This window comes from Nicotiana tomentosiformis, chromosome 8, assembly GCF_000390325.3.
Source record: "Nicotiana tomentosiformis chromosome 8, ASM39032v3, whole genome shotgun sequence".
Taxonomy (NCBI): domain Eukaryota; kingdom Viridiplantae; phylum Streptophyta; class Magnoliopsida; order Solanales; family Solanaceae; genus Nicotiana; species Nicotiana tomentosiformis.
Genome location: NC_090819.1, coordinates 14,745,576 through 14,882,317, shown reverse-complemented (window position 1 = coordinate 14,882,317; position 136,742 = coordinate 14,745,576). Strand labels below are relative to the sequence as shown.

At 35.5% G+C, this 136,742-nt stretch overlaps 11 protein-coding genes across 15 annotated transcripts; 5 read left to right on the top strand and 6 right to left on the bottom strand.

Annotated features, from left to right (window-relative positions):
* Positions 1–21,052: 21,052 nt before the first annotated feature.
* On the bottom strand, positions 21,053–21,406 carry LOC138897099 (uncharacterized). The gene has a single exon (XM_070183055.1). It carries the CDS (start codon positions 21,404–21,406, stop codon positions 21,053–21,055), a length of 354 nt encoding a protein of 117 aa, XP_070039156.1.
* Positions 21,407–27,820: 6,414 nt separating this feature from the next.
* Positions 27,821–34,483, top strand: LOC104110944 (probable hexosyltransferase MUCI70). 3 transcript variants are annotated; one of them, XM_009620516.4, is made up of 9 exons: positions 27,821–28,402; positions 29,038–29,292; positions 29,429–29,639; positions 29,777–29,886; positions 30,014–30,213; positions 32,131–32,234; positions 32,993–33,180; positions 33,310–33,509; positions 33,998–34,483. In XM_009620516.4, the coding sequence occupies exons 1-9, from the start codon at positions 28,276–28,278 to the stop codon at positions 34,196–34,198; spliced, it is 1,596 nt and encodes a 531-aa protein (XP_009618811.1). In that variant the 5' UTR covers positions 27,821–28,275; the 3' UTR covers positions 34,199–34,483. The 3 variants fall into 3 exon arrangements, with proteins under 3 accessions (XP_009618811.1, XP_070038207.1, XP_009618812.1); XM_070182106.1 differs by having other exon boundaries at positions 28,135–28,402; positions 29,095–29,292; XM_009620517.4 differs by having other exon boundaries at positions 28,135–28,402; positions 29,092–29,292.
* Positions 34,484–42,230: 7,747 nt separating this feature from the next.
* On the top strand, positions 42,231–46,452 carry LOC138896621 (uncharacterized). Its single transcript, XM_070181901.1, has 7 exons — positions 42,231–42,378; positions 42,492–42,544; positions 43,122–43,183; positions 43,326–43,842; positions 45,104–45,199; positions 45,974–46,069; positions 46,181–46,452. Exons 1-7 carry the CDS (start codon positions 42,353–42,355, stop codon positions 46,204–46,206), a joined length of 876 nt encoding a protein of 291 aa, XP_070038002.1. The 5' UTR covers positions 42,231–42,352; the 3' UTR covers positions 46,207–46,452.
* An 850-nt stretch (positions 46,453–47,302) lies between these two features.
* Positions 47,303–51,282, bottom strand: LOC104110946 (pentatricopeptide repeat-containing protein At2g20710, mitochondrial-like). The gene is made up of 2 exons (XM_009620519.3): positions 50,918–51,282; positions 47,303–49,027 (listed from the first exon to the last, which is right to left on the bottom strand). Exons 1-2 carry the CDS (start codon positions 51,197–51,199, stop codon positions 47,879–47,881), a joined length of 1,431 nt encoding a protein of 476 aa, XP_009618814.1. The 5' UTR covers positions 51,200–51,282; the 3' UTR covers positions 47,303–47,878.
* Positions 51,283–52,949: 1,667 nt separating this feature from the next.
* On the top strand, positions 52,950–59,468 carry LOC104110947 (uncharacterized). The gene is made up of 5 exons (XM_009620520.4): positions 52,950–53,276; positions 55,329–55,382; positions 56,641–56,744; positions 58,038–58,076; positions 59,055–59,468. The coding sequence occupies exons 1-5, from the start codon at positions 53,201–53,203 to the stop codon at positions 59,205–59,207; spliced, it is 426 nt and encodes a 141-aa protein (XP_009618815.1). The 5' UTR covers positions 52,950–53,200; the 3' UTR covers positions 59,208–59,468.
* Positions 59,469–77,752: 18,284 nt separating this feature from the next.
* On the bottom strand, positions 77,753–81,008 carry LOC104110948 (sphingolipid delta(4)-desaturase DES1-like). The gene is made up of 2 exons (XM_009620521.4): positions 80,727–81,008; positions 77,753–78,757 (listed from the first exon to the last, which is right to left on the bottom strand). The coding sequence occupies exons 1-2, from the start codon at positions 80,886–80,888 to the stop codon at positions 77,927–77,929; spliced, it is 993 nt and encodes a 330-aa protein (XP_009618816.1). The 5' UTR covers positions 80,889–81,008; the 3' UTR covers positions 77,753–77,926.
* A 2,080-nt stretch (positions 81,009–83,088) lies between these two features.
* On the bottom strand, positions 83,089–92,756 carry LOC104110949 (E3 ubiquitin-protein ligase AIRP2-like). Of its 2 annotated transcripts, none has more exons than XM_009620523.4 (5): positions 92,518–92,756; positions 90,821–90,971; positions 90,622–90,688; positions 90,017–90,251; positions 83,089–83,667 (listed from the first exon to the last, which is right to left on the bottom strand). In XM_009620523.4, exons 1-5 carry the CDS (start codon positions 92,607–92,609, stop codon positions 83,457–83,459), a joined length of 756 nt encoding a protein of 251 aa, XP_009618818.1. In that variant the 5' UTR covers positions 92,610–92,756; the 3' UTR covers positions 83,089–83,456. The 2 variants fall into 2 exon arrangements, with proteins under 2 accessions (XP_009618818.1, XP_018631390.1); XM_018775874.3 differs by having other exon boundaries at positions 90,821–90,996; positions 92,518–92,674.
* A 10,380-nt stretch (positions 92,757–103,136) lies between these two features.
* On the bottom strand, positions 103,137–106,801 carry LOC104110950 (CBS domain-containing protein CBSX5-like). Its single transcript, XM_009620524.4, has 2 exons — positions 106,203–106,801; positions 103,137–104,178 (listed from the first exon to the last, which is right to left on the bottom strand). Exons 1-2 carry the CDS (start codon positions 106,541–106,543, stop codon positions 103,341–103,343), a joined length of 1,179 nt encoding a protein of 392 aa, XP_009618819.1. The 5' UTR covers positions 106,544–106,801; the 3' UTR covers positions 103,137–103,340.
* Positions 106,802–111,674: 4,873 nt separating this feature from the next.
* LOC138897098 (uncharacterized) lies at positions 111,675–112,467 on the top strand. The gene is made up of 2 exons (XM_070183054.1): positions 111,675–112,025; positions 112,117–112,467. The coding sequence occupies exons 1-2, from the start codon at positions 111,675–111,677 to the stop codon at positions 112,465–112,467; spliced, it is 702 nt and encodes a 233-aa protein (XP_070039155.1).
* A 2,972-nt stretch (positions 112,468–115,439) lies between these two features.
* On the top strand, positions 115,440–117,334 carry LOC138897097 (uncharacterized). Its single transcript, XM_070183053.1, has 3 exons — positions 115,440–115,733; positions 116,049–116,577; positions 117,156–117,334. The coding sequence occupies exons 1-3, from the start codon at positions 115,440–115,442 to the stop codon at positions 117,332–117,334; spliced, it is 1,002 nt and encodes a 333-aa protein (XP_070039154.1).
* A 2,726-nt stretch (positions 117,335–120,060) lies between these two features.
* On the bottom strand, positions 120,061–132,810 carry LOC104100385 (snRNA-activating protein complex subunit). 2 transcript variants are annotated; one of them, XM_009607596.4, is made up of 12 exons: positions 132,446–132,810; positions 130,378–130,538; positions 130,065–130,120; positions 129,030–129,096; positions 128,821–128,876; positions 127,985–128,120; positions 127,108–127,196; positions 126,894–126,984; positions 123,472–123,567; positions 122,719–122,844; positions 122,363–122,623; positions 120,061–120,683 (listed from the first exon to the last, which is right to left on the bottom strand). In XM_009607596.4, the coding sequence occupies exons 2-12, from the start codon at positions 130,510–130,512 to the stop codon at positions 120,402–120,404; spliced, it is 1,395 nt and encodes a 464-aa protein (XP_009605891.1). In that variant the 5' UTR covers positions 130,513–130,538; positions 132,446–132,810; the 3' UTR covers positions 120,061–120,401. The 2 variants fall into 2 exon arrangements, with proteins under 2 accessions (XP_009605891.1, XP_070038204.1); XM_070182103.1 differs by lacking the exon at positions 132,446–132,810 and adding an exon at positions 130,196–130,298 and having other exon boundaries at positions 130,065–130,122; positions 130,378–130,517.
* Between the last annotated feature and the right edge of the window lie 3,932 nt (positions 132,811–136,742).

Genomic DNA, 136,742 nt, shown 5'->3' with positions numbered 1-136,742 from the left:
ACATTGTATAGACAGATACTTTGTTCTCAGTTTAATTTAATGAAACCTAGAAGCTTCTATTTTCTCTCAGCAACCTCACAACAACCCTAGATAAAACTTCAACGATATGTGCGTGTATCGAACTTTAACAGAAAAGGAAATGAAAGATGGGTAAGGAAGGTTTGCTAAGAGAGAAAAATGAGTTGGAGGAGAGATTTTTCCAGTGAAGTTCCGATGGGTCGGCTAAAATTAGGTGTGGGTTTTAATTGGATTGCATATTTTTAAATGGGGGTTGGGATTTTTGTTCTACAGGTGCCATGTGTCCTTCCATTAAAACTAAGGGCAATTTTGAACTAAAGTATAACAGTATGGGTTCAAATACAGTAATAGTATAACAGAGGATAAATTTAAATAATTTTTAATAGTAGAGGGATATATTTGGCCCTTCTCCATAAAATTTTACCTTATTAAAGTTCTTAATTGTGAGTTTAATGGACTAGTATTTTTGCAGCTTATGTAATTTATAATTTAGAATAAAACACAAAACTTGAAAAGAATTAGGTGACAGAAATGGTGGAAATGAGGGACGAGGCTAAAATGGGTTGGGTTGATGAGGTGACATGCCACTTGGTGTCCACTCACCGAAATATCCGGCCTTGTAGGATGGTGCTACCATGTTTGAGGGATATGTTTTGTACCAATTTTAAGACGTCAGCACTATTAATGGGCCGAAAGTATAACAGAAGGTATAAATGATCCTTTTCGTACGACACGGGGTATTTTTAGCCCTTTTCCCATATGTAATTAACTCCATTATCCTCCCCCCTTCCCGATCTTTCAATGCAAAAATAACACTATAATTTGTTGGAAAAACGTTTAGATTTGCTTTTGTACTACTGGAAAAGGTTTAATTTTGCCTTATATTAGAAGTTTGGCTTACTTATGTCCTTGCCTTCTATTACAATTTGGCTCGAAATTGCCTAAAGTAACTAATAGACCAATATTATATAGTGAAAATTTTCAAATTACCCTTGTGATCTATGAAAAGCTCTAAAAAACCACAAGGTCTAACTTTGCCCTCCAATAGGGGGCGGATCTATGTAAGAGGTTGGGGGTGGTATGTCACCCGGTCGCTCGGATAAAATCTTATACACACACTAGTATATTCCTAAAAAAATTCAATATAAACAACGAGTGGCACTCTAAGTCACGAAATGACTGTAGGTGCCATGATTGAAGTGTTGAAGTCTCACATGCAAGACCGAGGTTCAAGACTCTCTGGTTTATGGTCCTAGTTATTCCTTTGTTACCTTTCCTTTCTTTTCTTTATGCTCATTTTCTTAATTTCTTTTTATTTTCTTTATCTTTGTTGTTTATTTTTTTGCACAATTCCATTTTTATTATTATTTAAATTTTATATTTGCTTCCTTTGGTTTAATCTAGATCTTCAAATTCTATTTAGATGCAATTTTAATCATTTTTTCTTTTTACCCATCTAATATTATTTTATTAATTTCAGAATTTTTTAAAGTGATGCGTCAAAGATATAACATTAATTAGTTACACGTAGATTGAAGGGTGTATCACATAATCATTTATGCATATAAAAATCTTTCAAATTATACTGAATTAATTTTAAATAGATTGAACCGAGCCGAACCAAATTAATCCAAGACGAATCGAATCTATTGAATGTACACCCTAATTAATCTCTGTTACTGATGGCCGATTTGAATTAAAATAATTACACCCATAGCCATCAAATCTGAATTCGCCTCTACCCTCCAATAAAATGGATTACATAGAGAATCTAACCATTTTCACTGCACGTTCCTTCTTCTTTAACCACGCCACCACCGGATCTTCTACCATCAACCACAGTACCTAATTTCAACATTTCTCAATCAATTTTCCTTTACAACCCACTACTCTATTTTTGCCATCCCAATTAGCCGTTAGCGATGTCATGGGCGGCTTTCCAACCATGTCCCATGACCCCTTGGACGTGCCCCGTGGCGTCCTGGCCAGCCTCCCAACGCCCGTCGCCACGGTCGGCCCCGTGGTCTCGGCAGCTCCAAGTGACAAGCGCGCATATGCCTCTGTCGCCCCACCGATAGCCATCGCCAGCGCCCAGCCACAGGCAGATGCCAACAGCGCCGCGCGCGTAGATAATGCCGCGCGCGCAGACCCTGATGCTAAAGACAAAGTTGCTGCCAATGGACTTGTTGCTGCTTTGTAGAAGACTAAGTCCTTTTCATTGTAAATATAAAGTAGTTTTGCTGCATTTTCTTTAAGTGTGATTTTTCAGCTTTCATAGGTCTAGTCATGTAACTTTGGTTTATTTTTTTAAGCATTATTAAGGGGGACCAAGCAATCAAAACTTTCAAGCAAGCAAACAATTCTCTGTACTGGTGTCTCTCCCCCCCGACACCGTCTTGTTTTTCTGTAATAGCTTTCATTTAATGCAATCAAGCTTTCTTTTATTCTCAATTCTCTTTTCTGCTCTCTTTCAATTGCTCATGATATTGATTTTCCCGTACGGCACTGACAATCTAGTCTAGCGTACGGAGGGGACCTCAGTTGGCGGACAACAGTCGTACTGACATCGGTTGCTTAGCCTTACGTCGCCCTTCCAAGGAACTTAAGGAAGGCGCCACGTAACAGTTGGTATCAGAGCCTAGGCTCGACATCGGATGAGGGATTACATTGTAATTACCACCATTTCTGACCATGGTGAATTATGGGGATCGCATTGCGACCCTTGAGGGAACGGTTGACGCATTATGGCCCATCGTGGAAATGGTGCTTGACCTAAAGACTAGCCTAGTGCAAAGGTTGGATGACCTGGACCGCAGACTGATCCAGGCCGAAGTTGACATAGAAAACATTAGTCGTGACTCTGAAGGAGACCGGCAAATGGCAGCCACAGAAGCAGCTGAAATTTTTGGTAAATTTGAGGTCCTCCAGCAGGAGCGTGCCGAGGATTTAGCCAACAGGGAACAAGAGGCAGACAGGGTGACTGCCATGCAACAAACTATAGATAACTTGACAGGCTATCTCAACGTTGTCAATGCAGCTTTACAAGGCCTACTTCGAGGAGGCGGAAACATATTTGGGGGTGGTGTGAACCTCGCCCCTATGATGCAAAAGCTAAAAATTCTTGAGCCAAAGCCATACAGTGGAGCTCGGAATGCCAAAGAAGTGGAAATTTTATTTTCGACATCGAGCAATACTTCGATGTTGTGGGAGGCCTAGAAGAAGCTAAGAAGGTAGCAACTGCTGCCATGTATCTTTAGGGTGATGCCAAACTCTGGTGGCAGGTGAAGTACGAAGCCATCAAGGCTGGTGAAGATGCCCACGAGACATGGGCAGAACTGAAGGCAACCATACGCCTACAGTTCTTCCCCGAAAATGTTGAGTACAATGCCAGGAGAAAGTTACGGGAGCTCCGCCAGACCAAATTAGTGCGAGATTGCGTGCGGGAATTCTCTGCGCTCATGCTGAACATCCGTGACATGGGGGACAAAGACAAAATCTTCACCTTCCTGCAAGGATTGAAACCTTATTCCCGGATGGAGTTGCAGAGACAAAGGGTAGACACGTTGCCTAAGGCAATCCAAGCAGCAGAGTGCCTTGGGGATTACCAAGTGGAAGCCCGGAAGGATAGGCCACAACAACCTGTCCGAGGAGGATACAAAGGGGGCCAGCCAAACAATGGTGGCCCTAGCAGAAGTGGAGGAGACCGGAGTGCATCCAAATCTAAGGCTCCCTCTTTAGGCAGTACTAGTGTTGCATCTAATAACAATGATCGGGGGAGGAAGCCCCCCTCAGGATGTCGTCATTGCGGCGGGCCACATTGGAATAATGAATGCCCACATGCACAGATGAATGCCCATCAAGCTTTTGAGGATGGGACGGATGACGACGCCGATGATGCGGACCAGACCGAGCCAATAGGTACATTCAATGCAATTGTTGGCTCCATTTCTGAGCCCTTAACGGGAACCAGTGCCGGTATCCGCAAGAAGAAGGACCTCTGTCCAATTGCCAGGAAAGGAACAAAGAAGGCGAATGAGAGGACTCCTCCTCATCAAGAGAAAACCTTAATGTTCATTGACATGAAGGTAAATGGCAAGCCCATTAGGGCAATGATAGACATGGGTGCCACCCACAACTACTTAGCCTCGACTCAGGTGGAGCGTCTTGGACTAGTTATAGGAAAGGGCAAAGGTCGTGTGAAGGCTATCAACTCACCACCTCAACCAGTGGGTAGAATAGCCAAAGAAGTACCAGTGAAGCTTGGCCCTTATGAAGGAAAGACATGAACCCACGTTCCTGGCTACCCTCTGCATGGAAGATATAGAACGCTCCTTGGGTCCCATTCCTGCACCCGTGAAGGAGTTGCTTCTGGAATTTGAAGACATCATGCCACAAGACATGCCAAAGAGCCTTCCGCCTAGGCGAACTGTGGACCATGAGATTGAGTTGGTGCCGGGTGCGAAGCCACCTGCCCGGGCGCCGTACAGAATGTCACAACCTAAACTCTCCAAGCTTCGGAGACAATTGACGGAAATGCTAGACACAGGGATCATCGTGCCATCCAAGTCCCCATACGGGTCCCCTGTGCTATTCTAAAAGAAATATGATGGTAGTTTACGACTCTGCGTGGATTACCGGGCTCTAAACAAAATCACCGTGAAAAACAAGTACCCTATTTCGCTAATGGCAGACTTGTTTGATAGACTGGGTGGTGCGACGGTATTCACCAAAATAGACCTGAGGACAGGTTATTGGCAAGTTCGGATTGCAGATGGTGATGTGCACAAGACGACCTGTGTGAGAAGATATGGGTCGTACAACTTCCTGGTTATGCCCTTTGTCTTGACTAACGCGCCAGCCACATTTTGCACCTTGATGAACTAAGTCTTCCGAGAATACATTGATGAATTCGTCGTGGTTTATTTGGATGACATTGTGTTATATAGCCAGACACTGGAAGAACACCTGGAGCATTTGCGGAAGGTCCTAGCCCGATTGCGGGAGCACGAATTATATGCGAAGCTATCCAAGTTCTCCTTTGCTCAGAAACAAATTGACTTCCTCGGACATGTCATCGAGGAAGGGAGGATCAAGATGGACCAGCAGAAGATTCAGGCCATTACAGAATGGCTGCCTCCTAAGAATATCCATGCCTTGAGGTCGTTCCTTGGTCTATGCAACTTCTATTGGCATTTTTTGAAAAGTTACTCCCTCATTGCAGTGCCGCTGACAGAACTTCTCAAGAAGGCCACCCCGTGGAATTGGGGCCTCAAGCGGGCAGAGGCCTTCGACGCATTAAAGATGGCTATGTCTAGTAGCCCAGTCTTGTCCCTCCCTGACTTGGCCAAGCCATTCGAAGTGCAAACGGATGCCTCCGACTATACACTTGGTGGAGTATTGCTACAAGAAGGGCATCCCGTAGTGTACAAGAGCCGAAAACTGAAGGATACAGAGCGGCGCTATGCCGCCCATGAGAAAGAATTATTGGCTGTCGTTCATTGCTTACGCCTTTGGAGGCATTATCTACTGGGAGCCCCATTCATGGTCAAGACAGACAACATAGCCGTTAGCCATTTCATAACCCGGCCAAAGCTGAATGGTCGACAGGCAAGGTGGCAGGAACTTCTAGCGGAATTTCACTTCAACCTGGAGTACCAAAGTGGAAAGACCAATCATGTTGCTGATGCACTCAGTCGAAGATCTGATCTAGCATCGATGTGTGTACTCGCCACCCTAAAGGGAAGCGAAGTAACCACCACCATAAAAGACCAGATATAGGATCTACTCATCAAGGATCCTGCTGCACAGTATTTGGTTGATTTGGTAGGACAGGGCAAGACTCGCTAGTTCTACACCGAAGATGGTTTCCTGAAGGTGAAAGGGAACGCACCGAAGATGGTTTCCTGAAGGTGAAAGGGAACCGACTTTATGTTCCTAAAGGAGGAGATCTACGACAAGCTCTTCTTGTGGAATGCCACGATACTTTGTGGGTCGGTCATCTTGGCGAGGAACGCACCATGGCATTACTTCGCCGTGCATATTATTGGCCTCAAATGGTCGATGACATCGCTCAATATGTGAAGACTTGTCTAGTATGCCAGAAGGATAAGTCAGACCTCTTGACGCAGGCAGGGCTCTTAGAACCACTAGCTGTCCCAAAAAGACTTGGGAAAGCGTTCCCCTGGACTTCATCACCGGATTGCCCAAGGTCGGAGATCTCACAACTATCTTGGTTGTGGTGGATCGATTTTCCAAGTATGCTACCTTTATAGCAGCCCCACAATATATATCAGCAGAAGATACAACTCGACTATTCTTCTCTCATGTCTTCAAATATTGGGGCCTACCTAAATACATTGTTAGCGCTCGCGACTCACGCTTCACTAGCAATTTTTGGACCCAACTCTTTAAGTGCCTCGGGTCAAAATTGAGTCATAGCTCAAGTTTTCATCCACAATCTGATGGCCAGACGGAGCGATTCAATGGCATGCTAGAGGAATATCTCCGGCACTTTGTGACCGGATCGCAGAAGAATTGGGTGAAGCTTCTTGAGTGTTTCAATTCACAAAAGAGCTCAAGTACCAACAAAAGTACTTTTGACATTGTTACTGGATAGCAACCGCTACTCCCACACACAGTGAACACACCAAACATGTCAAAATCTCCTCGGGCTGCTAGCTTCTCAAAAGAATGGAAGCAAAATTTGGAGATAGTGCGGAGCTATCTTGTCAAAGCCCAAAAACGGATGAAGAGGCATGCTGATCAGAATCGCCGCTTTGTTGAATACCAGGTGGGAGACAAGGTGATGGTCAAAATCCCAAAGCGGTACTTGTTTGCAGGGGTCCATGACCCTCGCCTATTGCAAAAATATATTGGACCCTTGTCTATTGAAAGGCGCATTGGGAAAGTTGCATGCCGGGTGGATACCCCAGCTTGGTGGAAAATCCATCCTGTTTTCCATGTCAGTCTCCTGAAAACTTTTCGGGAAGATATGGAGGATCCTTCACGAAGCCAACTCATAATACCAAGTATTCGAGGCCCCAATTCAACTGGGAAAAGGCATACTGAAGCTATTCTTGATGATCGAGTGATTCACGCCTCAAGAAAAGATCACCAGGAGTTCTTGGTGAAATGGCAGGGATGTGACGCAGAGGAGAATACTTGGGAGAGGGGAACAAACCTCAAAGCCTACAAGAGTCTGATTGATGATTACTTTGGAAGGAAGGCGCCGAGGACGTCGCCAACTCAGGTGGGGGAGAATGTCATAGGCGGCTTTCCAACCATGCCCCATGACCTCTTGGACGCGCCCCGTGGCGTCCTGGCCAGCCTTCTAACGCCCGTCGCCACGGTCGGCCCCGTGGTCTCGGCAGCTCCAAGTGACAAGCGCGCATGTTCCTCTGTCGCCCCACTGATAGCCATCGCCAGCGCCCAGCCACAGGCAGATGCCAACGGCGCCGCACGCGTAGACAATGCTGCGCGCACAGACCCTGATGCTAAAGATAAAGTTGCTGCCAACAGACTTGTTACTGCTTTGTAGAAGACTAAGTCCTTTTCATTGTAAATATAGAGTAGTTTTGCTGCATTTTCTTTAAGTGTGATTTTCCAGCTTTCATAGGTCTAGTCATGTAACTTTGGTTAATTGTTTTAAGCATTATTAAGGGGGACCAAGCAATCAAAACTTTCAAGCAAGTAAACAATTCTCTGTACTGGTGTCTCTCCCCCCCCCCCCCCGACACCGTCTTGTTTTTCTGTAATAGCTTTTATTCAATGCAATCAAGCTTTCTTTCATTCTCAATTCTCTTTTCTGCTCTCTTTCAATTGCTCATGACATTGGTTTTTCTGTACGGCACTGACAATCTAGTCTAGCGTACGGAGGGGACCTCAGTTGGCGTACATCAACCGTACTGATATCGGTTGCTTAGCCTTACGTCGCCCTTCCAAGGAACTTCAGGAAGGCGCCGCGTAACAGCGATCATGTAAAATACTGTCTCTATATAGCAAAAGAGCCACACTCTATCATTAATTTATCTCTACAGAAAGTACCCATAATGAACGTTTACATCTTATCTATATGGTTGTTATTGTTATTTTAAATATAATGTTGGTTTTGATTGTTACTTAAATTTTATTGCATCGTATTGTTAAATCCGATGTTACGTAACGACGAGAAGTGTCACTTTATAGAACGATATATTTGGTGTGATGGCATCGTTACCTTTTTTGTTTTCTCATTTTGTCCTTCTTTATTATTAAATAATCATATTTTATCATTTTTATAGGCAAAATACATAAGTTACCCCCTGAATAATGGGCCAAATCATTGTCACACACATTTTGCGGACAAAAATTACTTTACACACTCAACCTTTTCGGAGTGTAGCTAAGACACACCTTTTTTCTTGACCAGTGTACTAAATTATGTTTAATGTCACACACCAATTAGGTTGTGACACGTGTCATTACCTTAAAATAATAATTAAAAATATAAATTACAGATATATCATCATGCCTCATCTTATTCAACCCCATCTCTTCCATCTCCATCTTCCCCTCCGACGACCACCACAAAAATCAGAACCACAATTCAAACCAAGAGTTGTCAAATCTAACACTTTAGAAGTAACATTGTGTGGTGATGGTCATAAGAGATAACGCACAGATAATGAGGCCTTTAACATACAGTACAAAGCCCAAAACAAATTCGAATTCATTGACCAAGATAATTCAAAAATAGAGAAATAAAATTCGAATTTATTGACCAAGATAATTCGAAGACAAATAAATAAAATCTCAGCCAAGAGAAAGCAAAGCAGAAGTGAGTCATAAATCTTGACATGCTCTGCTACGAGATTAACACCAAAAAGTTTTAAATTTTTAATCTCCTTTTACTTGAATATGGTGGCACCCAAATTGACAGGGCGGAAAACAGTCTTCAGAAGCCTCTACTGGTTGTATAATCTCTAATAGCAACTCCGGCAACATATTCGACCACAATGATGTCGCATCACCAGAATCCAATTCAACGGCACCGTCATTTTCAATTGCTAATTTGTTTGAATTGCTAAGAACATCGAATTTAGGTGCTAATTTTTCGGAAGTTTTTGAAAACTAGGATCCCTAGTATGTTATGGTAAATTGCAAGGTATGGGACTTGAGTCCCACATCGGTATTGTAATGTACTGATGTGGGGTTTGTATAGCCTTGGGCTCTCCCACCTTAATAGCTAGCGTTCGGGTGTAGTTATCCCTGGGCTGTATCAATGGTATCAGAGCCACCCACCACTCTCCGTACCCACCGTGCCATGGATAGTGACACCGATATTGCAGTGTTCGCCCGGGGCTAGAAAAGTCTAGCACACAACCGTCGGGGACGACAGATGCGGAGCGTGGTAGTTTGTTATGGTCCATTGCAAGGTATGAGATTTGAGTCCCACATAGGTATTGCAATGTGCTGATGTGAGGTTTATATAGCCTTGAGATCTCCCACCTTATTAGCGAGTTTTTGGGGTGTGGTTCTCCTTGAATTGTATCAAAGTGATATGATATTTGGACTTTAAAATCATGGAGAAGAGAAAATGGGATGTAGGATCCAACAAAGAAGACAATAGGGATGGCAAAAAAAGAAGATAAAATATAATTTTTTACATATGCCACTTAGATATACACTTTTAAAAGTGTTTTATAGTGTTAACGCCTTCTTTTTGCATGCAAATCACGCGTGTGCCACGTAATAAAAAAGGTGTGTCTTAGACCTCATTTGTTTGCACTTAATGGAGGTCTGAATCTTAATCATTCATATCACAATCATTAATTGTATTTGTTTTCAACGTCTGAATCTTAATCATCCAGATCTCATCCATTAAGTGTGTTTGTTTTCAACGTCTGAATATTAATTATTCATATCTTATTCATTAAGTGTGTTTGTTTTTTTAATTTCACAATCACTTAATGGGCCTGAATAGGTCTATATGATTAAGATGTATAACAAAAACTTAATTTCATTAAGATGCATCCATCTTCATTCATTACTAACTGCTGCTACCGCCTACAATTATCAACTACCATCACCACCATCCTCAACCATAACCGCCACCACTACCGCCACTATTATCCTCATCCACAACTACCCACTCACCCACCTCAACTAATCACCCCATCACCATCAACAACCATAGCTGACATCACCCACTATTATAAACTAGCTACCACCATCCATTATCATCATCCTCAATCACAACCACCACCACCACCACCACCCATCATTATTAACTATCACCACCCACCACCATCATCCTCAACCATAATCGCCATCGATGTCAATAATCACTAGTTATTACCCAGAACTACCACCATCAACCAAAAACACCACCAACCACTGTCTTTGGTCGGTACTAACAAGCACCTCTATATAATTAGTATTTTATTAGAATTTTGTGTTTATTAATTTTTAAATAAAGATAAATTTTATATATTCAGATATTAAAAAAACAAACAGTCTTAATTATTTAATAATCAGATCTTAATACACATCCTAATATTTAGATGTGTATTTAGATTCAGATGTCTTAATTTTAATACAAATCTTGATATTAAGATGACGAGCGCAAAACTCAACATGAAATTGATGCTCGCTAACTAATAATACTATAATATAATATCGTCCCCATAGAGATTGAATTTAAATAATTCTCAAATATTTCCTAATTTAATTGCTATTCAGGAAGATCAACACTCGAGTTAAATGATTATGATCTAAATTTAACTACTAAAATAACGCAACTGACAATTGACAACAAGGAATTGGAGATTCGCATAGTGGTTTCTCATCAATGTGAGGGATAAGGGTTTGACAGGATAGGTGCAAGATAGATATTTGGGATTTAACTCTAGTTTAATTCACTCTAATATTCTAATAATTCTCACGAATTCACTCGATGATTAGTTCAAATGTGTAGTCAATACTCCTCTCTCGATTAAATCTTAATTCTACGAGATGAACTAATATAAGCACTGTAAAGTATGCAAGCATGCCTTAATGGATTAGTCCTTAGGAAAATGTCTCTCGAATATTCTCCTAACTTGATTCAATCAATAATTCATCAAGCTCTTTTGATTACTTAAGATAATCATTGAATTAAATCAAACAAAATAGTGCAAAGATAATCACCAAGATATTCCTCTTTCGATTAAATAAACTGATGAATAAAGTTGCAACAATTCAAAACTCCATAAACGAATTCAAGCATGAACTAGAGTTAAAATCCACAAATATTTATCAAAATACTATATCAATCAAACCCTAAGGTAAACTACTCCATAACATGGAGGAAGTCATCACAAATATAATTAACGAATAAGAAAATATCAACATAACGTTACAATCCAAATTCCCGTATTGAATTGATGAAAAGATAATGAAATCTTGTGTCTTGTAGCCTCCAATGCTCTCCCAAAGCTTCCAAGGCCAAAAGTCCTATAGAAATCGTATTTTTGGTGTATTTATATCATGTAGGAACAGGCCCGGACGAAACTATCCTCTCCAAGCCGAAGTAGGAGAAATACTCTGTAACAATTGCACATGCGTGGTGAATGGCACTCCGCCCCACGCGATACACCTGTGAGAAGTTCAGAGAGTTGATTTTTACACTTTGCAGGAATTTTGCACTAGATCCCCGCTACACATGACGCGTCGTGGTAGTGTAAGTTTCTCAGAGTAATTTTTGTTTTCTCACTTTTTGACATCCATACTTGGTCCTCGATCCCCGAATGTGATCCCGACTTAATTTCATGGGCTTTTACTCAGACTTCAATGCTCCAACTTGTTCAAATTAGCTCCCGAATATCTTTTTAACTCGGAATTACTTCCTGCAAGGCATAAAACATATAATAAGTGTAATACACTAACATTCAAGCTCAAACACAAGACAGTAATCAGAGTGCAAACTATGACTAAAACACGTGACTCTACCTATCATCAACACCCCACACTTAAACCATTGCTTGTCCTCGAGAAATCAAACCGCACTTCACAAAGAGACGGCCTTCTTATCAGACAACTTCCCTAACACATCATGCCAAGAATATTTAAAACAGACTAAGCACTATATCATAAAATCCTTGTCTCAAGACTCGACTCACGAGCACCTCGTATTTTTTTTACAACATACTCACTTACTCTAACACAGAGCTCAAAGAATTCACCTTACCTTCTCAAATCATGTGCCCTCACATAAACAATAGAGAGTAGTTCCACACACGATAAAATTCAAGAACAATTAGGACTCAAAATAGAAAGAATTCACTCACTCTTAGAATTAAGATTCATATGCCATAAAAGACGTACCATAGGCTTTCCCGTCGTGTAGTACTCTACTAATTTAAGCTCATTCAGTTAAGGATCAAGTATGGCTTTATTTTAGTTGTAATATAGGTTGCGGGACGGGTAGGATGTATATGGATATGGTGGCTATACTTTTCTGAGCACTTTAATACTTACAATTTTACAATTTAAACTCCACACTTATGTTGAATCAAACCCCAACCTTTATTCATAATAGCATCAAACTCCCAATATCTTTAAGCACAAACAAGATGATAACTACCACTAGCATGGAATCCATTTTTTCTTTTCTAAGTGCTGATTCTTTCTTTTTTTTCAATCAAACTCATTTTTTTCAATTCTTTACAAGTGTTTCTCACAATTTTTCACACAATGCACCTTTCTCCTTTTTCAATAGCTCCACTCAATAACCCGACCATACCTCAATTTTAGCTTTCACAAGCTCATAACAATTTCAAGTGCTCAAGAGAGGTAAGAGGTTCAAACAAATGGTCAATTCAAACAAAGTGGATCAGGCTTGTAGTGTGGTTGCCAAAGAAATAGGATTACAGGCTAAACGGGGCTAACTAAGATACACATTTATTAGATGGGTAAAAGCATATATGTGGCTCGATAAAGAAATTCCTATATCACTTCCTAGACTGAACAAGACTACTATTTCGCTTTGCAAATACACGGGACAAGTTCTAGACATCAACCAACATGCACACAATATCACAAAACCTCACTCACACCACGGCACATAACTCACTTAGGACTGGATCTATTCCGACTCTCTAGTCAAAGCAGATAAGCAGAATCACAATTAAACAATTTAAGGTACCTATCCAGTCGAGAACTAAGCCTAGGCGTCACAAATGAGGTACTCATTGCTCTCAAGGCACAACAAAGTCAAGGAAAGTCATCTCCATTTAATACATAGCACAAAGACTTCAAATTTCCTAACAAAAGAAAAACTAACAACACCTGGTTCAAACAAAATCCTTGAAAAAGAACTAAAGCATAAAGAAAAACCAAGGGGAAATTGTTGCACTACCTACAAAAACAAAACAAAAATAAATGGCTCAAAAAATGTTCTTCGACTTTGATCCCTCAAGAAGACAGTCGAGGAAATCCATCATCGTAAACAGTCAAAAAATTTAGTGATTTAAAAAAAATAACAACAAACACACATGTACATATTTACATCCCCGCCCTACACTTTAAATTATGGTGTGTCCCTATGACACACAAGTAAAAAGCAAGAGGTAAAGAAAACTCCCCTGAATTTTTTCCGTTTCCGAGAACTTATGAACTTCACCCCTAATTCTGAATTCATTCTTCGTTTTCACTCTTTGGGATTCTTTATGGAGCTCATCAAGACAATGTCCTCTAAGGATATCTGCAAGCCTCGCTCTTTTATTTCTTTCTTGGCCTCATTTTGAGCGGTGGATTGTTCTTGCAGGATTATCTTCAACTTATTTCTTCATTCTTTTACAGGACCGATCCATGCATATTCCTGTAAATCCCCAAAAATAAAATCCACATGATCAAGGTTAGAATAAGAAAATAAAGAAGAAAGGTCATGTGAATATTCATGTGGTATGTCCAAGACCATTTTTCTCTTCTACTAAAGGTTATAAATGTGGAAAGGTGGATGGGATTTGAACTCTTCTTTTATTGATTCACAATCAACCAAACCCTCATCTACTGTCATCTCAATTGAATTAGATTCCTCTCGCATAGTGAAAACCTCTCTCTGTAGATGTTTATCCTTGTGGGTAGGCTCATTCTCACAGGGTATCTCCTCCATGTATTTACTATCAAAATGCAATGAGCTTTCTGAAATGAGCTTTCTGAAAGTATATTTACTAGTTTACTCACTTGCGTTGTTAGGTTCTTAATGGCTTCAACATTTTGTATAAGTCCTTGATTTTGTATAAATCTTTCTTCAAAACTATTCATGAACTTATACAAAAGCTCTTCTAAACTACCATTTTCCTCTTGAGGTGGTTGTCTCACTTCGCTCTCATTCCAGTCATAATAAGGATATTTATCCCAACTAGAGTCAAGATTGTGCCCATATGAAACCTCATACCTGTACGGACTAGAAATAGAGTGAGACTGTTCAAAATACGAACCATAAGAAGGATACTTACCTGCTTGACAGCCAACCCATATATGATTTCCACCACGTTTAAAATAAATAGCATACTTGTGATAATGTTCAGCTGTTAATTCTGCAACCGTTTTCTTAGGTTGGTTGTACTCCATCTTCACAGTAATTAGAGTTCAATATCAATAATAGTTTATTGAAGTTTTCACCCCAAGAACTTGTTAGATGCTACAAAAAAGATCTTAAAGAGAAGTTAACTAAAAAAAATATTATTAATAATAAAAAACTAATTCCCGAATTAGCACCAAAAATTATTTTGAACACTATTTATTGCCAATACCCGCCAACGACGCCAAAATTTGACGAGCGCAAAATCTAACATGAAATTGATGCTCGCTAATCAAAGGTAGTATAGTATAATATCGTCTCCACAGAGATTTGATTTAAATAATGCTCAAGTATTTCCTAATTTAATTGCTATTCAACAGGATCAACACTTGAGTTAAATGATTATGATCTAAGTTTAACTACTAAAATAACGCAACTGACAATTGACAACAAGGAATTGGAGATTCGCATAGTGGTTTCTTATCAATGTAAGGGATAAAGGTTTGACAGGATAGGTGCAAGATAGATATTTGGGATTTAACTCTAGTTTAATTCACTCTAATATTCTAATGATTCTCACGAATTCACTCGATGATTAGTTCAAATGTGTAGTCAATACTCCTCTCTCGATTAAATCTTAATTCTACGAGATGAACTAATATAAGCACTATGAAGTATGCAAGCGTGCGTTAATGGATTAGTCCTTAGGAAAACGTCTCTCGAATATTCTCCTAACTTGATTCAATCAACAATTCAACAAGCTCTTTTGATTACTTAAGATAATCAATGAATTAAATCAAACAAAAATAGTGCAAAGATAATTACCAAGATATTCCTCTTTCGATTAAATAAACTGATGAATAAAGTTGCAACAATTCAAAACTCCATAAACGAATTCAAGCATAAACTAGTGTTAAAATCCACAATTATTTATCAAAACACCATATCCATCAAACTCTAAGATAAACTACTCCATAATCATGGAGAAGTCATCACAAATATAATTAACGAGTAACAAAACATCAATATAACGTTATAATTCAAAATTCCATATTGAATTGATGGAAAGATGATGAAGTCTTGTGTCTTGTAGCCTCCAATGCTCTCCCAAAGCTTCCAAGGTCAAAAGACCTCTAAAAATCGTGTTTTTTGTGTATTTATATCATGTAGGAATGGGCTCAGACGAAACTATCATTTTCAAGCCGAAGTAGGAGAAATACTCTGTAAAAATTACACATGCTCGGTGCATGGCGCGCCGCCCCACGCGGTGAGCCTGTGAGAAGTTCAGAGAGTTGATTTTTACACTTTACATGAATTTTGTTGTCACAACCCATACCGAGGGGCTGTGACGAGTGCCCGAGTTCTACCTATCGAATACCCCTAAGCATATGTCTAAGCTATAAACATGAAATAAGTGTAGGTCGTGCCTAAAGTCTGGAAATAAACTACTGATACATATATATATGGTAGAGCTGACAAGGCCACATACTATCCAACTATACATGATTGTCTACAGACCTCTAATAGAGTGTACTACTGTATAGAGGATAGGACTGGGCCCAGCCATACCTATATGTATACAAAATTATCGTACCAAAACTCAATAGCAACTCCGGATCAAATCGAGCACACCAACTCTCGCTGAGCAAGGATCCTAAGATGGGGGACCATCAGCCTGTCTACCTGCACATGCGGCATGAAACGCATGCACCCAGGCAATAGGGACGTCAGTACGAATAATGTACCGAGTATGTAAGGTATAAAAATTAGTATATAACAGACATGAAAGAAGCATGGAGTAAATAATTCAACCTGAAATTCTGAATAGCTCTGTGAATCATGAAAAATTTATAATGTCATGCATATGCGTATAAATGTCATAACATGCATATGTGTATGCGTACATAACATTATCAAGCTTCTAAGGGTATCCCATCATATCATCTCAGCCACTAAGGGCGAAATCATTAATGTATACCAGCTGATCAGGTGGTGGTGCGTATATAACGCCATAACCTTTCCCCATACCCCATATACATATACTATACGTGTATATAATGCCATCTCGTCATGGGTCAATATACATGTATAAATGGATGCAATGCATAATGAAGTAAGTCAATAATATCTCTTGGAATGTCATCATACCCATGAACAGACAATATGAAAGTAGGACATATGGGAAATCCAGAACATAGGACATACGCCATCTAAGAATAGAATCATTTATGAAAGTTGTGTGCTTACTCATTTCGTTTGTATCATATGGATCATGACAAAAGGAAAACATTTATAGACTTAACATACCTCAAGTCGTAAATGAAACTCATCAACAAGCTTATGACAACTAGCGCGCCAACCCTATAATAAAGAAATACGTGTACAACTTAGATGGCGGTGGTATATCACGTATCTCAAATGATAACTCGATTCTAAAATAAAATGGGCAGCATTTCCCCTGATTTCACTGATCCCTCAAGACACTATAGGCGAGATACAAACACAATACAATCAGCAACTCAAAAACAACCCAACTACAATCCGGGACCTTCAATACAACAAAACCCCCCAAATATACCATAACATACCCAATCGATAAGTTATCAATTAGCCTGAAATTGCAACAACGAGCGACCAGCCTACTACCCTACCACATGTGGCATTTCTCCACGCCCTTCATCATTCAAACTCCATAAATCAGTAGCACAATAGGCCAACACGAGTGGACTACAAAACAGTCCACTAAAAGTGAAATAAAGCGAACTTACGGTTTTCGATCACCGTCCAGTGAGTTCTAAATATTATGAAATGAATTTATCAACCTTACTTGATATTTAAACACTTAAATAAAAAATTTAGGCATTTTATTAAATATTAAATACATTCTAAAACTCAAACTACAAAGAAAAAGACAGGCGATATAGTGATACTTACGTCGTAGGGATCTTTCTGATGTTATTGCGTCTCGATTTCGTACCCGGTATGTTAGTATTCTTTGAAACACTATTAAAGAGCTCAAGGACAGGTTTTATGGTATTCTATGTAAAAATAAATAGAGAGACGAGTTAAGACATATATATCAACTTTTGAAAAGTCAAAGAGGTGCTAGCTTGGCACCCTCTCATTCGCCCATCTTCTGACGCTTATATCTTTTTGTCCGGATGTCGTATGAACAAAAGGTTAAGAGCATTCGAAACTACATTCCAAGACCTTCAATTTTGTATATAATATGTCCCAAAATACCCCATATAGCACACGAAATATATTTCTCAAAAAACTCTATTACAAGGCAAATCCTTAATCGGTTTTTCCGCAACTTAAATCCGATTTTTTCCAAACTTATATTTTCTATCAAAACATCATATATAGTCATATTATGACTTTAAAATCATTTAAATCATGATTAATAAGTCTCATAATTATTATACATCACTTTGGGACGCATAGGGTGTAACAATCTTCCCCCTTAGAAATATTCGTCCCCGATTATTAAACTCCCAGAGATCTATAGAATTTTTTTTTGGCAGAGTCTCCTCCATAATGGTACTACTACCAACCTGTCATACAGAAAACCCAACAACACAAATTCACACAGGGCCACAATCATCAAAAATACCAATGGCCTCATATGACCAATGACAATAACAAATAGAAGAATCAAGTACCACATACGTACCTAAAGGCTGTGATGTCTCAGACCGATCCTCCTATGGAAGTGGAAACAAGTGAGGATACCTAGAGCTTATGTCTTCTTCAGCTTCCCAAGTCATCTCCTCTACATTCTTGTTCCTCTAAAGTACTTTAACTAAAGCTACGTCCTTAGTTCTCAATCTCTGAACTTGTCTATCTAGTATAGTAATGGGAGCTTCCTCATATGATAGCTGCTCTGTGACCTAAACATCGTCAACTGGAACGACTCTAGAAGGATCACCAATACACTTGCGGAGCATAAACACGTGAAAAACTGGATGTACTGACTCTAAGTTGGAATGCAAGTCTAACTCATATGCTACCTGGCCTACTCTGTGTATGATCTTATAAGGTCCAATGTATCGAGGGCTAAGCTTTCCTTTCTTACCGAATCTCATAACGCCTTTCATTGGTGATACCTTTAGGAATACCCAGTCATCTACCTGAAACTCCAAGTCTCACCGCCGGTTATCTGCATAGGATTTATGACGACTCTGAGTTGCTAATAGCCTTTCCGTATAAGCTTAATCTTCTCAACTGCCTGTTGTACCAACTCTGGTCCTACTAACTTAGTTTCCCCAACCTCGAACCATCCGATAGTTGACCTACACTTCCGTCCATAAAGTGCTTCATATGGAGCCATCTGGATGCTTGAATGATAGCTATTATTATATGTGAACTCAATAAGTGGAAGATGATCATCCCAGCTACCCCTGAAGTCCATCACATAAGCCCGTAGCATATCCTCTAGTGTCTGAATAGTACGCTCCGCCTGACCATCTTTCTGGGGATGATATATTGTACTAAGACTTACTTGAGTCCCCAATCCTTTTTGGAAGGACCTCCAGAAATTAGCTTTAAACTGAGCACCTCTATCTGAGATAATAGATATAGGGACACCATGAAATCATATTATCTCTTTAACGTAAAGCCTTGCATAATCCTCTGTTGAATATGTAGTCCTGACATGAAAAAAATGGGCTGATTTTATAAGTCTATCAACAATAACCCATATAGAATCGAACTTACGCTGGGTACGAGTTAAGCCTATGATGAAATACATATTAATCACTTCCCATTTCCAAGTTGGAATCTCTATAGCCTACAATAATCTTTCAGGTTTCTGATGCTCAATCTTAACTTGCTAACAATTAGGGCACTGAGCAACAAACTCTACTATATCTTTCTTCATTTTGTCCCACCAGTATATTCCTCCGATATCATGATACATCTTTGTCACTCCTAGATGGATAGAATAATGAGAATAGTGAGCTTCTCCTATAACCTGTTGGTACAACCCTGCCATATTTGGAACACATAATCGACCTCGATATCTGAGGACTCCATCTCCTGTAATCTCAAACGTTGTATTCTCCTTTTGAGAGGATGTATCTCTGTAATGAGCTAGCACATTATCTTCATACTGATGTTCCTTCACTTTAGTTACTAAGGAGGATGTTGTCGTGTCCTGAATAGTAACTCTGGTACCACCTGAATCTAGTAATAGAACTCCAAGATTAGCTAGCTGATGATCTCACGATCTATCTCATTCTTCTCTGGCTGTAAATATGACAGACTACCCATAGATCTACGACTGAGGGCGTCGACTACTACATTCGCCTTCCCTGGATGGTATAAAATATCAACACCATAGTCTTTCAGTAGCTCCAACCATTGCCTCTAACGTAAATTCAATTACCTTTTGCTTGAATATTTACTGAAGGCTCTTATGGTCCGTATAGATATCAATATGAATGCCATACAAATAGTGCCTCCACATCTTTAGTGCATGAATCACCACGGCTAACTCTAAATCGTGGGTCGGGTAATTCTTCTCGTGGTTTCTTAGTTATCTAGAAGCATAAGCGACAACCTTACCATGCTACATCAATACACAACCCAATCCAACGCCCGAAGAATCACAATAGATAACATAACCATCGGTTCCTTCTGGAAGTGTCGAAACTGGTGCTGAAGTCAATCTTTCGTTGAATGCCTAGAAACTCCGCTCACAAGTATCAGTCCACTGAAACTTAGCTGCCTTCTGAGTCAACTTTGTCAATGGTGTTGAAAGAGAAGAAAAACCCTATACAAATCTCCTATAATAACCTGCTAAACCCAGGAAGCTACGAACCTCCGTCGGTGTCGTGGGTCTAGGCCAAGTCTTCACTACCTTAATCTTCTATGTATTTTTATGGATACCCTCACCTGAAATACTATGTCCAAGGAAAGTTATAGAATTCAACCAGAATTCACATTTGGAGAATTTTGCATACAACTTCCTTTCTTGTAGAATTGTGAGCACAGTACGCAAATGATTTGCATGCTCAGCCTCTGAACAAGAATAAACCAAAATATCATCTATAAATACAATCACGAATAGATCTAGAAAGGGTCTGAACACACGGTTCATAAAGTCCATGAATACTACTGGGGCATTGGTCAAACCGAACGACATAACACGAAACTCAAAGTGCCCGTATCTAGTCCTGAACGTTGTCTTTGGAATATCTTTCTCTTTAAGCCTTACTTGATGGTACCTAGACCTCAAGTCTATCTTCGAGAAACACCTGGCACCTTGCAACTGATCAAATATATCATCAATCCTCGGGAGTGGGTACTTATTCTTGATCGTCGCCTTATTTAACTGTTTGTAATCAATATACATCCGCAAGGAACCATTTTTCTTTCTCACAAATAACACAGGTGCTCCCCACGGTGATATACTGGGTCTGATAAAGCCTTTTCAAGCAAATCCCTCAATTGTTCTTTCAACCCTCTTAGCTCTGTAGGTGCCATTCTCTAAGGAGGAATAGATATAGATTGAGTATCTGGTAATGTGTCAATAGCAAACTCAATCTCCATCTCTGGTGGAAGGCATGGAAGCTCATCGGTAAAAACATCGGGAAACTCACTAACCACCGGGATGGATTGAAGGGTATGTGACTCTACTTTCACATTTAGTACCCGAACTAAGTGATAAATATAGCCCTTCATGATCATCTTCCTTGCCTTGAGATAGGAAATAAACCTACCTCTTGGCGATGCAATATTACTTTTCCACTCCAGAATTGGCTCCCCTGGAAACTGGAACTGAACCATCTTTGATCTACAATCAACGTTAGCATAACCAGAAGCCAACCAATCCATACCCATTATAATATCAAATTCCACAATATCTAACTCAATCAGGTCTGCTGCTATAGAATGACTATGAACTACTACTATACAGTCTTTATATACCCGTCTAACTATTATTGGATCCCAACAGGTGTAGACACCTCAAAAAGTTCAATCAACTCGGGTTTTATCCCAAACTTACTAGCAATTAGCGTAGTGAGGTACGATAAGTAGGAACCTGGATCAATCAATGCATATACATCATATGAGGAGACTGATAATATACCTTTAACAGCATCAGATGATGACTCATGATCCTGTAGACCCGCTAAGGCATTGATACGGTTTTGAGGACCGCTCTAGCTAGATGCTCTACTTCTGCCTCTACCACAACCAGCTGGTGCCTGTGAACCTTGCCTAGGTAGGCGTACTGATGATGACGAACTGGCTACAGATCTCGCTGGCTGAACTATACCTGTACTATCTCTCATCGGACAATCTCTCATAACGTGGCCTGGATAACCACAAGTATAACAAACACCCAACCCTACAAGGCACTGCCCGACATGCTGCTTACCACACTGAGCACATCGTGGCAAGGGTGGCCTCATATGACTTGACTCACCCCTATACTGTGAACTAGAGGCCCCGGAACTCTGACTGGGCTTTGAATATATGGAACAATCAAATCTCCTACCGGCAAACTGATGGGGTGCACTAGCCGATGGCTAGGCTGGATACCTTGGGTACTGTTGTCTCTGACCACCTCGAAACTCACCAGAAGGACCTGAAAATCTCGCTCTCTTACTCTGGCCCATATCATGCTCACAATCAGCCCTCTACATCTGCTTACACTCCTCTACACCCTGAGCGTATGACCGAATACGAGAAATATCAATGCCTGGATGAAGTGAGATCAACATACAATCATTAAGCAGATGCGGCTCCAACCCCATCACGAACCGGTGAACCAGATCCTCCATCTTAGCTACAATAGTGGGAGCATACCTAGCCAAAGAATCAAACTAAATAATGTACTCCCGAACACTCATATTACCCTGTCGAAGGGTCAAGAACCTATTAATCTGGACCGTCTAAGCTCTTGTAGCAAATAATGACGAAGAAAAGCCTATGTAAACTTCTACCATACTACTGGAAGGGCGTCCTCACCTCTAGACAACTTCCAAGACTCGTACCAATTAACTGCAACATCCCGAAGTCTATAGGAAGCCAGCTCAACTGACTCGGTTGCAGTGGCCTTCATTACCCTCAAAGTCCTCTGCATCCTATCGATAAATACCTAAGGGTCCTCATTTGGATCTGCTCCAGTGAATATCAGAGGGTCCAAATTAATGAAATCATGAACCCTCTCACTGATGGCCCTATCTGCATGACCAATACCTACCTCCAGGCGCCGATCATGTGCGGTCACTAATCGAGTCAATAGCTGAATAGCATCGATCTCCTGACCTGGTGTATTTGGCTGAGGAGCTGGGGGTACTGGGGCTGGTGCTAGAGCTGGTGCCCCTCGATCTCATTCGGAGAGGGTAGGGTATGTGAAGTCTGAGATAGAGTCTCACTATGTGTCTCTCTATGAGCCATGGTAACTCGTGGCGCTCGACTTGTAGAATCAGCATCCACGAACTTGCCCTTCTAGGCGGCTGTAGCCTTCTTGGGCATCGCTGAAAACATAATATATCATTAGGAAAATGAATTCTTATATCGCACGATCTAAGATAAGAAGGGAGGGTAACATCCTATATGTCCTGTAGCCTCATGTTTATAAGTGTGGTATACAACACATTCATAAATAAGACTCTACTAGACACGGTCTGTAGACAAATCTAGGATGGAACTTCTCTGATACCACTTTTGTCACGACCCATACCGAGGGGATGTGATGAGTGCCCGAGTTCTATCGATCGAACACCCCTAAGCATATGTCTAAGATATAAACATGAAATAAGTGTAAGTCATGCCTAACGTCTGAAAATAAACTACTGATTCATATGAACAACATACATGGTAAAATATGCCCAAAAGACATATATATATATATATATATATATATATATATATATATATATATATATATATATATATATATATACACAGTAGGGTGAGCCGACAAGGCCACATACTATCCAACTATACATGACTGTCTACAGACCTCTAACAGAGTGTACAATTGTATAGAGGACTGGACTAGGCCCCGTCATAACCATACGCATACAAAAGTATCGTACCAAAACTCAATAGCAGCTCCGGATCAAATGAAGCATATCAACTATCGCTGAGCAAGGATACTAAGATGGGGACCGTCAACCTGTCTACCTGCACCTGCGACATGAAACGCAGGCCCCCGGGCAATATGGGCGTTAGTACGAATAATGTACCAAGTATGTAAGGCATAAAAAATAGTATATAACAGACATTAAAGAAACATAGAGTAAAGAACTCAACCTGAAATTATGAATATCACTGTGAATCATGAAAAATTTATAATGTCATGCATGTGCGTATAAATGTCATAACATGCATAGGTGTATGCGTACATAACATCATCAAGCCTCTGAGGGCATCCCATCATATCATCTTGGCCACCGTGTGCGAAATCATCAACGTATACCAGCTGATCAGTGGTGGTGCGTATATAACGTCATAACCTTTCCCCATACCCCATATACATATACTATACGTGTATATAACGCCATCTGATCATGGGTCAGTATACATGTATAAATGGATGTAATGCATAATGAAGTAAGTCAATAATATCTCTTGGAATGTCATAATACCCATGAACAGACAATATGAAAGCAGGACATATGGGGAATCCAGAATATAGGCAACCCTAGTACTTCTAAAAATAGAATCATTTATGAAAGTTATGTGCTTGCTCGTTTAGTTTGTATCATATGGATCATGCCAAAAGTAAAGAAGGGATAGTCTTAACATACCTCAAGTCGTCAATGCAACTCATCAATAAGCTTATGACAATTAGCGCGCCAACCCTATAACAAAGAAATACGTGTACAACTTAGATGGCGGTGGTATATCACGTATCTCAAATGATAACTCGATTCTAAAATAAAACGGGCAGCATTTTCTCTGATTTCACTGCTCCCTCAAGCCTACTATAGGAGAGATACAAACACAATACAATCAGTAACTCAAAAACAACCCAACTACAATTCGGGACCTTCAAAACCCCCAAATATACCATAACATACCCAATCAATAAGTTATCAATTAGCCTGAAATTGCAACAACGAGCAACCAGCCTACTACCCTACCACATGTGGCATTTCTCCACGCCCTTTATCATTCCAAACTCCATAAATCAGCAGCACAATAGGCCAACACGAGTGGACTACAAAACAGTCCACTAAAAGTGAAATAAATCAAACTCACGACTTCTGATCACCGTCCCATGAGTTTTAAATATTAGGAAATAAATTTATCAACCTTCTTTGATATTTAAAAACTTAAATATAAAAATTAGGCATTTTATTAACTATTAAATACATTCCAAAACTCATACTACGAAGAAAAAGAGAGGCGATATAGCGATACTTACGTCGTAGGGATCGTTCTGATGTTATTGCTTCTCGATTTCGTACCCGAGATGTTAGTATTCTTTGAAACACTATTAGAGAGATCAAGGATATATTTTATGGTATTCTTTGGTCGGGTTCTATGTAAAAATGAAGATAGAGAGAGAGAGAGAGAGAGAGAGAGAGAGAGAGAGAGAGAGAGAGACGAGTTAAGACATATATATCAACTTTTGAAAAGTCAAAGAGGTGCTAGCTTGGCACCCTCTCATTCGCCCATCTTCTGACGCTTATATCTTTTTATTCGAATGTCGTATGAACGAACAGTTAAGAGTATTGGAAACTACATTCCAAGACCTTCAATTTGGTATATGATATGTCCCAACAAGACCTTATATAGCACACGAAATAATTTTTCAAAAAGCTCTGTTACAAGGCAAATCCTTAGTCGATTTTTCCGCAACTTAAATCCGATTTTTCTCAAACTTTATATTTTCTATCCAAATATCATATATAGTCATATTATGACTTTAAAATCATTTAAATCACGATTAACAAGTCTTATATTCATTATATGTCACCTTAGGACGAACAGGGTGTAACATTTGCACTAGCGCCCCGCTACGCATGGCGCGACGCGGTAGTGTAATTTTTCCCAAAGTAATTTTTGTTTTCTCACTTTTTGACATCTAGACTTGATCCCCGACCCCCGAATGTGATCCCGACTTAATTTCTTTTGCTTTTACTCAGATTTCAAAGCTTCAATTTGTACAAATTAGCTCCCGAATATCTTTTTAACTCGAAATTACTTTATGCAAGGCATAAAATATATAATAAGTACAATACACTAATATTCAAGCTCAAACACAAGTAAAATACAGTAATTAGAGCGCAAACTATGACTAAAACACGTGATTCTAGCCTACCATCATTAGACATGTATTCAAATTAAGACGCTTTAATCTTAAAAAAAAAAAAAAACAAATGAGGCCTTAGTTATACTATAGAAAGCTTGAGTGTGTAAGGTAAGTTTTGTCCGCGAAAAACGTGTAACATGAATTTGGTCGATAGTTCAGGGGTAACTTATTTTACCTTTTTTATATAATAATTCAACCCTGTATCCTAATTTTTCTTAGTAATGTTGCAAGTTTATTCTTCAATCTAATATGTGGCTTAACGTCAAAACTTAAAAGAGGCCCTAAACCTTTTTAGTAAAATTGATATATATTGTATTTGATGTTTATTCTTATAGCGTCCTAAAATGCAAGGAAGTTAATTATATTTGGATAATTAATTTTTTCACTTAATAATATGGTCTGTACATGTAAATCTCATGAGACATTGTTGATTTTAAGTTAGATCTTATTTGATTTTAATTTATAATTTTTTTTAGATTGAGGGAATTGTTAGAAAAATATTAAAGCCACTCTAAAAGCAATAGAAACATTTTTAAAAATATAAATAAGACTTCACATATGCAAATTAGAGTATCATCTTTTACTTGTATAATTTTCATACCACTTTTAATTCTAAAAATTGGTAAAACCATCGATTTCGTAGATTATTATACTTTAAAAGATATTCAAGGTTAATACCTTGTTTGACCAAGGTTCTCCGAGGGTAAAAATGCTCCCCACCCCATCCCCAAAAGTATCTTTTTAAGGAGTTGCAGTTTTTTACCAAACTATTAGGAGGAAACATGCTATATGACAATATATTTTTATTAATCTAATAGTTTTATAATCTAGTTAGCTTGAGCTTGAAAATATTTAAAAAGACATTCAAAGAATTGTAAAAATCTTACAATACCGAAGTTATAAACAAAAATGATTCAAGTTCAAATGTATTAGACAAAATTAAGATAGGAAGTAGCTACAAATTTAATTACCTACTATTTTCAACAGTAACTACATTATATATTTTAAAATAGTACATAGTTAAACTTTAAAAATATAGAAGTAGTGGTTGATAAAAAAATGAAAAAAGTACGATTGAAAAAATTTATTTTTCACTAATAACAAATATATAATTATTTATATTATATATATAATTAATTTTGGGGCATTAATTGTTTGGGGGCCTGCTTTCGTGCGCCGCATATTATATATCTATTTTAGAAGAATGTTCAAATTATATTCACCTCACGTAGTTCTCAATTAGTAAATATGCTATATTATGACTCGTTATTTGAGTTACTCTCAATCTTCATATTCCTATAGATAATAAAACCTCAATCATTCAGTTGTTAAAGAATTTTGACATTTAGTAGTGCTAGTTAGGAAATTTGACACATAATTTGAGTAATAACTATTGGACGAGGCCCGAACGTTGGATGCTAGGAGTGTTTAGGACGTACAATCACGCACTTGAAGCGTAAGCCTCGCGTAACTAAGTCCCACGTGTTAATCTCATGGTGTTTTGACGGTGCACCGCCCCGGGGCACATACGTGGTGCATTCAATAAAGTATACACTATCTATTTTGTGGAGGAAATGTGTTATTAATTTGACCCTATTTTGTGTACAATGTGTTATTAATTTATTTCTATACACAGAACTCTACGAAGAAATTAATAAATTATACAAATATATCTAACCATGAAAGTGGAAAATTAAATTCCTAAACTAATAATTACCTTGAACGGTGATCTGAGATTTGATAGGTTTCCACAAAACCCTAGGAATTAATTTCCACCCCCATCTCAATTTCAGTAACGTTTATTCTACTCCTTTTTTAATTTTGTATCTTTTGTTTCTATTGGAATGGTACTTTTTATATTCTAAAACCAGCTTATGGTTTTTCAGTTTTGATTCTTAGGATTGAATTGTTTTCTTTTAAAGAGATGATTGGTTTTTATTCTGGAGATAATTTGGTGAATTGGGTCTCTTTTTCTGGTTGAATTTAGCGCAAAAAATTGAACTTCAGAAAGATAACAGTTGGATTTTCTGGTTTATTTTTTATTCTGAGATCATTTGGTGAGTTGGGTGTCGTGTTTCTTAGTGCTTTTCTCGCCTGAGTGGGGGATTTTGTTGAAGTAATCCACATTTAGGAAGTGAATTTTGTACCAAGATTTGAACTTTAGGAAAATAAAAATTGGAATAACTGGTTGAGTTGGGTATCGTTTTTTCTTGGTGAATTTAGTGCTTTTTTCACCTGAGTGGGGGAATTTTGGTGAAGTAATCCACATTAGGTGGTGAATTTTGTACCAAGATTTGAACTTTAGAAGATGACAAGTTGCATGTGAATGAGTAGAAGGCTAGCAATATTGGTCATTGGGTATGGTTCTTTGCAGCAACAGCTACCTCAGAACAATTCTGCTACATTCCAAACTATACCTTGAAAGCCAACTAAAATGTATAAGGAGAAAGAAGGATTGTTGCCCTGGATCCACAAATTCGCGCCTAGAAAGAAGGTTGGGATGCTGCTGTTGTGTGCTGTTTCATTAGCAGTTCTTGTCTGGGTCTTGTTTGTTGACAAAGGTTTGGTCTCTAATCTTTTGCCGTTGCAGCTTTTTGAATTTTACATTAGCCGAAGCCAACTAGTTTTGGTTATTGAGATCCTAGTTGATAGATCGATTATTTGATTAGGACTTAAACTCCAACCTTAAGCTTTCAACTTAATGGAGCATAAATTTAACTTTAAATGCGTACCACGTGATTCTGTTTTGATTTGTGCTGATTGGTAGCTACAGTTTGTCGTTCTAACACTCTGGGAAATAGCATATTTGATTATAATACTACGAAATTAACAATCTTATATAGCTTTATTATTACTGTTACCACAATCGTTTTGCAATTTTAAACATGAGATGCTCTTATGTTGTCAGTCATCTGATAATTATAGCTTTGGGCTTGCTAAAGGCTGAAATGGTTACCTTCGCTTGATGGTGTTTAGTTTTGTATCTTTTTTTAACTTTTCTTCATTAGGAGATTTCGTGATTATGTCTCGTTTACACTGAAGATTCTCAACTAACATTTTGAATCTTCTTATATGTCGGCTGAATAAATGATTTGATTTGGCTGTTCCATATGTGGGTGATTCTAGATGACAGCGCCTTCCTTTATTTTTGTTTTTTGTTTTCTGTCAACCTCTGCAATTTTCAACTCTTTCATAGGTGAAGATGCACAAGAACTTAATGCCTCCATAACTAATAGTGTGTTTACTCCAGAAGCTGGACAAAAGGATAATTCTACATATATTGAGTCAATAGAACAAACTAATGTTGGACAAAGTGCATCAATTGTCCAACCTCTTCCTCCTCCGCCTCCTACTGTATACTTCAAAGGATACACTCTTCCTCCTGGGAATCCATGTGAAGGCTTCACGTTGCCACCGCCGCCAGCAGATAAAAAGAGGACGGGACCAAGGCGTAAGTTTAAGTTTTCATATATTTACCAATAATAAGATTTTAAATATATAAATTTGTCTCGGATGGACCGTCCAGGTGAAAAAAATGTAAGTTGCAGATTCTGAACTGGATGTTTTCATTCTTTTTACTCTTTCAGCATGTCCAGTATGCTACCTTCCTGTTGAACAAGCTATTGCATTAATGCCGGGTGCACCATCCTTTTCTCCTGGGATTAGCAATTTGACTTACATTCGTGAAGAAAATTTAAGAAAAACCGAGTTTGGAGGTTCAGAATTTGGAGGATATCCTTCACTGATGCAAAGGAATGATTCATATGATTTAAGAGAGTCCATGAGTGTGCACTGTGGGTATGATATTTCAGAGCCCTCCTGGGCAATTCTTTTATAATATAAAGCTTCATTATTGTTGTACATTATTGCACGATTTTCAATATCTCTTACTTTGTGTTGTTTGTGTTTATTTTTGCTTCAAATCCATGTGATAGATTTATTAGAGGCATCAGGCCCGGACATCAGACAGGTTTTGACATTGATGATTCTGACCTTCTTGAAATGGAATCTTGTCAAGGTGTTGTTGTGGCATCAGCAATATTTGGTATTGATCTTTCCGTACACGCCCTCTGTCTTATTTCTTGTTGGATTGATCTTTCAGTACACGCCCTCTGTCTTATTTCTTGTTGGATCTGCTGGCTATGAGTTGTAACAAGTACATTCTTGGACAGGCGCTTTTGATTTGATAAGGCAACCAAAAAATATCAGCGAATATGCAAAGAAAAATGCATGCTTTTGTATGTTCGTGGATGAAGAAACAGAAGTTTTCTTAAGAAATTCTAGTGAGCTAGATGGTACCATGAGAATTGGTTTATGGAGAATTGTCAGTGTTCATAACCTACCTTATGATGATCCGAGGCGAAATGGGAAGGTTGGTTTTCTCAATGATACATTGCCTATGTTTGAATAGCAGTTGAAATTTGTAAGCATTATTAGTTGGGTATGGGTATTTATTAGAGTGCTTATCACGCTTTTGTAAATGTGACTGCATTGAAACCTTTGAAAAGAATTTTGTTGAGTGGACAGGAGAATAGTAATGTAAAGGAATTTTCTTCCTTTTTTGTCTCCCCTAAACCATCTCCCCTCTCCCCACAAAGGTAATCCCAGAATTTTCAAATTATTGGCATCTATGCAATCATTTACTAAGCCTTATTTGTCAGGACTACTTTTCAATCAGCATATATGATCATAATGTCTGTTTACGCAAGTGATATTTGGAAGTGAACTGAAAAACAGTGCACTTAATAGATAGTTTAATGTACTTAGATTAAATTCATGGTTGCTGAACCCATTCGCTGCAGAGCTACAATTTATATTGACACAACCTTTGAGGAATAGCAGTTAAGATCTAGTTGGCAGCACTGCAACCAGTTAGTTAATGAAAAGCTTCTGGCTCTGTTAGTAATAGCAGTTAAGATTTATATGATTGGCAAATTCTGTTCCTTAAGATTCTTACAAGTGCATCTCTTCTACCTCCTTATCCTTTTGTCTGCTTTGTGTACACAATTATTTTTTCTATTCATCTTTGAAGTTCGGATACCTTTCTCAATATCCATCTACACGTGGATTTAAGCTTTTCCTTTCAAATGTTGAATTATACAGCCTGAAGAAGCCCTAGGCTGGCTATTTCTTGAAATATCCTGGTCTACAGTCGTTTTTTTCCTCTCTTTTTTTGGCTGCCTTATGAGCTAGTATAAAATGCAGTACACAATGGTTTTTTAATGAGATCCGCACAATGGTCAAGTTTCATGGATTTCTTTACTGATATTCTTGTTGCAGAAGGCAATTTTGAGACATGAATAGCCTTTCGCTTTTGGCTATGATACTTTATGTAATGTCAAATATGGTTACTTGTTAACTTAGGTTCTTCCCTGTTACTTATTACCTTTTTGGAAAAGAGTAGGTGATGCTTTATGTGATTTAGTTCCTGTAGCAATTTAAATCCAGACTAGTCTTTCTTTTTCACAGTTCTTGTCGAGCACTCGATATCCAGTACTTGTATTCTCTTATCCATTGCTTCCTTGAATTTTCAAGAATAGAGAACCTTTAAAAAAAAAATTGTTTCACTTACAGTGGCATTATGAAAATGACCCTTTGATGGAAGTACAGCATGATCACGAAGATTCTTAGTGAACTAGATTAGTAATTGAGCTTGATACTGATCTCAGGATTGCTATAAGGACTTTATGTGAAATCTTCTCACTCAAACTTCTCTCTTCTATTTTCATCTGCATTATTGCCTTTTAGTAGGGCAGCTTTGCATTTTCTACCTGGATTGAAGTGACAAGGCTATATCATTTTTCTTTTTTGATAACGGTGGTGTCTGGCGTAGCTTGCGCACACCTCGACTATTCCACAGGGTGCCTGCTGCCTCCCGCAGCACAAGTACGGGGTAACTCTGCTCTGCCAGTGCCATCAAGGATAGGCAGATAGGAAGAACCCACCTAGCGTGTTTTGTTTCTGTTGGGTTTTAAGCCCTAGTCTCCCATGGCTTTTTACCCACTTCATTGACCATCAACCCTCATCTTTGGGTGCGACAAGGCTATATTATTTTCTACTTCCTTTTGTTTGGCAGTTTTTGTTGTTTCCCTATCCCATTTAACGTTCTTGTTCACTCAGTATTCTTCTGCACTGTGTATATGTTCATGAAATTATTATCTGATGGGAAAGAAAAGCTTTTGAGTACTTGAAAACCATTCATTGGCATGGGTTAGCTGAGTGCTTCACCTACCTAAATTGGTATCATATGTAAACTTAACTGATTAGTTTGTATTTGTTGACATTTCAGGTTCCAAAGCTTCTGCTTCACAGGCTTTTTCCTAATGCCCGTTATTCTCTATGGATAGATGCAAAACTTGAGCTGGTTGTCGATCCATATCAAATACTTGAAAGGTATGCCTAGGACTAAATACACATTTCATATATTCAAAGCAAAACTCATACTTAACCACAATGTTGCTTCCTCTGGGTTGAATTCTGTCTCTTGACTAATGATAGTAAGGGTTTCTGTAGAGCTTCCGCATTAGCAACCACCCGTATGACTTTCAAAAATGTATAGGCATAATTCCCCCTGATTTATCACTGGACAGAGATTCGCCTAGACTGTCCTAGCTAAAATCAACTATAATAAGCGTAAAAACATTTTGGTTCTAGCGGCTCTTAACCATAGTAGCCTGCACAAGCTTAATCAGCCTTTAATAGAAATGTAAAAAGGGTTTCTGGGAAGTTAAACGTTTGTTGCCAAAAGTTTAGTCACCTCTCAGATTTGTCAGCACGGGCTCTTCTATCGCTTTTATCAAAACAAAAATGATCTTTCTGCTACATGTCAGCATTGTGAAATGATAGATATGGTCATATTGCGTTATGATCTCTGCTAAAGCATTCTGGACATACTCAACAATGCTTTTGCATTTTTCACACCTTACAAGGATGAACAAGTCATACATCATTTTTTTTGTTCAAAAAAGATGAATAAGTTTACATGAAAATTGCTCTTGTTGCGTGACTTAGGTTAAGAGTAAGGGGATTGCCCTTCTGATAAAAGGTTATAAAAGACTGCAAATGTTGAATGTTGGACTAGTGATGCAGGGCTTTTATTGTTCTTTACAATTGCTTAGCTGAATTTTTTTAAATTTTAATTTCAATTTCAGGTTCTTGTGGAGAAAAAATGCGAGCTTTGCGATATCAAGGCATTATAGGCGCTTTGATGTGTATGTAGAAGCAGAAGCTAATAAGGCTGCTGCAAAGTTTGACAATGCTTCCATCGATTTCCAAGTTGAATTCTATAAAAAGGAAGGTCTAACTCCTTATTCCACAGCTAAACTTCCTATTACAAGTGGTAAGGATGTGAACGTCATTTTTCTCATCTTTCCTTACTATTTATGTACAATTCACCCCACCTCCCCCCCGAATTTAATAATGTCATTGTCTTTTTGATAAATATTTTAGCATACTATTTTGCACGCAGATGTCCCGGAGGGATGTGTAATAGTAAGAGAGCACAATCCAATCTCCAATCTATTTGCTTGTCTTTGGTTTAATGAAGTGGACCGTTTTACTCCAAGAGACCAAATAAGCTTCGCCATTGTGAGGGACAAGATCATGTCAAAGACAAATTGGACTGTTAATATGTTCCTGGACTGTGAAAGGCGCAACTTTGTGGTTCAGGTGATCTTTATGTCTTTGCTTTTGGATTTTCAGTTGGTTTTACTCCACCTAACAACCTCTTTCCTTCATAAGGTAGGGGTAAGGTCTGCGTACACATTCCACTCCCCAGACCCCACGTGTTTGTTTGTTGTTGTAGTTGATTTTACTCCGGTAAAGTGAATTGGGGGAAAAAAAGAAGCAAAAGACACGTGCCTCCTTGTACCAGCTTTTTTTGAGAATTATGACAGAAGATTCATAATAAGCTAATGGCGATTTCTGCAATGTATAGGAGATTCTTATGGTTGCAGGAAAAAAAATGCAATTTCGAGTTGCTACTTATTTAGATGACCGTTGAAATTCTCTTTTCTTACTTTCCTCTTTCTTTAAAAACAAAAAACGATTTCACTTTGTGCATGCTTGAATAAGAACTACGCAATGCAATTTCAACCACGCTTTATTTCTGTTATATGATAGATTAACTTTCTGCTATACTTTCTTGTTATCTGCAGGGGTATCATAGAGACATTCTTGAGCACTGGGCTCCCCCGCCTCCACCTGGCGCTACTGAAATTGTTCATCCTCCTCCGCCTGTAGTCGATGAAACCCTACAGACCTCACGCAATGTTACATCATCAAGTTATGTTACTGATCCCAGAAAGCGTGAGAGGAATAGGAAATCCAAGCGTCATAGAAAAGTTATAGGAAGTTAGGATGCTAACTTAAATTTTTTGCTTAGGCATATTCTTTTGTTTCCTTCCCTGTTGCAAGGATATCATATTTTTGGGGCTAGGAACTATGTTAGATGAAAGTTATAGATGTTAACAAAAAGGGCAGTGTCAAGCAGGGGTAGATGCAACACTTGTGAACAGGTCCATTCGAACTTAGTATTTTCGACGCGGAACATAAATATTAGTGCTAAGAACCTTAAAGATCGAATTCAATCAAATTTAAATCTTGACAACTTTAGATGAAATATTAGATGAAATTTTGTTGTATATATCTGAGCATTGTAAACAATATTTCATATCATAGCAATATCTAGAACTTTCACCAGCTTGTTTCTGAAGAAAGTAAAAAAAATTCAAAGCCCTTGGTACTACTTTGGTGTCTAAATTCTTGATATTGGGGATAAGGACTCATTTGGTCTGCAGCTAATGAGGTGACATACTAAAAGACTCCCCTGTTAAACTTAAACATCAAGAAACGTGCATGGGCAAATAGCTATAATTATATTGCTAATCAAAAATTAGTCACCATCTCAAATTACTCATCATTTAGTTACTATTTAACGCTAATATAAAATTTAGACAAAAATATATCTAGCTAAAACATAGAAAATTTTCAATTCTCGGAGCTTTTACAACTGAAATTTCAGCACACCTTGGAAAATTCCCTATAGGAGAAACTTCAGCATAATGTGATAAGTTTTAACCTTTTACGAGTGAAACTCTAATACACTGATGAAAAATGCGTTTATTTAAAATCACATTACATTTGGTAAGTAAAATGCTGCAATTTACTTACCAATTTATTTTCAGGTTGAATGATTACCTTGTATTTGGCTTCTACTCAATATAAGAAAATTTACACGGTTAGTAGTAGATAAAAAATATAATCAAATTGATTAACATAAAATCTTATTTGTAAAGATTGAATCTCGTTAACATAAGAAAGCGTGCATTATATACTGTAGTGGAAAAGATGGTTCAAAAATTGTTCTAGATAACGTGTGTGAATCTTAGGTGTGATATTTTTGTATTTTTTGAGTTTTCCTAATAGAGTTTCTAACTCGCCACTAATTGGGGGATGATAAAAGAGGGAGTTAAGTTATTTATACTCAGAGTTTAAAGATAATGAATTTTAATATTTGATAGTAATAAAGTTAATTACCATTTTTAATAGATTATTAAATACTTATCAACATGGCATATCTATGTGAAGGCGCATGGTGCACGTGAACACATGCTCCTCTTCCTATACCATGTGTAACAATGCGATATTCTTTAAAAATTATCTTAAATATATTTGTGTGCGCTCAAGCTCAAAGAGTTTTGTGGTGCAATGATTATTGGGTGCACCTTTACAAATAAAGTTAGAGGTTCAAATTTCACATTTGTAGGCAGATTTAGTATTCCCTCTTGTGTTTTAATTAAGTATATTTTTCTTTTTTTATATTTGATTTATTCATTCAAAATCCCCAAATCCAACACATTAAATCCTTGTTCCCTTTGTTATCACAAAATTTTATATAATTAAAACTAATAGCAGTGGAGGATGTAGAATATAGTCAACATATTTAATATTCTCAGCATTTTCTATATGAAGTATAGGTATGTATGTTATGTATGTTAAATCATTAAAATTGCAGGGAAAAATTTAATTTTTAACCTATAATTCTAAATGGTAATGCATTCATGATAAGAACCTAAAGATAGAACCCGTCAAATAAAAATTCTGAATTCACCTCTTTGTAATAGTTCACCCATCTTCTTAAATTCCTAGATCCGCTTTTGCTTATCAAGATAATTTATATGTAATTATCTTCTCTCTCTTTCCAATTTATTTTTCAAATTACCTTTGTTAGCGCCAAATTTAGTTCGTTTGTCAGTTATCTTCCGTTGGGTTTTTGCATAGCTCGACCGTTAACTTCCTTCTCTATACAAACTAACATAACCCCTTCAATTTAACTCTCTCAATTTTCTGCATTTTTCATTCTTTAATCTAAATCCTCGCCATTTTTTCCATTGTCATTGCTCAAAACATTCCTTGCTTTTCTTTTGTTTGCTGATCATGGGCGACGAAGAAAAACAAAGACTGTGAGTTGATACGTATTTTCTACATTAACTCTTTTATTCCCTCTTCATTTGGGATTTCTGCAATTCTTGCTCTGCGCAGTGACTCTATTTTCTTGGTTTTCAGACTTGATCTTTACATTCATGATTACATGGTTAAGAAGGGAATGCGTGATACAGCTAGTACATATTGTTGAGGTTTTATTTTTAAGATGTAATATTCTTAAAATGAGGGTGAATGGGAAATGGAGGGAAAATGAAATTTTGAGTAAAATTTTAAGTTTTCCCTCTTAACAATGAGACATTGTCCCATATTGGAAGTGGAAGACATTTTTGGTGGGTATATATATAGTTGCTCTTCTTGTAGCTCTTAAAGAGTTAAGAAGAAAGCAAGCCTCGCGCCGTCGTCGTCGCTCGCTCGGCTTCGGCTTCGGCTTCGGCTTCGGCTTCGGCTTCGAATGATTGATTGATTAATTTTTTGGACCAAATTTATTTGTTAATAGTAAATATTGAATTTATTTGTTAATAGTAAATATTAACGTAAGATTATCCGTATTTGTAACGGATATTTTCCAATCCGTGTATTGATAATTTGGCAGCCGGATAATGGTCTTCCCACCATGAAGTGCTTGCTCCACAAACATATAATGCTTGCTCCACCATGAAGGGTGGACGTTTGGTCTTGCACTCCTTCTTGGATGCTATATATATGAGCAGCAAATGTTGAAGAAAGATACTCAACTCAACATACAATTCGCTCAACAAATTGGCTATACATTGCATTCCTTCCTCTCAGAACTTCCATACGTTTTTCTGAGTATATACTCCTTCGTTCTGCATTGTTTTTAACTTCAAACAAAGCAACTGTAAGTGTGATTTGCTACCGAACTTTGTGTTCGCCGAAACACTGGGGTTTGAAGTACCGCTACACCAGTGTGTTATTCGTTCTATCCTGGGAGGAAATAATCCATTACCTTGGGTACTAGGAGGGGATTAAATTCCTTAAGGAAACACTGTGAATTCAGTGGGCTCGAATTTATTATTATTGTTTCATTACGTTAACTTATACTTTGCAGAATTAATATTTACAAATACAGCAATATTGACCGGGAATAACACATATTGCCACTGAAGCTAATGTTATACCACTAAACAATATTAGTTAGTCTTCCTTTTTTGATAAATGTTTAGTAGTATTACTATGGATAATTCTTTAATGGGGACTGTTGTTTCTTGAAGTTTCTTGGTAGTAATATTTTTGCTCAATTTGGTTACATATGAAATGTACATGGCTTGATGATCATGTTGTTCCTGATAAATGAAATGAGGCCATTTTCTTTAATTTCTGCACACGTTCTTGAAAAGTTTAGTCATCATTGTTTTAGAAATATATATATATATATATATGCACGACTTAATTGCTTCCTTAGTAACAATTTGTTTGTCACGTTCTCACAATTTGATAGACTATAGAATCATGATTAATACTAATATTGTGAGGATATTGTTTCAGCTATTAATGATGAATCTTTAACGTAAAACCTATGAGATACTCAACACTGAAGTTCCATGGCCTGAGCACATCCCGCTGCCACAAGAATCCTCTGCAACGGTATTACCTGCGCGAGAATTTCTTAAGTTTTTTCATATTTCCACTTAGATGATTGAGATTGAATACAATGTTGGTAAGTTTTCTAATTGTGATTTGAAGGCAATATTCTTAATATTTCTAAGTTATTTCCATGTTAGATAATTGTAACTTGAATAAAATATTCTTGATTTTCAGGCTGCACAGAATGTGGCACCTAGTAATTTTCCTGCAATGGCAGAACCATGTGTGGCCCGACCAATTTCGTGGCCTAAAGCCAAACTTTACGAGGGGCCTTAACTTTTTTATTAATAAAAAATATTTTATTTTTATTTGAATTCTATTTTTCTAACTTTTTTTTAGATGCAAAGTTATTATTATTTTTTTATAATCAATTTCTCCTAATAAGTCTTTCTCAATTGACAATATAACTAATTCATTTAATATCTTTGAGACATTGTTGACCTTAGGTAAGGTTTTATCAATTTAATTTTGAAACACTTTTTTTCGCTGAAGCAACGGTAATAGGAGTTATTAACATTATTCTATAAGTAATATATACATTTGAAAAACAATCAAACCTTTTTATTTGATTGAGTATATCAATTAAATTTTTATCTTCTAATTGTTCTATTTTCCTTAATATTTTTTATTAAGAAAATAAATCTAAACTATTAATATCGGGTTGATTATTATGATTTAAGGAGCATTCAAGATGAAGGCAGCATTTTTTCAAATTTCCATCAACTAGTGATCTCAGTTTTTACCGCCAAATATAAAACCAAAAATATTTTCATATGCCTCTAATTGTTCAAATCTATTTTAAAGTGAAAAAATAACCTTGTCTACTACTCTCTCCGGTCCATAATAAGTGATTTTTTTGGCTTTTATTTTGGTTCAAAATAAGTGTCCTTTTATATAATCGAGAAGGAATTAACTTTATTTTTTAAAATTTACCCTTATTTACATATCTCAATGTGTCAAGTTAACAACATATAAATTTTAACTAAGGATAATTCAGTCAAAATACATTTTTGTTCTAGGAGTAAGTATTTTCTTAAGGGGCGCATCAAAGGTTAAAAAGTCATTTATTATGGACCAGAGGGAATATGTATAAAAAGTAATCAACTCTAAAGGACACTTCGGAAGATTTTGAGATTTCACTATTAACATTCTCCTCAAATTGTTTTTTCCTATATATTACACGTTTCTTATGAAATTCGGGTTCGATATTAATTTCAAATGCAATTTCCTTGGCAGAAATTAAAGCAGTTGCAAATCCTTCATCTCTTTATTTGTTAAATAAAGAAATCAAACTTTTTCACTTCACATAACTTTTTAAAAAATATATATATATATATATAGCGTAAAAAAAATGGGGCCTCCACAAATGTGGAGCCTACAGCAGTTGCTTTACCTGCTTTATGGACGGGCCGCCCCTAGGCAGAACCAATTCCCGATGCCCCTACAGATAGTTCGCGTTCTATACCAAGAACATCTGGTGCAGGTTTGTTTAATTCCAGATTAGTTTTCTGTAATTTGAGTTGCATAAGGACTATTCAATTGTTCTCATAACTGAATGTATTTGGTCCCTAACTCACCTGGTGATTAGCAAAGTGATTAAAGATTTGTTACTTTGTACTCCTTCCAATATTAGATGAATTAATCAGTTCCGTTTTAATGGCAAACTGTTAACGGATATTCTGCTGTTAGGCACATCCAACCAATCCAGAAATATGCAGGTTTGTTTGATAATTGACAGTTCGCGTCCTATTGATCCAAAAACATCTGATGCAGGTTTGTTTGATAATTGACATACTAATTAATTCCAGATGCTATAAAAATACTGTTTAAATGGATATGAAACTTTACTTTTTTTATAATTTGGGACTCACATATTTGAAATCAGAATAACAATGTTGGATTTTGCTGACCTATCAAAGTATAGTATACAATGTTTGAAATCTTTAACATTTTGTGTTTAGAATCATGAACTGTTTTAGTGGTAAAGTAATACTAACTGATATAAATTCTTGTTGGTTTTTAGGATCTTGAATTCCAGCCAATCTAGCTCTTGACTGATCTACCAGTTGACATGGAATGGAGAATATGATATTTTAGGAAACGCTATTAACTGATCCAATTGAGCATTACAGTAGTATATACTTTCTTGTCCTGTAGAAATACATTTAGTACAAAAACTTTCTTAAGCTCTCAGGCCTATGACTCTACACTCTTATTATTGCCTATCCCTTATATAATTAGGCCTTCTATTATCAAATCCTTTTGGTTTACTTAGTTGCTTGGAGATCAATCTCTTTTTTAGTGTATAGAAACTACAGTGTAAATTGAAGAAGAGAAACGAAAATTATATTAATGGAGGTACTAGAGTTATATATGAAAGAAGAATAGTTATATCTCTTGAGACTAAACCAAAAATTTTGGATGTTATAATCTCATATACGTTACACTATGAAGCCGTGGGTACGTGTGTATGTGCGTGTGTTTTTAATTTCTACATATACATATAAAATATAATCCATATATTGATTTTCTATAATTTTTTTATCCTAACAATAGTTTTTAGAAGAAACAAATAGAAGCATTTCTTTCAATTTATTCATAATTGTGTGATGCATCTTAAATTGAGTCAAAAACTATGTTTAAATTTTTGCAAATTGTCTGATCAATCAATATGATCCTAAAAAGATACTTTAAATATTATAGACCAATATTTAAATATTCGGCGCGAATAAGTTTTAACCTTGTTGATATTAGTGTTATTATTTATCAAGACATGCGATTTTATTTCTTACAAATTTAGGCCTATCATTATTTCTTACTACATCACTGAATATCCTAAATTATGCTTTCGGTGATTGCTAAAGTGATAACACTGATAGCTACTCAGAGTGGACGACAGTCAGTACATTCTAACATATACATCAATATACATAGTGTGGTTTAAAAACATCACGACTCTTACATGATGTTTTAAAAATAAACTACCAAAAATCACCAAACTGCATCGATAACGAAGAGAAATCGAGATGATTGGATATACATAATAGAATAATCAAAAAATTGATATGATAAAGTTTCATAAATAACCGGCCGAACCGAATCATTCACACCCCTAGTTGTGATGAAAATAAATACATCAATTTCAAGCTTTTGATTAACCTAGCTAACTACATATGGAATGGACATCCAAAAATATTACTATTAATCATAACATTAAAATTTTATTTGCATTCATCGACAATGTAACCTTTGCATATACTCAGTTTAATGTGACTAACTATAGCAATTAATTTACTTACGCATTTTTCCAGGTACATAGATGGTCACCTTGTATTTGACATATTATTATTATTATTCACTAGTATAAAAGAATTGCACACTATTAGCAGATAAAAATAATACACAATTGATTAAAATAAAATGTTGTTTCTTACAGAAGAATTTTTCATACCCAAAATTCACTAAAATTGCAACAACTAATAGATATGAGAACATTGTCGAGTTCAGTAAAGATTTATCATACGTGTATATGATGTACTCAATGTATTCGAGCTTACCCCACTAATGTATTAGAAATTATACCTTGGGACAGCCATTTGCATAGCTATTCAGAGTTGCACTTGGAGACTTACGATTCCTCGAACTTGCATCATGACATGGCCATTGTGTAATTCCTTGAGAATCATGTCACTCACCCGTCACGTGTACTTTAAAAAAAATAATGAGTTCATGATAAGAATCTTAAAGGTTTGACTCATAGAGTTTAAATATTAGTTTCGCCTCTGATAGAAATAAAGGTGGAGCTACATGTAATGAAGCCAAGGGGCTCAATTAAGTTCTTTTTATCGAAAAATTACATTGTATAACTAAAGTAATTATATATATATATATATATATATATATATATATATATATATATATATATATCGTTGAAATCTTTTAACATAAGAAAGCATACATGATAAAAGTGGTTTAAAAATTGGCTTAGGCCAAGTTTAATTCTTATACTATGTGATATTCTTATTTTTTTTCTTTTTTGAGTTTTCTTAAATGAATTTTTACTCTACCACTAATAGGAGGATGATAAAAAGAAATTTTGACAAACTATAATTAATGCTTATAAAAGATTTACATGCAATATCCATCAAGTAACTTGGTTGTGTCATATCTGGCCAATATTTCTTTTGCGTTTCTTTTTTTCTTTTTCCTTTTCTTTTTTCAAATTACCGCCAAAGTTTTGTTAGTTTGTCAGTTATCTTCCGTTCGGTTATTGCAGGGCTTTGACAGTTAAATATATTCCTCCTCTGCAAAACGAACAATACCCAAAATTCAGTTTTACGCTCTCCCACTTTCTCTCTTTACTGCAATTTTCATTCCTTCTCTCTTTTTCTGCATTTTCCATTCTCTCTTTTCTGCATTTTTCATTCTTTAATCCGAATTAGTAAAGCATTGCTGTGATAATGGACGACGAACAGAAACAAAATCTGTGAGTTGATTCCTATTTTCTACATTTACTTTTTCTTTTTCTCTTCATTTGTGATTTATGCAGTTTTTTGCTCTGTATACTGACTCTGTTTTTCTCTTTTTCTTTGTTTTCAGACGTAAGAAGAGAAAGCATGATACTGAAGCTAATGTCGATCAGCCAAATATTGGTTAGTCTTCCTAAAATTCTGATCTTCCAATAATAGTAATTTGAATTTGCTTTAATAGAGACATGCTATATCTTGAATGGGGGACTGTTGTTTCTTGAAATTTCTTACTAAAATAATATTTTTGCTCAATTTGTTGATTGTTATGTATGAAATGTACAAAGACGGCTATTCCTTAAATGGGAACTGTTGTTTCTTGAAGTTTCTTAGTTATATTTTTGCTTAATTTGGTGAAGATTTTACATGAATGTAAAATTTCTTTAATTTCTGTACACGTTTTTGAAAAGTTTGGTCATCATTGTTAGTCTTCCTTTTTGATAAATGTTACTAGTAATTTGAATTTGCTTTAATGGAGATAAGCTATTTCTTGAATGGGGACTGTTGTTTGTTGAAATTTCTCAATATTTTTTTACCAATTTAGTGATTGTTATTTGTTATATAATGAAATGTACATCATGTTGTTCCTGATAAATGAAATGAGGTCATTTTCTTTGATTTCTGCACACGTTCTTGAAAAAGTTTAGTTGTTTTTAGAAAGACATGCACAAGTATTTAGTAACAATTTATGATATTGTTTCAGCTCAAATAACAGAAGGATTTCAGCCACAGCACGCCCCGCTTCCAGAAGAATCCTCTGCTGCGGTATTTACCTGCAAAAAAAAATCTTAATTTATTTTCATGTTTCCACTTAGATAATTGTGGTTTGAATGCAATGTTCTTAATATTTCTAAGTTATTTTCATGTTAGATAATTGTAACTTGAATGCAATGTTCTTGATTTTCAGGCTACACAGAATGTGGCAACTAACACTGTGGTGCCTATACAAAATGCTGATCCTATGATGCCAAGGCCAATAAATAATACTAGAAATCGAATGATATTAAACAGTTCAGCGACATATCTTGGACATATAGCGAGGCAAGTCCGGGGTATACATATTCCTAGGATGCCAAGGCCAATGAGTAATACTAGAAATCGAATGATATTAAACAGTTCGACGACATATGTAGGACAGCTGGTGAGGCAACGACATGGTATACATAGTCCACAGTTTCCTAGGATGCCAAGGCCAATAAATAATAATCAACTGATGTTAAATGTTGTCGCGGAACATTTTAGAGAAAGGGTGATGCAAGGCATTGGTATACATATTCCAGAAGAGCAATCTGCATCAAACTCTTTGGTCCAAGGACAGAGTTCTACTTCTTCAGACACAGACACAGATTTGCAGACAGAACCAACTTCTGATGCTCCTACAGATGACAGCTCGCGTCCCATTGAGCCAAAAACATCTGATGAAGGTTTGTACTCTTGATAATGTCTGACATATGAAGTCACCTATGTAATTAGAATGTGTTTATATTGACATACTAATACATTAAATCCATGTTGAGCTGCCAATTGTAGCCTAGAGACTAAAGCATAGAGTTTCATATGAACACTTGTAGCATTGACTATATTTGCCATTTAACATAAAAGGGGTAGCCTTGGTATGATCCTTCTTGCATTAGATATTAGATGGTAAAATTCTGCAGCTTTAGTAATGATTAATTTTAAGGACACTGGCAATTGTTTGGATTGATCTACTAGTTTGCATAATATAGTATTCAAGCTATTGTCATTTTAATTCTGAAAGGACAATAAAGTGTGAGCACTGGCGCGCTTATATAAATAGCTGAACTAGAAAATAGATTAACTCTACGAGCAATTACCTAAGGCGTATGACTATCATTTTTTCTGATGTTTTCATTCCTTACATGTACTTAGCTCTAATGGCGTATGACCATACACTGACAGTTACTGAAGGTTACACTCTTAGTGATATGAATGAATAAGAAGACAAATCCGTTGGCCCTCTATTAACAAATCCGTTAGCTTTATTTACCTGTTGCTTGGAAATCTATCTGTGTATAGAAACTAGTACCCTGATCAATATTAGGAAAGCTGTAAATCGAAGAACGAATTTAAAACTAATGGAGGCACTAGAAATGTGGAAGAAGAATAGCATCTCTATGTATGTATGTATGTATGTATGTATGTATGTATGTATGTATGCATGTGTGTGTTTTTGTGCGCGCGTGTGTACATACCAGACTATATCTGCCACTAATGATAGCGGTATGAATGAGTAAATAGCACGGTGATTCTCTTAGTTAAGTTTATTGAAGAGCACATTTCTGGTGGTCATATATATATATATATTTGCAAAGACCATTGGAAGTCTGATATTTGAGAGGATCTTGTGTGGGTATTTCCTATTAAGGAGAGAGATAACTAGACTTATTTGAACATAAAAATACCATTTAAAGATTTAACTGCAGACACATTCTTGTCTGAGCTAAATGGATATGGAACTTTTTTATAATTTGGATCTGGATAAGGACTATTCAATTGTATTCACATAACTGGATATGTTTAATCCCTAGATCACCTGGTGATTAGCAAAGTGATTAAAGATTTACTGGTTAACTATTTGTTAGTTATTAGTCCTTCCTAAATGGATTAATCAGTTGTGTTTTAGTGGCAAACTAATAATGGATATTCTGCTTCTCTTGCTGTTAGGGACTTCCAACCAATCCAGAAATATTCAGACAGAACCAACTCCCAATGCCCCTACAGACGACAGTTCGCGTCCTAAGCCAAAAGCATCTGATGCAGGTTTGTTTCCACACTTCACAGTTTGTTCTTAGAATCCATTTCTCTTGATAATGTCTGGCTAATGAAGTCTCCTATGTAAGTACAAGTTTTATATATTGACATACCAATACAATTAAAGAAAACTTGAGTCCTTTTAGCACCAGTTAAGAGGATTAAGTTTCATACTTGAAGGGAAATGAATCCTGAACTGCAATTTGCACATTCTGTTCTCTTGATAATGTCTGATTTATGAAGCCATATATGTAACTAGAATCTGTAAACATTGACATACCAATACATTAAAGAAAAGTTGAGTCCTTTTGGCACCAGTACTTAAGAGGATTAAGTTGCATACTTGAAAGGAAATGAATCCTGAACTGTAATTTGCTCGATTAGCTCATTGTGGTTCATGTGTAGCAATTATCTGCCTAAGCATTCCAAATAAAAAAAATTTAGGGTCAAAAATATTTTATTCCTAGTAGTCCAGATGCGCCAGAGGCAAAACGGAATAATATAGCGTAGCCAAGTAATAATCTGTGGCAGATTAGCCAAAGAAGTGTGATATTTTGTGTGGGTTTTTCCTATTAAAGAGAGAGAGTTAGAGTTATTCCAGATATGAAACTTTTTTATAACTTGGAGCTGCATAAGGACTATTCAACTGTACTCACATAACTTGATGTGTCTAATCCCTACATAACCTGGTAATTAGCAAAGTGACTAAAGATCATTTGATGAATTAATCAGTTGTGTTTTTGTAGCAAGCTAATATGGATACTCTGCTTCTCTTGCTGTTAGGCACTTCCAACCAATCCAGAAATTTGCAGACAGAAGCAACTCCCAATGCCCCTACAGACGACAGTTTGCGTCCTATGGCAAGAACATCTGATGCAGGTTTGTTTAAATGCAAACTTTAACATTTTGTTTTTAGAATCTTCCAGTGAATCATGACCTGTTTTAGGGGTAAAGTAATACCAACTGATATATATTCTTGTTGGTTTTTAGGATCTTCCAGCCAATCCAGCTCCTGATCATGCACCTACCTCTCTCTAACCAAATCAAGAATTCTGATCTACACACTATTAACTGATTCCATTGAGCATTTCACTTCCTTGTAATTTTTTTTTGGATCTTATAATCTCATATTACTTGATACTGTGAAGCCGTGGCTGCGTGTGCACGCACACTCTATATCCGCCATTAATGCTAGCTAGTGATGTGTATGAGTATGACTGTATGAGGTAATAATAGTTGTACTACATTTCTGTTGGTCATACATATTATACAAAGACCAGTGAGGCTATGTCATGTTTGCTGATCAAACTTGTTTTAGAGTTCGTTTTGATTCTTATAACATAATAGCATTTCTTACTTGGTTTGTGAAAAAAGGTTTCATGCTAATTAACGACAAGATAAGTAGTCCAGTGATCCATCTCCTGATGCACCCAACTCTCTCCAACCAAATGAAGATTGTTGATTAACTGATTTACCAGTTGACAATGCAAGGAGAATGTGATATAACTGAACCCATTGAGCATTTCACTCTCTTGTGAATACTTACTTAAGCTCGTTGTGTGCTGCAGCTTGGATTGATCCACTCAGTTTGCATAATAATATTCGACGGCCATTAGAGTAGTCCTTAATTTGTTCCAGTTATAGTATAGTCCATTTTTATATGACAGAGAAATCTATAGCGCTCGGTTGATAACAAACCCGCCCGTCTACCTTTCTGCACTTAAATACTAAACTTTTGTTTGTAACTCGTGAGTCATGACGTGTGCCTAACTCATGTATCATAGGCTATGCTCTTACCACTAGAACAAACCCCACGGGGCTAGTATAGTCCTTTTAATTCTGAAACTAAAATGCCACATAATCATTCTGCTGACAATCAATATCCTCACAAGACTATTATTAAAAGAAAAAACGACTCCCTGCGGAAAACTTCGTTATGACACAATTCTGAAAATTAGAAATTATCTTTTGCCTGTTTATATACGTCTGCCACGTAGAAAAATTGCAGCTTATCGCTATTTTTATCAATTTTCATACTAATTTGACTACTGAAATTGCAGGCAGAAAGGGAAATGTAGGCTACATTTGCAACTGAAACAACACCAGGCCATATGAGATGCAAAGAAGTTACTGATCCAGAGTAGAGAGTATTGGAAGAAGAAGAATACATATACAGCACATCCAGAAGACCACAACATGGTTTCTTTTTAAAAGACAAATACATATACAGCACATCCAGAAGACCACAACATTCTGTCAAATGTTGCGCTTTAACAGGATATACAAGCTCATTAAGATGTAGGGATTGACTCTCTGTTCAGAGCTGAATAAACAAGTCAATACCCACGTTAAGAGCTCATTGACACAGCATGTGCCGAGCTCAATAATAGTATTGACGACTAATCTTGGGTAGGGTATGCTAGTAATCACGAATGAACATGCAGGCTAGGATCATTAGAAGCTAATAATCAACAAGTTTCATTGAGATAAACGTCATGCTTTTCATGCAATAAAAGACTGGAATTGCTCCTGCTTGTAAGGTGAAAGCAGAACCTGTGTATTCAGTTAACTACTTTGCTCTTGAGCGTCCTAATAAGCTTCAGTTTATAGTACACAGCCAAAACATAGTCATACCTCACATCCCAGTGTCCTGGACTTCAATTGTTCCTACCCTAGATACTGGTAAATTTAGAGTTTTACTTTGTTGATAAAGCACCGCAACTTGTCACAAAAAACTGCTGGAAAAACACCCTTCACTTCTAAAGACCTCACAAACTCCTCAGCCTTCTCCACATTTCCCTGATTTTCCCAATATTCTACACAGGTACGTAAAGTCTCCCTGCTAGGTTTAAATTTAGGCGGGCAGATTGAGACTGCCTTGCTCAATGCTTCTACAGCTTTTGAGACCTGATCTTCATGGATATACCCACTTGCCAAATGACACCATGTGGCGACTGAAGGAACACCCCCTTTTGATGATCCTCTGTCAATGAGGGCCTTAGCCTTCTGTAGAAGACCATTTCTACAATAAACGCCAATCAAAATATTTGGAACACGGAAGTCATAGGATAACCCCCTCGATTCCCATTCCTCAAATATTTGTTCAGCTCCTTCTATGTCGTCAAATTTCATTAATGAGTTCATCATGCTAATGTAACCCTTATTATAAATTGGTTGATTCTGCTTGTACAGATCCCAAACTCGGCGAACCTCTTCCTTCTTTCCAGCTTGTGCATACTGTCTTAGTAATAAATCAAATGCAACGTTCTTTTTCTTGACAGGGGCAAGCATGCCCTCCAGTTTAGTTAGCATTGCCAAAGCTTTTTCCGCTTGCCCAACTTTAAGATACATCTCTGCAGCGATACTATAAGTATTCCAATCCAATGTGATCCGTTGATCAGATTCCATCATCATTACTATTTTATCTATTCCATCAGAATCTCCAGCAGCAGCATATGCACTTAACCGGATCATGAGAGTGAACTGGTCAAATGTTATACCCTTCCCCTCCATTTCATTCATCATGTTGTCCATTTTTTCCCAACTTCCTGTTTGATAATACATTTTCATCATAAAATTGTAGCATAATGGTGTTCTAGCAAGCCCCATATCCCTTACTTTCTGCATGATTTCCTCAGCTTTCTGAACACGCTTTTCACTGGTATAGCAGTTTAGAAGAGCTGAATAAACATGAAAGCCTTTCAGCTGTCGTGGGATGCTATTTAAGTACTTCTCAACTTCTTCTAGACCTTTAACTTTAAACAACAGATGAATTCGCGCTGCAATATCAGCAGGTTGGGGGCTGAAAAATCTTTTGTCAGTCATCCAATAAGATACCTGTCAACAAAATTAAGATCACTCAAGAGGGCAGAGGCAAGATTGATTAAAATCAGCTGCGTATGAAATAAAAGCGAGCAGCTTGATGCTTTCGCCTTGGATCTCCTGACACGTATGCAAAATTTTGTTCTTTCCACATCTTGAAAGAGTGAGGAACTATGTCCCTTATTATTCATATACAACACAGATTAGCCTTTGGTAGTTAGGTAAACCATTGGCATTTAAAACGCATGGCCAGGGCCACAAGGGAATAGAGATTACTCGATTAGTGCAAAAAATCATGCACAACTTTGATATCTCTGAAGGACACACACCGTGCCCTTTTTAAAAAGGTGAAGTAGTTTTATAGATAAACTAGCACAGATTGTGCACTATTATTACTGTACAACATCTTCAGAAGCAAAACAGCAAAAGTATGCCCCTTTTACTCCTGTAGGGCTTCTAACAGTTGTAACACTGATTCAACCTTATTTACATGTTCCAATCTACACCATGAGCAGAAACAAAAGTATACAGTTAAGTTTTATCTTGATGATAGAGTGACGCTAGCAGTCTTTGGAACATCTTCCATTTCTTTGAGTCCATATAGTCCACCATATGCATGCTGGTATAGCATTCCACCACATGAGCATGCCACACACCAGCCTTTTTTATGAAGAAATTTTTATATTCCCAGGCAATATTTGTCATAAGACATAAAAGCAGACACAAAAAGAGTAGAAACCCAAGTGTCAAAGACACCACGACAGGGATCCTTGGTATTAACAGAAAAGCATTTAGTTCGCAGCAGACAAACTGAAGCGCAGTGCAGTGCACCATGAAGGCTTTCCCAGTGTTATGCCTAAGCCAACAGGTAAATCCTCGATAACAACCATACGCACAAAGTTGTTACGCATCAGCTAATTCACATTGGACCTTAATTAACTGTTATGATAGTCTTTTACCCTTTACCCATTTGTTTTAAAGAAACAAAATACAAAAAGAAATGATCTAATTCACAATACATTGGGTTAAATTCATAGAACAAAGAACATGTTAAGAGAGTGTTTGGTCAAGCTTATAAGCTGGTCAAACTGGCTTATAAGCATCTTTTGGCTTATCAACAAGTTTGGCAAAATCCCAAAGTACTTACAAGTCAAGTACTTATAATACCTGAGGAGCCCTAAATAAAACCGCTAACTTCCTCTCCATTCCATGTCTGCCGTTCCTCCTTTTCCTTACAAATATACTTCTAAATTTGTAGTAATTTTTGTAAAAACTCTATGAGTAGTTTAGTCAATTGCTTATTATCAGTTTCGGCACTTCTATTCAAACGCATAAATGCTAATACCAAATCAGTTTCAGGACTTCTATTCCAACACGTAACTGCTAAAATCAAATTAGTTTCATCACTTCAATTCAAATACGTAACTGCTAAACTCAAATAAGTTTCAGCACGTCTATCCAAACACGTAGCTGCTAAAATCAAATTAGTTTCATCACTTCTATTCAAACACGTAACTGCTAAACTCAAATCAATTTCAGCACGTCTATTCAAATACGTAGCTGCTGAAATTAAATCAGTTTTAGCACTTCTATTCAAACATGTAATTGCTAAAATTAAATCAGTTTTAGCATTTCTATTCAAATACGTAACTGCTAATATTATATCAGTTTCAACAATTCTATTCAAACATGTAACTGCTAAAATAAAATTAGTTTCAGCACTTCTATGCAAACACGTAACTGCTAAAATCAAATCAGTTCCAACACTTCTATTCAAACACGTAACTGCTAAAATCAGTACTTATCAGCACTGTATGCTTATTAGCTATTTACAATCAGCTAACACTGACGTGCTCCAAAATTATAAGAGTGTGACTAATAGACAGGTGTAGTTAGTTATGTTACCTCAAGGGCATGTTTGTATCTTCTGTAGCCTCTTAATTCTTTAATCATATTCTGAAGGTCTTCTTTAACCACAAATTTCCCTTCTTTGATCCATTGATCAAGAACGGGTACTATCGACTCATTTGGGTCCCCTAAAGGTGAAATTCTTCTGTACAGTGAGTCTCCATTGGGTGATCTATACAGATGTTTACTTGACATTGAAACATAGAAACGGTTTAACACATTTCTGTTAGCAGATATTGAATTTGAAGAATTTCTTAAGATAGGGATTAAAAGCTTCATTTAGGGTTTATGGTGAATTTGGGGAAGTGAAGCAGAAATGGCGTTGGGGTTTAAGGGTTTGGCGGGGGGCTGAAAATGATGAAGTGCACAAATAGCCGCTTTAGAACCGTATTAAAAGCATAGCTTCCAAAAATTTTAAAATGTGCAATTTTGTTCGAGAACTTATTCGAAAAAGTATTTTTGAGTAAAACAATTCAAAAAATAATTTATATTTAATTAATTAATTTAAAAAGTATTTTTGTAATTTGTACTTGATTAAGATTTCAAAAGTGCTTTTAGAAAAAGTTAAAATAAGCTATTTTTAAAGAAAACAAGCACTTTTGGCTTCACAAAAAATTGTCAAATTGGCTAGAAATATTTAACTTTTTAAAGTATTTATCTCGAAGTCAATTTTTAGATTTGAATTCAAAGTTTGAAGTTATGAATCGCCGAAAAAGCATTAAAACTTTTAATGATATTTTAAACTTAATCTTTGGCGGAAGTTAGACTCCAAAAAGTTCAATAAATAAAATTTTTATGTCAAACACTCATATATGTAATATATTAGGATGGACTTTTTATAGGTATTCAAGTTTGCGAAATGCTTCGTCGCACGATAATTTATAGGTATATTTCAAGTCTCATTTTCTCAACTACAATTTATGTTCAAATACCTTTTCTTCCACAATTTTATTTCTTTGACTTCGAATATAAGTTATTAGCATTGATATCATAAATTTGTTTACACGGTCAGATTACCCAAAAGGTAATTAAAGCAACTTTATTTAGTAATTTTGATTGATAATTTCATTAAATGATAAGTAATTCGTTATAAAATATCAAATTTTAGATAATTTTTAAGAATTTTATTTCATATTAGTCATATAATTTGATTTTTTGTAATTATCTTTTCCCTTTAGTTAGATATTTTCAAATTCGAATCTTGCCTATACAAAATCCTATTACTGTCAGACCTCTTTATAACAGCATCCTTATATAACAACCATTTATTATAAAAGCCAAGTTTTCCTCAAAACCGAATTTTTAAGTTATATTTTACCTTTTTATAACAACACTTTACCTATAAAACAGCAACAATCATAGTTATAGCAGAGCTCTCTTTGTAAAATTACCCCTCTATAACAGCCAGATAAATTCTCTAAGATTACTATAATATTTCTAGAAATCTGCACATAATCTTTTCCATTGAACAAGTTTCCATCTTGTATAATACAGAAGATTTGCACATGATATCTTTTTCATTAGACAAATGCAAAAAATATTTAGATAGAAGATTTAACTATTAAATTCTTAGGTTGGCTTCAAGGAAAAGCTATCGGATACCCTTTTGCTGAAAGTTTGGACAAAAATCTTCGTCAATTATGTCGCTAGTAAGAGAATGAAATCTACGAAACAAGCTACAATTATAAAGTTCTTCCCTCAATCTTGAAAGAATTTATTTTTCTAATAGCTTTAAAATGTATTCGCTTTATTTAATATTTAATTAGTGAAATATATATATCTTTTGAGATTTTAAATTTGAATAGTTTTTTGATCTTTTATATGTAATATTAGAAAGAAGAATTGGTTTTTGATTTTTAGATAATTTTTGTCTATAATAGTCAAAATTATTTAAACTTTTAGTGTTGTTACAGGTGTATAGCAATTATTTACTATAAAAGCAAAAAAAATATTAAAACAAATAATGTTGTTATAAAAATACTTGAAAATATAAAATTGGATGTGAATCCAGATTAAATGATTACATGGGATAGAAGAGAAAACAAAACCCGAGGGACAAGCAGCGATACAAAAGAGTAAAGACAGCATATTTTTCGAAGTAACCGTTGTTTGTGACTTGTGCCCCCAATTCTATTTTCGACCATCTCTTCCTTCCTTTTCCTCTCCTAGTTTTTTCCATAACTCCATCTCCTTCTTGACCCAATAAGGCAACAACAACAACAACAAAAAAAGAAGAAGAACAGGAAAGGCGAGGGTTATAATTTTTAGCTGTGAAAAGAGATGATTCCGCAGCAATGGGCACCGCCTTGTAACAATCAGTGCACCCATAAATACGCTGCTCTCATGCAAATCCCTTGTAATTACTCTCTTCTCACTCTTGTAGATATTTTTCTTTAAATTCTAAATGCATTTGCTCTATGTCTGAATTTTATACTATGTTAATGTGTGCTATCAAAACAAGAATAATCTCCATTTTATTTTTGTTTGATGGGAGGAAAGTAGTTGCCATTTGCTATAGGATTTTGGGAATTTTTTGCAAAAGCAGAAATTTTATGTTAATTTTCCAAGTGGGTGTGACTAATTGTTCAAGAAATAATTAAAAAGAGTTAAGTTTTATGCGCTGGCGGTCACTTAAAAGCTATATGTAGGTCACTCTCTTTAATGAGTATTGATTGATATGTAACTTGCTATAATATATTAAAATGCAATGATGGTGTAAAAGCTTTCATTGCAACAACAACAGACAAAGACGGTATCTTTAGAGCTTATGGTGGTCTTTCAAATTGATTACATTGTTTATTAGCGGCTGGTACCAAATTAAGAGGTTTTCTTTAATCAAAATGCATCTAAGCCCTATAGACTGCGATGAATTGCTTTTCTGGTTAGTATGAATTTGAGTGATTGTTGAATATATGCATCCATCCGACATTTTATGCATGATATAGCATTATAGCTTAGCACATTGCATTAGGCTGTTTTCAACTGTGTCTGGCTATTGAAGGAAGAGGAAGAAAGTATTAGTGCCTGGAGGAAAATTTTCAACTTGCCGTCATTAGGGTGTTATTTCTCTTCTATCCTAATTATACCTTGCAAACAGGTTTTGGTTGGACTATGTGTTTGGTTGGATTTCTGTGGCGTGCCGTTTCTTTCTCATTTATATTCCTTTCGGCTCTTACCAAACCCATTCTACCTTATAGACCGGGAAACTCAGACTACTGCTGACCGGGCCTGGTTTACCATCATAATCCGTTGGCTTGTTTGGCGTAACTCATTACTTACAATGAAGTAAATTCTAAGCATTCCTCTAGGCCTGTGCATTTGGTTGGATTTCTAAGGCATGCTGTTTAATTTGAATCCTCCCAACTCTTAGCAAGCCTATTCTACCTTCATAGTCCGGGAAACTCAGACTACTGCTGACTGGGCTGCGTTTGCCATCATAAGCATGTTTGGTGTAACTCATTACTTACAATGAAGTGAATTGCACACATTCCCTTTTGTGCAATTTATGGTTAGCTTACTGAATTTTCAAATGATAAGATTTTGAGCCAATCTAGCTACTCTGAATAATCAGCAACAATTCATGGACTAAAATAATAGAAAGAGTGTGTTGGTTAAGCATTCAAAAATGTGTTACTTAAGCAGAAAAGGGAAAGTAAATCCTAGACATTGAGATTTTTAATCAGCTACCTCTCTTCTCTTGAGAAGGATAAGTTGGTAAAGTAACAACTCTTTAAAGAATTTTAAGATAACTGCCAACAGGAACGGTCAATAAGGTCTTAAAAAATGTCAAGTTCCTTTAACTATGGAAAATTTGAAGGTCTTTTTATTTTCCTAACGATCATCTATTTGTGATTGGTCTGTTCTCTTTGTTTAAGTTGTCATTGCAATTAAAGGTCACCTTGGGTAGCTTAAGAATATCTAGTTGTGAATGGATAAGATGCATTAGCAGGTTCATATTCAAGTATCTAAATTCTATCTTTTTTTATTACCTTGAGTGGAGTCTCTCAGATTTTGTATCCTAATAAAATCAATGCTGGTTGGACAAATATAAACTTACTTGGAATTTGCTCTTCTTTCAAAGTATTGCATGTCATAAACATCAAGTATTGCATGGTAATTCTACTGAATAATAAGTGTGTTGTTTATGGAGTAGATGGAAAAGGAGGGTAGCTAGTAAAAACCCAATACTTTAACAACAATCACTCCGGCCTTTTTTAGCTTGCGATCTTTATCTATTTGTTATTTCGTTACGAAACAATTCTCTAAGATATATTTTCTTTGACAAAATATAATACCACTTTAAGTTTATTTCAAATGTTTTAGTATTGACTTATTCTTGTAGTAATTTGTTTCTTGGCATGAATAAGCTCGGATATATCACAATTTTGCTATGTCTGAATTTTTGAAGGGAGAGTCTTCTGCAAAAAAGGATGTGATGCTGATGGCGAGACATGGGATGAATGTAAGTTCCAAGCGTCCATGCTATGGATATTGTTGGTTTCTGAATAACCCTGGTGAATAGTTAAGTTGCTTGCTCTCTTTATCTTGTTGTCTGACCATTGTGATGAGGAACTATGTTGCCTGTAAAGATCTCTGGTGAATAGCAATTTTGTTATGTTGCGCAAGATAATATGTAAATATGGGTTGCATCCCAGCAGGGCAGATGCACCTTCGCTTACGTGGTGTTATCCGACACCACTTTGTCGGAAATTTTCACTATATATATATATATATATATATATATATATATATATATATATATATATATATATATATATATATATATAAAACAAAACATAGGTTAAATAAGATAAAATGACACCACTAGTTAGAGCTCCTTGGCTCTATTGGTTAAGTGCCTTAGTTTAATTAGAGGCCACGGGTTCGAACATCGTCAGATGCATCGGTGTTTTAAAATTTCTGTGCATATAAGTGGGGCTTGAACTATTGACCTCTTAGATGGTAAGTTCATACTAAAACAGTAGGTCGAGGGTCAATATCACACATTCCAAAGAAAAATAAATTCCCTTCTAAGGTGCTATTGTTTCCATTGTAAGTTGTTTTACTATTTCTTTTTTCTTTCATCTTATTTCTCGGTGATGAAGTAGATTAAGACCGATTTGAGGAATCAAATGAATGATGAGTTTTTGAGTGATTGTTTGGTGTCTTATATAGAAAATGAAGAATTTAATATTATTTCTAATGAGACTATTATAGATACATTTCAAAAAACAAAAACTCGCCGAGGAGAGTTGTAGCAATGTACTTGAATTCTGTTTTATTAATATGATTCGAATTGTGTTCTTTTTTGATTTATGATGTCGTTAGAGTAATTTGTTCATTTGTTCACTTCTTTGAATGTCGACAATGCTTTGGAAAATTCTGCATACGCCACTGCAGCCCAATACTATCTAGTTTATGAACGTGGAAAACCATGCCTCAACTTTGTAGAATGCCCATGTAGTTGTTCTCTTATATGGATAGCTTAAGTTATTTAACCTCGAGAGTCGAGACAAACATCGTAAGTTGATATTCATGGTTCCTCAAGTTCGGGGAATGGCCATAATGTGGCTCCCCTTTGGAGTTCAAATTAAATTATTTAATCTCGAGATGTTGCATGTATCTATCACTAATGCTCAGGAAATGTCTTAAACCTGAGACCTCAATGAGGCTTAACTATTGGTCCAAGCTACACTAGAAGAATGAATAGCTATATGCAGGTTTGTCAGAATGTGAGGAAATATGCTATAAAAATCCAGTTCTGAAGGATCAACAGTGGAGTGCTTACATTGATCGATCCCCTGGTGCTGCCAGCTGCTCTGAGGTCTCCCAACCCTTCTTATTATCTTCATTCATTGGTTGTTCTTTCACAGTTCTCAAAATGTGATGTTTCTAACAATGTCATTTGTATCACGAAGAATTTTATCGATCGTAGTTCAAATTCAATTTTCAATCTGTACAAGGCCTGGATTGAACGTCAACACTCTCAATAGTATTCTTCATAATCTTACCAAATTGCCAAATTGTATGTAGCAAAAGACTGACAAAACAAGGTTGTATATTTTGAGCTTCTAAAATATCAAGGGAGCTTCTAGGGCAGTTGTGGATGCCTTTACTTCATATGTTAATATAAGCATTCATAACTTCATCAAAATAATATAGCGTTCATCGATCCCTGGATCAGTATCTTGACTATCTGGTTTTTGAGGTTAAAAATGGAAGGCTTAGAGATCCCTCTTAATTTGGCCGTAAGTACTATTTCTTAAGCCAACTTAAAAGTTACTTTTTCATGTCATGAAAGTTAATTACCTATATCTAGTATGATCAGTCATCAGTTTTATCCTTTGTTGCACGGACTCTCCAAAATGCTGCCACACCCGTTTCCTATTTTTGGAGGATCCGACACGCACCCAACAACATTTTCGGAGAATCCGAGCAACATAGGTTTTATCGGCTAAATTGATTTTGAGGAGGGACTTGCTAAGCAATTGATGATTTAATACCTCTTCTTATTTAGTTTGTTAATTTGATTTCTTTAGGTATTATAGTAGTTAGAATTTCAATACTCTTTTAGCATTTCTGCATTGCAGTTGGTTCTTCTTTGGTTTCTCCTCTTTTTGTCTTTTAGCTTCTGAATCTGCATCATAGGAAAGCGTGAGTGGCGCACCAACAAAATATATTGCGCTTATTGTTTAGACTCATAAACAGGAACATATTGAGAGAAAAAGAAGGGAAAAAAGGCTAAGGGGTTGAGTTCTACTCTTTAGTTTACATTATCATCTATTGAGTTAGCCTCTTAAGCTCACTTTGTGCAGACAAAATATAAGTGATGAGTTGTAGAGAATGATTGCTAACAGTTTTGGAATGTGCACAAAGAGGTCTCTGGAGAAAATGACTGAATTCCTATCCAAAGAGGAAAGATATTGTTCCATCATAATTAGAACACCGTTTGGGACGGAGGCGTAGTAGTAGTAGTTGTTGTTGTTGTTGTTGTTGTATTATTGAATATCGTATTATCTGTTTGTTTCTGGAGTATAATCTTCAAATAAAAAACGTGAACTGCATAAACGTCTTTTTTGGCACATAAGTGACATTTAATCTTCTTTATTGCACGCAGGAATGCTTTCATGCTTGTGTAGCTGGCTGCGGATACAAGGTCAGTTTGTGTTATGGGCATAAGCTTTGGGAGTTTATTTCCCAAGTAGTTGCACTAACTGAACTGTCTAAGTAATTGTAAAATAAATTAAACTGGGTCGAGATAATATGCATTGATACAATACCTTCTTGTAACTTGTTTCGTGACCAGTGATCATGAGACCCTAATGTCAGTCGAGAAAATAGCTGTAATTTCTCAAATCAAGATACTGAAAAGCTTGGAAATTGCTGCTCTTTTTCCCTGTCATAAAATTTGTTGGACATGTTTTCGGAAGCTTGCTGCTTGAAAAGTTATTGAGTGCTGATCCTTCTTTTCTTCTCAAAAGTATGCGTGCAGATGAGTGAAGTTCAAGATATTTAGAAGCATGGATATAAGTAAGTGTGGTTATCAAAAGAGGATCCAAGTGAAAGTAGCACCTCAAACTTACTCTGTGTTTTACCCTCTGTCAGGGCTAGGAAGAAACAAGTGCAAGAAGAAAAAAAGATAAAAAATTTAGAAGTAACTTTATGTGGACATAAGAGCAAGGTAGGGGTAAGGTCTTGGAGGGAGAAAGCCAAGGGTCTATCGGAAACAACCTCTCTACCCCAGGGTAGGGGTAAGGTCTGCGTACACACTGCCCTCCCCAGACCCCACTAGTGGGATTATACTGGGTTGTTGTTGTTGTTGTTGTTTATGTGGACATAAGTACGAGGGTCGGGTAGATAAGATTTAACATGGGTAATTTCTATGTTAGCATTTGAAGAATGCATATCAAATATCCATACCGATGTTATGGGCACATCTAGGTGAATGAAGAATCCATGTAAACTAATTAACCTGCGATTTGATCCAATTATTTTGATCGAGTGCTTGCTCATTTAGTCTGCAACCGCGCTAGCATTTTGTGTTGCATTTGATGTTATTGTGCTCCTCTACATGCTATGCTTGTCATGTGCATTTCTTGTTTCTTATTCAATGGCTTTGTTGTTGGTTGTGCAGTTTGATGTCCCTTCGCAAAAAGTCGATCAAATCCATCCGAGCAAGCCTCTCAAGCCTCCTCTCAAAGAGAAGCCGGCCATGCCTGCTGTTAAAAGAATACCATCCCTTGAATCCAGCCACACTATTGATGATGTACCTGGGACTTCAGCGTAGCAGCAGTGGATCTAACAGTTAAGATAACTGGGAATCTAACAATAGATGTATTCGGCAAGTATGCATTTATTTTATTCTACTAGTATTACTAGCATAAGTTCTAAGTTTTGGGTCTTTTGGAAACATTTTTGATAGTCCATTGGAAAATTGGCAAGAATTTTAAGGCTAACAAACAATCATAGACAAGTGTCTCATAATATCATGAGAAGAACTTTCTGTACTACTCAGCAAAACAAGTATAATTTCTCAGTTTTGTAACAACATATTAGACATACCCATTATAATCCCATAAGTGGGGTTTAGAGAGAGTAGTATGGACGCAGACCTTACCCCTATTTAGTGGAGGTAGAGATGTCGTTTCTGAAGACCCCCGGCTCAGGGACAGATGAAAAAAAGCAATAGCAACAAGCAGTAACAACAACGATATAATAAGATAACTGAAGCGAAAGAAATAAGTGGTAGAAATATAACTCTAAGTGCTTGATGGCATTATTGATTAAGATTGTCGTTGGTTGTCTAGATTAACTTAGTGTTATGGTGCTATTTTCAGCTAACGGACTTATTATAAAATATAAAAAAAAAATGAAAAGGTCCAAAATTGCCGTTGCAATTGCGAAATTGTCTAAAATTGTCCCTTTACTTGTCTGGTTCACGGGTTGTTATATGTTGCTTATATTCATGGACATTTATTTAATTCGAGATATAGACTGGATTTAGTTAATTCATTTTGAAAGGATTGCAAATATTCCTCGCTAGTGGATGAAAATATTACTACTCCCTCCGTGCCATTTTATATGATACACTTTGACTAGGCACAAAATTTAATAAAAAAAGAAAAAATTGAAATTTGTTGTCTAAAACAAGTCATAAATATTTGTGTGGTTAAAACTTAAAACTCATCTCATTAAAAGTAAAGTGAGAAATTTAAAGTTAAATTGTTTTCAAATATGAAAAATTATCATTTTTTTTTTGGCTTGATTAAAAGTCTCCAACCAGATTAGTGTCACATAAATTGAGATAAAGGAAGTATCTAATAACCTCCATATAAAAGTCTCCCGCTCACTATCAAGAAAATTATTTTTATCATATTAAGTATAAACAAATAATTTATCTCGTCTTGATGCGTTTTAATTTCTTTGCTATAAAATTTCCATATAATATTAAACTTTCCTGCTATCTTCTATACTTGATAAAATAGTTCTTTAACGAGACGTTATTATTGAGATCCCCTGGCACTTTAATATACGTACTCTAATAATCAACAATAAAGGAATATTTAAACTTATTTATCAAAATTGTCCTAATCTTATATATTACATGTTCTAAACAATTTTTTAAAAACTCAAGGAGTCGAGAGTTTCCTTACAATTTATATACAATTCATTATTATTGCTTTAATTATGAGATTTAGTTATACATTTTTCCTTTTTTCTCGCATCTCATATTTCTCTATTCTATGTCGCCTCTCTCCACCCAAAACTCCATTAATTGAGTGCCAAAATATGTGGGTTCCTCTAAGATACAAGAATCAAAAGTGTTTTTTAAGACTTTTAATTTAATATGGAATGTATCTTAATATGCCGCCTCTCTACACCTTTTTTTATCTCCATATTCCTTTTTTTAAGATCATACACTTAGATACAAGTATCTCACATGTATCAATCCGAAACAACGTTAAAGAAATATAAAAGCACGTCATATTTGCTTGAAAACCCATAGAGGACACTTTTAAGTGATGTTTCATTTGAAATAAGAATTGGTTGTATTTTAAAGTTTTTCGATTGTTGCATAACTAAAATGATATCCTTATCGCAGGTGTTTCATTTATTGTATAATACTTGGAATTGAATTATCTACGATTTTCATACATTATTTTTACCTAGTTAAATACAACTACAACATCATACAAATTTTATACTATATGTCTTTAGTATATATTTTGTATATGATTTGTATATATTTTGTATGTGGTGTATTCTTTTTACGCTCTGAAATTCCAATCAAAATTTCCTCTCTTAATACAATTTTGATACATATCAACAATTTTATATCAAAAGATAGTATTTATGACTTAAATACAAATTTCATTCACGATTCATACATTATACAACTATTTTTCAACTTTCATTTATCATTCAAATAAATAAAAAAATACTACCACAACAGAATACAACATTAATACAATTTTGTATGTCTATTGTATGTCATGCGTTATTTTTCTTTTTCGAGTTTCAATCTGAAATCCAGCAAAAATCAACTCTAATCTTCACCAAGCACCCTCAAAATTGAGATATAAACTCCAAGGAATATTCTCAATCATTTACAACAATATCCCATCCAAAAAATAATAATTTTTATAAATCTAAATTCCAATTCAAAGCTTTGAACCTTTTTAATGCCTGTCAACTTTAAATTTACTTTTAGTACTTTACTACCAATCTGAATGCTTCTTCATCTATTTTGAAACTTTAAAAAAATATATATATATTAAAAAAAAAAAAAAATGGATGTTTCCTTAATACTAATAGTTGAAAAGTTCTGTGAGGACTGAGAGATTGAAAACTTCCAAGGCGGGTTGATACATATCTATAATTTAATAATAATCTATGATGAATTTTAGCTTATACTATAAGTATTAAGCTTAGAAGTAGGCACTTTTCAAGTCACAAACTCGAGATTTCAAAGAGGACAAATAAGAAAATAACTCCAGTATTAGTTTAATCTCCTGAAAAGTTGCTCTATTTTTCAAAGGAATAACTGTAATACTATATTCAATTCTTAATATAAAGGGATACTTATTAATACTATTTTGTATATAATTTATAAATTATATATCAACTTGTAATTAAGTTAAAACCTAAACAGTGAGAGTAAATAAATTTCTGATATAGTACATACTATATCAGGTAAAAATCTCTATAAATAATTTCATATTCTAAAAGAACAAAGTAATCAATAAAATTATAGAGACTTTTTTTTATAAACAATACACTTCATATGATCAAAACCTTTAATCTAAGAAATACTTTTCATAAAAGGAAGGGCTCTATTTCGTTAAAATGTAGCTTTTAGCCCAATCATATGTATATTGTCCCAAATTTACAAGGAAATTTTTTATAAAGTTTTAAAGATTACTACGGATTTTTATCCAAACTATTGAAATAGCAGCTAGTGAACACAAAATATATATGTTTTATAGCAAAAACACATCCAAAATGAATCACTCCTTATCCGAGAATCACACTTCTCCTAATCTCAACTATGTATTCCTAATTTCATAAAATTTTAAAGATTACCACGAATTTTTATCCAAATTTTACATTTTAGAGCAAAAACCCATCAAAAATAAATACCCCATTACTTGATAATCACACTTCTCCTAATCCCAACGATATATTCCTAATTTCTCCCTCATGAGTCATGAATTGCAGAAAAAATATTGCCCAATAATGATTATACTATTGGGCTAAAAGCCAATTAGAAGAAAAAAAATTGGATTAATTGTTAAAATAAGAGAAAGCATATGATGTGAGATCCAGGTTGAAAAAATTATCAAAATACTAGTGGACCAAAAAGGTGAATATGACTGTCACACCCCTTTTATGCCCCCAAAAACGATAATGTGTGTTATGGATGGTGGGTTAAAGAGTTTTTCCAAATAAAGTGACAAACTTGATTAGGGATTATTTTATTTACAGAGTCGCCTCTTGGAATTGAGTTTTGGGTGTTTCAAGTCACCTTTTATTTGAATCCCTAGTCAAAGGAAGGTTTGACTCTATTATTATTGGTCTGCGAAAACAAAGTCCGGATAAGGAATTCTATTGACCGGGGAGAAGGTGTAAGGCATTCCCCGAATCCTGTGGTTCTAGCACGGTCGCTTTATTGACTACAACTTAGCTTGAATTAATTTTGGACAAACTGTGATTTATTGGTTTCCATATTTTTCTTTATCCGCTTTTTGTTGCTTGATTATTCGTAATTAAGAAATTATCTTGAAACGAGTCACGCGTACATGTACCCGTTTTGTTTGGCGCATTAAAAATCATGCCACGCATGTGTGTACACAATTGATAACACTTTTATTATTATTAAAATTATTCTGTTAAAGTTGCGTGAACGCATACCTTGCCTTTAACTTTGAAAATCATAATTATGTTACGTGAATGTATACATAATCACGATAATTGATTTATTACTGTGCGCCTAAAGCATACTAGAGATATTTATGAGTTATTTTTCTAAACTAGTTTGAAATTAAGGCCCAAGGTTTATGGGGATCATTGTGGAAGGGGTAAGATTTGACTATTATAATTATGAAATAAATGGAGACAAAAGGCTAAATCTTCTTAAATCCTATCAGCCCCAAACTACTCCAAACATAATCAAACATCTCTAAAAATCCAACTAGCTAATCAAATCCCATTTATGACATACTATATGAACTAAAACAAATGTTAACTAAGCAACCTTTTAATTTCCACCAAGCAAACCTATGGCCCATATTGATACACCATAAATCACAAGGCACAATACCAACTCAACTACTGTCTTCTTCGAATGTTCCCCATTTTACATGTATATAAATTAAACCAAAACTATATGCTTACAGGATAAGAAAAAGAAAAAGAAGAAAACAAACAAAATAACCACAACCTATTTGATTAGAGCTTACTAGAAATCCCTTTATTTATTCATTTTTTTAGTAGTTATTTTACCTACAAAAGAAATTTAATAGTGCGATGAAATATGCAAATCAGTAACTTCCACCCATCAAGTAAACACATGAATATAAATCTTAACTCATACAAATTCTAGTGATGTTCTTAAACAAACGTAGGCAACAAAGAAATTTAGTAAGCTATCAAAGACATTTAAACAAAATAAAGCACTAAAAGATTAAACAAGAACATGATATTAAACCAAAAGTGAATCAAAGAAGAAAGTGATCTTTGTTGAGCAGAGCTTTTCACTGTATTAATAAAGAGCCTCGAGTGTTGGGTTACAAGAAAGAAAACTAACCAAACTTGACAGTGGACTAGAGCATCAAACGAAACAGAACGGCGAACTTGCCTCCGTCGACTGAAACTCGTGTGTTTTAAATGGGTAACTGTTGCTGCGTTTTGGCAGCAATTTCAACCATGTTTTGGCTTGATTTTTATGGATGTTTCGTGGATTTTTATGGATATTTTAGGGCTGGGATTCGGACTGGTTTTTATCATTTTTTGGCTATTTTCGCAGCTGATTATTTGCTGGAAAAATAGTTGTTTTCAGCTGCTTTTGGAGCTAAAGATGGAGGGAAAATCCATAAAGTTTTGATGGTTGATGAGGTATTTTTAATGGAGATTTTGTGGTAGTCTCATTCCCCACTCAGCTGCTGCATTTTGGCTTTTTTTAAGAAGAAAGGGGAGCCCCCGTTTTTCTCCTCACTCCTTTTGTTTTCAGCCCCTCCCCCCCTTCGTGTGTGTGTGTGTGTGTTTTCTGAAAAAGGGACATGTGGGGGTTGTGATGGGGGAAAAACATGGGGGACAAGGAGTGGGGAACAATGGAGAGTGGAGTGGGGAGCAAAGGAAAGTGGAGTGGGGACACGCGTGGAAGATGTAAGCAGAAAATATTCAAGCACGGTAAAAAATTAGGTGTCACAGCATGCCCCTCTTTGCTTGAAAACATTAAAAATTTTCAGGCAAAGATAAAGTGAGCCGTGTGACTAAGTTTTGACCATATCGTTATTCAAAAGAGGAAGAAAATAAAAGAAAAAGGTGCAACCGAGTCCTGGTTTTGGACAGCCTACATATCCCGAGTTATAAGGGAATCAGGTCGCGTGTAGTTCAAGTAGAATGATAGAGTGATGAGTTCGAGAGTCAAGCGAGGTTCCGTCGAGGCTCCGGTCCATGGCCCTACTATTACATCAAAATCTAAAGAAACTAAACAAGCCTATCAGCTATGAGTTACAAGATTCCTATCTATAAGTCTTCTGAAGCTTGATCTTGAGTCTTGACTGGTTGTTCATGAAGATTCTGATCTGAACCCTGATGCTTGCTAACTGTAGGTGCTAGTTCATTCTTCTACGGCTTCTTCTGAGCAAAACGGGAAATGTGAAGCTCGTAACTTCAGTCATGTTTTGAGCAGTCCATATCCTTTCCATCTGCTTCTGCATTTGGATTCACTTCTTTTCCTTTTCTTTTCTTTATTCTGGATTGAGACTTCTTTTGTTCATTTCGAACTATGTGCCTCGAGGTAAAACCTACTCAGATATCACAACAAACAAACGAATGAAATTTTTTTTGCCCTAGTTTTCACTAGGAAAATTTCGTGAGTTATTGTAACAAAATTCTAAACTACTTCTTTATTGAAAGCAATAAAAAAAACGGGAATGGTGTACCCTGAAAAGGTCATAATTATTTTCTTTTATTGTCCCAAAATAATGTCTCAACCAAGGATTGGTGTATGGAAAAATATGGCCATGGAATGATATACCTTATATTGGCAATGATATCAGGGAGTGGTGTACCCTACGTTTAAAATCAAATCAACTAGGGAGTGGTGTACCTTATGTTGGAAAACACAACTAGGGATTGGTGTACCCTATACTGGTAAGGAGACTAGGAAGTGGTGACCCTATTTCGGAAAACACAACTAGGGAATGGTGTACCATGATACTGGTAAGGAAATGTAACTAGGGGTTGGTACCCTGTATTACTGAAAAGGAAATGTAACCAGGGGATGGTGCCATGTATTACTCAAAAGAAAATGTAACTAGGGGTTGGCACTCTGTATTACTGAAAAGGAAATGTAACTAGGGGTTAGCACCCTGTATTACTGAAAAGGAAATGTAACCAGGGGTTGGCGCCCTGTATTACTGAAAAAGGAAATATAACTAGGGGTTGGCACCCTGTATTATTGAAAAGGAAATGTAACCAGGGGTTGGCGCCCTGTATTACTGAAAAACAATGTTGAATCCCCTGGGCGAAAAGATTCTACCTCGGTTAAACTACGAAAAGGAAAACTGGGCGAAGAGTACTTATACCCGGAATTATGAGTTAGATCCCCCTAGGCAAAAAGGTTCTACCTGGGTTAAGCTACGAAAAAATACCTGGGCGAAGAGTACTTCTAGCCGGAAATATGAGCTGGATCCCCCTAGGCGAAAAGGTTCTACCTGGGTTAAGCTACAAAAAATAACCTGGACGAAGAGTACTTCTACCCGGAACTATGAGTTGGATCCCCTAGGTGAAAAGGCTCTACCTGGGTTAAGCTACGTAAAACAACTTGAGTGAAGAGTATTTCTACCCGGAACTATGAGCTGGATCCCCTTAGGCGAAAAGGTTCTACCCGGGTTAAACTACGTAAAACATCCTGGGCGAAGAGTACTTCTACCCGGAATTATGAGCTAGATCCCCCTAGGCAAAAAGGTTCTACCTAGGTTAAGCTACGAAAAACTACATGGGTGAAGAGTGCTTCTAGCCGGAGATATGAGCTGGATCCCCCTAGGCGAAAAGGTTCTACCTGGGTTAAGCTACAAAAAATAACCTGGGCGAAGAGTACTTCTATCCGGAACTATGAGTTGGATCCCCCTAGGCGAAAAGGCTCTACTTGGGTTAAGCTACGAAAAACAACCTGGGTGAAGAGTACTTCTACCCGGAACTGTGAGCTGGATCCCCCTAGGCGAAAAGGTTCTACCTGGGTTAAGCTACGTAAAACAACCTGAGCGAAAAGTACTTCTAGCCAGAAATATGAGCTGGATCCCCCTAGGCGAAAAGGTTCTACCTGGGTTAAGCTACGAAAAACAACCTGGGCGAAGAGTACTTCTACCCGGAATTGTGAGTTGGATCCCCCTAGGCGAAAAGGCTCTACCTGGGTTAAGCTACGAAAAACAGCCTGGGTGAAGAGTACCTCTACCCAGAAATGTGAGCTGGATCCCCCTAGGCGAAAAGGTTCTACCTGGGTTAAGCTACGTAAAACAACCTGAGCGACGAATACTTTTACCCGGAACTATGAGCTGGATCCCCTAGGCGAAAAGGTTCTACCTTTATTAAGCTACTTAAAACAACCTGAGCGAAGAGTACTTCTACCCGGAACTATGAGCTGGTTCCCCATAGGCGAAAAAGTTCTACCTGGGTTAAGCTACGAAAAATAACCTGAGCGAAGAGTACTTCTACCCGGAACTATGAGCTAGATCCCCCTAGGCGAAAAGGTTCTACCTGGGTTAATCTACGGAAAACAAGCCTGGACGAAGAGTACTTCTACTCGGAACTATGAGTTGGATCCCCCTAGGCGAAAAGGTTCTACCTGGGTTAAGCTACATAAAACATCTTGTATGAACAATAGTGATGCATGCTAAAAATAAAAGAAAAATGGAGATTTCGCGGAAACTTACCTTTGGTGACATTCGTCCTTTAAGAATTGTCATTATGCACTACTTTGTTCCTGCTTCAAAAAAGAAAAAGAATAATTGTGAGTTTTAAAAGTGGTGGTCGGTGTGTGGCCTTGATGTCTTTGGCAGCTTTGCTTTGTGCCTTTCTTCTTTTGATGATGATTTCAACCTACCACTAGATGTTTCCTGAGTACCACTTACATTTATGGCCCCGAAAAGCCTCTGAGTTTTCAAACTTTTACATGACGGTTGGTCGCGTGGGACTTAACCTTTTCAACTTTATTTTGCCTTTGTGGAATTTCACTTTCGACTTCTTTCCTCCGAAACTTTCAATTTCTTAGAATTAGGGAACCTTTGGCTTTTCAAACTTTGCCAAAATGGTTAGCCACTTGGGACTTAACCTATTCAACTTCATTTTGCCTTATAGGCACTTCAATTTGATTTCCTCCTTACAAGAGTTTTTGATTTCTAAGCATCAGTCGCCATGGCCAGTCGGGGTCGACTTGATGTCGCTGCCGAGTCTGGGTGCCTTTTTTGCATATTAGCTTGTATCAAACAAAAGCCCTGTAAATCAGTCTTGCTATCCCTTCTTTGCCTTAGTTTTGGAACAGAGTTAGACCAAAATGGATTCAAAGAAAAACAAACAATGGAATGGACAATGAATTTAGACAAGAGGTATCCCTTTCGGGAAGGAAAGAATGACTTATCTGGAGTATATGCGGACTTCAATGAACATGGCATGTCTTTTGGACTTGATGTCTGATTTGTGTAAACCATCTGACTCTTAGAAATTCATCACAACTTTTGCCTCTAAACCTAGAAACCTTGCCTAGGATTGTCAATACCAATGGCTGTGAAGATCCTCTTTTCGATCAGTAGTGCCCTTTGCGGGTTTTCACCAGCTAATCTCTCTCATTTCTCTTCTCACCATCACCTTATAGTGCCCTTTGCGGGTTTTCACCAGCTAATCTCTCTTATTTCTCTTCTCACCATTGCTTTATAGTGCCCTTTGTGGGTTTTCACTAACAAGACTCTCTCATTTTCATTTTCTTTGCTCGTCATCGCCCTATGGTGCCCGTGAGGGTTTTCACCAATAAGACTCTCTCATTTTATTTCTCTCATTTTGGTGGCATCAGATCCAAATGATTGTATCCTCTAATTCTTGAACATTCTCGTTGATTGATCGGAATGACTTGAAAAGGATTTGGATTGAATTACAACTTTGGAAACTCTCAGGCGAAACCATCGCCGAACCATTATAACACCTGCCCCAGTTTCAACTTTTGGGGGAATGTAGATTTTTATTTTGGAGTGACTGAACCCCAGAGAGATGCTGCCTATGTATCCTTTCGGAATCAAGTCGAACGTAGTTCGATTAACATGAACTTGTTTGATTTTTTTATTTTTTATTTTTTCATTTTTTTTCATTTTATTTTCTCTTTTTTTTTCATAAAACTTCCAGGATCCAAAGAGGGTAATCAAAGAAAAGTAACCGGCTCAAAAGGGTTTGCAAAGGGTTGATAGTATTTGGGTAGTGAGAATGAAAGCCTTCGTCATCCAATCAGAGAACATTAAAGATACGTAAAAGGGTCAAACATAATACCTTTTGACCGTGTCTGTATAGACAGTTGTCTCGGAGACATTTCCTTCAAACTTTCTAGGCCGCACTTTCTTGTTGTAGGCACGGGCCATTCTTTGTTGGTACAACTGCTCGTGGCAAACTGCGGCCATACATTTTTCATCAATCATAGTCAATTGTTCCAAACCGGTTCTTGACCCAATCTTTTTCCTCAATCTCGGCTTCGATAATGATCCAAAGAGAGGGAATTTCAACTTCTTCCGATTTCATTTGGATCTTGGCTTAGGCCTAGTGTTCCACTTCTTTGCTTATTTTCTCACAAGCCTTATCTTCAACACATTCTGCTTCTTGATTCATTATTTCGAGGTCTGACGGCGTTTTAGGATATGGGCATGAAGTCAGCAAGCATGTCATGTTATTAAAATCTGCATTAACAGAACTGAAAAGAGAATAAGAAAGGTGACAAGATTAAGAAAAGAGACATTCCTAGACAATGAAATATTAATTTCATTTAATTAATTTTTTTTTTTGAATTTTAAAGATAGAAAGGTTTACATCGGAAAGTAAGACAATAAAGTAAAACATCCGGATTACACCCTAAAATAATCCGGATGCAGAAAAGATAGCAAGACTGGCTACCGAGACTCCCGTCTGATGTGGGACTTTTAGGCTTGGCGACCTTTTTTTTTTCTTCTGTCTCGGCAATGGCTGCAATGGCCTTCAGAGCTAGATCAAATTCCTCATCTTCGTAGATCATTCTAACTATTGGCCCATTGGTGTGAGTAGGTAGAGAATTGTTCATCATATTAGGGGCTTTTTCATCCCTAAGCACTACTATCTTGACCTCGATAAGGTCTTTCATTGCTCCCTTAAGAGTCCAACAGTCTTCTGTATCATGTCACACTGCTCTAGAGTGATATTCACATCTAGCATTAGTCCGGTGCGAGGGGAACTAGGGGTTTGGCCGGTTCAGGGCTATTGGCTGCAGTAGACCTAGCCCGATTAGCTTTTGAAACAAACTTGAATATGATTCACCAATAGGGGTGAACTGATTTCTTCTGAGGGGCTCTCTTGGGCGAGGATTGTATTGGGGAACATTTGGTTGGGGATTATATGAAGTTTGGTAGGGACGGGCATTTCTCGGATATGAAGCTCTGTTTTGTGTATAATGCTATAGCCGTGTGTAAGGTTGCATGTTCATCACCGCATAGGGAGGTGGTGCCACGACATAAGCATCATCTTGATGGGGATAATAGTGTTGTGGGACCGTAAGAAGCATATATGATTGGTTGAATGACCTGCGGGTTCCCCTCGAGCTCGAAGCCATCATGGCTCCCTCTTCCCTCCTTCTTCTGTGAACCATTTTGAACGATCTGTGATGTGGCCTTAAAAGCAGCATGACTCAAGATTCGGCCCATTTTTAAATTATTTTCGACCATCTCCCCAATTTTGATAGCCTCGGTGAACGGATTACCCATAATGGACATCATATTCTGGAAGTAGTCCGCCTTTTGGACCTGTAGAAAGACCATAGTCATTTCTGCTTCGTCCATTGGAGGTTTTACCATGGCGGCTTGCTCGCGCCATTTGATGGCATATTTAAAAAAAATTTCTGTTGTTTTCTTTGTCAAACTGGACACAGTGTTCTATTTTTGGATTTTTCACTCTTACTTTCTTTTTTTTGTTTTTGTTTTTTTTAAAAAAAATTTCTTTGTTATTTTTGTCACTCTTTTTTTCATTTTTCTTTCTTCTCTTTTTTTTCACTCAGTTTATTTGATGTAAATGATCGAATCCGATGGGGATTGCCTACGTGTCATGACACCGCATGAATCAGATCTTGCGTAGTTCGGGCAGATTATGAATAAAGTAAATAAACTAACTTTTTTTTTCCTTTATTTTTTTTCATATACAAAACATATTACAAAAGCTCCTAACAAGGAAAATATTTTGGATTTTTCTTTATTTTGGATTTTTTTTTAAAGAAAACTTTTGAACAAAGATTTTTTTTATTTTGCTTTTTTTTTTTTTGGAATCTTCGAAAGAAAGATTTTTTTAAAAAAATAAAGAAAATATTTTGGATTTTTATTTTTTTTGTAAATTTAAAAAGTCAACAATATTTTTTTTGGATTTTTATTTTTTATTTTTTTTGGGAGAAAGACTCTTTTTTTTAAAGAAGAAAATATTTTTGGATTTTTGGATTTGACATCAAATAAAGACTTCTAAAGAAGGAATTAAAGAAAAAATATTTTTTTGGATTTTTGAAAATAGGGGGCCGGAACCGATGATGTTTACGTACGTATCTCACATCCGATGAGAATCAGACTCGCGTAGTTCGGTCAAAACCGACTATGTTCTTCTTTTTTTTGATTTTTTTGAAAAATTAATCTTTAAAAACCGTATGCACTAGACCACATCATTTTTTCTATATTTGTTCAACTGATTTATGCTAAAGTCGGTCGACATGCCAGCCTCCCAAATAATGCAACAAGTAGCACATAACATGACATAATGGTGTCAACAAGGTACCTGTCCTAAAATAGAACTCGGCCCTTGTGTCGAACGCTACTAAGTCAAATGCACATGATGCAAATAAAGCGTAGCGTACTAGGGATATTCATTGCTTGTGGCTTGTTCTTCTAAGTTTCTAAATCCTAAAGGAGATAGTATGTAAACCTGGCTTACCCGGACGAACAACCCGAGCCGAGGAGCGTCAAGCGTCACCAGTAGTAGAACAACACTGGCTAGCTAACGGCTCTCCCGCCTAAGCATGTGTGACTAAATCCTTCACCAGAAGTTGGTAGGCTAACTGGTTTTATCTCAAGACAGAAATTTTGTGATGTTGGTAGGCAAACACAACATAAATAACTATAAGAAGACTCAGCGGGGTGCGAGAGGATACAATTTATATGTACAGTTCAACAATATCAAAACGAAAAAAGTGGACAAGTAACACATTAGGCCCAAATAAATCACAATATATACAAAAATTAATAAAGCCAAACAAAGTCAATATACAAGCTCGAATTCTTGAGATTCCCAGCAGAGTCGCCAAAGCTGACCAAAAAGGTGAATATGACTGTCACACCCCTTTTATGCCCCCAAAAACGATAATGTGTGTTATGGATGGTGGGTTAAAGAGTTTTTCCAAATAAAGTGACAAACTTGATTAGGGATTATTTTATTTACAGAGTCGCCACTTGGAATTGAGTTTTGGGTGTTCCAAGTCACCTTTTATTTGAATCCCTAGTCAAAGGAAGGTTTGACTCTATTATTATTGGTCTGCGAAAACAAAGTCCGGATAAGGAATTCTATTGACCGGGGAGAAGGTGTAAGGCATTCCCCGAATCCTGTGGTTCTAGCACGGTCGCTTTATTGACTACAACTTGGCTTGAATTAATTTTGGACAAACTGTGATTTATTGGTTTCCATATTTTTCTTTATCCGTTTTTTGTTGCTTGATTATTCGTAATTAAGGAATTATCTTGAAACGAGTCACGCGTACGTGTACCCGTTTTGTTTGGTGCATTAAAAATCATGCCACGCATGTGTGTACACAATTGATAACACTTTTATTATTATTAAAATTATTCTGTCAAAGTTGCGTGAACGCATACTTTGCCTTTAACTTTGGAAATCGTAATTATGTCACGTGAATGTATACATAATCACGATAATTGATTTATTACTGTGCGCCTAAAGCATACTAGAGATATTTATGAGTTATTTTCCTAAGCTAGTTTGAGATTAAGGCCCAAGGTTTATGGGGATCATTGTGGAAGGGGTAAGATTTGACTATTATAATTATGAAATAAATGGAAACAAAAGGCTAAATCTTCTTAAATCCTATCAGCCCCAAACTACTCCAAACATAATCAAACATCTCTAAAAATCCAACTAGCTAATCAAATCCCATTTATGACATACTATATGAACTAAAACAAATATTAACTAAGCAACCTTTTAATTTCCACCAAGCAAACCTATGACCCATATTGATACACCATAAATCACAAGGCACAATACCAACTCAACTACTGTCTTCTTCGAATGTTCCCCATTTTACATGTATATAAATTAAACCAAAACTATATGCTTACAGGATAAGAAAAAGAAAAAGAAGAAAATAAACAAAACAACCACAACCTATTTGATGAGAGCTTACTAGAAATCCCTTTATTTATTCATTTTATTAGTAGTTATTTTACCTACAAAAAAAAATTTAATAGTGCGATGAAATATGCAAATCAGTAACTTTCACCCATCAAGTAAACACATGAATATAAATCTTAACTCATACAAATTCTAGTGATGTTGTTAAACAAACGTAGGCAACAAAGAAATTTAGTAAGCTATCAAAGATATTTAAACAAAATAAAGCACTAAAAAATTAAACAAGAACATGATATTAAACCAAAAGTGAATCAAAGAAGAAAGTGACCTTTGTTGAGTAGAGCTTTTCACTGTATTAATAAAGAGCCTCGAGTGTTGGGTTACAAGGAAGAAAACTAACCAAACTTGACAGTGGACTAGAGTATCAAACGAAACAGAACGGCGAACTTGCCTCCCTCGACTGAAACTCGCGTGTTTTAAATGGGTAACTGTTGCAGCGTTTTGGCAGCAATTTCAATCATGTTTTGGCTTGATTTTTATGGATGTTTCGTGAATTTTTACGGATATTTTGGGGCTGGGATTCGGACTGATTTTTATTATTTTTTGGCTATTTTTGCAGCTGATTATTTGCTGAAAAAATGGCTGTTTTCACCTGCTTTTGGAGCTAAAGATGAAGGAAAAATTCATGAAATTTTGATGGTTGGTGAGGTATTTTTAATGAAGATTTTGTGGTAGTCTCATCCCCCACTCAGCTGCTGCATTTTGGCTTTTTTTTAAGAAGAAAGGGGAGCCCCCGTATTTCTCCTCACTCCTTTTGTTTTCAGCCTCCCCCCCCCCCCCCCATGTGTGTGTGTGTGTGTGTTTTCTGAAAGAGGGACATGTGGGGGTTGTGATGGGGGACAAGAAATGGGAAACAATGGAGAGTGGAGTGAGGACAAAGAGTGGGGAGCAAAGAAAAGTGGAGTGGGGACACGCGTGGAAGATGTAAGCGGGAAATATTCAAGCACGGTAAAAAATTAGGTGCTCACAATGACTTAAAATGGCAAATCTTTAGTGGATAGGATATTGTGAATAGCTTATTTTACCTCTTTGTTTAGTTTTATAGAGCTTTTCGGGAACCTCCCTCTTTTTTTAGTAATTTTTCTTTGTAGAAGTTTTTGGTTGCTAAACATTAATTAAAGAACTTCCTTTCTGAGCAAAATACTATATGCACTACGGTAAAATTCATGTCGATTATCTACCATCTTGTCAAAGTTACCCACCCAAGCATGCGGTAAATTATGTAATTAATTTTTAAATAGCACGATTATATAAAATTCTTTACATTGTTGATTGATAAAAATAACATTTTTTTTTCCAATATTACTCGTAGAAACTAATGGTTATAACTAAATGACTTTCACTAATTTTATTGAAGGTTTGATAATCAAAATTAGATAATTTAACAAAACTTATAGCATGTTTGGTCAAGTTTCTAAAATCAGCTTATTTTGAGAAGTACCTTTTCTTAAAAGCGTTTTTCTCAAAAGTATTTTTGATGATAAATAATTTGTGTTTGACTAATTAATTTGAAAATTACTTCTGAGCAGCAATTAACGTTTGGCCATGCGTGCTTCTAAGTATATTTTTCTCAAAAGTGCTTTTTAAAAAAGTATTTCTGGAGAGAAACTATTTTTTTCTGCTTCTCCAAAACTGCTTCTGCTTCTACTCAAAAACACTTTTTTTCTTTTTAAAAGCTTGGCCAAACACTTAACTTTGAAAAAAAAGCACTTTTTTGGGGGAAAAAATACTTTTAACCTTGGAGAAACTTGGTCAAATAGGCTCTTAATGTGAAAATATGAAGTTTTGCATGTACGACTTAAATATTTCTACAACTGCATGCTGCTCACATGGGGTTGAAATTCATACCTTATTTACAAAGTGCGAGCCATAGCCATAAAACTATTAGTGTAAACACAACATATTTAGCTCCCGTTTGGTCACAAAATTTAGGAGCTTTTTTTCAAATTGTTTGTTTATAGATTTTAATCATTTTTTGGCAGATATTGAAAACAAAATCTTCAAATCCTAAAAATGGCTCTAGAGTAGTTTTTGAAGTTTTCTACTTACAAAACTTCAAATTCTTTTCAAGTAAAATACATGTCTAAACACAATTTCAACATTCAAAAATTATTTTTCATCTCATCAAAAACTCATGTTTTTCAAGTTTCAATCAAATTTATGTCCAAACGCTAGCTTAGAACTTGCAAAGGGGGCACAAATTGAAGTGGTGTGATAAGAATTTGTAAGAAATCAAGTACTACTTTCTTTTTTCTAGTTATGAAATCAAGTATCCCATTGTTCAACTTTATGCAATACCCTTTCTTTATTAGTCTATTAAAGAAAGTGATATCTTTCCTATAATTGGAAACTTATTAACTTTAGATACAAAAATGTCATAACACGTTTAAGATCACAATTTCTAATAGTTTTACTTTTTTTTAAACTCTGTATCCATTCAAATACCTGCATATAAAATGTAACAACAACAACACCCTCAGTGTAATCCCACAAGTGAAGTCTGGCGAGGATAAAGTGTAGTTGCATACGCAAACCTTACCTCTACCCGATGAAGGTGAAGAGGTTGTTTCTGACAGACCCTCGACTCAAGAACAGAGAAAGGAAGCAATAACCAAGATCAAGGAATACGAGAATACAAAACTAGTACCAGCTACTAGTAATAGTGACGCACCATGTAATAACAAGGAACTAGAAATAGGAGGCATATAAAATGTAACAAGGGAGTATAAGCTGACAACTCATTGGTAGTGTTATGAAGGTTACTCCAGGCCTATCTGATAAGTAGGGATTTTAACTGCTTATTTACACTCTTTTACTTACGTTTTAGCTCAAAATTGCTTAAAGGTATTCCCAAAATCTAACGAAATATGCTTGCTTGCAGAAGTGTTAGAATATGAGCATGAAGAAATGAAAATTAACTCAAGAAGGAGTAATATTGGAGAAGGACAAAAACAAGGCTAAAAGGGCACTCTGCGGACCGCACAATATTGAGTGCGGCCGCAGATAATGAAGAAAATCTCTGACAAGAAATGACATATAAAGTGCGGACCACACAATTCTGGTGCGGCCGCAGAAGACAAAGATCAGAGAGATGGGATTTCAAGTTCAAGAAGAAATGCGGACCGCACCATTTTTATGCGGCCGCATAATCAAGAGCGCGGCTGCACTCATTTTTATGCGGTCCGCAGAAGTCTCACACAACTAGAACCTAAGATCAAGGAGTGTGGACCACACTATAATTGTGTGGTTGCATCACAAATGTGCGGTCCGCAGTAGTTGAAGGAGTGCGATCGCAATCCAGAATTGTGCGGCCGCAGAACTGGAACCTGTCAAGCCAAGTCTTGTTGTGCGGACCGCACACATAATTATGCGGCCGCACAACCTCCGCAGGGGCATTTTTGTTAGATATTTTCAGCTTAGTATAAATAGAACTTTTTGTCATTTTTAGGGTAAGTTTTGTTTTGGGAGAGCACCTGATCCGTTTTTCTTTAATGTTTTGAGTAATATTGTACTAGATTAGCTTCTAAACATTATATTTTCTTTCCCTAATCAATTATTATGCATTCTATCTTAATTTCTTTTTGTATTTCTTCATTTTTCACGAGTAGCTAAATTTCTAGCTAGGGTTGTGGCCCAACCCTAGTGTGGGTACTTAATGGTGTTTGATTTAGGACTTGTTTGTGATTGGGTTAGTGATATTTAGCCTAGTTCTTGCTTGAATTCAAGAATTAATGGTTACAAACATTGATTCATGCCTAATTGACTTAGTCTCTACTTGAGAAAGAGAGACTAAGTATAGGAAAACTTGGCTAACAAGAAATTGGGGTGAACTCAAAAAATTTATAGCCCCAATTAAAGGGTTGAATCTAGAGATAGTAAGACACGACTTGAGCATTTATCACTTGTTTTGCACAATACCCATTTGGACTTGAGAAAGCCAAATTGGGCAAAACCACTCAAACTACCGAGAGGTATAGAGTGGGTAATTGCGTGTGATTGTATATTACAACCCCGACCAATCAGGCTTGTCCTAGAGTTTTCAACCCATTAGGTAACCACCTAGATGGAAGTCACGACCCTAGATCTTTATCATTTGAAAAACAACCAAAATCAAAAATATTGTCTCCTAGTTTTATAATTGCAATCAATAGTTTAAAGTAGAAGTAGAAACAACAAACAAGAATGTGGAAGTGTAATCTAAGGCATGTTGTACAATAACACTAAATATATACCTAATCCCAACTCTAACTCCCTGAGGATTCGACCCCAATTTGCGTTGGGTTTTATTATTGCTTCGACCGCCTCACTACCTATATTTGTGGTGTGAGTTTGGGCGACATCACTATCAAAGGCTTCAGATGGGTCATTTCATTTCCCCTTTATTTCCAATTGAAGAGACTATATGCAGTAAAATAAATAACATGGAAATCCCAAAACTAAGGATATTATACATGATTAAAGATGAACTTAGTCACTGCTACATCAACTCTATTGCACATGATGCCGGAACTATATCATATTGTTACAAGAATCAAAACAGACAAGAAATATCACATAGTAAGACTGAAAGTATTAGCAAGGAAGAGACGACTACCACTGCACCTATTCGGACTTATTTGCCTTTGTTGACAACTTTCTCTTCATTCTGCTGAAAGGTCCAACTGTTCGATCCATTATGTACATGTAGATGACCTGGCTCCAAGATTTGTAAGAATCTAAGTTTTCATAATATTCTGGCGCAATCTCCTTCACCTTGTAGAGCTTGCTTCCGGGAATTCTGGGAAAGTCATGGTGCTCGTTGTGGTATCCTACGCTCCAAGTCATAAGGTTAAGGGGACCGTAATAGGAGTATGTCTCCTGCTCAGGATTGAAGACATAATGCTCGGAGATGAAGTGACCAGCCATTGGGTGCATCCCGCCCCCAACAAAAGTAGACAGGATTAGATAAGCGAGTGATTTCCAGCCCCAGAAGTAAACCATAGCTCCGTCGAGGGATAGCTGGATAATCAAATTAATGAACTCCCATATGCCAGGTGGTTTAGGTTTAAGAAAAAGTGGCCGGAAAGCATAAAAGAAGAGTTGGAGAATAACCCATATAGATTTTGCAAGAACATTTTTGACGACATGGGCTTCAGCAAGGCTTGGGATGTCCATGTCGATTCCATCAACTCCTTGGAAGCGATGGTGCTCGAGGTGATACTTTTGGAAGGTAACAGACATGGGCACACCCACGGGAAGGTTGGCAAATATTCCAAGCCAACGGTTGTAGACAGGAGTAGAGAAAGCGAGGTTATGACTTAGTTCATGAATAGCCAAGAAGAGATTGTGGTTTAGAAAAGAGCCGAAAAAGTAGGCTACTATCAATATCTTCAGCCAACTTGCATCATGGAGGAAGGTAGCCGTCCAAAGCTGAAGCAAAACAACTCCAGATATCTGCAGAGGACAAAGTTTAGTGATCAATAGGAAAAACATTTGAGAGACCGAGAAATTTAAATAGTCTGCAAGACTATACACAAATTCATACTCCCTCCGTCCCAATTTATGTGGCACTCTTTCCTTTTTAGTCTGACCTAGAAAGAATGTCACTTTTTCATATTTTTTTGATAACCGTGGTGTACGGGCCAACTTGCATGCACCTCAACTAATTTCACCGGATACCTGCCACCTTCCCACTAGCAACAGGTACCAGGCAACTCTATCCACCAAGGCTTGGGCAGATGGGAATAAACCTAGTGCTTTATGCCTTCACCTTTCCATATTTAGAAATAATTTAACTTCAAATTTTCCCAATAACCCCTAATGAGATGATCTGTGGCCGTCTAAGGCTTATTTTGAACCAGAATTTTCAAAAGTCTTCTTTTCTTTATTAAATTCCATGCCAAGTCAAATAGTGCCACATAAATTGGGACGGGGGAAGTACATAGTTAATATTCAATAAGAATACACAGTAAGCACTAAAATTTGACAGATTTGCTGCCATAATAGATAAATAAATGATAATGAGTGCTCATTTGAAAATATTGCTGCCGAAATAGCTATCTCAAACATTAATGAAACATATCTATTTATAAATATATGAATTTAGCAGCACTTATCAGTTTCTGTGACGAGTTCCTCATATTTTAGAAATAGATTTTATAACTCGTAAATATGTAATAACATCTAATGTTGTCCTCCAAGGAATCTAGTTAGGACGCTCAAACTGCATATACATGAATGAGTAAAAGGATATGACATGAGCAAGTCATAGTCACAGGAATTTTCTGTTGTCACCATTATTTCGAAATCCGCTCTCTTAGAATAAATTTCAACCGAGAGTATATGTACCACAATTGAACTATCTGATTCAGGAAGCAAATTCCTTAAAAGAAAAAAGCTAATAGCATTCCGAATCACAATATCTCAGTAATATCATAAAGATTTTCCCACATTATCCCAGATCTAAGGCACCCTCGTTCCCTTTACTCGTGATCTATGTGTGGCTATGAATTTTTAAAGTTAAATTGTTTCTAAATATAGAAAGATGTCAACTCTTTTTTAAACAAATTCAAAGGAAAGTATGCCGCATAAACTAGAAGGGATGGAGTTATTTAATAAAGATTCAATCTTTTACCTCACAGTATCCCAGATCTACGACAACCAAATTAAGCAAAACTAGTAATGCAGCAAATTCATACCAATACAGGACTAATCCATACGTAAAGAATTCAACTTTATACATGTATAAATAAAATTGGGCATATATACCTTGAGAAAGGCAGAAGGGTGTAAAAGGATTTCCCTTTTTGGAACTCAATTAGTCCAAAATTAATAAGGAACGGACTATTAAGTAAATATAGAAATGTGTTATTCTTTTTTTGTACGAACTAATAAGAAAATAATGCCAAATATAATGGAATGGAGGGATTATAAAGATTCAATTTTTGATCCCCCACATTATCCCAGATCTAAGAGAAACCCATGAAGCAAAACTAATAATGCATCAATTCATACCAAGTTAACACTAACTTATACATCAAGATTTCAACATTATACATGCATATATATAAATATGGGCATATACCTTGAAAAAGGCAAAAGGGTGTATAAAGATTTCCCTTTTTGAACTCATTAGTCCAAAATTAACACACAAGGACTAATAAAGATAATAGTGCCAAACAAAGTGGAATGGAGGGAGTATAAAGATTCAATTTTAACCCCCCCCCCCCCCCCCCACCACCACCACCACACACACACACCCAAATAAAAAAACCACCACCACAATAATTATCCCAGATCTAAGACAAACCCATGAAGCAAAACCAATAATGCATCAAATTGACACCAATTTAACACTAATTCATACATAAAGATATGAACTTTATACATAAATCTATATAAAAATGGGCATACATATATATACCTTGAGAAAGGCAAAAGGGTCAGGGCCAAAAAGCTGTTTAATCTGAGGGTATTGAGAGAGGATTTGCCTTCTACGAGAAGCATGAGGCTCATCAGTATATGACCAAAAGAAATCATTAGCCATTACTCCTTCCTCTTCTCTCTTTTCCCCTTCAAACCCCATTTTCTGTTTTTTTTTTTTCCACCTCTCACCCTTTTTCCCTCTCTCTTTGTTTTGTTTTTCTGTCTCTGGCCTCCTGTCCTTTTGTGTGTGATATTTTCTTGATTTCTGTTCTGGTACGCTTGAATGGCTTAGATTAGCGGTTTGTTTTTTATTTAAACATTAACAATACTACAATTATTTAGTATAATATAATAAGAGTTAATTCCATGAATGGTCATTTATGTTATGAAAATTACTAAAAAAGTTATTTTTATTTTTCTTAGAACAATAAAATCACTCATATTTGACTATATATCTCAAAAAGTTACTATTCACTCTCTCAATTTGACGTTAGAAAAATGTAGGCATTGTTAATCATTACTCTATCACATAAACAATATATAATCTTTGGCACAACAAAATAAATCTGCTTGAGAACCAAAATTCACTTACTATTACTACAACATTATGCAAACAAAAGTTAGCTCACTTTCTATTTGTCCTCTACTATATTTGCGTGACATATGATACGACGATTGGCGTTAAATATAAGAAAATTGCATAGTACTCGATTGACTTAGCTTGCTGGTTTAATCCATAAAATTAATCATATATCGAGAAGTAAGAAGAGACAACCTCTTTGTCACACCTTGATATTTTAGGAGTTTGTACTTTGTACTAACCGAATGATAAGTTTACGTATTAAGTTAAAGGTTTAAATGTAAATATTTCTAAAACAATCTTTATTTAACATTTGTATCATATGTTTAATAAAACACTAGTATAATATTTTTTGAATAGTTTCGTTCGTTGTCCTCTTCAAATGTAAGAAGTTTTATTAAGATAATGTGATTGCAAATAATTTATCTTCGTCTATCTCACTAAAGTATGGTGACAAAAAGTATCTGAACAATGACAAACAATAAATTTCTCAAGTAAAATATACTATTACATTTGATCCAAAATAGGCATTTTAACTTTTCAAAATTGGTACACAATAAGTGTCATCTTAACAAATCGAGAAGATATTAATTATTTTTTTATTTCAAAGTTATGCTTGTTGTCTAATAAACGATATAACAATCATTTGTCCATGCTTAATTGTATTTACTGCGAGAGATAAAGAATAATTCGGTCAAATAATCTTATTATTAATGTTATAATTGATTTTTTATACGAGTGCAAAAATTTAAGGAGAAGAATTAATCTAAATAGCCGCTTACCCATCTACTTAAACAAAAAAATTCGGGAATAAATAATATATGCATAATTCATATATAATACGTATAATCATGTATAATTAGTGTATAATATATATAAATCAAGTAAGAGAAGTAAATAGTGAATCGACCGTCTATTGTATAAAATCCTAATTTAAAAAATATTTTGGATCAAAGGTAGTGCAACACAGTTTATTGGGCCCGTGCTAGCACAGGCCAATGGCCTCTAGTTATGATCATAGTCTCTTACATATGCCACTTGACTTCTCACTTCCGTTATCTTTCACGGTAGAGATAAAAAACTTTTGTATTTTCAGTGTAATTTAATGTAATATAATAAATTACTAAGTATAATTTATTTTTCCTGTTATCAAATAATATTTGTTATTAATAATTATTTTACTTCTTGTTTTAGAAAGGTAACAAATATTATTTTACTTTAAATGCAACTTAAGCTATAGACCTTTGAGGGAAAATTAAGCTCTAGCCGTTCAAAATTTGGGACCCGAAGGTCCAAAGAAGAAAATAAAAAAAGCAGCAGCAGCACCAGTAAAAAGGGGCTGAACTCTGAAATTTGCCAAATCTGGCTAAATTTTAAATAATTTTTAAAAATTAACTTTATTCTTTATAGTAGCGTATATCAAATCGGCTACCTGGTGCTATTTCTACTGAAATAAGATATCTTCTTTACGTAGAAATGATACCAGGTAACCAGGTCACTCTAAATGACTGCTATTTAGGAATTAGTCCGTAGTGTCCTAAATTTCAATTTTTCTTTTCAAATTTTTAGGACAAAAATGTACTGAAATTAAAATTTTTAGTTTAGAATTTCAAGACAAAATAAATAGTGGTTAATCTCTAAATAGCATCCTGAGAATGGCTATCTGTGCACTTGACCCCCTCTTTACATGGGCTTAGCCTTAACTTCATGTCTCTGCTTGTGCATTCTCAATAATTGGGTTTAATGCCATTCTCTCGTGCTTAGTCCAACTTAAAAATAGTAAGAAGTGAAAGCTAGATTCTTGATAGTGTAAACATTATTTACTTGAAGAAAAAGAGTGATTATTTACACTGGCAGTGTATATAAATTGTCAATACATGACGTTGGCTTCTGTGCCGGACATGAAAATGAGAAACCAAACAACCAAAAAGAAATAGTAGTAATGTCAAGAACCAAACTTTGCAACTGTACAGACATGTACAAATTAGGAGATAAGAGAATTATAAAGCTCATTTTAGCTTAATCTAACTTACCTTTTCAACCCCTGCGCCTCAATAATACAGGCTGGGTTTCTTCTAATCACATATTATCTCCAATAAATCTAGCATTGACCAATTTCAACAAGATAACCAATAGGTCATTGCTCCTCTACCTTAGATGAGTATCATATGTGTCAAAAACATTATCCGGCACGATCACTGGCAACTTGTCTATGTACATGAACAGCCTTCTTAGATTCTCCCTCGTAATTGTTGCCATGTCCACCGCATCTTTGCTGTCCATATATACCCATAGATCCCCCGAGCTCACCCTTTTCAGGCTATCGCGGCAAAAGGGGCATGACTGTGACCTCGAACGCCTGCAACGCATCAACGAAGGTCCTTGTTAATTTGCATCATAGGTACATTGAAAGAAGCAGAACACGTGTAGTAAAGACTAAAGAGAGAAGACAAAGAGTAGATGCTTAACCAATTGCTCTCACTGCAAGTGATTACAATTTTCCTAGATCAATAAGCAACTTATAATCTCTCCAAATAGAAATGCAAAATCCGCAAAAAGAATAAAAGAGAGGACATATCCCAACCCTCGAGCAAATGATATAACTATTTAGCTTCGGAGTTGAAAAAGCATCCCTAAATAGGTGATGATATGTTCATCATATATTACTGGGAAGTGCTAAGAGATTCCTTCTCATGTGTGTTCAAAAAGATAAAGAAATAGGAAACATAGTCACACTTTACGCAACAAAAAGGAGAGAGCTAGGAGAAAAGAGCGAACTGACTACTCAAGCTCAGAGAGTAAATGAGACATTTCCGGATCACACTTACTACACCCAGAATATAGTTTAGATGCAGAGCAACTTATTTCCCGGCAGTAACATTATGCCTTCTCTTGTGCATCTAGAGAACCAACGGAGACCGGTTTTCTTACCTTTTTCCTAAGGGGTCTCATAAAGAGGAAAACATTCTATAACTCTTAATTTTTACCAATTATGATCATTAATAGAGATTGCCATTAACCCTCAAAATGAAAAATGTTTGCTTATGCAAATCACGTCTTCATCTGAATAGTTCTATACTTCCATATAGAGAAGTTGACCTTCATATGTTCTTATTCTTGAATTATGAATTATCTTGGAATTTATGTAGTGATTGCAGAAAAGTTGGCTGAAGACAAATTTTCACATAATGGGAAAATACCTAAAGTGAGCAGTGAAGTTATTTGGACTAGCAAATTGGTATAGATAACAAGTCAGGACTCCAACAAAATAAAACCGTCTCGAGCAACATGTTCAAAGCAGAATTACCAGAAGTTAGTCCTAACATAAGGGGCGGAAAAAGAGAGTATAGACGTGCTTCAGAACCAAACTCCTGTATAATTACTACTCAGCAACCAAAATATAAAACATCCTAGCTGCAGTATCGGATCACACAAAAGAAACAAGATTTTTTCTTATATGCCACTTAATTTGCATGAAAAAACTCTAATTTCATGTAGAACAACTTAAAAATAACATTTTATACTCATTAACCTGATTGGTCATCAACGATTAAAGGCAAAAGTTAAGCACACATAATGGAAAAAAAGTGTCTTCAGCCAACTTTTGACAAATGTCCGCATAATGGAAAAAACAAAGGTTAAGCACACATATAAGACCAGCATAAGCTTATGGCAAGATCATTTATGATCACTCCTCGTCTCCGTGTACATATAAAATTTTGGTAACTCCGAGATCGATGACATTCTTGAGCCGAGGATCTATCGTACACAGCCTCTCCACCTTCATAAGGTAGAGGTAAGGTCTGCGTACACAGAGGCGGACCTACACTAGGCCTTGAGGGGTCACGTGAACCCGTTAACCTCGGTAAAAACCCTGTATATATATTGTATGTATAGTTGTATATACTTTGGGGACCCCTTAAATATGTTTTTGGCCCCATTATAAACGAAATTCTGCTTGGAGCAATGGTCCACCTCTGCGCGTTAGTTCTGTTCCTTTTGCTACGACTGGGGTTCGAAACCCCTTTTCTACAAATACTTTTTTTTAGTTTCTTTCACTTTTTATAACTGGAATAATCAATTATATACTAATACAATAGTCTTTTGCTATGACTGGGGTTCGAAACCCCTTTTCTACAAATACTTTTTTTTAGTTTCTTTCACTTTTTATAATTGGAATAATCAATTATATACTAGTACAATAGTACTATTTATTAGTCACTAGTCAACAATTGACTAATTTATAATTTTTGATTTTACCTTTTCTCAATTTAATTAGATTTTAATAGTTATACATAATAATCAATTTTATTATTTAATTCTTCTACAAAATCCCACCCCAATCAAAAGCCCCAAAACATTAAATCCATAAACCTTTCTTCAGTTCTTCCTCGATCAAACGCAGAAGCTCCCCTCTGTCCCCTCCGTCAAACTCAGTCCTCAGCCATCACTCCTCACTCCAAAATAGAGAACCATTCTTCCTCAATCTCAATTCCTCTCATTACTTTGAAAAAGTAGCGGGCATCGAATCTCTGGTTAGTGCTTCTCTTACTTTGAAACTTAATTTTTATTTATAAATTGTAAGAGCATGGAGAATTGGGGATGGAATTTATATGATTTTATTTAGGTTTAAAATTTTTGGTTCAAGAATCCCCAAGGCATTCTAGGTAAACCCCAAATCTATTATCCAAATGATTTTGTTTAGGTTGAGCTTCTCTGAAATTTAGTGGTCTCTTACTTTTGTTGTTAAACTTTAAGACTGGCTTCTCTTTCTGTTGAAAATTTGTCAGATTCTTGTACAGTTGTAGCATTAGTATTCAGTAAGTTTCCAATTTTCTTTTACCCACAATTTCTATATTCTGTTTGTCAGATTCTTGTAGAGTTTAAGTTAACCATTTTTGCTATACAAAAAGAAGCAAATTAATGGGTGCGATTTCTTTATTGATATTGTGTTTGTTTGTATTCTTGATAAACTCTTAAATTTATTGAACTCATTTTTTTGTAGGATGTTCTTGTTCTTGTGAATTGAGATGGACGTATTTTTGACGAAGTTTAATTCTTCTCAACCAAGTTTTAGTGTTAGAAACAATTCCTCTCATCTTATAGATGAGTTTGATGAGAAATTACTCAATCCCGACCTTGGAGAGAGAGTACCCATTGATAAATATAGTCTTAGAACACGGGATGAAGTAAGAAGACACTACATTCAAAATGGACCTTGCCAACCGGTTGATCATAAATTTCCTAAACTTTATTCGGGAATAAAATGCGTCAATTTAGTCCGGGTTGGTTTAAAGGTTCGTATTCTAGATGGTTGGAGTATAGTGTGAAGAAAGATGCCGCATTTTGTTTATGTTGTTATTTATTCAAAAATAATTATGTTCATGGAAGCACGGGTGACTCTTTCACAAAAACGGGCTTTAAGGCTTGGAATAAAGCTTCAGAAAGACTTGCTTTACATGTTGGTCAAGTAAATAGCCTCCACCACAAGTGTTTCAACAAGATGCTAGACTTATCAAATCAATCCCAATCAATTCAAGTTGCTTTTGATAAGCAATCTGAGAAACAAAGAAATGAGCACCGAATTCGTTTAAATGCATCAATCGATGTTGCAAGGTTTCTCTTGTATTTTGGATTGTCTTTTCGTGGTCATGATGAAAGTGATTCTTCAAAAAACAAAGGCCTTTTTCTAGGGCTTTTGGAATGGCTTGCAAAGAGGTTCCCTGAAGTAGATAAAGTCATATTGAAACATGCTTCAAAAAATGATATGATAACTTCGCCAAAAATTCAAAAGGACATTGTGAGTGCTTGTGCACAAGAAACCGTGAAAGCTATAATCAATGATTTGGATGGGGATTATTTCGGGATATTAGTTGATGAGTCCAAGGATATTTCACACCATGAACAAATGGCCCTTGCTTTGCGGTATGTTGACAAAAAAGGCCAAGTGAACGAGCCATTTATTGGTCTTGTTCGTGTTCATGATACCTCTGCAAAGTCGTTGAAGGAAGCAATACTTTCTTTGCTTATGAAACACTCATTAAGTCGATCCAAAATACGTGGGCAAGGCTATGATGGAGCTTGTAATATGCAAGGAAAAATAAATGGTCTTAAAGCTTTAATTTTGCAAGAAACTCCTTCGCCACATTGCATTCATTGTTTTGCTCATTGTTTTGCAAGTTGACGCTTGTAGCGGTTGCTAAAAAACATAAGGAGGTGGAAACTTTCTTTGCTATAGTTGCTAATGTGTTGAATGTGATTGGAGCATCCTTTAAACATATAGATCAACTTCGGGATCATCATGCCGAATTATTGGAGCAATTGCTAGAGAGTGATGAAGTTCAAAGTGGGAAAGGATTAAATCAAGAGCGAGAACTTCAAAGGCCAGGTGACACTCGTTGGGGATCACATTGTAAAACATTAGATAACTTTGTTGTTTTATTTGCATCTACTGTTCATGTGCTTGGGGTGATTGAATATGAAGGTCAAGAGGCTAATGATAGATTGCAAGCAGAAGCTTTTTTGAGTAAAATCAATTCATTTGAATTTGTGTTCATGCTTCACTTGATGTTGAAGGTATTGTTGATGTCGAACGAGCTGAGTAAAGCTTTACAGAAGAAAGAGCAAGATATTGTCAATGCCATGATATTTCTTGACCTTACAAAGGAAAGGTTGCAACAAATGAGAGATAAAAGATGTGAATCATTAATGGATGAAGTCTATTTGTTTTGTACTAAACATGATATTTTGGTGCCCAATATGGAAGAATTCTATATTCCTGGAAAGTCGAAGCGTAGGCCTTCTAGTGTTGCTTATTCACATCACTTACGTGTTGAGCTTTTTTATACAGTGATTGATTTGCAACTTCAGGAGCTTAACAGTCGTTTTGATGTTGTTAGTGATAACTTGCTTCTTGGTATGGCTAGCTTGAATCCGGCTAATTCGTTTGCTAATTTTGATAAAGAAAGAGTAATGACATTGGTCAAGATGAGTTTGGTGAATTGAAGCTTCGAGATCTTAGTCACCAACTTGACACTTTCATATTGCACATGCAACATGGTGACCCTAGATTCTCGGATTTGAAAGGAATTGATGATTTGACAAAAGCGTTGGTTGAGGCAAATCTTGTGGAGACATATTCACTTGTTTATTTACTTGTGAAGTTGACTCTAATTTTACCTGTCGCGACTGCAACGGTAGAAAGAGCATTCTCATCCATGAAGTACATCAAAGATGAATTGCGTAGTAGTATTCGTGATGCATTTTTAAATGATTGTTTAGTTTGTTACTTTGAAAAAGAATTATTTACAAATGTAAGCAATGATGCTATTATTGACCATTTTCAGAGTATTAAAACGCGTCGAGTTCAAGTATAAGTGGATGATGTACTTTTGTTATATTAGTATCAATTAAAGATATTCTATAACATTAAAGTTTGTATTTTGATGTAAATTGTGCCTTTAGCTCTCTTTTTTGGACAACAGTAGATATTACTATTAGTATGCCAGGAATTGCTATTAAGGCCACTAAGCTTGTTTTATATTTTAAAGTTTATTCCAGTTTAGTCCATGTGTGCGCAAGGATGTGCATGAAGTTGTTTATTTTCTTGGAATGCTTAATTCGCAGATCAATTGGGGAGTCTGATGAAATCAAAGTGTAAGCTCTTCTTACTTTATTTTAGTTTTTTGCTTAGCAAGTTTATATTATATAGTGGATTGTGCTGCTTATTTACTGGTCTATCATAGAGTTTATATGTATTCTTTTATTGGCTTTGGATAATTCACTCTAATGACAATGGTGCCCCCGTCATACTCAAATCCTGGGTCCGCCTCTGTGCGTACACATTACCCTCTCCAGAGCCAACTCGTGGGATTCCACTGGGTTTGTTGTTGTTGTTGTAGAGATTTCCGATGACAAGCGGCTCACAGTTCGGAACTCGATGGATAATCGTTGCACCCCCCCCCCCCCCAAACCCTTCTCCACTTAAATACCAGATTTTTATATCTGCAATAGGGCTCGAACCCGTGACGTGCCCCTTACCACACATTATGCATGGAGCTCTTAAGTCTTACCACTAGACCAAAGCCCAGAGAGCACTGCCCCGAAGAAATTCATCAATCCTGGAGAAGTGTGTCAAATTTACTAAATTCTCCTAAGTAATTTACTTGTCGCAGAATGCTGTAACTTTTTTTTAACCCCTGCAATGTCTTCATCATGCATAAGGTATTACGAAAACCATGTCAAAAGACAGAGCTCTACTATCCTAAATATACTGGATGCTTCCCTTAAAACCAAAAAAATGAAAGGAAGAAAAAGCTCATATAAGTGGAACTCTGTACATACGATAGCTTTATCTATGCCCAAGATATGTGGCAGCACGCTTGTGCCACATGCATTTTCCATGCATCAGATGTTTCCAAATTGACTGTTTCCAGAAAAAGACAACCGAAGCAAGAAACAACAAAGCTTACCCAACGAAATAAGCAAAAATATTTCCCCTGTACATTTGACTCATGTCTTTATTATCTGGCCTCTTCAATGCCATAAGCATGTCCTTTTTCTCCATGAAAATCCTTTTTTTTCTTCTTTATGTTAGGGTACTAGGGTCGGAGTAAGGATCTTGTCACTGAATTCATGATGGCATATATTGTTTTTACTTAACTGGAAGCTTACTCAAGTATGTATCAAAAAGTGCATATGAAACATACCATTCGCGATAGCATTTCAAGCACATCACATGATTGCAGTTGGGAAGGACAATTTTGCTGTTCATTTCCATGCAAATTCCACATTCATCTTCCCTTTCAATGTCCAAATCATAAGCTTGTCTGTAATCCTCATCATCTCGTCTCCTGTATCTCTCCAAACAAACTGCTTTTTGCTTTTTGTCTTCTGAGTCCGTAACACCTCTTTCAAGTTGAAGTAAGGAGGGATAAATAACAGCTGGACAAGGAAGATTAATGATTATAAGCGACAAATATTTAAATTTACATGATTTATCATGAAGTAGTTACTCCATCTGTATCAATTTGTTTGAACTTTTTCATGATTAATTTTCCGTGTGAATTCGGACATAAATCTCTAAGGTCTTTGGAATAAAATGTACATATTTAGAAACAACATAAAAAGTAATATAAGTCACAACAGTTAGCAATTCAAAATAGTTAAAAACTATTTGCAAAAAATATGGTTGAAAAAAAATTGTTTGACACCCCAAATAGTAAAAGGTTTATTCTTTTAGTAAAAGGTTCATTCTTTTTGAAATAGAGGGAGTATGTCATCAGATTGAAAGAAGAAAAATATAGAAACTCGCCATAGAACTCCCTAATGCTTGCTTTCCGTTCATGAGTTGACATGGTTGTGGTGCCATCGACGTATACCTGTAGCAAGGTAAAAGGTACTCAATTGAATACCCTAGATATTCCAAAATGAGAAAAAGCTTGAATGGAAGAATTTGGTGCTTGAAAAAAGAAGGGAATTTTGGTAATGCATGAATTAGAACAATTCCAAACCTTGTAAATAAGAATTCTCAACAAGCCAAGGGCACCAGCAAGATGGCAATCAGTCCATTGCACTAAAAAGAGGAAGATGTGTGCCGCAGGACTGTAGGACATTCGCATCTGTAAGCAAGCTCCATCATACTCCCCGGAAAAGTCAGATGCACTGCATTCCAAATTACCATTACCCGCTATGGAGACACATTCACCAAAACCAGCAAATGATTGTCACCAAATCAAATCATCAATTCATTATGTTTTGATGACGGAACATTTTCTTAATGATCTATTATTTATTAATGGTGGTGTTCGGGCAAACTTGTGTGCACCTCGACTATTCCACCGGGTACCTGCTACCTCCTGGTACTGGATAACTCTGCCCACTAAGGATAAGGCAGATGGAAAGAAATCACCTAGTGTTTAATGATCTATTTTATGGATATGCGTCGACAAAAAGGTGGGTAATTGGTCTATTTGATACTAAATTGCATGCCACGTTTCGACGGTTAAATAATATTTCATTCTAGTGTTGCCTCCAAGTCCCTTGCTAAATAGATGGAAGCACGATGGCAGCACTGGGTTGCTGGTCGATCCACCCAACCCAACCCCCAACCCCCGGAAAAAAAAGAAAAAAGTACTCTTAGAAAAGGAAAGCAAAGAGGGGTCCACAAGGGACGGGTGGACAAGCTGGTGGATTAGCCGAGGCGCATGCAAGCTGGCTCAAGATACCAGTCCTATACTAAAAAGAAGGATAAAAGAAAAGCCAAAGGCAAAGCAGAAGAGCACTAATGGAGAGAAAAATGACCTACTAAATAACCAACATTTTACTTTCTTTAGTCAAATTTTCAGCTCTAACACCAGATTGCAACAATCAAATATTCAATGACAGAAGCAAAAAAAAAAAAAAGAAAAAGGTAAGCCTTGAGAGTTTATAAATAAAATTCCATAATAAGAACATTAGAACTCTCTTCACAAGCTAAGTATCAATTAGCATTGAAAATGTTACCTTCATCTCTAGTTGAAGCAATCAAATTAAGAAGTGAACTTCAAACTAACACTGATAACAACAAACTCCCTTAATCAAATATATACTCTCTGCCACAAATTACTTAGCAACTGTAACTCCAAAAATCCCATTTTGGTAGCCAAAACAGTCTCCAAAAAAAATCAATAAATTAACCACCTCCAGAAAAAAAAAAGATTCTAACTTTATTTATAGAAATACGCCTTAGGGTAAAATTATCAAAAGGTAGAATAAAATAAAAAGATAAAAAATTCAAAAAAACAAAAACCCATATCACTAAAAATTATTTCTGAACCAAAACAGAAAAAAAAATGAAAAGAAAAAATGATTCAAACAGGGTTGAAACCACAAAGGCACAAACAACCTAAAGAGATGAAAAGGTTTCAGAATAATCAATAAAAAGATTAAAACTTCAAAACTAAAAAAAAACAAAAAAAAATAATATCAGTAAAAAAAAATTTGAACCAAAATATTTTTTTATAAAAAAAAACAGAAATAAAAAGTGCCTCAAACAGGATAAAACCACAAAACATCCAAAAGGGGTAAAAAAATTCAGAAAATTTTAAAGCAATCACAGTAAATCCTAAAACACCATAAGATTTCAGATATCAATAGAGACCAAAATGAAGAGAAAAAACACTTTTTTATTGGCTAAGAAGAAAAAAAATAAGAAAAAAAGTTGACTTACAGAGTATTAGCATGTTGAATATCAGCTTCAAGAACTTTAAGAGAATCCTTAAATGATTTTCGCATAGGCCCTCCTAATCCTCCTGTATACATATCCCCTCTCTCACACACACACTTTTCTTCAATTTTCCTCAGAACCAAACAATTATTAAGTCACCCTTTTCCTCTTTCACTCTCATTTAAAGAAAATCTTGAAAGAATTGTACCAAATTTTGATGAGTGATAAAACTCTGCTGCTGTAACAGTTCTATGTTGTATACTAGTGGGGAAAAAGAGAATGGGAGGAGGAGTTGTTTTCAGTGGGACACGTGGTATTGAGCTTATGACACACACACACACGCGCGAGTGGCTTAAAATGTCTAATAAGAATGTTTTTCATGGGTAAAATGGTAATATAATTCAAGCATAATCAATTATATTTAGGAAAAGAAAAACTACTCCATCCATCACATCTTATACTATATAATATTATGGTGTTTAATCAGGTAGGAAGATTTAAAATAAAATAAAAAAGGCAACTTGGTGCACGATATGCTACGTTCCTGTAGAGTTCGAGGAAGAGTTACACCCAAAAAGAGTGATGTAGGCGGTCTACCCCGATACAAGTATCAATGACAGATTTCACGGTTCGAACTCGTAATAGATCACATGGAAACAACTTTACTGTTGCTCCAAGAAAGATTAACAAAGATAAATAGTTTGAAATTTACTTTTTATAATAAATCATAAATATTTGTATGTCATAAAACATCTAAATAAGGATAAAATAAAATAAAAAAAAATTTATTTTTAAAAAATATAAAGGTATTTTTTTAAGACATTAAAAAAATTGTGTCACATTAACTGATAGGGAGAAAGTAATAAGACAATTCAGAAGTAAAATGAGAATAAACTTTACAAACACAATTGATAATAAAAATGTTTATATTTGATACTAATTCAAATTGATTAATAGTTACGTTGAGGTGATATGCTTTTTAAAAGCTCACACTTTTAGGTGTAAACAAGATATGGTGCCACAAACAAGGAGATTGGGTATGGCCTAATTTCTTTTATGAAAAGCTTAAGAGTACTTTGTGTTTAACAAAAAAAATTGGCATGCCTAATTTATTCTATTAAATAAAAACTTAAAAGTACGTTGTATTTAATTTTAAACTACTGTGAGAAGAAGATTTTGACTTGAGTAGCTTTGGCAAGTTGAAACTTGTAACTATTCGCACTAATTAATTGTAAAAATAAAATAATCTTAACTATTACTATAAATTTTTTAGATATTGAACGAATAAATTGAGTTTTTTATAAATGATTCTAATTTATTTAACACTGACATACATTTTTTTCTTTATTATGGATAATTGACATTTAAAATAAGAAGTAAATAACATACGCCGAATTTGATGTCTATTACATCTCTAAGGTAATGGCCTATTATTTATTGTACAAGAGTAACTATTTAGAAATTTCAAATTTAAATATTAGAACAATACTTATGTAAGTATATCTTTTTAAAATCTTGATAGACAATATAAAATTACCAACTTGCACTTATGTACACAAACTGACTCCAACATAACTAATAGTATTATTATACTTTCTCTGTTCACTTTTACTTGGCACATTTTGACTTTTCACGTCTCTTAAGAAACAATGATTGACATGATAATTTTATCACAATAACCCTATTAATTGATACTCAATAATTGAACCTAAATTCCCAAATAACTTCGGGAAAAAAAATACTTCATAAAACAAGAGAATAAAAGATGACTTTAGTTTTTAAGGAAGGGTGATAATGAAGAGTTCTGTGTGAATTCCAGTATTGAGCATTGGAAAGTTATAATTGATCATTATTTATTCAAGAAATATTGGTTAATGAATTAAGGGTAAAATATGAAGAAAAAAAATTGTCTTCTCTTGGTATGCGTAAAGTGATAAGTAAAAATGAAAATCTATTTTTAGTATACCTGCAAAGTAAAAGTGAACGGAAGGAGTAGTACTTAGTGGGCGTTTGGACATAAGAATTGTAAAATTCTGGAAAAAAAAAGTAAAATTATTTTTCAAGTGAAAATGATATTTGAAACTAGAATTGTGTTTGAACATAAATATATTTTTGGGTTATTTTTGAAGTTTTGTGAGTAATCTGAGTGAAAATTTTGAAAAACAGCTTTTTGGAATTTTTTAAATTTTCGAAAAATTCCAAAATCCATCTTCAAGTGAAAAATTTAAAAATTTATGGTCAAACACTGATTTAAAAAAAAAGTAAAAAAATTTCGAAAAAATTAAAAATTTTCTTATGTCCAAACGGACTCTTAGTATACTAAATTAAATAAAAAATGTGCACTGAATTTTAAGTCTTTTCGTCTGCCGTCTTTCTTCCGCTCTTTTACATCTCTCCATTTTCCGCTTCTCTTTTTGTTTATCTATTTTTGTTCTTTTTTATTTATTTCTTTTAATGTATGCCACTTTTCTCTCTACTTTCGGTACTTTAGCGCCACGCACCTATGATGGCTACCGCTCACCTTCCTTTAGTTATCTCCCCTCTATTCTCCTTTTTTCTTTCTTTTCTTTCATGTAGCAGCTCAATTTAATAACATGTTTGGCTAAATTTTTAAATTAATTCATTTTAAAAAATATTTATTTTCTCAAACGTTCTTTATAAAAAGGTATTTTTTATGAGAAGTAGTTGGTATTTGATAATAAATTTAAGAAGTTCGAACAATAATTAATGATTGACCAAACTTGTAAAACGTACTTCTAAGTATATTTTAATGAAAAATACTTTTTTAAAAAGTACTTTAGAAGAGAAACTAATTTTTTAGCTTCTCAAAAACTGCTTGTGTTTCTACTCAAAAATATTTTTTTTTTCCTTCTAAAAACCTGATCAAATACCTTAACTTTCGAAAAAAGTACTTTTGGTCGAAGAAAGAAAGCTCGGCCAAACAGGCTATAAATCTCATAAGAATATATTATTCTTTTTTTAATTTCCAAATAATAGAAAAATCCAATTAGATGTATTCTTTTCGATTCAATTTATATGCTCTAATTTGAGTACAAAAATTTAAAAATAATAATAATAACAACAACAACAATCCTAGTGCAAACCCATAAGGTGCAGTCTGGGGAAAGTAATATATACGCAAAGCTTATCCCTACCTTGTGAAGATAGAGAGATTGTTTCCGGTAGACCCTCATCCCAAAGAAAGATGAAAAAGAAGCAATTTTTTTTTTTAAATGAACTTTTTTAAAACATGTGCTTTTAAATGTCTATTAACTTTTATGTGTTATAAGACTTTAAAATTTTATGATCTTAAACATGCCATAATATTTGTGTAGGTACAAAAAATTCTCGTTAATTGTTAAACGGAATTTCAAGTTTAATTATTTTTAAATATAAAAATATGTCATTCTTATTAAACATGCTAATAAGGAAATGGTGTCATTCTCTTTAAAACGAATGAAGAAATATTTTAATTTATTCCGTAGAATCATAGATAAATAATAAGTTATATATTTCTTCATTTTTCAATTTAGAAAACATTTTGAATAATTTCAAATGTACATTACCAAATTGAAGGCAGCAAAGAGAAAAAAATTATATCGGTGATCTTAATATTACAAGTAATTAAAATAATTTCTCTTTTCACATTTAATGTAATTACAGACTTACTCTAAAGATCTAAACCACAGAATATTCTTGGACTCTGCCTTCAATTAGTTGCACTTATTCTGTTATCGTTGCTAATTGCAGTAATTAATTGATCTGATCATTACATTCTCCAGCCAAACAAAAGGACTAGGTTTGCAATTATTTGGAAATGTTTGATCATTTTTGGAACGTGATATGATTCCCTTTCTCCCTTCTTGATAATAGATAATTAGATATGATATGATGTAATAGGAGAATAAAGAAGGAATCTTTACACAAATAGCTGATTAAATTTGTTGTATATTTTTTTAGCTGGTATAAATAGATTATACATAAATATTATATATATATATATATATATATATATATATATATATATATATATATATATATATTTGCTGGTTATTTTTAGTTTAAATTGTTGGATGAGCGACTATTTGGTTTAATTCTTTTTTGAAAAAGAGCATCTTTAGGCCTTTTCGGTACTCTATGCCGTCTATAGTTTTATTGACAAATAGTTTCTTGCGTTTCCCTCATCTTTATCCAAATAGCCAACCATATTCATTATTTTTTTCTAGTTGGTGTACATAAATTATACACTGATTATATATAATTATACATATATTTTACCTGAATTATTTATATGTTATACTTTTATCAGCTATTTTAAATTTAAACAATTTGGAAGAAGACTATTTAGGTTAATTCTTTTTGAAAAACATTGTGGCGTTTGGTCAATAGTAAAAGTTGTTTTTACTTATTTAGAGAAAATTAGCAAAAAATATGGAAATTATTTGAAAACATAATTTGTATTTAGATGGTTCTTTTAGAAAGCTACCATCATTGTGTTCAAAATCCACTTAGTTAACTTCTACATCTCCTGGTTTATATTTTGCGCACTTTCTTAAAAAATATTTTTTAATTATAAAAGTATTTGTATAAAATATTTCTCTTACATATCTTACTTAGACACAATTTCTACTAAAGTAGGTGATAAACCTGTTGAAAGGGTTAAGATTAACCCCAAAACAAATATTGTTCAGGATAGTGATAATATTTCTGATAAGGATATTCCTTCTGCGTCCGAAATGGATTTTGACCCCAATGATTCTTAATGATTCCACACCAAATTGATTTTAGTCCAGGGTCACAAGCTAGAGGTTATATTCAAAAAGAATTTTTTACTGATAAATGGAACCAGTTTAAAACTTGGTTTTTTGATACTTATAGTAAGGAAGATTTAAACAATATTTCACAAGAGTTTTATGAAACTTGTGCTTTACATAATCAAATTATGTATTTTGTTCCTTGGTTTATAACCACATATTTACCACTTTTTATAAAAGTTTTGGAAAGATCTTATAAAGACGGGAGTGGCAATATTACTAAAGCCATTTACCCTCCTCAATCATCTTTTGTTTTACCTAATAATACAGGTATTACTTTTACTGCATTTCAAAAATTTATTGATGAAGATGTTGCTGCAGTCAGCATCGCAGAAATTAATAAATTAATTTCTCAAAATAATTATTTGAGTTTATATGTTAAAGTTTTGGGTGAAAACGTTAGTTTTCTTAATAAAAAACTTGATGATTTAACAGTCTTGATTAAGGAGATGAATACGAAAAAGACTTTGACTGATATTGCCTCTTCTTCAGGAAGCAAATCAGAACCTCAGATTGTTGTTACTCATATTCAAAGACCTCCTGATATTCAGGATTTTAAATTTAAATCTTTTGGAGACTTAGAAGAACTTCTTGATAAAAAGTTATCCGGTTTGAATATCAAACCCATTGATTTATCAAATGATTTTGCTGATAAATTAGATTCTACTTTTGACTATAAAAAGGATGTTTTGTCAGAGTTTAATAAACTCAGAAGTTACCCCAAAAAGAATAGTAAGTTTGCAGATAGCAGATATGCTGATAAACCTAGAATGCAGACTTATTATTACAATCGTCCTACTCCTCAAGATGTTTTAATAGAGGAACGTGATTGGAATCAGACTAATACGTCTTACAGTGGTTCCGAAATTTACGAATGGAATCTTGATGGTTTGACTGATAGGCAGTTAACTATTCTAGTACATAGAATGCTTATGTATGCAACTATCTGTAAAAGTGTAAAAAATACAGATAGGAATATTTGCAGAATGATTGTTGCAGGTTTTACTGGCCAACTTCGTGGCTGGTGGGACAATTATTTGTCTGTCGACGAAAGGGCAATGGTTATTAACGCTAAAGCCGTTGACGAAGGACTTGATAACTTAGGCATGGCCCTAGTGGCAAATAGAGAAGATGCCGTTTATACCCTTATTCTTACTATATTAGAACACTTCAATGGTAGATTTACCAACCAAAATGAAACTGTTCGTACTCTCCTTAATAGCCTTAGATGTAAGACTTTAAGTGAGTTTAGGTGGTATAAAGACACCTTTATGAGTAGAGTGATGGAACTACCAGAAAATAAGTTTGAACATTGGAAAGCTAAGTTCATAGATGGCCTTCCCTCTTTATTTGCCGAAAGAGTTAGAAAGGTTTTAAGAGGTAGTTATGGAGAAATTCCTTATGCAGACTATACCTATGGTAAATTAATAGGAATTTGCACACAGGAAGGATTAAACCTGTGCAATGAATTAAGATTGTCCAGACAACTTAAGATGGATAAGCTTAAAGAAAGAAACCAGTTAGGGGACTTTTGCGCCCAGTTCGGTTTACCCGAGACTTCTACTCATAGGAAAAAGAAACATAAGTATCATAGATACCCCAACCAAGACAGTCCTTATAGGAAAAAGAGATCTAGATATAGATCCAAAGAAGAACGAGAAGCCAAGAAAGCACATCGCAAGTCTACTAGATTTACCAAAAATAGGTCTAAGCGAGATCTTGCTGACATTAAGTGTTATAAGTGTGGTAAATTTGGCCATATAGCTCCAAATTGTAAGCTTCAAAAGCTGAAAACCTTAGGACTAGAAGATGAACTATGTGATAAGGTTTATAGTTTGTTATATACTTCTGGATCGGAATCTGATTATTATTCTGAATCAGAATCCGAAGCTGAAATTGATTTGCTTGATTTATCTGATAGTGATAAAAATATTGATAATACTTGTACAACTTGCAAAGGTGATACATGTACTTGTGATGATGAATTTTATAAATTACAATCACAGTTTCAAGACCTAAACATGAAAACTATTACTTCTGATAATGTAATAGAACTTTTAAAAGAAGTTAATGATGAAAAACTTCGTGAAAAAATTATTAATTTGGCTGCTAGTTCAAGTTCTAATTCAAGTTCTGGTTTTGCAAAACCTTTTGAAAAAGAATTTGAATATTCCCCGCCTTATTCCTTACTAGAGGTTAATAACCGTTTGTTAAACAAAAATGCAACTCCAGCAAGAGATTCTTCTTTCGATGATTTAAAAATTGAAGTTGATAACTTAAAACGAGAGATCAAATCTCTTAAACAAAATCAAATGATTTGTGATCATAGGATTACTCAGATTGAGAAAATCAATTCTCCAGCTGAGAAATCTAATGATAAAAACAAAGGTATTTTTGAAAATGATATTGAAGAAAAACCTATTAATTTTAATCCTAAACATGATATGTTTTTAGGAATGATGCAAATTATTACTGCTCATAAATGGTACATCAAATGTACTATTCTCATTGATAATAGTTTCTCAATTACAAACATTGCCATGATTGATAGTGGAGCAGATGTTAGCTGCATTCAAGAAGGTATATATATATATATATATATATATATATATATATATATATATATATATATATATATATATATATATATATATTAATTATTTATTATGAATGTAAGCCAATTGATCAAATCATGCTTAATTATTTATTGTCATATTGTTAGGTTCCACATAATGCTAAGTTATTTCGATTCCAACATATTTCGATTCCAACACTAATTGCAATGAAGCATCACTTATATTTCACATTACGCGAATTCTCCAAAATAGCTGTCGCATTCGTATCGAATCCTCCAAAATAGGTCCAATGTGTACCATCAATATTTTCGAAAAATTCGAACGACAACTTATAATTCCCTTTTTAAACACTTCTTGAAAATAAATATATGGCGGCCTCGTTTTTACACTTCTGTGATGCAAATGCTCAACTTTTTAGAGTTTGATGACTCCATATTGGATAGTGAAATTCATCTATCTTCTTGGACTTGAGATGTGGAATGGAGATCTTGGATCTCGCCACTTCTGACCCCCAAAAGTATTTATAATTGCACTTGCACCCCATTACTTTTTCCCCAAAATAATAAATAGAAAGATGTAATGGTAAAGTTGTTGAGTTCGAGCCGTAGAAGCAATCACTAATGTTTGCATTAGGGTAAGCTGACTACATCATATTCCCTGGATGCAGAGGCGGCTTGACTATATTAGTGACTTAAAGCCAAACTGTATATAAAGAGGCCTCTTAAATTTATTTGATAATTTTATTCAATAATGAGACATAAAAGAACTTATCTTTTAATCTATGGATCAATCAAACATGATAAAAGAAAATAGCTAATTTAGAAAAATTGAGTCAAAATGAGACAATGAAGCATCGGAAAACATTAAAAAAAAGTACATAGAGGATGAAAAATTAGAATTGAAAACGTAGGTGAATATATTAACCAGTGAGAGAAAAAAATAGTATTGTTATTGATTCACTCGTCTATACAACCTCAATCAAACTAAAAAATGTTAAACTTTAAAATATCTTTTTAATAATAATTATAAAAAATGTATACAATAATAGATTATAATATTTTTTGGGGCCTTAAGTATCTAGGGCAAAGGCAATGGCTTTACCAAGTACCAACCTTGACCTCCGGCCGCTTCTATTTAACTGTAGTACTTTTTCGAACCCAGTGTGAATACAAATATCTTGTACACCGACTTGTTTCTGTTTAAGGAAGAACCGAGGATTAAAAACTGATTTGCTCCTTATTTAGGGACAACCACACTCCTCTCAAATCCTAGTACTGAAAAAGCTAATGAACAATCGTATTTAAGTTTTATTCACTGAAAATATAAAAAATATTTACACAATTGACAATAAACCTTTATGATTAGTATTGCTGTTAACCTAGAAAAAAAAAAGTTAACCTTCTTAACTTCTATAACAGGTTAAAAAAAACAAATTGTGTAAAAAATCTTTACCCGATTACTATATACGATATAAACTTAACGGAAAATGCCTAAAAATGCCACTCAACTAACATAAATAATCTATCTATGCCATTCCTTAAAAGGTCGGCGTATTCATGCCACTAACGTTATACTTTTGGCTTATTCATGCCACTCAACTAACATAAGTGGCATATCTATGCCATCCGTTAAAAGGTCGACCTATTCGTGCCACTAACGTTATACTTTTGGTCTATTCATGACACTGACGTTATACTTTTGGCCTATTTATGTCATTGTCTACTAACGATTCTATTTTCTGGTTTTTAAATAATAAGAATTAATTTTTCAACCCCACCTTTGCCACGTGTCTTTATATTACTGGTTCTTCTTTACTTGACCCTACATTTCAGGGTTAAAAGAAATGTAGGGTGGTCGTTTACTGGAGATCATGGTCGTTTTGGTAGAGGAGATTTCATTGAGTTGCTGTGGAACTAGAGGCTTACAGGATAAACGATTTTTTTATGTTTCAAGAGGTAACTCGTGCAAACCTCGTATATGCTAGTTTTTAATTTACATGTGAGTAGATATTTGATTGATTCCACTGCATATTATAATCCATCAGTTTGCACATCAGATCTAGAGATTGATAAGAATTTTCCTTTTAAGATATTGTCTTATAACGTACAACTTACAAAAACCTTTTGAAGGACTGGAAATCCAAAACAAAAACATGGGGCCAATGGTTGGTAGAGATGATAAAATATAATGTACTAGGAAAATATCATAGTGGTTATAATATCATAATAATGGTGTCATAGTCTCACAGCAGTAATATCAAATCACAGCTATTAGATCCAGATTATAACTTTCTTGAAAATGTGTTTTATTTCAACCAAACATCATTATAGGTAGGAGCAGGCGAGAATTTAAAGTTGATGGGTTCAAACCTTTGAAGTTTTTGTATTGAACTTATTGTACTTTTGACATAATAGGTTCAAAATATCATAATTGTTAAAATTTTGTAATTTTTTGCATATCTATTCACGTTCCGTATTGAAAATACCGAGTTCAGTTAAATCCGTAACTAATAAACTACATCCACCACTGGTTAAGAATTATTTGAAGCTCTATACACATGATATTCAAAGAATTATATGATAAAATCAAGCTATTTTGTTTCAATGGTAAAAGTGTTTGTTCCTACCCACTCCAATTAATTAGTCAATTTTATACTCCAAAGGGTTATTTAATACTGATAGGAAAAGGGTAACCTTATCAATCCAGCTTTTAGGTTTGTTAAAGATATTTAGTAGTTGTCTCTACCTGAAAGTTGCTAATGATAACAGCTTATTTTTGTTATGATAATAGAGTAAATACTTATTCACACTGGTTGTTTACACTTAACTTAATAATTAACCTTAAAAGTTAACAAATAAAAATGAAAATGTATATCACTTAACAAGGGCGGAGCTAACATAGAACTTGCGAGTTTGGCCGAACCCAATAACTTTGGTCCAAACTCTATATTTTATTAAGAAATTCACTGAAAATATATAAATTATTAATTTAGAACCCGATAACTTAAATGAGTTAGAATTTCGAACTCATAAGATTCAAATCCTGAATACGTCTCTATCACTTAACTATGATTAATTGTTAAATATGTATATAAAAGACATATGTCTTACATTCGTTAGTTTCGTGTAAACACTCTGTGTAAGTAAGTTTTTACTCCATATATAAGACAGGTTTTTTGTTTTTTAATAGATCCATTGTACTGTGGAGATGATGCTCCATTGCAAAGCCATAATTTTAGGATTAAACTTTCACTATGAAAATAATTAATAGACATAACGAACATTATAAAACAACATATACAAAGATTAAGTTCCAAAACTAACTACATTCTCCAACTCGACGTGTTTCAATCACCACCGAAAAAGTCCCCCAGCCATTTGAAAGAACTTTGACACAATTTTGTGCATATTGTGTTATCGACTTCACTGAATTCTCCTTATCTGGTTGCAGGCCTCGCATTAGCAAGACTCCTGAAAACTTTCAGAATTCCTTTAAATGTTACACAACCAATCAAAGTGTTATCCTCATCCATGACCCAAACGGAACTTGCGCGATGTGCAAGTGCTTGAATCATCACAGCCACCAACGAACTGCTTGGATAACACGTGATTGCCTCCGCTCTTCTTGCTGATGAATATCGTCCTGAACCATTGTTTCTGCAAACCCCTAACTCGTCATCAGAAGAACAACTTGAAGCTGAGGATGATGACGAAAACAATGAGAACTCTTCATCCATTAATTCCAATACTGCGCCAAGTTTTTTCTCTTGCAGCCTCGTCTTCACAAGCTCAATCAAGTCCTCTGGAGGACCGCCACAGTCAATGTAAGCCATCAGATCACCGGCTGAAAGGGTCATGATTGCTGCTGCAGCCATTTCATCGCAGTATGCAAGAGTGAAGGGGGAGATTTCACCAATTAATTTGTTGTGATCATCAATAACAGCCACTGAAGTTTGCTCAACGTGTGCAAGAGCAAGGGAATCTAAGGCAGAGATCGCAGGATCATGGTAACATACAGTCATGACGTTATTATCTATGATGTTGAGCGGTTCAATTGAAAATGTGGGCATAGGGGAGAAGACACCAACAGAATTCAGAAGGAAGCGGACAATGTCTTCTTGCGTTAGCCAGCAGTATTCAACTCCGTCGTGATGTTTGCAACTCAGAGAGGAAGATTTGCTCAGCGTTTTCCTAGTATTTGTGCTCATGTACTTTTGGATTGGTATAACCAGGTTCTGTGTGCCTTCCAGAATGTAATCTATTGCTTCCAGTAAGCTGAACAAACAAGAAAAATAATATCAAAAGAAAACAAATAACATGAAACAACAAAAGTAAACAGAATAAGATGTCCAGCGAAGCATCAATTAGATGAAGAATGAGCCTACAGAGACATGGCAAGCCTAAACAATGTGTTGCAGACCTCTCAAAGCTCCAAAAGTCGTTCACGAAAACGATACATATAAAGCACAAAAGGAAATTCCTAAAAATGAAAGACTACCAAACAGATTATAACGTACTTGACGCTAGATCTAGTGAACAAGTAGAGTTAAATATTTGAAAAGGGACAAGTAAAGATTATGTTGAAGCACCAACAGACTTTTTTTGTAACTGATGAGAAAGAAAAAAACTTATTGAAATGGGTTGGATTTCGATGAAAAAATAAATGTTCAGAATAGAGCAGGATGACAATGAATTCATCTATCCTACGACAAATAGTTTAGGATTGAGCACAATAAGATTCATATACTCGACCCCAACTAATTTGGGATTGGGAATTAGTTGTTATTGTTGCCTATTTGAAATGTACACAAAAAGGTTCTTTTTAGCAGAATTATCAACAAATTTTATGTAAACAAACATTCATACAACTCCTTTTTCCACCATCCCTCGGACATTGCGCCTCAATCCTGGTAAGCTGAAAATGTGGTACCTTCTTCCTCCCATCTAAAGTTGAAACTTTTATGTGTTCTTTCCCCAGATTAAGAATGCCACATTAAATCATATGTTCATTCATCAATATCATGACCATTACCCAAATGCCACCTATATTTGTACATCTCCCTAGGAACCATATAATAGATGTGATATTCTTAGTTATTTGCAAGACAAATAAATACATATAGAATATGAAGAATATTCGTTCCAAAATGCTAGAACTGGCGTCATAAGGAGCAAACCCTCAAGTTTCAACCATATATTGATATCTTCTCCTACTATTCCTAATGCTTAATAAATAAAAAAGAAAATACTAAGTAAATGATTAAAAATTGAATAAAAAAATAACCTTATAAAGATCTCATGTGTTACATTTCATATCTAGTCAAATACCATAATATAAAGAAAGTACTGAGTAAATGATGTCCTATAATCAATCACAATTTGAATAAAAAATGAACTTGAATATATCCTGTGTTTTAGATTTCATATCCAGTAAAATACCGTAATATAATGGAAGTACTGACTAAATGATCCGTTATATTTGATCGATCTCCTGCCGGGAGGAGGACCTACCCTTTGGGTAAGGGATTGCCGTCCCCCCATAACTTCAGAAAAAAGTATGCATATTTGTGTATATTATCTTAAATAATAGGTATATATTTTGATTGGTACCTTGAGGTTCAAATCTTAGTCAATTGCATTGGTGGATTTATGGGGCACAACTTGAATTTTAATGCGTTGTATGGATTAGATTCCAACACCATTTTCAAATCTTGGGTTCCTAAATTGCCATAGTAACTAAGGACCCGTTTGGCCATAGATTTTGTCAAAATGAATTTGAATTTTATTTGGCAAACACATGTTTGACCATAAATTTTTCCTACATTTTGGCAAAATTTCAAATCCCAAATCCCAAAGCCAAAATACCACTATTATATTTTTTAAAAATTGTCCCAAACTTTTGTATTTTATAAAATAGCCCACCATTTATTATTTTGTAATAATGTTGCTTCGTTTTCTCGATCACCTGATAGTGTATCATGTAGTTCATTATAAAAATGATAATTTTGTATCAAATTTATTTATGTTCAGGATTATGGTTTGCAATAATATAATGAATGTTATTAATAATGGTATTGTTGGATATTTGTGATAGTTTTTAGAACTTGTGGGTATAAGTCATGTTTCATGTTTTTCCAAAATAAATTTGAAAAATATGTTTTGAAAATTGATGTCCAAACACATTTTCATTTTCAATCCAAACTTCACCAAAATTAAATTTTTCAGAACAAATTTGAGAATGGCAAAACGCTAGCTAATAATAATACTATCGAAATTCAAAGGGAAAAATATCGCAATACCTTGAATTGGGCGCCAAATGCCTCACAACATAATGCCCTTTCGGCAAAATCTGGGAAACAGGTGCCTCAAGAGCCTTGGAAGGATTATCCAATTTCACGTTTTTACAAAAATAGCAAATCACATCAACCATACAAATCTTCCCAACACAATGGCACTCACAATTACGACCGTCTAGAACCTTCTTCGAATGGTCACAGCTCCACACGCTCACGTGAGCCTCGCCGGACTTTTTCAACACCGCTAACGCCTCCGCTACGGTGGATGCCGCCGGTAATGGCCTTAACGCCGGTTTCCCTACGCACAAATCTGACACATTCCGGTTCAGAAAATTAACCGCCATGCAATGACGAGAAAATCAAACGGATTTGAATTTTTTTTAAAATAGTATTCGAAGAAGATAAAGAAGAATATTATATAATGCGGTTAATTTTATAACGATACGAAGATAGAAGGAGATAGCAGAGGGATAACGGAAAAATTTTCCGGGACCGCCGTACACGGAAGACCCCGGTGGTGATTTTTAGAAATGACGAATAGGGAAGAAGATTAGAGTAAAAAATTCCTGATGTTTATACTGGTGATTTGATTAATGGTAATTACTGTTGAGTGGTGATCCATTTTTTCTTATACCTATTCTCCACACATTTTTCTTTTTCTCCCTTTTTTCTTTTCTTTTAGTAGTATGATATTTGGCTTGTGGACTCAGAAATTTGTAAATGTTTTTTAATTAATATTTCAAAAAAATTATCTACAACATGTCTATGGTGTGTTTGATACAACACAAGTTATTTTTTAAAAAATATTTCAGAAAACGTCTTACTCCTATTTTTGAAAAATATTTTCTTGGAAATTATTTTTCGGTAATTAGTTGGACATTTTCAGAAATAACCTGATAGTATTCTGAGTATTAAATAATAATAATAATAATAATAATAATAATAATAATAATATTTAAGTGATAGTTAAAATAATGACATAACGTTGAGAATGGAGATTTTGGTGGAGCAATTAAATACCAGAATTTTAGAAATGTTTTTTGTATTACTAAACATACCCTAAATAGTTTGTTTAGGGAAAAGTACGCTCGCAAAAATAATAGCTGATAATATATATATTTTTTTATATATATATATTAATATATAATATATTTATTATAAACATAATCAGTACATAATTTTTATATATTTGACTAACAAATATAATTATTTTTGACTGGCCTGCTTGCAGAGTCATGATTTCAAATGTTTGGATTTACTATCATTAAATTTTAGTTAGTAAACTATATATGTGAAAAGTGATGTTGAATTTTGACCTATAGCATGTTGTTCTACCCTTTATAAACTCATTGCAAAGATCATAACAGCAAAATTAAAAATTGTTGTGGACTACATTGTTGGACCTTCTTGGGGCATCTCGAACCTTTACCCCCATTTTGGTATTTTTCCATTTTGGGACAACTTACTCCAACCATTTCCCCATTTTTTTCCCCAAAAGAGAATATTTTTTTTTATATTCTTCTCTCTCTTCTATATTTATTATTATCTTTCATTTCAATTTTATTTTTTAATTTTCATTAAACAAATTCCATCTTTTATTTTCATTAATTTATAATTTTCATTAAAACAATTCCATAAAATTTTAAATAATATAATTTGTAAGCAATTATTATAGATTAACTAATAATTCAAATAAAAGTGAAATCATTGCGATACAAGATTAATTAAATACATATTACATAACAATAAAATTCATTCGAAATACTATATAAATATTCAACTTCAACCTCTAGTATTCTCTCATGAATGATCTATTAATGCATTACGAAGTACAAAATGAGCATCTTTGTCCTTAATTCTTCTATGTCGAGCTAAAAATTCTTGAAATCGTTGATTTTCATCTACTGCCATTTTTACTGTTGGATGTGGACCTTCCAAATCATCTTGAATTGGTGCATTAAGATCATGCTCATTCTCGATTATCATATTGTGCAGTATAATACATGTAGTCATTATATCATGGAGCAATATCAAATATTTTATATTTGCACCTTTCATTTTTTGTGATGGTTATATCTTTTTCATACAATTATAACTCATAATAAAATTAACCACCAATTTTACATAAAAAAAAAATAGATGCACGATAATTAATTTTTTAAAATTATACGTCAAAGTTAAGATGAAAAATTAATTAGGTAAATATATTATATAAACATAATTAAGTATATATAAAAAGATAAATTAAAAGATTAAATAATAAAAATAATAATATTTTAATGAAAAATAGTAAATGGGGAGATGAATAGTGTGTCCCCAAATTTGGGGAGACACTATTCACTCCCCATTTTGGGGACAAAAATGGGGGAGGGTTGGAGTAAAATTTTCCTATTTTTGTCCCCAAAAATGGGAAAATCCCCATTTTGGGGACAAGGTTGGAGTTGCTCTTAGCTAGCTTTCATTGAAGGCAAGAATATATTGGACAATGTCATCATTGCAAGTGGTCAAAGGATATACTCAAAAAGGGGTCTCCCCGAGGTGCTTAATCAAGGTGGACATAAGCAAAGCACATGACTCAGTTGAATGGCCATTCCTCAAAATGATCTTACTGGAATTTGGAATGCCTATGAAGTTTGTTCAGATAGTGATGGAGTGTATAACGATTGTCAGCTATTTTTTACTATTGAATGGAGGACTGACTATCAAATTTCAAGCTAAGAAGGGGTTAAGGCAGGGAGACCCAATGTCTCCTTACCCATTTGTATTGGTGATGGAGTACCTCAATAAATTATTGAAGACATTAAAGTATATCCGGACTTCAACTACCACCCAAGGTGCTCCAGAAAAAAACATAACTCATACTCCCTCCGTTTCAATTTATGTGAACCCATTTGACTAGATACGAAGTTTAAGAAAAGAGAGAAGACTTTTGAACTTGTGGTGTAAAATGAGGCACATATATTTTGTGTGGTTATAAATCAATACATAAAAGTAAATTATTTCTAAATAAGGAAAGAGGTCATTCTTTTGGCACGAACTAAAAAGGCACATAAATTGAAACGGAGGGAGTATATGTTTTGTTGATGACTTGATTTTGTGTTGCAGTGCAGACAAGATCTCCATATGCTTGCTTCTGGAAATATTTCGTCATTTCTCTGAGGTATCAGGTCTTAAAGCAAATATGAAAAAGAGTGCTTTGTATACTGCTGGGTCCCTGGGGAGTTCAAAGAGCTGATTCTAGCTGAAATGTAATTCACACTAGGGGAGCTGCCATTCAAGTACCTTGGAGTTCTCTTGTCCTCTAAGAAACTATCTGTCTAGCAATGCATGCCATTTATTGAAAGGATATTGCACGACTCAGCTGTTGGACTGCCGGATTTCTCTCATATAGTGGTCGACTACAGTTGATCAAGAGTGTAATATTTGAAATGCATGCATATTGGGCGTATGTGTTCTTATTGCCAAAGAAGATAACTAAGCTAATTGTTACTGCTTGCAGAACATTCCTATGGACTGGGAGCAGTGACACATCTAGGAGAGCACTTATAGCTTGGGATAAGATTTGTATGCCACTATCAGCTGGAGGACCAAAAGTTATTGATATATACTCATGGAACAAAGCTGCATTATGTAAGCTGCTATGGGCCGTCAATGAAAAAAAAGATACTTTGTAGATTCAATGGATCCGCAGCTTCTACATCAAAGAGCAGAATTGTATGACTATGAACACTCCAAAGCAGGCTTGTTGGCTAGTTAGAAAAATATTTGATACTAGGGAATGATTACTCCAAAAGGACCCTTCTTCTGATCTGAACAAATACTATCTGCATGGGAAGTTCAGTATTAAGAAGTTGTATGTTGCATCAATGCATCAATACCCAAAGCGTCCTTGGAAAAGAATTATTGTCGGATCAAAAGTATTACCAAGACATCAGTTCATTCTTTGGTTGGCTCTGCATCGAAGGTTAGCCACAGTGGATCGACTAAGGAAGTGAGGGTTGTCAATATCAAGTGATTGTGTGCTATTTGGGAAGAATAATGAGGAGACAACGGAACATCTGCTGTTTGAATGTGATTACTCCAGAACTATATCGTCATTGCTACAATGGATGGGAGAAAGACACCAAATTGAAAGCTGGAATGAGAAGATTGAATGGCTAACGAAAAATTATACATGCAGAGTTCGAGCTCACATACTAGGCTTTCTGTTTGTAGTTATGGTTTACCATATCTGGGCTGAGAGAAGCCAACGAAGATTTTAAGGAAAGATGATATCAAGCACTCAGAGGATTAAAGATATTGTACTAGAATTTTACCTCCGAGGGCAAAATGAATCCAAATAGCACAAGGATTTAAAAAGAATAAACAACTTTTCTGTCTAGCTATGGATAGAATACATGTAGAGATAGTAAGGATAAAAGTTGTGGATAGATAAGGAATTGTTTCTTTGATTAATTTCTTTGGTCTAACTCTAGAGTCCAAATGAGCTAGCGGTTGTACATACTTATACTTGGTTAAATAAAAAACGGAAAAGGGCCTGAATTGTTCCTAAACTCTCGGATTTGATCAAAAATTGCCCTTCATTCACCTATTGAGCTAAATATGACATCCCCGTTAATGTTTGGGCTCACAACTGTCCTATAGTTAACAACCCAGATCCGGTTTAAAAATAATATTAGTTTAAATGACGTGGCATTAAACTATTAGTTGATTTTAAACCCACCCAAAATATGTCCAACCCACCTATTCTACTCGACCCATCAGACCTTACCCATTTAACTCTAACTCAATCAATAATTTCTAAACCCAAAAGCTATTTCTTATTCCACGTCATTTAACATACTAATGGATTATTTTAAGGAGAGTCATTATTCCTCTCATTATGGCTTCTATATATGATTTCATGACATGCAAGTAATGGATTAGAATTTTGAAATGTATATATAATTATTATTTTTTTAATTTTCGCACACCCAAAATAGTGTTTCTGTCAAACTCGTGGTTGGTAAATCAGTTGGAATATATTTGTCAAGATCCTATGTACGTATATGATAAGAAATTTCTTAAATATTTATAAATATTTGATTGTGTATCTAGTCATTTAATGTATAAATGAAAAAAACCTCGAACCAGAATTTTGCTCTCAAAATTCCGCCGTTATTGTAGCGGTGAATAGTGCGTGAACAGCCGCCACAGTGCAAAACAGTATTGTTAATAGTGCCAAACAGTGGCGCAAACAGTGATTTCGCTACTGTTTCACTTCTACAGTGTAGTGAACAGTAGCATCGCTTCACTGTTCATCACGGAAAGCTATGAGTTTGAGCTTCAATGGCCGCGATGGTCGGCGACCAGCCATCTTTTTCGGCTGGTCTGCCCTCCCCCAATATCGCCCAACCACAAACAACACCAACTATCAATCCACAAACTCTAGATTACTCAAAGATTTTGACACCCAATTCATCCAATCCTCCAGCGATGACTGCTGGCCAAGCTTCAGTGCAGCCCATCGCCCAATCATCTACGACAATAAATAACAATCCCCAATCCATGGATTACTCAAAACTTTTAAAACCTACTGCCATTAATGCCCCTATGAAAACCTTCGCTACGCTACCATTGAAACCAGTTGAGTTCCTTCACGGTGAACCAGTTGTGAAGTGGAAGAAACAAGAAGTGAAGCAATCTATCGTACAACAAGGACTTCTACTTGCAGTTCTTGGAAAATTTTCGTATGGGAAGCATGTTATTAGTGAATTACGTAAAGTGATTCCAATTCAATGTGAGATTAAAGGCCATTGCTCAGCTGGTTTAATTGAAGATAATCATGTGTTGATTAGGCTTTCTTTATTGGAGGACTATGTTCTTCTTCTTTCAAAGCCAGTTTTTTTATTTAAAAGCTCAGTTAGATATGTGGTAGATGCATTGTTCAAAATGGAACCCATGGTGGACACCTAATGAAGAGACTCCCATTGCCATTGCTTGGATTAGCTTTCCAGAACTGCCTCCTAATTTCTTTAGGAAGGAATGTGTATTTTCCTTAACTCGTGCAGTTGGTAATCCATTACATGTAGACCTAGCCACTCAAAATGGGACTAGACCTAGTTGTGCTAAGGTGAAGGTGGAAGTTAACTTATTAAGTAAGTTCCCTCATCGTATTAAGATTGTGGAAGAAGCTGATGAATCTGGACCAGAAAAGTTCAAGTGGATCAGGATTAAGTATGATTATATGCCAAAATATTGCAAACCTTGCAAAAAAACAGGGGCATAATGAGGTAGAATGCTAGGTAATTCATCCTGAATTACACCAGAGATTTGAAAAAGGTGTTGAGGAACAAAGCAAGGAGAAGGCAGTTGTGATGAGTTCTGATGCAATTGGGACTGCTGCAAATTCAACAAAGGTCCTAACTAGTGGAAAGATGGTTGGTAAGCCTACTACTAATCATGCCAAGCAGGAATGGATGCAAGCAAGGAAGAACAAATACCAACGAGATTATAGGGGTCACATTGTTGATAACAAACAAGGAAAGGAAGCTGACAAGGGTAAAGGGAAGGCCAAAGTTGAGGAAGTTGCAACCAAGAAAAAGTTTAATGCACTAGAGATTGAGGAAGTTCATCAGCTTACTCTACAAATTACTGAAGGCAAAGGTGAGGATCATAGCAATGGTAAGAAGAAGGAACATGGGGAAAAGCAAGCTAAGAAGGGCCAGGAGAAGGAAAAGAAAGTCAATACTCAAGAGGAACATAAGCGTGTAAAGAAGGAAGCAGTCGAGAAGGTGGTGGAAAATGAGCATAATGGTAACCCTATTCCATCTGGGATTCAGTCTTCAGCTCCTAAAGATGATCAAGAATTAGCTAAGGCTAATTCTAGTGTTCCAAGTGCTCAACGTACTGATGAAAGGGCTAATAAGGAACCCACAAGCGATTGGGTTCATAGAAGGTTTGGGACTAGAATTGAGGAGCTAAAACAACTCAATGTGACCATAAACCAATCTTGTCATGAGATTCTATCTCAAATATTGAAAGATTCTGGGCAGATTGAGGATCTTGATGAGGTAAACTCTACAAAGGTCTTATGGAGTGATGCAGTTGAGGTTAAGGATGATAAGCTGGGCACAACAAAAACAACAACAGAAGTCAAGGTGAAGAAGGACAACAAGCCAAGCTCACCTGGCGATAGGCTGGCGACGCCAGGCCTAAAGCCAGGCTCACCGGGCATTAGGCTGGCGATGCCAGGCCTAAAGCCAAGCTCCCCAAATGTTAGGCTGGCGACGCCAGGACTAAAACCAGGATCACCAGGCATTAGGCTGGCGACGCCAGGCCTAAAGCCAGGTTCACCTAATGAGGCAACTATGGTAAACCCCAACCTTAGTGCAACTGGAGAGATATTGGCCTATGTAGATGGTGTTCCAGTGTATGCATTGGAGAACAAACTTGATGGATATGTTAATGTGAATATTAGGGATGATATAGTGGGTTCAGACCAAATTTCAGGCAATAGTAAGGGTGGTGATCTCACTAGAATAGTACATTCAGAGCAGACTACCACAATTACTCCTGGGCTAGGCAGTGTCTATGAGCTTCAATTCAAGGAGTATGAACGGGCTGATGAGCGGCCAATTGTTCCAAGAGCATCGGGGGAAATAGAGGAAGTGCCTATGGAATATGGCATTGATCAAATTATGCAGCTACATCTTAATGTTCCACTTAAGACTCCTCTACAACATTTACATGATTTAGTTACACACAATGTGACATCAATTGATGAAGACTTATTGAGACAAAATCCAATGGAGGATGAAGGAAATAATGAATCAACTGCAGAAAACTTCAAACAAGTGGCTTGGGAAGGGGATTTATCACCCACAACTAGTGCTAAAGGAGGTAAAAAAAAACTAAGAAAAATCATAGTAAAGATCCACCACAACCTTCAAAAATAATGCCCAGGAGGGCAGCTTCTCTATCTAAATGATGATGATCAAAACATTAATATGGAACATAAGGTCTGTGAATACACAATAGGCCTTTCCTAGGGTGATCAACATGAATAGGGAGCATAATTTTTGTGTAGTTGCATTGATGGAGCCTTTTCAAAAGAAGGGACTCATTGATAGATATAAAATGAGGTTGAATATGGAGACTGCTTATGCAAATATTAATGGGCAAATATGGTTGTTCTTCGATGCAGTGGTGGAATAGGAATTAGTGGAGGATACTGAGCAACAGGTGACTGTGAGAGTCTTTCACCATGACCTGGGGCAGCACATGATGATGACATTTATTTATGCAAAATGTTCAGCAATGGAGAGGTTGGATTTGTGGGATCACTTGTATTACTTAGCAAGTGATATGGAATTACCATAGTTGGTAGGAGGGAATTTCAATGTGATATTGCATGAAGATGAGAAAATAGGGGGACTTCCAGTACACCCTCCTAAATATGAGGATTTTGCATTTTGTGTAAACTCTTGTGGTTTGTTTGAGCAAGGGTACAAAGGAAGTCCATTCACATGGTGGAATGGGAGATCCAATGTTGAGTGTATATTCAAGATATTGGATAGGATTTTTGTGAATTTGCCATTTCAGAACATGTTGCCAACTATTGAAGTTGAGCATCTAATCAGAACTGGATCAGATCATGCACCATTGCTAATGACATATGGGGTGCAGATAACTAATTTTGTCAATCCTTTCAGATTCTTGAACTTTTGGACAAAGCATGCTACATTTATGGATATGGTGAGGCAGAATTGGGAAGCTGATTTCATAGGGGATCCATTTTTTATGTTCAAGCAGAATATCAAGAGGGTGAAGGCAGCACTCTAAAAAAGGAGTAGGAAAACATTTGGTGATATCTTCAAGAAATTGGCTATTTTGGAGGACATTGTTAGGCTGAAGGAGATGTTGTTTGAAGAAGAGCCTACAACTGAGAATAGGATTGTGCTTCAAAAGGCTCAATCTGAATTGAAGAAATACTTGAGTATTGAGGAGCAGTATTGGAAGCAAAAAGCTGGGATGACTTGGTTTGCTGAAGGAGATAGGAATACAAGTTTCTTTCACAATCATATCAATGGCAAAAGAAAGAAATTGCAACTGAAGAGGATCAAAAGTGACAGTGGGGTATGGATTGAAGACCAGGAGCAATTGGCAATAGCTGCAGTGAACTTCTATCAAAAATAGTTCACAAATGAAGGTGATGCTTCTGAATTTTTCTTGCTCAATAATGTACCTTCAATAGTCACTATGGATCCGAATTTGGAACTTAGCAGATTGCCAACAATTGAAGAAGTAAGGGCAGCAGTTTTTGAGCTTAGTGTGGAGAGTGCTAGTGGTCCCGATGGATTCACTGGCTTGTTTTATCAAACATGTTGGGATGTTATTGGTGCTGATATACACAACATGGTGCTACACTTCTATGGAGGAGTTGCATTGCCTAAATCCATCACTCACACCAATCTAGTGTTGCTACCCAAGAAACCTAGAGTTGAGACCTTTTCTGACTTAAGACCTATTAGTTTGAGCAATTTCATTAACAAGGTCTTGTCTAGGGTGTTACATGACAGATTTGAGAGTTTTTTGCTATCTCTAATAGCTCCTAATCAATCCGGATTTGTAAAGGGTAGGAGTATATTTGAGAACATCTTATTGACTCAAGAAATTATCACTGACATAAGGTTAAGGGGAAAGCCAGCTAATTTGGTGATCAAGCTTGATATGGCTAAGGGCTATGATAGGGTTTCATGGAAGTACTTATTGCATGTGCTAAGGAAGATGGGATTTTCTGAACACTTCATCAACATGGTGTGGAACTTGATATCAAATAACTAGTATTTAGTATTGGTGAATGGGCAGTCCTCAGGGTTCTTTAAGTCGACAAGGGGTGTGAAACAAGGGGATCCCCTATCTCCAGCATTGTTCATTTTGTCAGCCGAGGTACTTTTCAGGTCTTTGAATAAGCTCTTTGAAGACAAGTCATTTGTGGGATTTGGAATGCCTAAGTGGTCTGATCCTTTAGACCACTTGGCATATGCTGATGATACAATAATCTTGGCATCTGCTCATCCTCCCTCTTTGAGCAAGATTATGACAGTGTTGGGGAACTATGAGAAGATATCAGGTCAGATGATCAACAAAGATAAGAGTTCATACTACATGCATTCAAAGGTTGCTAATGGATTGTTTCAGGCAGTTGGAGCTATTACAAGATTTGCACGAGGTAAATTCCCCTTCACATATCTAGGGTGTCCTATTTTTTACACTAGAAGGAGGAAGGACTATTATGAGGATCTTCTCAAGAAGGTGAAGGCTAAATTGCATTCATGGAAAGGAAAGCTGCTGTCAATTGGAGAAAAGGCAACACTCATCTCTAGTGTGTTGCAAAGTATGCCAGTTCACATGTTATTAGTCCTTGATCCACCAAACATCCTGGGGCATCTACATAAGACTTTTGCTAGGTTCTTTTGGAGCACAAAGGAAGAAGGGAGAAGCAGACACTGGGCTTCATGGAAAAATCTTTGCCTTCCTAAAGAGGAAGGGGGCTAGGTTTTAGGTCCTTAAATGATGTCTCAAGGGCACTGTTTGCTAAACTATGGTGGAGTTTTAGGACCACAAAATATTTGTGGTCTAATTTCATATGGAATAAGTATTGCAAGAAGGAGCTACCAACAGTGGTGCATTTTAGGGGAGGGTCTCATGTTTGGAGACAAATGCTGAATGCTAGGCAAGAAGTAGAACATGAGATCGTATGGGAATTGAAGAGTGGAACAACTAATATTTGGCATGAAAATTGGACTGGATTGGGTGCACTTTATCACGTATTACCTGAAGACTTTCCAATCAATGAAGGCCTTCAGGAGGTGGCAGAACTACGGTAAGGGGAAGCATGGGATGATCAGCTGCTAGATCAAACTTTCAATGAGGAAATTGCAGAACATATAAGGCTAAATGTGCACTATGTAGGCAGTGAGGGATATTGGGATAGGCCATACCGGATGTCAACTCCTTCAGGCAAGTTCAGTGTTAGCAGTGCTTGGCATATATTAAGGCATAGGGCTAATCCTAATCAGGAATTCAAGTTAATGTGGATTAAAGGTTTTCCATTCAAGATATCCTTCTTCTTGTGGAGATTGTGGAGATAGAAAATAGCCACCAATGACATGTGGAGGAGGCAAGGGCAAACGGTGATGTCTAGGTGTTGGTGTTGTCAGCAGCCCCAAGAGGAATCCATTGAGCATATATTTGTCACAAGTCCTACTGCCTCTAAGGTATGGAACTTGTTCATGGGGGCTGCTGGAATTTCTATACAATTGATTCAATTGAAGCATATTATAAGGCATTGGTGGTATGCTCAGTGTTGTCCAAAATTAAAGCCATTATTTCAAGCAGTACCAGCTATCATCACTTGGGAGCTTTGGAAGAGAAGAAATGCAGGTAAACATGATGGTTCAGTGTCCACATATAGGGTGATTCATGAGATAAATAGGACATTGCATCAACTGGCAAGGGTGAGGTATGCTTGGATCCCTAATATTCCATTATTATGGCCAGACATGATTCAATACTTTGAAGGATATAAACCTATATTGATCACTACAAGAGTAACATGGCAGCTTCCTTTTCATGGTTGGTACAAATGTAATACTGATGGAGCTTCAAATAGCAATCCTGGACCTAGCTCCCTAGGATTTTGTGTGAGGGATGATGAAGGTGATGTGGTGTATGCTAGGGCAGTAGACCTGGGAGTGACAACTAATGTGGTGGCTGAAGCTAAGGCTATTCTTCAAGGGTTGGAATATTGTGTGGAGCAAGATCTTCACCCTCTCATACTGGAGACTGATTCATTGGTGATGAAGAAGGCGATAGAGGGGGAATGGGATCCTCCTTGGGTAATTGCACAGGATGTGAAGAAAATTATAGAGATGAAGGACAACTTTAATGTGATCTTTCAACATGTGTTCTGAGAAGGAAACTAAGTGACGGATTTTATAGCTAACATTGTGTTTTCTTTTTTAGGTACATCTGAGTTTCATTCATTCTCTGAACTGCCTAGTGCAGGGAGGAGGTTGATCAATCTAGACAAATCTCAATCACCTAACCTTAGGGTTAGGATAGCAAAGAGAAGAACCCCAGACTGATGACTTCACAGGATTGGACTCTGCACAAACTGATATGTCCAAATGCTAAGGAAAATGTTAAACCCATCATATGGTATTTTTGGAGATTGTTGAATCATTTCTCAGTGGTATTAGCATGCTTTAATGCTCAATATGAGGATGGTTTAGCAATGTTTAGAATGATGTCTACATTAAAGATTCTAGTAGGGAAGGATCTGAGCTTACAAGATCACAAAAAGGCACAATTTCAAAGGATGGCCTTTGCCTTGCAAAGCCTGCTTAATTCTTGGCTTTTGCCTTACAAAGTCAGCCTAAAGCCAGATCATGCCTGGCTTTTACCTTGTAAATCCTGGCTAAAGCCAACTCTAGACTGGCTTTTGCCCTGCAAAGCCTGCCTAAAGCCAGCTCTAGACTGGCTTTTGCACTGCAAAGCCTGCCTAAAGCCAGCTCAAGCCTGGCTTTTGCCCTGCAAAGCCTGCCTAAAGCCAGCTCACTCCTGGCCTTTGCCTTGCAAAGCCTGCCTAAAGCCAGGCTCCTCTTCTACACATTAATTTTGATGAGTGAGCACCTGATTAATACTTGAACAAAATCAGTCCACTGCATATGGAGATCATATAGTAGCTACACTTGGAAGACTATGCTGGCTTCAACTCTGTGGTGGAGATGTTTGGAATTCATTTTAGCCTATGGACAATATACCATGGCGCCTGGTGAGAGCTTAATAGGTGCTGCTTGGTATTTGTCAATGACAATTGGATTCACATACACTAATAGGAGAAGGAAGCATTCAACTTATCATGTTGTAATAGCTAGTTCATTAGATTTTAGCTTTTCTATCTTTTTAATAGCTAGTAGCTTCATGCAACTTCTATTTTGCTTTTGGACATCTTGTAAGCTTTGGACCCATTTTGGAATTTTATTTATATTAGCCACTAGGCAAGTGCTGCCGAGTGGTATAGTTGCTTAAAAAAAATATATAAATTAACTTGAGGTCGCTATAGAAAATCATAAACTTTAAATTCTGGATCCACCTCGTGGAACGACCATCCGTCGGTCTCCCGTGCAAGATTTGTTTGTGTCTCTCTTTTGTGTGATTCTGTCCAATTGACCAACTCCCTCATATTTTTTATTGCATTTCTGCATATCTAATGTATGCATACTTCTAGCTTAATCAAGTCAAGTCCACTATAAGAAAACAGTAATTGAAGTGTTCACCTTATTCTGGTTTAAGTAGTAGTTCAATTTTCTAGGAATTATCGATTGAGTTTGAGAGTTTAATAGGTAAGGTCTGATGGGTCGGATAGAATGAGTGGGTTGGACATATTTTGGGTGGGTTTTAAATTAATCAATAGTTTAATGCCACATCATTTAAAATAATATTCTTTTTAAACCGGATCTGGGTTGTTAACTATAAGGGCAAATGTGAACCCAAACATTATCAGGAAGGTCATATTTAGCTCAATAGGTGGATGGGGGACAATTTTAGACCAAATCTGATAATTTAGTGGCAATTCAGACCCTTCTCCGAATAAAAAATGTCTGTTTAACCCAAAAAAAAAGGAATGTACTTCTGCTATAAAGGGATTTATCTTAATATGCAATTAAGTAATAATTCAACGAAAACGTTACAATCTCACATCTGAAATACATGTTCAATTTTTTAAAGCTTTTCCATTCCCGTTTCTCGATACCACTTTCAACTTCCAAAAATATTCACCTAAAAAAAGGATAAACTAAACAGACCAGTGCAGTAGTTAATATTATAATTTGGTATAACGTTAGAGGATAGAATCTGTAGTTGAACTCTGAACAAACAGTTCTGAAAACAATAAACAAAGAGAAACTGAAACCTATTTTCCATAAATTGGATGATAGTATTTATTATTTGTGTGAAACTTCGAACTTGCATATATACATTCTTTGGCTTGAACTTGCATATCTGTGAGAAACTGAATACTGCTTGCAGAGTCCTGAGTAATGTCTGGATTTGGCCGTCCTCTATTCATCTCCACTTAAATACCAGTGTTGTTAGCGGCAGGGTTGGAACCCGTGACATGCACCTAACCCACACGTCAGCTCTTCTAATTTAAAGTTACTCATGGAGATATTCATACACAGAGAAATCATCGTAAAGCAGAGACCCGTTTACATAGTGGAGCATGTAATAGCAAAGGTCACAAAAGTAGCAAGGATTTTCAGCAGCCCATTTATCATCAACTGTCACCTTAACTGCTTTAAAAATCTTGCAAACAGAGCATTTCTGGAACCGCAACTTCGGCTGAAAGGTGATCAATGGATAAGCGGCCCGGTTCTGTACGTCCTCTGGATGTATCAACCTCATGTCTCTTATTACAACTTGATGCTTGCAATCCCCCTTATACAAGGCAAAACAGACACAAAGCCGTCAAGCAACATCTATATATATAGTGTAGTTCATGCAAACATGAATGAGTTTAACGGTGAAAGAGATATTTACCAAACCAAGTCAGTTTAAGGTATGTACAGAAAGATCTCAATGATATATATTACTACTTGGTAACTTGATAAAAGTGGTAACTAATCTAAATCCAGTGTATAAAATTTAAATGAAACATTAAGTAATAGAGAAAGGTGATGCAGAAAGGAGAAAATATCATTTAGTAAAGTGGAGCATTGTGACAAAACATAAGAAAGAAGGGGGTCTGGGAGTTAGAAATCTTAGAGCTCAGAGCCTGCTATGCAAATGGCTATGGAGGTTAAACGATGGGAAAAAAGCTCCCTGGAAAGCAGTGGTAGAGGTGATATATGGAAGAGGGCTTTTTTGCACCTAAAACAGTGAAGACTCCATATGGAGTAGCTGTTTGGAGAAAGATTTGTAACCTATGGGAGAAATTTAACATGTATGTTGGCTTGAGGGTGGGCAACGGGAAAAAAATCAGACTTTGGGAAGATAATTGGGATGGTTCTGGTCTGCTGAAAATTCAATTTCCCAACCTGTACAGATTGGCCAATAATCCAAAAATCCTCTTAGCTGATATATTTACTGATACAGGTTGGGACTTCCAGTTCAGAAGGAATCTCTGCGACAGAGAAATGCATGAGGTTGATATATTTATTCAGATGATGCAATCAGTGGTGTTATGGCTAGAAAAAGACGACAGCCTACTCTGGAAAGCTAGTAAAAAAGGTTCTTTTACTGTTACTAAATGCTACCCAGCCGGTGCAAGCACAAAAGTGGCCTTGAGAGATGATCTGGAAGACTACAGTCCCAACAAAAGTGGCCTGTTTTGGTTGGCTAGTAGCACATGAAGCATGCCCGACTCAAGAAAATTTGATGAGAAGGGGTTGGATAATGTGCAGCAGGTGTTACTTGTGTGAGAAAGCTTGTGAATCTGTGGACCATCTTTTTTTGCATTGTGAATTTACTTGGCAGGTGTGGTCCATGTTCACGGCTAACGTTGGCATCCTTTGGGCAAGCCTAAGAAATTCAGGAATATATTAGAGTGCTGGGAACCTGCATGTCCAGAAGCATCCTTAAAGAAGATTTGGAGAGATATCCCTCTTAGCATAGCTTGGACGATATGGAAAGAAAGAAATAATAGGTGTTTTGAAGGCAAGAAGGAGCAGCTGCAATATGTGAAATACAGTTGTTTACATTATTTGTGTTATTGGAAAGATGGAAATGTTGTTATGAATTTTCATGCAATGCTGGACATGCTAGAACGCTTAGGATTTTAATGTTTTTAAGCCAGCAGTATCTCTGTATTTTTTTATACTGTTTTTAATAAAGTCTTCACCTTATCAAAAAAAAAAAAAGAGAAACAATAGAGGACTTAAATTAGACCAGACAAAGAATAATTAATAAGAAGTGCTCCCATTAATACAACTACAAATTCCTACCTAAAAAATATACAACCATAAATTCTTTCTTTAGACCACATAAACAACTAAATATTAATTTGAATTAAAAATGAACAATTCCCGAGCAACAGAAAAACAAAATACAACAACAACAAACCCAAGGTAATCCCGCAAGTGGGAAAAAAACAAAATACATTGAAAAAGAAATATTACCTGGTGACAATAAAGATATCCAGAACCAAGTCGAAATCTTAAGTCACAGAAACGAGTTACTTGCATTTTAGCGGTCTTGAAATGGGGCAATTGTGGTCCAATTTTACTGCCTAAAAGTGCCTTTTGTTTCTGTGGCAGTTCACCAGAGGCGATAGATTCCCATTTTTCCAGCGCCTCACTCTTAGAATCTTGAAGCCAATTAAGTATTGGCTTACTATAATTTACAGCAGCAGGATGCCTAAAATCATTGCAAAAGACATCCTATGGAAAAATTTTAGGTTAGTGATAAGAAAATAGTAAGGAACAGAAGAAAATGATATATATCATTAGAAAATAAAATTGGCCAGAAAAGTAACCTCCACAAGGAAATAGCCCGAAGGATCATTCTGGCCTGTGTTCTTCATTATCTCATCAGTAATACAATATATCTTGTCTCTCATTTCCGTCAAAAATTGTCGCCCAAGGACCAGAAATTCTTGCGTCTACAGATATATATCATCAGAATCAGTTGTAACAATCGGATAGATTGTAAAGTTGTTACCGGAAAAAAAAACAGTACCAATAGGAAGATCTTTGATCATCTCAACAAGGTCAACTATGTTGTTTCAATACTATGGCAGCCGGCCAGAATAGTTAAAAGATGCAAAATGCATAATAGATTGATCAAAACATACACAACAGCAAAATAATGGGGATGCTGGACAGTGTATTTGACATGGTTTTAACTCCCATCACTCCAGGAATAAAGTCCTCTGATACCAGATTGAAAGGAGAACAACAAAAAAGGGGGTGCGGAGAACACCCAAGTGATTACCTTCATGAATCCAAACACACACAACAGTTTTTTTTTCAACAGGTTGCAAAGACTGGAGCATGAATGGGAGGTTGTATTTGAATTTACTTATTTCAGTTAATAATTTAAAAGTGATAAGCCCATGAATAAGCTATAACCTAGCAGAAAAGCCTTCTATTTTATCACCCTGAGAAGGTCTCAAACATACTGTTGCAAATTGCAACAGAGAGAGGAACAAAGAGCATCTTGATAGTTAATAATTTATAACTTCATTTCATCAGCAGTTCAGAGATAACAACGAAGAGCATGTTCATACTTTTACCCATGTCTTTTTGTAATGATAAACCTCAATACAGAGGACAACTTCTGGAAAATGCACTGCAATATGTCCATGAGCATTTGCTGCCCTCACCTGCCATAAACCAAAACCAAGCATGAAAATCAATAAACCATCATTGGTTTAGATCTAAGATCACAGAAAGACTAAACTATCAAAAGTTTTATGTACATGTAATTCAGATTACAAATGCAATAAAATTACTTCAGTTTCGATAAAAAGCGAAAGGTCACGATGCCGTTGCATAGATATACTGTGGATTTACAATGTATGCAAGTACATTGATATGGGTGAATACTTACCTGCACTGGGTGTTTACACCAAACCAATTAAACTTATTATTGTTAGCTAAAATAATAAAATACATGCATTAATTAACCATGATTAAGTGATAGAACTCTATGTGTAAACAAATGTCACGCTTCTGTTGGTTTGGTGTAAATTCCCAGTTCGGGTATGTTTTTACCCGATGATCTTTGCTTACATAAAATTCAAAAGGTTTATGTTTAGGTAATGAGTTGTTTTTTAGGTAATAAGGACTGTTTAATACGAATATTAAGACAGTGCAAACATGCAGATTACTATTATTTAACAATGTCAAAAATACGGCTTTCATTAAGAGAAGCATTGATTACCACATTCTGTTACACTGCAAGGCGGCAAGCCATTTGTGGTGGGAATTGTTAGTTGATTGGAGTACAGTGATGATTTCAGGTATAGAGAATGAGCCGCTGCATAGTTGGGCGTAGAGAAGGAGGAGAAGACACAAGATATATATTTTCTTTGTCTGCTTCTCCTGAGACGGGCCTACTGGCGAAACTATAATGTTAAAGGTAATTTGTCTTCCTATTTGAAGATGTTAGGAAGGCAAATTACCTTTAAGATTATAGTTTCGCCTTTAGGCACGGGTTGCTGATGATGATAGCAACAGATTATTGAAACAGCTGAGAGATGCCAAGTATGGTAGGAAGGACATGCCGGCTGCTTGTTCAGTTCATTCTTCTGCAAAGGGGGGAGTCTGGTGCACAATCAGTAATTTATGGAACAAATACAGTCAGTTGGTAAAGTTGAAACTGGGGAATGGTAATAATACCCAATTTTGGTCTGATATATAGTTGGGAAGTGAAAGTTTTAAATTAAAAATCGCTGTTTTGTATAGCTGCTCCACAAACAAAAATGGAAGGGTATCAGACTTTTACTCGAATACTAGTTGGCAGCTGATCTTCAGGAGGGGTCTTAATGTCTGGGAAGTTGATGAATTTGCTCCACTGATGTAGCTACTGAACATGGTTAGATTGGAGGACAACAAGAAAGACTCATTGATCTGGGCAGCAAGCAAAGATGGTACTTTCACAGTCAGGAGTTGTTACAGTCTGCTACAAAAACAACAGGGGCTTTATCAATCAGATTAGCCATGGAAAGCAATATGGAAATCAAAAGCACCTGTTAAAGTAGTTTGTTTTGGTTGGGTTGCAGCAAAGGGAGCTTGTTTAACTCAGGAGAACTAGCAGAAGAGAGGAACTATTCTATGTAACAGGTGTTACATGTGTGAAGAAGAAGCAGAAACAGTAAGTCATCTATTCATTCATTGCAAAGTGCCAAGACAGTGTTGGGAGCTCTTAAATATGTATGATGTCAAGTGGGTGATGCCCTCCAATGTCAGGAGTAGGTTGGAGACTTGGCAACACCAAAAAATAGCAAAAATCAACAGATATTATGTAGAACAAAGCTCTTAGACAATATGGTTGGAAAGAAACAAGATTTGCTCTGAAGGGGAAAGGCAGCATATTTCCAGGATTAAAAATAGCTGTTTCTTAAATTTATTTTTCTGGTGTAAGAAGTATGCTATGGAAAATATGGAACAGTATATGGTTGTTCTAGTAGAGTTAGGAGGAATGTAATTGCCCTGTTGTGGTAGCTGCTGGTTGTTTGCAATTTTGTACCATCTTGGTACCTTTTGTTAATAAAATTTTACCTCATCAAAAAAGAAAAAAAGTAGACACAAGGTATCATATGTTGCTCCAATTGCACTTGTGTGTGTCCTATGGAGAGAGGGGTAAGAATGCCTTTGACAGCACAGAGACTGACTTTGTACATATGAGGAATATCCTCTTTTAGTTTTGTTTTGGTGCACTCATGAGGTTCCAGTCTGTATAGAACATTTGGGGATTAGGGAACCATATTTTTGTGGAAGCTCTCTACTTTTTGGTATACGGCTTATATAAGAAATTCATTGTTAACAAAATCATTTTACAATAAAAATAATTTAAAAAAGATTTGCTAATTAGTACTACACTTCTAAATCCAATTAGTAACTACTCCCTCTGTTTCAATTTAGATGACATATTTCCCTCATGGAGAGTCAGTTTGACTAAACTTTGAAGCTAAATTGAATTAGTTCAAGTCAATATTTTAAAATTAAAATTTAGATAATCACAAACTATACAAGAAATACTACTATACAAGTTACAATTTTTCTTTTGTCAATATGTTTAAAAAAATATATTTTAAAATGTTGGTCAAACTTCACATAGTTTGACTCTTGATAAGCGAAATGTGTCATCTAAATTGACACGGAGGGAGTATATTCTTTAAAACAATCTCTTTAATTGTTATTTTCATAAACACCTTAGGCACTTTAAGTGGATACTCTGGAAGAGAGCATTTGCATGGATGGAAAATGAGGTTGCAACGTTGTATATCAGATTATCCATATCCTCTCAAGTATAGTAAGAATGTACTCTTTTCATCCTTTTTCTAAAACTATTCAAATAAAGATATAAATTCTAAAAGAGTTCTGAAAGTAAAATTTTAAATTGAGATGATTCGCGGACCTTTGTTTGACACTCAATATACCTGTAGTAATCCATCTTCATAGATGTTCTTCTTGAAGCTATTGATTATCAAATAAATTTGACCAATTCCTTAATTTTAATGGTTAGTAGTTCAAAGTAGATCTGATATACCAATCTAATCGAGAAATGGAAGAAGCAATTTTCCTTGCAAATACATAAAATACAAATTTCCAGTAAAATTAATAAGAGGTATAATTCATTAAACCCCCTACTCACCCAACTCCATACCCACAAAAATGACAACATAGAAAAGGTGCTCTCCCAGCAAAGAACAAGTATCTAGTCCATAAACAGGACTTTTCACAAATATCCACCACGGAGATTATATGGTGGGGGAGAACTGTTCAATTATATCTCTTAATAGACCAGAAGACCTCTCCTTCAAATATAGGCAAAAGATACGAGTCATTAAATTTTTTAAACAGCCTAAACAAGTTTTAATCTAAATTTAAACTTGCTCCAGACCTTTTAAATTCTAGACTCATCAAAAACCCAGGTCATACAGTAGATAGGAATCAAGGTCTTAGGAAGTCATTCTAAACTAACCTTTGTTCCCGAACTTATTGACTTGAGTGATGTCATTCTCCCACTCTTACTGGAAGATGTTGAAGCAGAGTGGCTGCTGCCGCAACTACCACTGAACCAATATAAAAAATATAGCTAAGATGGAGAACACAAGATATGAAAATATAAACAATGGATATAACAGGCTGGTTTAGTCATAAATAAAAACATATCAACTAGAGACAATGATCTGTACTTGAAAGAATGCAATCTTGCTGCTGCTTTCTCTTCCTCTTGTTTTTCTTTAATTTTTGCAAGTTGTTCCACCTTCAGAACATAGTCTTCCTACAAAATGCAAGAATATGAACTCATATTTTTTTTAAATACTTAAATTGAAACAGTGAGGACAAAGAAAATGGGGAAATAATGCGCAAACACAATGTTGATGAACAAAAATATATTAGGATGTGACTAAATGAACTGGCAGCTTTTACAAGCCAAATTATGTTCGTCATTTACTTTTTTCCTCCATACTTTTATCTTGCTCAAATATTACCTTCTCTTTTCCAAAAAGGTATTGCTACACCTTTGATCAGATCTCTCATTTTCAACCAGTTGGAATATGTGCAACTAGGACTAATAGGATAAAATAGTAGATTTCTTTGAGTTTTGGAGGCTTTTTTCAATGATTAGCTGGAGGAGCTTCCATTCATGATTCAACACTTCTGAAGTCGGTATTATTAAGATTTCACCTTTCAGTTTTCATACTACCACTTCTTTACGATCTATGACAAACGCCTATAGGTCTAATTTGGAAAGTAAATTCTTAAGAGATTAAAAGGGCAAAAATAAGCCTGAACATTTGATTTACTCCGATACATCTTAACTAGATCATCAATACGAAAAAAAATAAAAGCAAGATTACCCATTCAAGTGATCTAATAGTGCCAGCTGTGGCATAGTATAACTATACAGAACTCTCGACCATATCCATGATAGAATAGGACATAACTTTATTTTTAGTAGGTAAACCGTAAACAGAAACTCAAATCACTAAGAACCAAACAAAGACTTAATACAACAGAAAATAGAACACTAAAACAGATGTATAACAGAAAAGCTCACTAGCATACATCAACAGCATTCTTCTGACGAACATTCTTCCCCCGCTTCCTCTTGTTGGACTTGCGTTTATCTGAGCCTTTGTTGTCGAGGGCGACATTGTCTGAGGGATCATGAATAGTAGAAGAGTCCACTTCTCTTTCTGACCTTTCAAAATGAAGCAATTTCAGTAACCGAAGTCCCGTTATCTATTCTTCTGTTTTTAGTAAAAAAGGTCATGAAAAATATAGGATTAAGGCAAACGAGTGTGGAACACATGCAGAACAGCAAACAAGCACAAGTGAATGGATAGATGAACAGTGAAATATAGTTTTATCAGGTTTAATTGGTGTTGGAACTACCATTTTGACATCAAGAGATAACTTGAAGATATAACTGTTTTTGTTGGAAAACCTGTCAATGACACTAATACATAGAATGTCAAAAGCAGAAAGAATAATTTTCCATCCCCTTTTCTATAGATATATACACATGCAAGAATAATTTTTGAATATCAACATGCTCATTAAATACTACTTAGCAAAGCACGGCAATCTAATTCTTACACAACATGCTACTCCCTTTTTTATTCCTTAATTTATTTCTTTAATTAAAAAATATTCAATACTAAAAGTTGTTTAACTTGCTTTGCTATTGAAATAGCATAAGATTTGCACATGTATAGCCCTACCGGGAACAAAAGGAAACCAAGATTCCAAGCTAATCAAGTATCAAGAGCCACATAATTGGAATTGGACACACTTCATAAAATTATGGATACATCATCTAATGCAAAGAGAGAAAAAAAAAAAAAGACTGCAAAAAATAAGTAAAATGGGTCTTGGTCTAGAATATTCATTTCACTAACCTTGTATCAAGGTGCTCTGTCAAAGTTTGTGAAGATTCTTTGGTCAGCTCATCGTCCTGTCATCATCACATGAAGATCTGGTAAACAAACTGGCCATTTATTTTCTTTTGAACGTGAAAGTTTGTGAACTGAACTTTTTTCTGATTAGTGAGGACTTGTAAGCTAACTGTTAGAATGGCTTCCTATAATTAAAAAGAATGTTACTGTACCTTAAATGCTTCTTCAAAGGCCTGAGCCACCAATTCCTCTTCACTGAAAGTTTTAAGATCCTCAACCCTACAAGGCAATCAATGACAAGAGTCAGATAATTCTACAGAAAATCCGAGTAGACTGGTCAGAACCTATGAAACAAGCCATACAGAAATTCATCTTAACGAAGTTTGAATTTGAAAAGTAAATGTAATAACTACTAAGTGCTACTATGTTTTTTTGGATAAGTACCACTGCAGTTATTTTGGTAGTAGGGAGTAGATATGGGATTAAAAACATAATCAATTTTGATATTCTTTAAAGTACATCCACAAAATTAAAGTGAAGAAAATATAAAATAACTATCAGCTTCCAAAATAAAACCGATTGCAAGTTATCAGCTGCCACAAATAACTTAAAAATGAAAAAGAATTAAAAAACAACCTACTAACAAGGGGTTATTGATAAATACAAACCATCTCAAAAAAACTCTAAACGAAATAGATGCTATGAGACCATCCCCTCAATCACAGTTACTTAATGATATCTACCGTCTGAATAAGAAACTTGGGAGCAGAGCGCAATATTCTAAAACCCAAACTTTGGAAAGGGAAAAGAATCTGTATGTGCAATGAAAACCCAAAGACGCACAAACAAAGAGCTGATCTCGACAAAAGCTAGAGAAATCTCTCAAAATATTTCCAGGAAATCCTATTTCAATTTTTACTCCCACATCTATAACACAACAACAACAACAACAACAACAACAACAACAACAACAACCCAGTATAATCCCACATGTAGGGTCTGGGGAGGGTAGTGTGTACGCAAACCTTACCCCTACCCAGGGGGTAGAGAGGCTGTTTCCGATAGACCCTCGGCTCCCGCATCCATGACATGGTTAACCAAAAAACTTGCAGTATTGCATTTCAAAAAATAAATTAATCACCATAGTTAAAGGATATGCAAGAGAAGTAAGTGGCAGGTACATATGATACATTTTAGTTTTCTTTCCTTTTCTAGTATCAAAGAGGAGCAAAAAAAGATGCACTTACGATATCTCATCATCAAACATTTCAAGTGAATCAACGGACAACTCTGCCTTGAGCCGCTGCATAACAGAATAAGATACTTAGAATACTGACCATAATCAAGGTATCAGAAATGATGAAATCTGTAATAAGCCTTTTATCTTCTTTCTTTCATGTTTAATTTTTGTTTATTTAAGGTCTAGGGGAGCTCTGCATACAAACTCATGACAGAAGTATGTCTTCATATGAACGTGGAATCTATTAAAGGTAGACAAGCTTCAAAGTAAACATCACAATGAGTGTCGTTGTAATCTAAATGTGAACAACAACTTCATACCTCAAGTTCACGGAAGATGCTGACCTCAAAGTCAGCAACCTTAGTGAGTGGACCAACCATGTCGGAAATGTAAATAGGGCCACCACGAGGAATGGAAACATAGTGTTCATCTGCTGAAGCCTTAGGGTCCGACATCAAAGAACCTATTTAACAGATGAGAGCTGAAAAAAGGATAAGAGAAACAACAGTTAAGGGTTGTAATCTTTGATCTGACATCCTATGCGACTTTTGTCCAAGAATAAAGAAAAGAGAATGCCAGACAATCACCCAATTTCGGCATAAATACACGTGTATTACAAATATTTACACAAAATGTTGTATAAAAACTTTAAAAGGCGGTAACATTGCTTAGCGATGGCAAACTGCGGCAATAAGTAATAGTTGCAACTGGGAGCAACTCCAAGATAGTGCAACTGATCAAGAAACAAACTCAGTGTAAGGTCGCAACTATTTAAATAGGGTACGGAGGCAGCCTAAGATACTGAAAGAGAGAGTTCAAGGAGTCACAACTATTTCTTTCTACGAAGGGGCAAAACGCATTTCATTATTCGTTAAAGAAAAGAGAAACATTCTTTTAGAGAGAGATAATCTGAAAAAGAAACATTCGTGGAATTCTAAAAATCTTGATTTCATTACAACACTATTTCAGAAAATAATTCTAATAAAAACGTTCTTTGGAAGCTATTTCCCGGAGAAAAATTCTTCAAAAGATTCATATGAAAAATCACTACAATTACGGGAAAACAGAAAGTACTTTTCCTAAGCAATTAGAGCATATGATAAGATAAACATTAGTCAAGACATGACGCATCTTAAGCTTACCGAGGACATGACCCTTGATATGAGAGTGTGGAAGTCGTGAATCGGGGTAGAAGTATAGTAGGGAGTCGAGCGTCTTTCCTTTTATCCTAGTAGTGGTAGAGTTATTCTCGTATTTCCATATTGTTCGATTTCTATTACTATCTGACAATGCTGCATTTCGATTTTACTATTTGCCACACCCCTTTTTCACCTTACTACCCCTCTTTAAAAGAATAAAAGGATTTTTAAAGCTCAAAAGGGTTTTCAATTTGAAAAGTGACAAAAAGATTGTGTTTCGAATGACTTTTCAGAGTCGCCACCTGACATTTGATTTCGGTGTGCCAGGTCACCATATTTTTTAAAATAACAAATTTCCTTCAAAACACATTCGACTCTAAAACTGACTGCACCAGAGATTCTGAGTAAGGGGTTCATTTGACTCGGGGAGAAGGTGTTAGGCATTCCCCGAGTCCCGTAACTAGTACGGTTGCATACTTGATCTGGTTGGCTTTAGAGAATACTCAAAGTGAGGTAAAAACACACAAAAGAAAAATGAACACCGAAAGAGGTTCAAGGTCGTCCCCACCTAAATAAAAGAAAATTAAACGAAACGAAAGAAAAAGTTCTAGAAAAAACCTATGCTAGCCTATACTAATGCTTCCTTCATGATGATGTCGCCGCGGCCTTCTTTTACATTTACTTCATGGCATTCCCCGATGAGTATAAAAATATATGTACAAACTCTACAAGGCATTCCTCGGATGAATTAATTAACTAAGGGGGCGGCCTCTCACCTCGAAAGAAAATAAAACACAAATATCCTAAAAGTTTGCCTACCCAAATGTGGTCGGCCTAAGCATACTCCTAACGTCACGAAGAAGTAAATAAAATTAAAATAATAGCAAGATAATCATTTAAATTACTCACTTAAAGTAATTCCCTTTTTAAGCTTCTAAATTCGAAACCACACGGCCCCAAATTCAATCTTCTCAAAGTCCCAATTCTTGCTTTCCAATTTAAACTACAGAAAACACGGCCCATTAATTCCAAAAGCTCACATTTGAATTTTGTCTTTTCACTAGTTAAATCTTAATTTGTTATCTTGGCTATTCTAAGTAACGTCTCAATATCAATCAACTTATCAAATTAACTTCTCTGCACTTATAAAATGCAATGGAAATCTAGTAATGAGCAACTTCAACACAAGGAAGCAAGCACAATCATATCAGACAAAATTTATGAGATAATAGTGAAAGCAAGAATGGACCTCGAAACAGAGTAATTTTCCTTTGATTTAGATCAAGGAGCAAAAATCAAGCTCACAGTCGACGAACTGAACTTGAATCAAAAGAAAAACTTGAACCGAATCGGCGTCTTTGTCTCCTTCGAACGGAAACCCAAATTCGACCTCAAACGAAAACAGGGACAGAGAAATGGTGGTTCAATGTGCGGTGATGTCTTCTGTCGTCTCTATGTGCAGAGGTCAAAAGAAAGTCTGATTTTGAGCTAAAAAAAAATGGAATCCGAAAAGGAATTCCCTTTCTCCTGTTCTCCGTTTCCCTCTATGTTACTCTCCTCTGTTTTCCTATGTCCGTTGTCCCCTTCTATGTGTGTGTGTGCGTCTTTTTTTTTGTAGAAGAAGGGGCTTTAGGGATTGGGTAAAGGGTCAGCTGCGGGGGTTAATGGGCTAAGGTGGGATCCAAATTGGGCTCAATTTTGGATAAGAAAAGCTGAAAATTCATTAACAAACCCAATTTTCTTCCAAATTAATATAAAATACTTGTTAAATCATTCCTAATTAGTTAAAATAAAACTAAAAAATTAAAAGTGAAACTATTTTTTGTATTTTTAAATATTATAATAAAGTAAAAAAGGTAGAGAAAATATGCTAAAGTTATGGTAGAATTAAAATAATATCACTATAAAAATATTAATCGACCTTAATTTAAATTGAAAAAATATAATAAGATGAGAAATATTATAAATAAGACTATTTTTCTATTTTTGGTTTTTACATATTAAAACAATAAAAATAAAGATAATATAAATTAAAATCCTAGGAAGAATAAACTCGACTAAATGTGTATAAAATACTAGAGTAGCTTGAGAACGTGGCGGGTCAAAAATTACGTGCTTACTGCTTACACTATTATCTTATTATCGTTACTGTTTCTTTGACTTCTTCACTACCGCATATCTTTTCTCTATGTGATTATGCATGCTTGCTTTGAGCCGAGGGTCTACCGAAAATAGTCTTTCTATCTGCACTAGGTAAATATAAGGTTGCGTACTCTCTATCCTTCCCAAATTCCACTTGTGGATTACACTGGATATGTTGTGGAATACACTGGATATGTTGTTCTTATTGATACAACATTAGTCGAAAAGTCACAATTAGGCATTCTTCTGATAAAATATTTAATAATCATTGTCTCAGGCTCAAAGCCCAACAGACAGAAAATATTAGGTGATTAATTCCTATTTTGTACGAAAGTTGACCCAGACACCACGGTTATGAAAAAGTAAATATATAATAGTCAAAAATTGTAAATTTTCAGATAAACAATAGGGAGTCAAGAGCCAGAAAGAAACATAAGTATCCATTAAGTAATGACTATACAAAGATGAATTTCTTATTATATCATATCCTAAAACAGGAGAAAAACCCAAAAGAAAACATGAAGTAGGCTGATGTGGAGTAGGGCGCGCGGCAGTGAATCAGAAGAAAGAGGACACAGATCTCTGTTCCTGTTCTCGTTACACCTTTCGTTATAATTGTTTTTGATATAGCCTATTTAACCAAACTTTGAAAATCCCTTCATTTTTTTTAAATATAAAATTTTACGAGTACTTTGAAAAAATACAATTTATGTTGGTTAAAACATTTGAGGCCCTTTTTTGTTTTTCAATATCAAGATAAATAATTTGTATTTGACCAGACCTTAGAAATAGTATTTGAATGTATAAATTTATTTTTAATTAGTATTATTTATTTAGATAAATTATTTTAGATATTATTACGAAAGATCAGACAAGATAAGACATTAAGAGATACATTGGTGAATTAAAGACAGATAACTTAATAGCTGTAAATTTTTATTAAGCTTATTTCTATTCTTAAAATTCTGCTTCCAAATATAAGTTACAAATTTCTACTTCTTCCGCTTACTTTCTTTCTCTAATAATTTTGCTAAACATTTTAATCTCCAAAATAAGTATTCTTAAGGAAGCTCTTCTAACTTTTCAGAAGTTTGTGAAACAAACTTAGAGCCTGTTTGGCCAAGCTTCTGGGAGGCCAAAAGTACTTTTTTTCCCCCAAAAAGTACTTTTTAAAAAATTTGAGTTGTTTGGCCAATACATAGAAGTACTTTTGGCCAGCAGAAGAAGCAGTTCTGCTTTTGGGAAGAAGCAGAAAATTCTAACTTCTTCCAAGAAACAGAATCAGAAGTAGAAAATTAATTTATTCATGACAAAACTATCCTCACCATAAATTTATATTTTTCAAATTATCCCTTACTAATTTAAGTTTTTTCTTTTTATTTTTGTTTCTAGTTTTTACCATTCTATTAAAATTAAAGATATTATATATATGAATCATATTGTAACTTTCCAAATTCTTTATTGACTTTTCTTATTTTTAATTTTTTTTCTTTGTGTAATGTCTTGTAACTTTCATAATTATCTTCTTCTTTTTTCACACTAAAGCAAATTATCTACATCCTTCTTTGGATTATCAATTCTCTTCCTACAAATAATCATTTATAATTTCTTCTATTATATGCTATTAGTTTCCGAATCTTTAAAAGAGTTATCAAATCTAATTTGTGAAAATGACCTACAAATAGGTAATAAATTTACAATTGCATTGCATAATCTATCTATATATTATTAAAAGAAGAAGAAAATGTATCCACATTAAGTCAAGTGACAACCTCACAATAGGCCAATTGGCAATTTAGGACAAATTTAGTAAGGTTAGGTAATAATTAGTTTCTTTTTAAATTTAAATTTTAAAAAATTAAATTATACATTATGTGTTGTTAATAATTAGTTACTCTTTTTGAATTAGTTTAAACATACTTAACTATTTATTTTATGATTTATTTTATATATTTAAAATTATTTCTATTTTATGCTCAATGTCATCTTTCAAGTTTGACACTCAGAATTATCTAGTTACAACTACCATGGCTATACATAATTTCATCCAACGACATTCTTCAACCGATAAAAAATTTAACTATTATTCTAATTGTTACGCTCCGAACTCGGGGAGCGTGACCGGCGCTCAACCGAGTAAACCCGGCTAAGCAAGCTTGTTAGATTTCTTTCTACCCAAACTCATCCATGAATAAAGAGGAGATGTACTCCATTAATCAAACACTGAAAAAATTTTATTAACAACTCCATTTTCATTTCCATTAGCAGCTACATTTATAATTTTCAAAATATTACAAGTTGATAGATATAATGAAAAACATGGTTGCCAAATACCAACATTTCTAGTTCAATTTCCCACATCAAACACCACCCACAACCTGTCTACGGAACCTCTAAGTACAATAGAAGAGTAGTATGGAAGTGTCACCAATAAGGCCCAGGCTATACCTTAAAACACAACGTATAACTCAAATGACATCAGGCCCGGAATAGAGTAGGGCTCACCAAAACTTGCTGAATAGAGAGTGACTGCTAACGAGGACCAAAGCTGCCCGTTGATGAACCATCTGCATCAATTGAAGATGCAGCGCCCCCGGTAAAAGGGACGTTAGTACATATGGAATAGTACTAGTATGTAAAGCTAACTGTTCACTTTCAAAATAGAATGCCAATATAAGAAAGGGAAAACCATAGAAACATCAAGTCACAATCAATTATATCCAAATGCCAAGTAAAAACATAACAATTTTCAAAATACGAAAATAATATATATATTTTTGGTTGGGAGATCTTTAGCACCGATCTACCACTTTTCACAATATCACCTTTTACAATACCAATACCACCGTACTTTTAGCACGGAGTCCGATCACGACCCGATCGGCCAGGCCGTCTCATTTGAGACATCAACCACAATCATAATTTCAATTACAATTTCCAGCACAATCACCACCATGTGTGCGGCATGGTATTCGATTATTAACCTTTATCACATCATTTCATTTCATTCGCACCATTGGACACAAGTATAAATTTCATTCTTGGCACGATGGCCACAATTTATATCACCAACTCACTTCTTTCACTTTCGAGCATCTTTATACATTAACAACAACAAGACATTTCCAACCAAGACTTTAAGTACACATATGAGCAATTAAGGGTATTAAGCACATCGAGTTTTTATCCCATAATTTTGCATGATAACTTTAATTTGAAACACTACTCAAAACCATAACATTTTAATACACATATATATCATTCTTGAACATATTCTCGAAGGATATCATAATATGATAGGAACATTCGGCAAATATTTTGAATACATAATTTCAACACTTTGCTTACTCGGGACAATCAAATTTATTGGAAACAATTCGGAATATGGGAATAAGGAACTTGAT

Coding starts and splice junctions, on each gene's coding strand:
- LOC104110947 (XM_009620520.4), top strand. CDS start 53,201: ATGATTCCGCAGCAATGGGCACCGCCTTGTAACAATCAGTGCACCCAT. Junction 53,277..55,328: donor TGCTCTCATGCAAATCCCTT/GTAATTACTCTC, acceptor GAATTTTTGAAG/GGAGAGTCTTCTGCAAAAAA. Junction 56,745..58,037: donor GTGCTGCCAGCTGCTCTGAG/GTCTCCCAACCC, acceptor TATTGCACGCAG/GAATGCTTTCATGCTTGTGT.
- LOC104100385 (XM_009607596.4), bottom strand. CDS start 130,512: ATGTCGGACCCTAAGGCTTCAGCAGATGAACACTATGTTTCCATTCCT. Junction 128,121..128,820: donor ACAGAGCACCTTGATACAAG/GTTAGTGAAATG, acceptor TCATTTTGAAAG/GTCAGAAAGAGAAGTGGACT. Junction 122,845..123,471: donor ACAAAAAGACATGGGTAAAA/GTATGAACATGC, acceptor ATATATCTGTAG/ACGCAAGAATTTCTGGTCCT.
- LOC104110946 (XM_009620519.3), bottom strand. CDS start 51,199: ATGAAGCTTTTAATCCCTATCTTAAGAAATTCTTCAAATTCAATATCT. Junction 49,028..50,917: donor GATACAAACATGCCCTTGAG/GTAACATAACTA, acceptor TTTTGTTGACAG/GTATCTTATTGGATGACTGA.
- LOC104110949 (XM_009620523.4), bottom strand. CDS start 92,609: ATGTATACAGGAGGATTAGGAGGGCCTATGCGAAAATCATTTAAGGAT. Junction 90,252..90,621: donor AAGCATTAGGGAGTTCTATG/GCGAGTTTCTAT, acceptor TTCCTTGTCCAG/CTGTTATTTATCCCTCCTTA. Junction 83,668..90,016: donor TTGAAATGCTATCGCGAATG/GTATGTTTCATA, acceptor GATGCGTTGCAG/GCGTTCGAGGTCACAGTCAT.
- LOC138896621 (XM_070181901.1), top strand. CDS start 42,353: ATGGACGACGAACAGAAACAAAATCT. Junction 42,545..43,121: donor TGTCGATCAGCCAAATATTG/GTTAGTCTTCCT, acceptor ATATTGTTTCAG/CTCAAATAACAGAAGGATTT. Junction 45,200..45,973: donor GCCAAAAGCATCTGATGCAG/GTTTGTTTCCAC, acceptor TCTTGCTGTTAG/GCACTTCCAACCAATCCAGA.
- LOC138897099 (XM_070183055.1), bottom strand. CDS start 21,406: ATGGGTATGGATTGGTTGGCTTCTGGTTATGCTAACGTTGATTGTAGA.
- LOC104110948 (XM_009620521.4), bottom strand. CDS start 80,888: ATGGGGTTTGAAGGGGAAAAGAGAGAAGAGGAAGGAGTAATGGCTAAT. Junction 78,758..80,726: donor ACCCTTTTGCCTTTCTCAAG/GTATATATATGT, acceptor TGTCCTCTGCAG/ATATCTGGAGTTGTTTTGCT.
- LOC104110944 (XM_009620516.4), top strand. CDS start 28,276: ATGTATAAGGAGAAAGAAGGATTGTTGCCCTGGATCCACAAATTCGCG. Junction 28,403..29,037: donor GGTCTTGTTTGTTGACAAAG/GTTTGGTCTCTA, acceptor ACTCTTTCATAG/GTGAAGATGCACAAGAACTT. Junction 29,640..29,776: donor TCCATGAGTGTGCACTGTGG/GTATGATATTTC, acceptor TCCATGTGATAG/ATTTATTAGAGGCATCAGGC.
- LOC138897097 (XM_070183053.1), top strand. CDS start 115,440: ATGGATCCGAATTTGGAACTTAGCAGATTGCCAACAATTGAAGAAGTA. Junction 115,734..116,048: donor TGAGCAATTTCATTAACAAG/GTCTTGTCTAGG, acceptor GTGAATGGGCAG/TCCTCAGGGTTCTTTAAGTC. Junction 116,578..117,155: donor CATCTCTAGTGTGTTGCAAA/GTATGCCAGTTC, acceptor TGCACTATGTAG/GCAGTGAGGGATATTGGGAT.
- LOC138897098 (XM_070183054.1), top strand. CDS start 111,675: ATGACTGCTGGCCAAGCTTCAGTGCAGCCCATCGCCCAATCATCTACG. Junction 112,026..112,116: donor GTTTAATTGAAGATAATCAT/GTGTTGATTAGG, acceptor GATATGTGGTAG/ATGCATTGTTCAAAATGGAA.
- LOC104110950 (XM_009620524.4), bottom strand. CDS start 106,543: ATGGCGGTTAATTTTCTGAACCGGAATGTGTCAGATTTGTGCGTAGGG. Junction 104,179..106,202: donor CATTTGGCGCCCAATTCAAG/GTATTGCGATAT, acceptor TTGTTTGTTCAG/CTTACTGGAAGCAATAGATT.